We start from the raw sequence: 144,179 nt of genomic DNA on the forward strand, positions 1-144,179 counted from the left end.
ACTAAATATATTACAATAGTTACATTATATAGAAGTCTTGAACAAATTGAAGATCGGCTGAAAATAAAATTGATTTCATGCATATTCAGACAATACTACACTTCATGCAACTTCTATTTTTAAAATTCTTAATTTGAACTCCTGAAAACTACAATTCTCCCCATACTATGGGGAAGAAATTACTATACCAGCAACTATCACTATGACTGCTGGATTGGTGCGGGAGAGACGTTTAACAGAAAGTTGAAAGCTATCACTATGTTGAAACTTACCCATGACAGTGGCAGTCACTGTGACTACCGAGAATAGTAAGAGGGAAAATGGAAATAGAGAAACAACTTTTCAACCCATAGATGGGTAATTAATAATAAAAATTACCCGCTGCAGAAGCCCACACATAGTTCCTATGCTAGATAAGCTGAGCCAATAGGTAGTATGTTTACCAAATTCATCACATTGAAGAAAAATAAACTTTTTATAAAAATACCTCTGGCACATGCAAGTTTTTGCCCAATCCCAGTCCAGATATTTTTCTTTTGTAGCTTTAGTCCTCAATAGGAACAATCTCTTGTTGACACTTGGCATCCAATTTCCTCTGTAAACTTGAACGAAAGCCATGCTCCTGTTCCGTCCATTCGTCCAATTGCTTTTCAGGAATTTCGTCCCCCGAATGGTAGGAAGACGAGCACTCTATCTCCGTCGGTGAAATACTGGGTTCCCTGCTGATTTTGTTATGGAGCCAAAACTTCTCAGCAGACAAGCACTCCAACTCTTCATTAGACAAGCACACCAACTTCTCTGTAGACGAGCCCTGCAATTCATAATCCTCACAAGTCAATTTCTCCAACTTCTCTGTGGACGAGCACTCTGACTCCAACTTCATTTCCGCCTCCAACCCCTTCTGCTCGTTCCGGAGCGAGAAGTACAGATGGAACAACTCGTCAACAAACAAATTCTTCAACTCCTCATTAGAAAAGGAGTCCAACTCCAACTTCTTTTTGGCCAATGTCATACGGTCTTCCTTCTGGCGCAACAGCTTGTAGCAGATTGCCAGCTCCTCTGTAGATAAGCAGTTCAACTCCAACTTCTTTTCCGCCGGTGTCATACGGTTTTCCTTGCTGGTTTTCTTCTGGCACAACATGAGGAGCAACCTGCAGCAGGATGCCAGAACTGAAAGACAGAAAATAATGAGGAAAGAAACGGCGTTTCCAATATAATCTGTGAAGGTGTAGATCATACAGAACAATTTTGTTGTATCCATAGAAGAAACGGGATCTTTGGAGGACTCATCAATGTTGCAGAAACTTCCCTGATTACCTATACCATGAGAATCTTTTGGTAGTTGCTGATTATAATTGATTCATGTGTACATGACTACTGGGATATTTGTACAGACTGATAGAACATCTTTAAATAGATATTAGACAAAAGACAAATCTGTGAAATGTATTTTGATCTTTTTGTGTACCATTTAGAAACTATAAGTGAACAAATTAACTATAAAAACTACTAATAAACTTCTCTAGATATATATTTCCTTCTAAAGATTTAGAGAGCCTTCTATAATATTTGCCTTTGTGTTGTTGGTAGATGATTTGCAGATCATCTTAGTTGTCAAAACAAAGCTGGCAAATGAATAGTCGCAGTCTCCCCATCTACAAAATTTGTTGCGACTTTTCTTCGAAAGAAGGCAATTTAATTGAACCCTACAAATAGCGCAGAAAGGGGAAAAAAAATAATCTGCTGCAATGAATAGAAATTTGTTGGCTGTATGCTTTTGTAAAATCTTTAATATTGTAGAAGATAAACAAAATTTCTCTCTTTATTTGAATGCCAATGATACTAATTTCTTTTTATATTAATTTTGGCTATTCTTTGCGCATAATACCTAATAATTTTTTTTCCATTAATTTAGAATAAAAGTATACCTAAATTAATGTATAATAGTATAGTTGTATTTGGAATAATCAACCACATGAAATTAAAATAATATTTAAATAAAAACACATATTTCTCCCACTTAACAACCTTAGAAACTACATTGCAAACTAACTTTATTTTCAATAGAAACAATGGTTTGGAGGGCCTTCAAAACTTGTTTCACCCGATCAGAAACAATGACAAAATATCATTAAAACTCTTCAGTAATTTCTTTTTTTTAAACGAGAGAAAATTCAAATCATCCAGAAATATATAAATTTGTTTGAAAAAAAATTCCACAGTGCAGTTGATGAGTCAGACATTTTTAGAGATTTATTTCTAGAAAATTACACTATTCAGATGATCAAGATATTGTGTGAGCTGCCGTACGTCATGCATGACTCTTCCTATACCAATTGTATTACATAAATATTTTTTTCAAAAAATTTTGTATAACATTTTTTGGTTCGTAGTTATTCTAGTTTCAAAACCGCAGTATAAAGTCAATAACATACAGATTATTTATCGTTATACACCATTGATTTTAAAAAGAACAAAGAGCTAAAATAGACAGGTCATTTCTTTTTTTCCCGAAATGAAACGAATTGGCTATATTCACAAATCTACGGTCAAAACTGTGTTAACTGGACGCAAGACGATTCAAAGCATCCACACCATTCGTTTTGCCTTTAGTTTTCTCCTCAGATTTCAAAATCTACCCGCTGGAAACAAAGATAAGCCACTCATACATTCATATGTGGATTGACAATTACCAATACATACCCGTGGATTCTTTATTTTTCTTTTTATTATTCTTTCCCACTTATTTCTTTATTTTCATTTTTATTATTCTTTCCCGCTTATTGAAAGCGTTATGTATTTTATGTAATTTGGTTTTTTTCAGAGGTGAAAAATAAAATCAGCAAGCTACCAATTTTTATGAAACCCCCTCAGCAAAGTGTATCAATTAAATAAACAGTGAATGCCACGAGAACTGACATGATTGATTGGTTGACTGCAGGAGTATTTGCCTATGTTGGAGTCACGAGAGAGATTCCCATCGACTCAGAGGTTGCGACCAGAGTTGTCGATTCAGGACATGATTTCTATTGAGGAGATGGGTCTCACACATGTGCTATATGTGCCCAAGTTTCGGGCAAACATGGGTTTGCTGACTGCACTGGCGGAGAGATGGCACTCCGAGACTTGCACGTTCCATTTGCCTATGGGGGAGATGACAGTGACGCTGGAGGATGTCTACAGGATTTTGCATATTCCGATCGATAGAGAGTTGATTCCATATGATCGAGACGGAGACAGAGAGGCACTGAGACGGGTATTTCAGGATCCCGGGTTGGAGATAAGAGCAGGTCACGTGGCATGGGATACCATGACCACGACAGGGCTAGCGTTGCCGGCTGTTATTGGAGGAGCCATCAGTGGTTTCTTATGTCCAGACAGGGCTACACGGGGATTGGCAGTTGGCTGGGGAGGAGCATTGGAGACACTGATGACAGAGCACACCAGATATGCATGGGGGCCATGTGTCCTGGCACATTTATACTATGAGCTGCATCAGTTTGTTTACCACGGATCAGTGGGACTGGGCTGCGGAGTGACTCTCCTACACGTGTGGGCATATGAGCACCTGCCGATCACATGACCTATCCACTTCAGAGGCAGAGGGCATGGACGGAGTTTTGTGCATTTATACGATATGATTACATCACAGCCTCGGATTGGTCGATTGGAGCATTGGAGACGCGTCATAGATGACATTGATATGGTTATCTAGAGGCCATACCTGGGGTGCGAGGAGTGGGATGACCATGCAGTGGAGCTACCCTATGCATTCAGGAGCAGGTATCTTATTGGGCGGATGCCCTATATTCTGGAGAGGCAGCTTGTTGACAGGGTATGCAGACAGTTCGACCGGATCCAAAAGATGTCGCGAGGCTCGGGCATGTATGCCCGTACAGTCACAGATCAGGTACAGTTCGGGCCACTTCTATCATATGATCAGGCCGTGACACAGATGGCCGAGATGATGCCATTACCATGGGACATGTGGCCGGAGGTAGAGGATGCAGGGATGGACGCAGAGTATTCTGCATATTGGGCACAGCATCCATTTCCGAGGTTGACAGATCCAGGAGAGCTGCTGGAGGGAGAGGTGGGAGGGGATGATGATGATGATGGTGGAGGAGATGGAGGTAGGGGCCGGTGGAGGTGGAAAGGAGTGGTGGGGGAGAGGCGGGTAGCACCTCGGAGGGAGGGAGGACAGGAGAGAGCAGCCCAGGTGGTGAGAGGTCGGGGTGGATTGCCCCTACAGGTACCAGCAGCACAGGGTCCTAGAGCACAGGGACCTAGACAGGTGCAGGGACAGGAGCAGGTGCAGAGACAGGTACCTATTCAGGCACCTAGACAGGTACAGGGGGAGGCACAGGTGCAGGCACCTGTAGAGGAGGGGCCACAGGCAGAGGCTGAGGGTGGAGATCCTGAGGAGGATGAGCTGCTAGAGCTGAGAGAGATCTGCCAAGGCCAGGCAGATGAGATCCAGGAGTTGGAGCGAGAGAGGGATCGCCTCAGGATCAGGCTCAGGGACACAGAGCGGGAGAGAGACCAGGCCATCCAGCGATATATTGAGGCCGAGATAGCTCTGAGGGCAGGGAGGCGGGCAGCAGAGGATGCAGGGGCAAGCTACGCATATGTGCTGCGAGCCGGAGAGGAGATCGCCTCCTGGAGGGATCTGTACTATGGTGCCGTGCCAGCGGATCAGCGGGCGAGGAGCTTCCATAGATCGTCGCGCACAGCGACGGCTACGGGAGGGAGTCGTAGGAGGCAGGCATCCAGCGGTGGGGTCATGGGTCCTCCACCACCACCAGACAGGCAGGGGGATCCTGGAGCGGGACCATCTAGAGCTCAGACTCCGTTGAGGCCAGGCGGCTCCGAGGGAGGGAGTTCATCATAGCCATAGAAGGCTTCCCTTTGTATCAGTATATGTATCTTTTTTGTATTGTAGACACCTGCGGGTGATTTTGTAGCCATATGATTCTTTTGACATCTTTGTATCATGACACTTTTGATTATATATATGAGAGATGATCCATTTTTGCGGCAGCTATATGCATGTGTACCTTATGTGATGAGATGTTCTTATGTGATGCATGTTTTATGATATGGATGCTTATATGATGCAATGCAATATATTTTTGTTCTTTTATGTTGTATATGTGATGCATGATGCAAATGTAAATGTATGTAATGCAAATGCATATGATAATGCAAATGATTATTTACATAATGAAAATGTGAGATGTGCTAACATGTGTTGTATGCAGGATGTGATGCAATTGTGATATCTATATGTATGTATGAAATGCTTATATGTGGTGATGCAGGTGTAACTATATGAAATGCAAATGTTTTTGGTGTGTCATTATACTCAATCATGTGATAGCGGACTACGCGGACTCGAGAAGGATGATGGAAGTCAATCAAGAAAGGGGGATGAAAGATAGAAGATATGAACGTGAAAGAGCTTCTTGTGCATTATCATCATTGAGCTTTATTATGGCAAAATAGGTTATGACAATCGAGGCATCTGTTCGGCCCAGAAAGTCATTGTACCTGTTTTCATGGAGATAAGACAGTCACAAACAAGGAATGCCCCTGTTCACACTAGACTCACATTGTCCTCATATCCTTGGACAAGTCATAGCATTACTAAGAGACAATCCACAGACAGCAAATGCAAATAGGTGACGATACCCCATCCTCGCCTTTCTAGTCAAAGACATCCTGGAGATAGAATCTCTAGTCAGAGACATCCTCGAAAAGCTAAAAGACATGTCACCAAAAGATAAAATCAAAAGAAAACCAAGACTCGACACCAACATCCACTGTAGTCCTCAAGTTTAGTGTCTCTTGTCACTTGTATAAGTCTTATTTTATTGTGGTCACAATGTTCACTTTCACAGAAAGGATAGATAGCACTGAACCATAATGTTGTCTGAGTCTGTTGAAAGATTTGATTTTGTTGAAGCTCATTGTTGCTGTTGTGTCTCATCTAAAACTGACTGAATCCATGAAGCTGATACTTTATTGTGGAGAAGATGGAACTTTATTGTGGACTGGCGATGCAGATGTTGCTTTATTGCGGATTGTGCGCGGATAGACTTGAAGGAAGCTGGAAGAAACTGTACTCCTCGAAACATGTGATGTTCTCAGTTCCACACCCATTACTAGACGTAGGATTGGCCATAGTCACAGATAGGATCTGATTTATTATGGATGGAAAGGGAGTGAAAAGGGAGGGTTATGGATGGCTAACCAATCTTAGGTAGATCAATAACAAGCCATGATGGGAATGGGTAAGTTTATTGTGAGTGAATAAGTTGTGAGTGTGTGCAAAGTGAAAGGATGAAAGAGAATCCTGAAAGAGGGAGGAGCAATGTCTCTACGCATGGCGCTGGTGACCCAGTTTTCACCATGTTACTTGCCCAGGGCGCCACCGAAGTGGTTTTCACCGTTGGACGAAATTATTTCTCTTTACTTTTTTCGATTTTTCAAATTTTTTTTTTTTTTTTGTTGTCACAAGGCGCCTGTTTGCCAGGTTTTTCACCAAGTAACGATTTTTTTGTTTTATAATTTTTTTTGTATTTTTGAATTAGGATACTCTGAAGAGCTTATGTGTAGAACCTGCGAAGGTGCATGCTATTGATAGGATCTTCCAAGGGTTCCCCTTCTGTAGTTGAGAGCTGATATGCCCCAGATCCATATACTGCTGTAATAATGTAAGGACCAAGCCAGTTTGGTTCGAACTTGCCCTTCTTATCTCTGTCTTGCTGATTCTTGGGGTTCTCTCTGAGGACTAAGTCACCTACCTCAAATGTGCGAGGCTTAACTTTGTGATTGTAACTGTGACTCATTCATTGTTGGTAAGCCTTGAGATGATTAAAAGCAGTGTGTCTTCGTTCCTCCAGCAGTTCTATTTCTTGTAAGCGAGAGACTCTGTAATCTTCATCGTTGATTATGTTTCTCAAGGAGACCCGTAAAGAAGGTAGCTCGACCTCAATAGGCAAGATGGCTTCAGTGCCATAGACAAGTGAGTAGGGTGTAGCTCCTGTAGGTGTGCGGACACTTGTGCGATAGGCCCAGAGTGCAAGATTGAGTTGGATATGCCAGTTACGGCCAGCGTCGTCGACTGTCTTTTTAAGGATTTTGAGAATTGTTTTATTAGACGCCTCAGCTTGGCCATTACCTTGGGGGTAATATGGTGTGGAGAAACGATGGGCAATATGGAAGCACTCACAGAGTTCATGAACATCCTGATTTTTGAAAGGACGCTCGTTATCAGTAATAATGGAAGTAGGAATCCCGTATCGGCAAATGATGTAGTTCAGGATGAAGGTAGCGATTTGTTTCCCAGTAACTTGTGTGAGAGGCACGGCTTCAATCCACTTTGTAAAATACTCTGTGGCTGTGATAATGAATTTATGTCCATTGGAAGAAGGAGGGTGAATCTTGCCTATGAGATCGAGTCCCCACTAACAAAAGGGCCAAGGAGATGCAAGTGGTTGTAGTTCCTGTGCTGGTGCATGTATGAGGTCTCCATGAATTTGACACTGCTTACACTTCTTGACAAACTGATATGCATCTTTTTCCATAGTAGGCCGGTAGTAGCCAGTTCTGATGAGTTTCTTGGCCAAGGTAGGACCACTAGTATGCGGACCACATATCCCTTCATGCACTTCTCGTAACGCAATCTGAGCTTCGTCACTCTCTAAACATCTAAGAAGGGTCCCATCTAGACCTCGTCGGTATAGGGTATCAGCTAAAATGACGTATCGAGAGGATTGGCGAATGAAAGTACGGCATTGATTGTTCGATAGATCGGGAGGTAAGATATTGTCGCGAAGGTATGTGAATATGGAACCATATAACTGGGATTCAGGACCAACAACACATATCATTTCCGTAGGAGTGATTTCATATGAGGGAATCAACAGGTTGTCTACCAGGAATTCATAGCAGGTCTTATTTTGCGGTAGATCAATGAGCGAAGCAATTGTAGCCATGGCATCAGCAGCGCGATTCTGTTCTCTTGGTATCTGCTCAAACTCTATCTTTGCAAAGTGCTGTTTCAGATCATCTACCAGTTGTTTGTAAGGCATTAGTTTTTCATCTTTTATTTGGTAATCATCAGTTGCTTGACGGATGACAAGTTGAGAATCCCCAAAAACACGAAGTTCTTGGATCTTCCATTGAACTACAATTCTTAACCCAGTTGTTAATGCCTCGTATTCCACTATATTGTTAGTGCAAGGAAATGATAAGCGGTATGACTTTGGTATAGAATCGCCTTGGGGAGTTATAAAGAGTATACCCGCTCCTGCCCCATGCTGTGTATATGAGCCGTCAAAATATAATTGCCATGGCTTCACATGTGATATTGTTAAAATGGACTCATCTGGAAATTCTGACTGTAGAGGAGCATCATCTATCATGGGAGCATCTGCCAATTGGTCTGCAATGGCTTGTCCTTTTATAGCTTTTCTGTCCACGTATTCAATGTCGAATTCACTCAAGATCATTACCCACTTGGCCAGTCGCCCAGTAAGTGTAGCTTTGTTGAGAAGATATTTTAGTGGATCAATTCTGGCAATCAACTTAGTCTTGTGAGTGAGCATATAATGTCATAATTTTTGTGAAGCAAAGACCATAGCGAGACATGCACGCTCGATTGGTGTGTAGTTTAGCTCATATCCCACCAATGTGCGACTGATATAGTAGACTGCTTTTTCCTTGCCGTTAGGTATTTGTTGTGCTAGGAGTGCCCCCAGTGCTGTCGGAGTAGCCGATATGTAAAGTAGCAATGGTTGATCTGGAATTGGTGGCATCAAAACTGGCGGGTTCAAAAGATAGTCTTTGAGTGTCTAAAAAGCCTGTTGACAGTTCTCATCCCATTTGAACTTGATGTTTTTGTGTAGCAGGTGCTGGAAAGGGTTACGCTTATCTGCAAGTTGTGCTATGAATCTTCGTATGGACTGGAGTCTCCCTTGTAAAGATCGAAGTTGACTGATATTCTTGGGTGGCGGCATGTCCAAGATAGCCTTGACCTTCACTGGATCAGCTTCTATTCCTCTTTTAGACACAATGAATCCTAGGAGCTTCCCGGAGGTTACTCCAAAGACACATTTCTTTGGATTTAGTCTTACCTTGTACTTTTCCAGCCGATCAAAGACAACTGAAAGTATGTTCAAGTGTGTATCTCTGTCTATTGATTTTCCCAAAAGATCGTCAACATAATCTTCCACTGTTATGTGCATGAGATCATGAAAAATAGTGGTCATCGCTCGTTGATAAGTGGCGCCTGCATTTTTCAGCCCAAAGGGCATGACATTCCAACAGAAGGTTCCCCATGGACAAGTGAATGATGTTTTATGTTGATCTTCAGGTGCAATCCTGATCTGATTATATCCAGAAAATCCATCCATTAAAGATAACATTTCATGGCCTGTTGTGAGATCAACGATCAAGTCAATGTTTGGTAATGGGAAATCGTCCTTTGGACAAGCCTTGTTGATATCTCTGAAATCTGTACATATTCGGATGCTGCGATCCGGTTTGCTGACAGGTACTAAATTGGAAATCCATTCAGGATAATCAATTGGGCGTATGAATCCGACATCCAATAATTTCTCTAGCTCTGCCTTGACTAGCAATGCCACTTGTGGATGCATTTTCCTTAATTTCTGCTTTACTGGTTTTGCCCCCGGTTTGACTGTCAAATGATGCATAACCAAATCCGGATCCAGTCCAGGCATATCAGCGTATGACCATGCAAAGTTGACTTGTCGTTCCTTGAAAAAGCTTATGAATTTTGCTCTCTCGGCCTTTGTCAATGATTGAGCCAAAAATATGTTGTGTGGAACCTCTGTTGTACCAATGTTTGTCTTTATAGTCTCCTCTACCAACATGGATGATTTTTCCTCGTATGATGCTGGGAGAATGTCGAGCCTTCCATCTTCGGGTGCCTCAGAGAGGTTTTCACCCTCAGATACGTCCTTTCTTTTTACTTTTTTGGGGTCAGATAACGCCACAGTGTGGTTTTCGCCATAAGACCCTTGTTTTGTTTTTATTTTCACATTTTTGCGACTAGAAGGCCCGACACTTTCACCAAAGTATGCTATGTTGTTGAGCTCTATGGCGTATCCTGCTTTGTGGTCTCCAGGGGGAAGATCATCTCGAATGCCAAGATAGTCGACAATAGCTTCGTCATTTTGAAATGTATCAAATTGTGTTGGTCCTTCATGATCCCAGTCAATGAGTTGAGGATGAACAAGGGGAAGGTCATTAGTGTTTTCTGAATTTGCTGGACTAATAGTGAAGATGTGGTTATATTCAGGTATGTCAAGGCAATCGTCGAGGTCATCGATGGCACTCTCCTCATCAGTTTCGATCGTGAGCGAATCCAAATTGTCATCACTAGTAGAGCCTTCTGGGACAGGTGTCCTCATCCTATGTGATTTTGACCTAGGACCTTGAAACGAAGCTTCTGCGGGATCCTTATGTGTTGGTTCTTGACCAACTCTGAACTTTTTGTAAAATTCCTCCTCCTCTGTGGGTTCATCTGGCTCTCTGAATGTTTCAGTGAGCTCATAGTCACTGGAGGATTTGTCTGAACCCCATTCCCACTCATTGGAGTCTGTGGAATAGTAATCCTCTTGTTGAACTTCGGCAACTTTAATTCGCCATACCTCTTTTGTTCTTTTATTATGTAGTCTGGGATTCAGAAAACCAAGCCCCTTGGAGCGTTCCCTTCTTGTAGTTAGCTCAGGTTGTAAGGGCTCCATGACACCTTCTTTGCGTAGTCCGAGAGGGCGTTTTCCATCATACCCGAATCTTTGCAAAATTTTGAAGCCTTTGCCATAGTTCTCACAGGGTATAATAATCTGATCATGTGTGTCCTCTTCAACGTCCTTATAGAGCATTTTATATAAATTTTCTTCTTCTAGTTCGCCCCATCTTTGAAAGATGGTAGGATCCCATTTGAGCATCATGATGGAGATTTGCTTGTTAGGATGTGGCCTCCCATATTCCTTGGGAGAGGTCATGACTTGTCGTAAAAACATTGTCTGATTCAGAGTGTATTCTCCCATGCCTTTGTCTTGAAACTTGGCTCTAAGTTCACCTTGTTTGGATGTCGAGGGCTTTAATGACTCAGGATCAATATATGCTGACGAAGGAGTAGCCTCACGATTGCTGGGAATGATAGTCTCAGTATGTGATCTCAAGTTATTACAATATATGAATGGATTTGGATCACCATTGACCGTTACCTCGACTCCATTGTGAGGGAACTTTATGCATTGATGGTATGTTGATGGGACTGCCCTCATTTCATGAATCCACGGACGTCCTAGCAATATGTTATACGTGAGATCTAGATCTAGGACTTGACAAACCACATCCTTTGTGACTGGCCCTATTCTTAGTGGTAAGGTGACCGTGCCCTTGGACGAGCGCTCTTCATCATCATAAGCCTTAATGGTGATTTGGTTTGTAGAATTTACAGCTTTGTCAGAATATCCCAATTGTCTGATGGTGCTCAATGTACAAATATTAAGACCTGCTCCTCCATCTATCAAGACTCGCTTTATTCGATGTTTATGTATGAAGGCTTCAACATGTAAAGGTGCATTATGTGGCTGACTTATGGAGGCATCATCGGCTTCTGTAAACGTAAGGGAATGTGGAATAGATAGGTATCCCACCATGGCTTGAAACTGGTCCACATTCAGATCAGTAGGGACGGCAGTGTCTCTCAAGATTTTGTCAAGGATAGCTTTATGTGCAGGGGATATACGTAGAAGCTCCAGAATGGAGATGAGCGCGGGTGTTTTCCCTAATTGTTCTACAAGGTCGTACTCAGGCTTAATTGATAAAGGATTGGTATTCTTAGTGGAGGCACCTGGCAATGTAATCTTACCTCGACGGGTTGTAACATGACATTCAGAGGTAGATTCGGACGAAGATCCCACACCTTTTAGGACAATCTTGGGTCTCTGAGAAGGATTCTCAGGATTTTTGTTTTTGATAGTGATAGTAGAAATATGATTGTCCATTGAGATGTGATTGATAGTAGAATCATAATTGTAAGGTGCTCTAGTGTAATTGGCTTGATCATCTGTGACTTTGCCTTTTCCTTTGTCGTGTTTTGGGAATGGTTCCTTAAACACCTCATGTTCTTGATTACATGAATGTCCCTCAATCTCTATATCTCCTCTGTCAATGAGATCTTGTACAATGTTTTTCAATCGATGGCAATTATCTGTCTTGTGACCCTTGCTCTTATGAAACTCACAAAACTCATCATCATTCCACCAATTTGGTTTTACCTTTGGTTCATATGGAGGAAAATCTGGAACTGTGATCACTTTGTTCGCCACAAGCTTTTTGAATACTGATTCAAGTGGTTCTCCCAATGGGGTGTACTTCCTTCGTGGTTTAGAAGTCATTTGATTGTTCACTTGATTGTTTATAGAACTTGATCCTGAAAAGATGAACTTTGGTCTCACTGTATTAGCATCAACAACACCATCATTAACTGTGTTCTTGTTCTTGTTCCAAAATTTTGGTTTGTCCTTTCCTTTAAAGTCCTCTTTGTTTTCTTTGAATAGTTTGATAACTCCTTGTTCAATTAAGACCTTTTCTGTTGCTAGGCCCTTTTCAATAACGTCCTTGAATGTAGACAAACAAGCTTTTCTGAGATCATAGCCAATAGCCTTATTAACATTTTGTGTGAACATCTCCACCATTTGTTTTTGCGGGATTTCACAAGAGCATCTGCTAGCTAAGTTTCTCCATCTTTGTAAAAATGTTGCGAAAGATTCTCCTTCCTTTTGTTTAGTATTGCACAAGGTAGTAACTGAGACATCTGTTTCAATGTTGTAAGAGAAATGCTGAATGAATGCCTCTGCTAAGTCGCCCCATGACTTAATACCAGGAGGTAATTGAGAAAACCATTCCATAGCTTGATCGTCTAAGCTCTGTGGGAACAACCTCATCAAGTATGTTTCTTCTGCCACTACCTCAATGCAAGCTGTGAAGAATTGTCTTATATGTGCCTTGGGGTCTCCTCTCCCTCTATATTTGTCAAACTTTGGTGTCACAAAGTGTGGAGGAAATGGAGGCATTGGAATGCTCTTATCGAAGGGATAAGGACATATATCTCTCATAGTGTATGTAGGTTTTGATGTACTCATGTCCTCCACTTTCTTTTGTAAATCTCTTATTTGTTGCTCCAAATTATTTTTGGGAGGAGATTGATTTCTTGTAGCATACCCCATGTTTGAAACACCCATTTGAGGAGGAGCTTGTTGCATGTATGGATGATACTAATCGTAGACATGTCCATATGGAGGTCTATATTGTTGCGACATATATGGAGCACTTGGCATAACTTCTTGTTGAGGGACCCCATATCTGTTTTGTGTGTATAAACCATATTCAATAAGCCTTTCATTTTCTATTGTGTTGCCCCCAATTTTGACATGAGGTCTCCTTGTGTCAAAATTTTGAGGATGTCCTTGAGTATCCACTTGTTTTGATTGATTCATACCTTGAGCATGTGATTGAGCATAAGGCCTCCATGATGGTCCTTGAGTGTAAGTATCATATGTTTGAGCTTGTGTATGTGGGATTGCTAGCTTTTGAAGCAAAACTGATGGTGACTCAGGCATCACATTACTCGGTCCTCTATTTCCTCCACTATTTGGTCTCCTTTGATCCATGTTGGGTTGAGTTTGTCGTGAGGGTCAACTTTCCATAAGTTGAGATAAGTCAAAATCATGTGGTATTTTAGCTCCACTATGTGCCATCATGTTTAGAAAGTATTGTCGATCTCTCCTCATTATCTCTTCAACCAATCTATTGAATTGAGGATTCATTATGGATTCTTCTATGTCTGCTGATAATATTGAAGAGTTGTCCACTGTGTCATTGTGTGTAGCATTGTTGTTTATAGTATTTGCGCTTTCCACATTTGGATTGTGTCTATAAACATTCATGTCTGGTAATGTAGTGTGCTCAGGATTGTAGAATAGATCATTGTCATACAAATAAGAACTCATGTTTACGGATTCTTGAGCTTCTTTAGCTATTCTCCTAGATTTTTGAAGGCGGGTTTCAACCATGAACTAGGTGTTAGACCAAGATGTGAGAGACTAGATGAAAAATGAAAAGAGTATGGAAGACCAAGAGTTGTATGGAGTGTAAGTGAATCTTGAGGTGTACTTGCAATGTCCAAAGTGTAAGACCAAGTATGTATGTAGTAGAGTAGGTGTGACTTCCAAAGAGAGGATCATTTCTCTTGATGAGGTAAGCTGACCTTGACTCTAAGTAAGACCAAATGAGACCCAAAGGTAAGAAACCTTGATGAGGGACCACTTAGCAAAGTGTAGTTGTATGTAGTGTGTTGAAAGAGTATAGTGAGGACAAGCAAGTGACCCTTTTTGACTCAAGTTTAGACAAGTATGAATGTAAAATGAGGTATGAAGCAATGATGGACTGTGTGAAACCTTAGAACAGGCTGAATGCTAGATGAAACCTGAAGAGACAACCTAAGAAGCTCAAGTATGTCGAAACTAATTTTCTTTGTTTGCTTGACTGTTAAAGTTTTCAAATCCTGACACAGACACCTCTGTATACTTCACAGACGTGATTCCAAGACACAGACGCCTCTCTGTTTGACACAGACGCTGATAAAAACACAGATGCTATTCTGTACTTCACAAACGCGCTTATTTGACGCAGACGCGGTTTGAACAGACACAGATGCGTTTCTGTAACCTTAGTGCAATTTTTTCTATCTGTGAAGTTGTTTTGTTGTGACCAAATCTGATTTTTCGACTGTTTTTCGTGACAAGAGGACACAATGTTGATGACTCAATGTTTGCAAACTGTTTAGACTCCAAAAGTGTGTTGTTTGATGTAAAAAGTTTTTGCATACACTTGAAGACACAAAAGACACAATGTTTTGCTGTTTTGTCTTGAATGTTTGAGTGTTTAGCATAAGACAAGCACAAATCTTAGGGCTGGCCAAGACAATAGTTGTTGATCCCACATAGGGTTTTACCCCCGAGGCTACGCTATTCAGAGCGGATACTTAGATGCTTGACCTCACTGGCTCCACCCTCAGCACTCACTTCTCGGGTCAGCCAAGCATCAGTCCCCATGAAAACTCCCCATGGCGAACTTTGTATCTCTACTAAGAACCGTATGTGTGTGGGCCGCTACCAGAGGTCCGACCTCCTGCCTCAACAACTAGAAGGATTTGGGCATCTAAAACAAAGAGGTGCTAGTAAGGGCATCCGCTTGTGTGGCCATACATGCGGCACTTTCAGCTCTGTAAATACAGAAGGCTCCCAGCCGGTAGGGGTTACGCCCTACAAATGATCAAATAAATTTGATCAAACGGGTTTATGGGGAGACATAGTGTCGGTATGAACTAATCAGCACACGTTATTCATAGTTTTCACCATGAATACATTTGATTATAGTGGTTTGGATGAGGTGGGTTTTCCTCGCTACCACTTGGGTCGTTCTCTTCTCACTAGTAGTCCTAATGACCACACGGGAAGACAGGCCCTCTAAAGATTAAACAAAAAGAGCCTATTGCTCAAGACACAAAAGACAATGATTCAATTTTAGTGCACCAATTGAAGTGTTTGCTAAGCTATGAAAAACAAGGCACACAATCAAAATTACAAAACCTTAGCTAAGGCCCTGCAATAAAATTGTTAGTAGTTTGGGTTGTTTCAAATGATAACCCCTTCCTGCAAGCACACAAGTTAGGTAAATTTTAGAAAACCCAAAAAGACTTTGTGAAAAGGGGCCTTCAACAAAAACGTTTTTGCCTCCAAAGCAAGCTGCACAAACCAGGTTAGCTAGATCTGCAAGGGTTAGCCGAAAATAAACCAGATCTGAAACCCTAAGTACAAAATCCGAAAACCCGAATCTCAGAAAAATTGAAATTGCCAAACAGAAAGCACAGACGCTGCTATACCAGACATAGACGCGTCTGTATGACACAGACGCGGTTCTGTTATGCACAGACGCGCTCAGAGATCACAGACACTGTTAAATGACGCAGACGCGGTCTGATGCAGCGCAGACGCGGTTAGGAATCACAGACGCACCTTTCGGAAACCTGCAAAATAAAAATTGACAGAAACACAGACGTGATTCCCGATATCTCAGACGCTTCTGAAACACAAAAACACGATCCGAACACTTGCAGACGCAAAAAAAACCTAAATGTCGTCGAAAAATTGTCCGATCTGCAACTTCAAAAATGCAAAATCTGCAACAAAAATGTTAAATGCAAAGGGACAAGAGTCCCACCGGGAGTGCCAAAATGTATATGGTGAAAATGGATAACAATAAACAACAATATTGAAAGGCTAAAATGAATCCAACCACTAAACCCTAGCCTAACAATGAACAAAGATCCACCATAACATATGAAGATAACCTAAGACAATGTAAATAACTCAAAATCACAAAGATTATACCATCACATGTCCAATAGGGTTTTGATCTCCATTCTTCCTATCTCCATTGATCTTGCTTGATATATTTGCTCTCAGATTTTTATATGCACAAGAGCTCAACAAAGAACGGAATGTGGTTGCAAGTAGGATCGTAGTGTAGCCAAGTACTCCAAAATCAGTCATTAGTCATTAGGATGTCTCATTAGGGTTTGACAATGAAGAAAGCATCTCCTTAAATAGAAGACACAATGAGAAATGGAGGGTTAAGATTGAGAGGTGTAAAAAGAGAGGTCGGCTAGGATTAGAGGGTAGGTAAAGGAAATAATAAAATAATGAAAGGGGTAGGTAGTGTATGAATTAAGAGATGAATGACATGTGTCATGGGTAGAAAAAGCTAATGAATTAATTAAATAAATAAAGATTTATTTATTTAATAGAAGAAATAGGACAATTAAATAAATAAAATATTTATTTAATTTAGGAAAGGGATAATTTAAATAAATAAATGTATTTATTTAAATGAGAAATAAGGCTAGAAGAGGATAAATGAATTAATTAAATAAATAAAAATTTATTTAATTAATAGAAGAATTAGGCTTAGATAATTAAATAAATAAAATATTTATTTAATTAGACATGACAATTTTAGGTGTCTACAATTTCCATTTTTGAAGATTTGTGCGTTCAATTGATTTATTTAATTGAATTAATTCCTCTTTCTTGATTTCTTTCCTTTTTTGAAGATTTATGGCAATTTGATTTATTTAATTAAATATACTAGGATATTTAATTAAAATAAATAAGATAATTGTTTAAAATGATTTACATGGAATGATTTAATTAATTAAATAAATATTTAATTAATCTTGGGTGATTGATTTTGCCATGTGACATTTGATGATTAAAGAATTAATTGTGTTCTCAAGATTTATTTAATTGCCTTTGGTTAGGACCTTGGTGACGTTGTTGAGATTAGGGGCCCATGGTTTAGATGACCATTTTTAGGGTATTACATTTGCCCCTCTTTGAATTAATGTGCGAGCAGCGCGTTGGTTCAAAGAATAGTTGATGTCTAGGAGATACTAGTTCTGAACTTGATTGATCACAAACTAGATAAAAAAGCGAGGTGTTTAGTTTGATTCTAAGCGACAAAGCTGAATAAAGTCTGATTAACGTGATACCGTTCCGAAACTTGATTGAACTTGGGAATGATAGAAAACAAAAGATACCAAACTTGAACTTGATTGATCAAGAAGCGGATCCTACTGATCTAGAACTTGATTGAACTTAGATACAGTGAGTGATGATAAAAATCGATCTTGAACTTGATTGATCAAGATACGATGAAGATAAATTGTTCAGCTTGATCAAGAAACAAATAAAATGTAACACCTATTTAGATTTAGCATGATCAAAGATACTCTTTAAACCCTTGATTGAGTTTAAACAAAAAATCAGCTTGATGAAAAGCGATGGAATTGATTAACGTAAAGAGATTGATTCAGATAAAAGACAAATATCAGCTTGATATGAAGCGATGAAACTGATATGCCCCTAGCGATAAGATCTTATTTGATTTTCTTTAGTTGAAAAGATTTTTATTTGCTCAACTTTCGATGAAGATTTGAAAATTTTCTCAACATTGAAGAATGTGAGGTCATAAGGTCATGAGGATGCCCCCTCAGGAGCGAAATTGAAAGATAGCGAGGGTACATGATGATAGGCAATTTTTTAGCGATGATAAGTTGTTTGAGCACAAATTGATTCAAAGGAATTTTTGAAAATTTTGCATTGATTGATAATAAATTGAGCGCAAAGTTGATTTGTAGAAATTAAATTGAGATTCAGCGTTGATTCATGAGAAATTGAGCGCAATTAGAAGAGAGAATGAGCATTTGATGAAAAGCACTAAGTGGTCCAAATTTTGAAATTGACTAGCAAAATGATCTCGATTTTCAATTTCGATCCCAAAAATGGACTCAGGACAACCGATTTACAAGCTCATGATTTGATTTCATCGTACTTGTGTTGATTGATTATGAGATGTTCTATATGTATGCATTTCTTTTCAGCATGAATGTATGAATGCAAATGGAATATGAGTTTTTATTTTTGTTTCTTTTCATATGCAAATAAATGAATGTGAATGAGTAATGAGAATGAGTAATGCAAAAAAAATTTGTTTTTCTATGCGATAAGATGAATGCAAATGAATGATAGTGAATGTATGAATCGATATAATATGCTTATGTATGCAGCTAAACATCTCAAAACATAAGTACTCGATCAGAGAAATGATGAAAAGAGACCACTTAGCGAAGAAATGATGATGCTCCAACTCTCATTCAGCAGACAAAGAGGAAGCATTGTTACTATACCGAAATCACTCAAAATTCACAAAATGTAGAATGAAATGCAAGATGAGATGCAAAATGAAATGCAATCCTAAACCTAGTCATTGGATTTGAACAGCTTAATTTTCATCATTAAGCGGTTTACAATTATAGCATGCAGAATAGAGTTCATTTCTTTTCATGTGCAATATTAAGGATCTTGTCTGCAATGACCTTTTTTCATTCATATCCTTGGACAGATTTCGCAGGGACTCAGATTGCATGATGAAGAAATTTCCTCAAAACAAACAAAGAAATGATATGGACCTCCCTGTAGCATTCAAATAAGTAGAGTTGAGGTATGTGAGGCGATTCCACCTTGATGTGAAGGCTCTTATCACAGACACCCAGCTAATTTAGATGTTTCCAAATCATTGGGATCATTCCTACAAGCAGAAAACAAGAAAATATTATGTCCCCAATCCTTGCTCCTCTTAGGCACAATAGACTTCCTCGAGTTACTCAAAGGGATAATAATCGAAAACCAATATAAAAGACAACACACAAAAAAAAAATTCATGCATATCTCAAACAACTTAGTGATTGTTTTCAGTTTTGTTGTTTTGCTTGTTAACTAAGTGATAAAACTCTTTAGTAGTCAAGAGACAGGTAACTGACTCGGAGTGGATGACCAGGCTACACTAACGTAAGGTTGACATGGTTGACACTGCTTAGGACATGTAATGTGCTCTTGTCAATTACCTAAGACTAGGACATTGATCAGTTTCAAGCCATGAGGGTTCCAATGAACTAGGATGTCACCAAAATGACTGAAATATGTACAAGCGAAAGCAAAGATGCATGAAAGCGAGAATGCCAACGTTGCATTGATAGATGGATCGCTTGAGTACAAGAGGCGCCTGTTTGCTAGGTTTTCATTTGCTTTGCAGAGATTCTTTTATTTTTTCTTTTTCTTTTTTTTTTCTTTTTTTTCTTTTTTTTTCAGGACTTTTTCTTGTTTTTAGGATTTCTTCAGGACATTTTCTGATTTTTATGATTTCTTCAGGACATTTTTTTATTTTTAGGATTTCTTCAGGACATTTTCTGGTTTTTAGGATTTCTTCAGGACATTTTCCGTTGTAAAAGCTATTGGAACAGAGAATATCTAGGTGAAGAATTTCTTCAGATGGATGGTGTTAATCGGTTCATGGAGCTGTTCTCCTTCTGATGTTGAGAGTTGATAGGCACCAAAGCCGAAAGCTGTAGTGACGATATAGGGACCAAGCCAATTGGGTTCAAACTTCCCTTTGTTATCTCAAAACTGTTGATTTTTAGGATTCTCTCTGAGAACAAAGTCACCAACCTGAAATTCTCGGTGTCAAACTTTCTTGTTATATCCTCTGGACATTCTCTTTTGATACACTTTGAGATGATCAAACGCCACTTGTCGATGCTCATCCAGCAATTCAAGCTCTTGCAATCTAGATATTCTATAGCCTTCATCAGTAACAAGACCTTGCAAAGAAACTCTTAGAGATGGTATTTCTACTTCAATGGGTAATACTGCTTCGGACCCATACACCAAAGAAAAAGGTGTAGCCCCAGTAGGTGTTCTGATACTTGTTCTATAAGCCCACAATGCAGTATTGAGCTGCAGATGCCAATCCTTCCTAGATTTGTTCACTGTTCTGTGCAAGATAGTCAGTAGGTTTTTGTTAGATGCCTCTACTTGTCCATTACCTTGAGGGTAATATAGTGAGGACCAATGTTGTTTGATTTTAAACTTCTCACAAAGTTCATCTAGATCTTTGTTCTTAAACTGTCCTCCATTGTCTGTTATAATTGATGAAGGTATACCATACCTGCAGATGATATAGTTAAGAGAAAATAGAGCCATTTATTTTCCTGTTACCTTGGTGAGTGGAACTGCTTCTACCCACTTAGTGAAGTACTCAGTGGCAGTGATAATAAATTTATGTCCATTAGATGACGCAGGATATATTTGGCCTATTAGATTGAATGCCCATTGTTGGAAGGGCCAGTGCGTTACAAATGGTATAAGATCCCTTGCAGGAGCGTGGATAAGGTGCCCATGTAACTGACACTTTTCATAGGTTTTAGCAAATTTTATGGCTTCCTTCTCCATTTCTGGCTAGTAGTAGCCAGCCCTTAGTAGTTTTTGCACTGAACTTAGACCGTTTGAATGAGATCCACAAACACCTTCATGAACTTCGGATAATGCGCGTTGGGACTCCTTAGTTTCTAGACATCTAAGCAAAGTATTATCTAAACCTTTCCTGAATAAGTCATTAGCAATGATGACATACCGTGACGCGTTTCAGATTAGGTTTCTTTTTTCATTTCGGGAAAGATTGGCAGGGACAACTTGGTCACATAGGTAAGAGTAAATGTGGCTATAACGAGATGAGTCATGTCCAATAATAGAACAGACTACCTGGGACTCGGGAGAATCATAGGCAGGGTAATGTAACTCTTACACCAGGAATTCAAAGCAAAAATTAGACTCCTATAGCTGTGGTATAGATGCCAAAGTAGCCATCGCATCCGCTGCTCTATTTGTTGTTCTGGGTATCTGTTGAAATGATACATAAGTAAAATATTGCTTGAGGTCATCCACCATCCTCTTGTAAGGCATTAGTTTCTCATCTCTCGTCTGATATAGATCATTGATCTGGTTGATAATGAGTTGAGAATCTCCATAGAAGTGTATTTCCACAATCTTCCACTCGATGGCCAACTTGATCCCGTTTACCAAAGCTTCATATTCCGCAATGTTGTTTGTGCAAGGGAAGAGAATCTTGTAAGCTTTTGGAATTGAGTATTTCTGGGGAGTAATAAATAGTATCCCGGCACCAGAGCCATGTTGAGTAAAAGACCCATCAAAGAACATCTTCCATGATTGTTCAGTAAGGTGCATGATTGATTCATCTGGGAATTCTATATGCAGGGGTTGATCATCTTCAAGTGGAGCTTCAGCAAGTTGGTCTATGATAACTTGTCCTTTGATAGTTGTAGGTTCTACATATTCAATGTCAAATTTTGTAAGGACCATGACCCATTTGGCCAATCTTCCTATAAGCGTTGCTTTACTAAGAAGGTACTTAAGCGGATCAATCTTGGCTACCAGCTTAATAGAATGTGCCAACATATAGTGCCTTAATTTTTGTGGTGCAAAGACTAATGCTAAGAATGCTTTTTCTATTATAGTGTAACTCATTTCATATGACACCAATGTTCGGTTGATGTAATAGATAGCTCGTTCCTTTTTATTGTCATCTTGTTGTGCCAGAAGTGCCCCCAATGAAGTATATATAGCTGATATGTACAAGATCAGTGGCTTACCTTGAATCGGTGGCATTAATATGGGTGGATTAGAAAGATATTCTTTGATTTGCTGTAAATGGAGTTCACAATCTTTATCCCAGTTGTATTGAATCCCTTTCCTTAATACCTCCGTGAAGGGTTGAGCCTTGTCAACTAGCTGAGATATAAAATGCATAATGGACTGAAGACGACCTTGTAGACTTCTCATCTGACTGATATTCTTGGGTGGAGGGATGTCCATTATAGCTTGGACCTTTTCAGGATCAACCTCAATTCCCTTTTTTGAAATTATGTAACCAAGTAATTTTCCTGATGTGACTCCAAATGTACACTTTTTTGGATTTAAGCGGAGCTTGAATCTTTCCATTCGATCTAATATGAGGCCTAGCTCTTGAATGTGTGTAGATATCTTCATAGTTTTTACTAGGGTGTCATCTACATAATCTTCCATGTTTTTATGCATCATATCATGGAAAATAGTGGTTACTGCTCTTTGGTAAGTTGCTCCTGCGTTCTTTAGACCAAACGGCATAACATTCTAGCAGAAGGTTCCCCACGCACATGTGAAGGTAGTCTTCTCTTGATCTTCAGGTGCTATCTTGATATGATTGTAACCAGAGAATCCATCCATTAATGAATACATCTCATATCCAGCAGTCATATCTACTATCATGTCAATGTTGGGCAATGGAAAATCATCTTTTGGACATGCCTTGTTGAGATCCATAAAATCTGTGCAAACTCTAATAGATTTGTCTGCTTTTGATATAGGTACTATGTTGGATATCCATTCTGCGTAGTCTATAGCTCTGATAAATCTAGCTTTTAGCAATTTCTCTAGTTCAGCCTTGACTAGTAGTGCCACATGAGGATGCATTTTTCAGAGTTTTTGTTTGACTGGTTTAACTCCTGGCATAATAGAGAGATGATGCATGATGAGATCAGGATCTAGTCCTGGCATATATGAGTATGTCCATGCAAAGTTAATCTTCTTTTCTAAAAATAGATTGGTGAAATCTTTTAACTCTTCTGCTGACAGTGATTGGGATAAATGAATGACATGCGGTATCTCTTGACTCCCAATGTTCACTGGCTGAGTTGGTTTAATCAATATGGAAGATCTCTCCTATAAGTGGCTCGGTAGTATATCAAGTACCTCACCTTTAGGTGCCTCATAGAGGTTTTCACCTTTGGGTACATCCTTTATTTTCTCTTTTTAGAGTCTGACACCGCCACAATGTGGTTTTCACTATCAGATCTTTTATTCTTATTTTTCTTGTTTTTGCGACTAAGATACTTGATATCCGCTTCAGTCATGTTTTCATTTTGTTCGCTGGTGGAAGAGTACATGGGTTCAACTACATTGAGATAGTAGGCTAGTGTATAGTCATTGGCAAAAGTAGGCACGTTCAAGGGTTGGTTATAAAGAGTATTATCAATCAATTCTGGATGTATTAAGGATAAGGTTGGTATAGGCTCAAGGGAGTTCACAGTACTATCATCATTGTTTCGAACCGACCAGTCGAGTTCCAGAATACTACCTTGCGTATGTGTGTCGAGACCAGGAAGAGTTACGACACGATTATCATCATTCATGTTAGTATTTATTGGACCTAACTCAACCGACCTACTTCTAGCATCGTCGTCTACTTCAGACTGGGCTACATACCATGGTATAATAGTAGACAGTATTTCATTATTCATGACAGAGTAGTCATAATGCGTTGTTGAATAGTTATTGTCATAGATAGAGCTCTTGTCTGAGCCATCAAAGTCATAGGATGGAGTTGCTGACTCATCTTCAAGTGGTTTAGTGAAGGTATATATAGTATCAACACCCACATCCTTGATGCTGCAAGTTCCTTTTTTGATTTGGTTCATTTATTACTTGCATTTGACACACTTGTGGACATGACTTTGACGATTCTATTAACCCCTGTTGTCTATTCCATTCAACTTCTTCTGGACTGATGACTGGTTCTCTTGCTCTAGCTTCTAGTTCTTCTTGTGTGATTCTGTAATTGATTTGTCTTGTCTCATTAGGAGAATTGGTAGGTGAAGGACTTGCTTGTGTCCTTTCTTTCTTCAGCTATCGGTCATAGTCTTCTTGTCTTCTTAATCTGATTTCTTCTATTTCCTTTGCATTCTTAGGTGTATCAGCTCTTGTGCGTCATCTACGGTATCCCTGAGTTCTTCAAGCATTTCTGTAGTAGATGTATCTGAGATGTGATCTGGACCCCATTCATACTCATTTGAATCATTTTTTGAGTCATCTACTTGTTGTCTGCCAGTATATGTGACCGGAATGTTCAGTGGTGCAAACAATTCTCTGATTCTATATATTTCATCTCTCATATCCTCTGGAGCATCTACTTCATGTGGTATCATAGCTAATACAACTGGAACTTGATTACCATCTGTTTCCTTTCCCTAGGTGGTTAATTCTTTTTGTTCACCATCACATTCCTCCTGAGTTTGTTCAGTATTAATTTCTTGTGTTGTTAGAGGTAGTACCTTTTTCTTCCACTTACGTTGATGGCAAGGTGTGTGCTTCTGATCTGATGACTTTCTTGGATCATATCCCAGTCCAGCTTTATCATTGGTTGACTTAGTTTGTAGCTGAATAGGTTCAACAATACCTTTTTGACATTTGCCAAGAGGAACAGTACCTGAATATCCCATGCGTTGAAGCATCTTATAGCCTGGACCATATTGCGTTGGAGAAATCTCACAATGTCGTATTTCTTTATCTGTGTTGTCTTCTTTGAAGAGCGATTTAAGAACATCATCCCCTTCTATTTCATTTGCAAGAGAAGTAGAGGATTGTATAAAGGTGCCATCATAAATGACTTTTGGAGTTGAATTTTGTGGCCTCATGCCCTCTGATGGTTTTCCTGACTGTCTTGGTGATCGAGGAAGAGACATGAGTGAGAGTATAGGCTCTATCTTGTAACCATCCATGCCAGTGTTTGTGATTTTCAGTTTCTTTTCCAAATCTTTTAGCAAAGATTCTAAACTTTTAGTTGTGGAAGCTGCTCTATTATTAGGAACAAAAGCATCAGCACCTTGCGTTAATGCATTGCAGGCATAGCTTGTATCGGCAGGAATATTGACCTCTACTCCATTATAAGGAAACTTCAGACATTGATGGTATGTAGATGGTACTGCTTTCATTTCATGAATCCATGGCCTACCCAGTAAGATGTTGTATGAAAGATGAAGATCCAAGACTTGAAAAATGATATCTCTCTCCACAGGTCCTACTCTGATTGGTAATGATACCAGTCCCTTAGAAGTTCTTTCTTCTTCATCTTAAGCCTTGATTGTTATCTTCTTTGTTGGATCAATAACATTTTCAGAGAGTCCCAACTATGTTAATAGATTGTAAGTACAAATATTCAACCCAACGCCTCCATCTATCAAAACATGTTTAACGCGGTGTTTATGGATCATGGCTTCAATGTGTAATGGCTGGTTATGTGGATGACTCAGTGAGTTATCATCTTCTTCAGAGAACATGAGGTAATGAGGGGAGGTCGGGTGACCTACCATAGATTGAAACCGATCTACGTCTAAATCTTTAGGAACACTGGTGGTAAGTAGAGCCTTGTCTAGGACTTCTTTATGAGCAGAAGAGATCTTAAGAAGTTATAGAATGGAGATCTAAGCATTGGTTCTCTTTAATTGTTCAACAATACTATAGCCAGGAGAAGACGATGAAACTGGTTGCTTTGATTTGGCCATGATTGTGTCTGTTTGTTAATTTGGCAGTTTTGATGTTGTTTGATCAAAAGTGGAGGAACTATCTCCTGGGAGAGAAATCTTCCTTTGAGCACGAGTCATGGCATTAGCAGCTTGTGCTTGATTTTGATGATCCTGGACTATGATCACATTACAATATTCAGGTTGAACAAATTCAATCATGTTGATCACATTATCATTTTTAGTGTAAGTATAATTGAATCTAGCTCCTCCCTTGGATTTTGAGGAATCTCCTTGTTCATAAGTCGGTAAGGGATCTTTAAAGGCCTTATGATCAACATTAGTTGCGTGATTTCCCACAACGATCTTGCCTGCGTCAATGAGATCTTGTATTTCATGTCGGAGTTTCATGCAGTGGTTTATGTTATGTCCCTTGTTCTGATGGTAGTCACAATACTCATTTTCTCTCCACCATTTGGGTCTAATTTCTGGGTCATAAGGTTGAGAATTGTCTAGCAGTGTTATCAAATTATTTGCCAATAAAGTTTTAAAATTCGATTCATATGACTCATCTAGAGGAGTAAACTCACGCTTAGGCTTTGAGACCCAAGGTTTGTCTTTAAACCACTCTCTTGTTTTCTTTGGGGGATTCTTTGTTGTAGTTTCAGCTGCCTTGAGTGCTTGTGTGCCACTAGCTAAGTTAAATATTGTGGATTTTGTTTTTGCTTGAACAGTATCTACCACTCCATCACTAACAACGTTCTTGTTGCTGTCTTTTCTATATTTCCAGTATTTACTCTTTTGTTTAGAGCTAGAACCTTGCGATGTTTCTTTCCAAAGTGATATATCTCCCTTTTTGATAAGTACATCTTCCATTCTAAGGGCGTTATCTACCATTTTGTTGAATGAAGGGTGCACTTGCATCTAGACACTATATTTCAATTCAGGGACTAAGTTGTTGATGAAGATGTCCATTTTCTCAAGATCTGGGATAGTCCGTGAATATCTAGAGAACATCTTTCTCCATCGTTGGAGGAAAGTGAGAAAGGGTTCTCCTGTCTTTTGTCTGGTATTGCAAAGCTCTATCATAGTGACTGGGTGACGAATGTTGTATGAGTATTGTTGTAAAAAATAGTTGGATTAGTTCTTCAAACGTTTTTATCCCTTTGGGTAGACTTGCGAACCATTCCATTGCTTGACCTCCTAAACTCCTTGGGAAAAGGCGCATGAGGTACGCTTGATCATGCATGAACTCCATACAAGCGGCACAGAACTCTTTGACATGATCTTGAGGATCTGAGGTACCATCATACTTGTCAAATTTTGGTATCTCAGCTCATGAAGGAAATGGAGACATGTAAAGGTTTTTGTCAAATGGGAATGGGCATATTGTGTCCAAAGAATATTGTTTTGGCGTTTTATCTTTGTTTTCTATTCTAGTGACTGCAGTTTGTAATGCTTGCATTTGTTTGCTCATTTTTCCCCATGGTGTCTCTTCCTCTTTAGCAATGAGGGCCTCCACATTATAACCAGTAGGGAGTTTGGCACCTTGTTTTGCTAATTCTAGGAAATAGTCTTCTTTTCCCCTAGCCATGATGACCTTCATCATTTTCCAGAATTCTTTATTATTCTGACATCTATGTACTTTGTCTTCAGGAGGTTCAGGAAGCTCAGACTTAGTTGATGAATCATTGTCAGTGGCATGATTGCTGAAGTCATCGTGAGCATTTTGTTTATTAGCTTCTCTTTCTTGTCTTTCCCCAGACATGGTGGGAGATAGGGGCTGATCGAAGATTGGTATATCGTAAACTGGTATCTATGACGAGGATGGTATCTGTGAGGAGGATGGTTTATTGTAAAAGGGGTTTTCTTTGAAGAACGGATTGTCTTTGGTCGAAAAGGGAGTTTCTTTTTCTTTGTCCTTTTTGTTGCGAGAACTTCTGGTTTGAATAGGCATTTCCAACCAACAGGACCGAGAGCAAGATGTGTTGCAGAAGTCAAGATCAAATTGTAGCTAGTATTTTGTTTAATGTAGTAATTAAGAGAATTAACTTAAGATCTAGTCTGGTTTCAGGAATGATCTATCCTGTGTAAGACGTTATCCAAGTTGACTTAGGTTTGATAAAATGTTCGTTTGAACTAGCTTAAAGATGATCGACAAAATCGTACAATGCAATAGCAGAGGTACACTATCAAGGTTGTTTATGCTCAAGAGGATGGTAACCAATTTTAGGCTCGTTGTAGACTGTTTAGACAATTTTGACTGATAAGATCAGGAATTCGTATGATAGAGGATTGGACAGAGATGAGATTCTGACAGACAGAGTTTCAATGACTAACGACTACTAGTTTTTGATAAGGATTGATGTTTCAATGACTAACAAAGACAAGTTTGGACACAGACAGAGTTTATCACTGATTTTGTTTGTTGTTTTCTCTAGTTTTAGTTTTAGGGATGAAAACATAGAAAACACACAAGATATATAATAATTCAATCACAGCACGCTAACCCTATGGAAGTTGGCTTAGAGAAGAAAACCTTTGCTTGCTGACTTAGGTACACACCCAATAGCTAATCAGAATACGACCGTTGAGTCTCACGTAATGGATTCTCAACGTCGTATTAGCCGACTCCAAATGCTAATGGGGGCACAATATGGCAAGTGTCTTGGGAGAGTTACTATCTCTCTTGCACAAAGATTATCAACCTTTCGGAGGTGAATCGGGTAGCTTCTATCTTATAGTTCTTAGTCAGGAATTCTGTTTGAAATTACCCCTTGAATTCACGCAAGCATGATTGAGGCCTATAGCCCAACAAGTTACTGAAACAAGATGTAGTCACGTAAATGTGATTGAGACCGCGAGGCCCTACAAAATGCTCGATATGAGAGATCTCAAAGAGAAAACTCAAATAATCTCATCCTCTGAGACTTTAATCACCAGAGGCCTATTTATTATAGTGAGTTGGAATGCTCAGGTCTAGCTGTACTCACTTGGGTCATTCTCATAGGGTGATTACTTTTTCACACTGTGGCAGGCCCACTAAAGGTACACAAATCTCAAAACTTAGAAAAAAGCTTTGAGGGTCTAGATTTCTGATTGTCTATAAAAGACAAAAGCATACTCTCCTACCTCTTATATTTTTCTGAAAACATGAAAGATAGATTTGTTCTTTAACCAGATAGCAATTTAAGTGCCTAAGAAAATACTAAATGAATACACAATGTTTAGTCGATTCTCCTTAGGCAACCTGCAAAACCAATATGTCAGTAATCATTTTCTTCTTGATTCTTTGGCAAGCGTATGTTTGATTGATAGATTCTTTGACAAGTGTCCTACAAACATTAAAAGCCCAAAATTAGTTGCCAAAATAACATAAAAAAAATCATCAAAAGAAAATTCTATCATGTAAACTATAAATTAAACTAATCTAACAAGAATTTCCATTTTATGACTATCCTAGTTATGACAATTTTTGATAGTACTACACTCTGTCGTTTATAACTTTTGAACAAGAAATAATTTGGAAAATCTCTTCGGTGGAAATGTGGGCAACTTAGTGTTACAAACCATATTAAAATTTGGGTTAGATCCAATGGCTCACTAAAACGTTATGCCCTCTGAACCGAAACCATTTTTTACTATCATAGAAGAATAGGTAAAATGACAATCCTGCACTCTGTCAATCATAACTTTCAAACCCAAAATATTTAGGCAAATCCATTCAATTAACCTGTAGAAAACTTGGTTTTCAACAACATATCAAAATTTGGTTGAGATCTAACGGTTAAATAAAATGTTATGCTCTCCAAACCGAGACCATTTTTTGACTGTCATAGAAGAACAAACAAAAATAAAGATTTTTATCTGCAAATTTAACACATGTTTATTATTTATAAAAACCAAACATTAAATTTGTTCAAGAAACATTAAAAATCTTGTAGTTGCGGGTTTGAGCCCCACGGTGGGTGCCAAAAATGTATGTGTGAAAAGTGGACCAAGAATCTGTATCTGCAAGACACAACACTTCAATCAAGTCATTACATGCATGGTTAATCAGATATAATCAATGAATAATAAACCATAACAAATCGACCCATTGTCTTCTAAAAGATGCGAGTATATGATTGCTCTCAGATTATTTAGCAATACCAGTGACTAGACAACATCAAGACGAAGGATTTTATCTATATGAACATGATGAATGTTAGATGGATGCAATATTGATCTAACAAGATTTAAGCAATATTAAGCTAAATGATTTAATCAATATGAAATAATTAATATGCAATATATCAATGAGTCTAGAGAAAAAACAGTATAATAACGATGTATTCTCCAGCCTCTCTTTGAATGAGAGATGAGCCTGAATTTATAGAAAATCCAGAAAGAAACCAACGACTAAGATCAAAAGATGATGAGCACTCAAGATTTTCCAAGAGGAAGCACAATCCAGGTGAATTGATGTGATTGGATGCTTTTCTCAGTTTTAAAGGAAATTAAACTAAAATTAAGATTAAATCAAGAAAAAAACTGATTTAAAGGAAATTGAGCTAAAATTAAGATAAAATCAAGAAAAAACTGATTTATTATCTATTTCATTCAATTTTAATATTTAATTGTTTTAATTGCTTTCTTTGAGATTACTTATCAATTTTTAATTTGTTTTTTCAAGATTGTTTCCAATTGATTTCTTTTCTTAATTAATTCCTTTTTTGTCAATCAATTCATTTTTTGATTTATTTCCATTTTTGAAGATTTGTGCGCTCAATTGATTTATTTAATTGAACTAATTCCTCTTTCTTGATTTGTTTCCTTTTTTGAAGATTTATGGCAATTTGATTTATTTAATTAAATATACTAGGATATTTAATTAAAATAAATAAGATAATTGTTTAAAATGATTTACATGGAATGATTTAATTAATTAAATAAATATTTAATTAATCTTGGGTGATTGATTTTGCCATGTGACATTTGATGATTAAAGAATTAATTGTGTGCTCAAGATTTATTTAATTGCCTTTGGTTAGGACCTTGGTGACGTTGTCGAGATTAGGGGCCCATGGTTTAGATGACCATTTTTAGGGTATTACACATTTAGGGTTATTTTATGGTTAGGTTTCAATTATGGTAAGATTAGTTTTAGGGTTAAAGTTAGGGTTATTATTCTAGGATACTGATTGGGGTAAGAATTGAGATTCAATGAGAATTAGTGTTAGGGTTAGGGCTAGCATTCATTTACGATTAGGATTAGTATAATAATTAAATTAAGTTTAATGAGAATTAGAGTTAGTGTTAGGATTTAAAAATGGTTAGGGTTTAAGGATAAAGCATGGTGTTAGGGTTAGGGTTCTATAATATAGTTTTGTTTCAAGGTTAGAGTTAAGGTTACTTTAGGGTTAGGGTTTAAGTTCAAGATAGGGTTTAATTATGGCTAGGGATAATTTAAGGGTAAGGTTATCATAAAGGTCGAATTATAGTTAGGGTTAGAGTTCAATTAGATTTAGAATTAGGGTTATGATTCAATTACATCAGGGTTAGGGTTAAATTAGTATTAGAGTTCAACTAGGATTAGAATTTGGGCTACATTAGGGTACTTGTATTAGATTAGGATTAGAGTTCAATTGGGTTTATTAAAAGGTTTAGGGCTAGGGTTCAATTAGGATTAGAACTGAAAAAGGGTTAGAGTTAAGTTTAGGGATAGGGGTTCAATTATGGTTAGATTAGGGTTCAAGTTGTAGTTAGGGTTTAATTCTCGAGTTATAGTTAAGTTTAGGGTTAGGATATGGCTAGGTTTCAATTATGGTAAGATTAGGTTTAGGGTTAAGGTAATTGTACAATTAGGGTTACTATTTAAGGATATTGCTTGGGGTAAGGGTTAGGGTTCAATTGGAATTAGTGTTAGGGATATGGATAGGATTCAATCAAGAATAGGGCTAGTATTACAATTCATTTAGGGTTTAGTTAAGGTTAGAGTTGGTGTTAGGATTAAAATAGGGTTAGGGTTTAAAGATAAAGAATAGTGTGAGGGTTAGGATTAAGGGTTAGGGTTCAATTAGGATTAGATTAAGGCTTAAGTTGTAGGTAGGATTCAATTCTATGGTTAGAGTAAAGTTGGGTTAGGTTAGGGTGGGCATTCAATTAGAGGGATTAGGGTTAAGGGTTAATTTTATATAGTTAATTAGAGTTAGGGTTCAATTACAAATAGGGTTTGATTATGGTAAGGGTTTAATTATAATTAAGGTTAGGAATAGAGATCAATTAGGATCATGGTTTGGGGTAGATTAGGGTTAGGGTTAGATTAGGATTAAATTTTGATTAGGGTAAGGATTAAGTTTAGGGTCACGATTAAATAAGGATTAGAGTTCAAGTAGGGTTAGGGTCAATTTTAGGGCTAGGGTTCAATTATGGTTAGATTAGGGTTCAAATTGTAGTTAGGGCTTAATTATAGTGTCATAGTTAAGTTTAGGGTCAAGTTATGGTTAGGTTTTAGTTATGGTAAGATATTATGGTTAGGTTCAATTAGGTCTAGATTAGGGATATTCTCACTTGGTTAGGGTTTGATTATGATAAGGGTTTAATTATACTTAGGGTTAGTGTTAAATTTCAATTAGGGTTAAAATTAGGGTTATGATTCAATTAAATTAGGGTTAGGGTTATATTAGGATTAGAGTTCAATTAGGGTTACGATTTGGGCTTATGTTCAATTAGGATTAGGGTTCAGTTAGGGTTAGGGTTTAGTTTAGGGTTAGGGTTCACTTATGGTTAGATTAGGGTTCAAATTGTAGGTAGTGTTTAATTATAGGGTTATAGTTAAGATTGGGGCTAGGTTATGGTTATGTTTCAACTATGGTAACATTAGGTTTAGGGTTAAGGTTTGACTAAAATTAGGGTTGTTATTATAAGATAATGCTTGGGGTAAAGGTTGGGGTTCACTCAGAATTAGTATAAGGATTAGTGCTAGGGTTTAATGAGGAACGGGGTTAGTATTATGGTTAGAGTTAGTGTTAGGGTTCAATTAAGATTAGGGTTCAATTATTATTAGATTAGGGTCCAATTTGTAGGGAGGGTTTAATTCTAGGGTTAGAGTTAATTTTAGGGTTAGGTTTGAATTATGGTAAGATTAGATTTAGTTTTAAGATTAGGCTCCAATTAGTATTAGTATTATAAGATAATGCATTTATTTAACAATTATTATCATTTTCTTGTAAAATATAATTAAAAAATAAATCATTAAATTATGTACTTTTCTCATGATTTTTTTTCTTTTTTAAATATTTTTTATGAAATCAAACCTTTAAACTTTTTTATATTAAAATAAAGACATTTTAAAATAACTTAAACTTTCTTTTAATCTCTCATAACCTTTATTATAATCATTATCTTCATAAAAATCAAACCCTAACCCTAACCGTAATTAAACCAAAATCTTAATCGAGGGTTTAACCTCTATGACATAATTTGAAACACTTAACAAAAAATTCAAAAAATATATACATATTTGAATAATAATAACAATGTATATTAAAAAAATTGTATTATACATTACCATTCTTTTAACCTTTTAAATTTTTAACAATATTATTTAAAAATTTATGGACTAAATTTTAAAATTTTAAAATTTATTAATATATAATAAAATGATTCAAAGTCAATTAAGAGATAAATAAGACTGATGCTCTACAGAAAGTTATGGAATCCCTTGGGGCCTCGAAAGAAGATAGAGCCCAGGAACTTGCTTTACTGGCAGACCTCCACAATCTAATTTTGAAAGAAGAACTCTACTGGAAGTAGGGATCGAGAATCCAATGGGTGAAAGAGGGGGATAGGAACATAAAATTCTTCCATCAGTCTTTAAGTTGGCATAAAAAGAACAACAAAGTCAAGGAATTGCTAGGACGTAATGAAACTTCTATGACTGGTGAAGGGGATATTTGCTAGGAAGCAGTTTCTCACTTCTCCTCACTGCTCAACCTGTTGGCCGCCCAGGACCATGTTGTTGTTGATATTTCCTCCAGACTTCTCCATTGCATTCCTAAAACCATTAAGCCTGATGACCTCAGGGAAATGGAAAGGTTTCTCTCAGAGGAGGAAGTCAAGGTGGTAGTTTTCTCATTTGGCCCATTTAAACTGCCTAGACCAAATGGGTTCCCCCTGCCCCCTTCTTCTTCCAAGAATATTGGGAAATTCTAGATCCAAATATCACTTTGGCGGCTACAGAATTTTTATCTTCAGTTTGGATCTTTAAGGAGATCAATAAAAAATTCATTATCCTGATTCCAAAAAAAGATGATGCAAAGAGGATGACTAATTTCAGACCCATTAGCCTTTGTAATGTACTCTGTAAAAAACAATTTCCAAGATCATTGTCAATAGGATTGAACCTTTCCTCCAATCCTTAATCCATGGTAATCAAAAAGGTTTTGTCTATGGCCTTTATATAGTAGATGGTATTCTTGAGGTTCATGAAACACTACACTCGATGGACAATAATGGTAAAGAAAGCATGCTCCTCAAACTTGACATTTCTAAAGCTTATGATATGGTTGCTTGGCCTTTCCTTTCTTTGGTTTTAAAGGCAAAATTCTAAGAGCTATTGAGACCTTATTCAAAACATCGATGTTTTTGGTTTTAATCAATGGAGTTCCTTGTGGTTCCTTCAATTCTTCTGGTTGTTTGAGGCCAGGGGGTCCTTTATCTCCCTACCTCTTAATTCTTATGGCAAAGGCCCTGGGTAGAAATTTCATGTTGGCTCTGTAAAATGGTGTTATAAAGGGTATTAAACCTTCTTCATCTCCCTTCATGATCTCTCACCAACAATTTGTAGATGATACCCTTCTGATGGGTGAATCTTCTATTGTAGAAGTTAAAGGATGGAGTTCCATCATTTCTGATTATGCCATTGCTTTTGGTTAAAAAATCAATTTGGATAAAATTTCTCTCTATTTTATGAACACCAACTAGTTGTTCTAGAATAGGATAGTCCAAATATTCTCAATTGCAAGGTGGCCTCTCTACCTTCTATGTACCCAGGTCTCCCTCTCATTGCTAGAAAGGTGGACAATTCTATCTAGTTGGGACTATTAGAAAGAATTCAAAGAAAACTGGCTGGATGGAAAGGTGTGATTCTTAGTAGCATAGGGAAGATCCATCTTCTAAAAGCATCCCTTCAGAGCACTTTTGTGTACACCTCCTCTCCCTCTTTCACATTCTTGCTTCCTAGGCTAGAAGTTGGACAAAATTCAAAGGAGATTCCTCTAGACTGGAGTGAAACAACACAACATAATGCCCCTCATGGACTAGGAGAAGCTCTGCTATACTAAGCATCTTGGGGGCTTAAGTATCAAAGGATTTCAACCCCTTAATTATTTTTTATTGGCTACGATTGGTAGGAGACTTATTTTTAGGGATGTGAAGTGTACTTTGGTGATGAGAGATGAGTATATAAATGGAAGAGCTCAATCCTTTATAGACTTGGATGTTGTGTCTAGAGGATCTTATATCTAGAATAATCTCCTCAAGAATCATGGCATACATTCCAAAGGCTTGATCTAGCAACCTAAGAATGGTTGGAATATTCTATTCTAGAAGGACTCATCGATCTCCCTCATCCCTCTTGAATTTCATCCTATTTGTGCAATGGTTGAAAATGATCTTTCTAGGAGCTTTGGGACCATTCTAAGTTATTATTGAGTCCCTCATTCCTCTTCATTAGAATGGAGATTCAAGGCCCAAGACTTTACCTAGCAAAAGAATGGTGCAGTGGAAGAGCTACTTAGAATTCCTAATTCTATTAGATTTTACAAGAGAGATGAAGAGAATGTTCTTATCTGGGAAACCTCAAAAGATGTGAGTTTCTTAGTTAAATTTGGCTATGAAATTGTCTCACCTCTTCCAATGCCTCTATTGAAGTGAGACTACATATGGAGAACTAAGATGACTCCCAAGATCTGCTTCTTTTGGTGGACTATCTGTCATGGTAGAATTTTAACAGTCGATAATCTTAAGAGGCATGGCTTTCATATGGCTAATAGATGTGTGCTATGTGAAAAAGATGAGGAGGGTATTGAACATTTTTTGTTCCTTTGCCCCTTCTCCTAGAATGTTAGGCAGAAGACTATGGGCATGTTTCTCCTTGATTGGGTTTAGAATAATGTTACTAAGGATAATCTACTAAATGGGAATATCCCTTCCTCTCACCCTTTATCCAAGGAGTTGTGATGGTAAACATTTTTTCACACTGGATGGAGTTTATTGAAAGAGTAAAATAGCAAAAATTTCAAAGATATAAGGTGTGGGTGGGAAGAAATCCCTAACAAGATCATCTCTAAGGTCAAGGAGAATATGGTTTATTTTGTGAAGAGAAAACATTCTCACCAACCACTTCCCATGGATTGGGTGATCGCTAGACTATGGGACATGCAGTCAATCCTCTTGAGCTTCATGGACCCTCCTATCGGTTTTTGTAATGCTATCAAATGGACGCACCTCGATATCTGTTGGTTGAAATTGAACTTTGACGGGTCATAGATAGGGGTAGCCTAGATTGGGCGAGAGGGGGTGGAGTTATTAGAGACTCACATGGTACCACTAATCAAGCATCGATATCCACTGGATGAGTGTCAATTGCCAACACTTACCTATGTGGCAAATTTTAGAATTCAAACTTCTAGCATGGCTGAAGTGGCAGTTGTTTACCACAGGTTAATTGTAGCCAAGAATAAGGGGCTTAAATGCATCATTGTTGAAGGTGACTTTAGAAATATCATAATGATGCTTAAAGGGATGGAAAAACCAAATTGGAAATCTAATCCCCTCATTGCACCAAGTGTCTTTCTCTTCTTCCTTTTTTGGGAGACATTAGATTCTACCATGTGAGAAGAGAAGGCAATTGTATGGTGGATAAGTTGGTGGGGATGGGTGTGTATACTAATGATTTCAAAATTTGGATCCACTTACATGAAATCCTTATGGAATTTCATGCCATGATTTTGAACGGCCTTTCATTTAATGATGAATAATCCCTATATTGGATTTTTTGTACTTGCCTTTCTTTCTCTGTCCTTTCCTTGTTGGTTGAGGCAATGGGACTTAAATATTATTGTTGGTACCACCTACCATTGTTTTCCACATTCTTATCATTTCCACAACCCGTTTTCCTATTTTCCATTTACGGGTGGTGATTTGATTCAGACTGAACCTGATGAATGTTTCAAATTTAAGAACAATGGTAAATTGTGGGACAAGGACAAGGTGATTAAAGTTAAATTGGATAATTATGTGGAATGCATGAGTGGTCATGACCCAAAGCTCTCGGTCACTTTCGTTCAGGCCTAGGCCAATGGCAATGTGAAAATTGGCAGTATTGCCTTTGTGGTTTTAGTGTAAAATATTGTGAAAGTGACTAGGCTTACCCTTGATGGTGTGGCTTTCCCAAAAATCCCAAAGAAAATTATAAGGAGGATTTTGAGCATTTCTTTCAACCAGGTGAAGGGGTGTCCAATATTAAGAGTGGATACAACAAAGAGGAACTCCCTAGAATCTAGAAGGAAGCGGCCATGTTGATTATGAAATACTTTACCTTGGACAGCAGGGTATAAACCCAATGATGTGTCACTTTTATCTAATTTAATATTTTTACATCCAATTACACACATAATATAAATATTAAAATATTATTTATATTAATAAATTAAAATTAACATAAAAAAATATTCAATTGAATAAAAAATACTTTTTAGAAGTCATCCACAAAAATACGTTCAAATGACCTTCAAATTAACCATGTCGGCTTAATTAACCTAGTTGATTGACTGTGAAAAAACACAAAAAAAAATATCACAATAAAGGCACTTTGTCCCCTAGTTGGCTGGGGAACCGAGGTTGGTGGGAAGTAGTTAGGATGAACTTAGTCCAGCCGAACTAAGGTAGTCTGATTGGACTGAGTTCGGCCAGACTAGCCTAGGTGTCATCCAATGTGGCACAAAAAAATTCAAAAACTGCATTTCAAATAATTTTAACTTCTGCCCTATTTTTCATCAAGCAGAAATTTTTTTAACAAAAATCAAAAAATATCCTTTTGTAGAGCTCGAAGCCACGAATCTGGTCATTATTTTTTTATTATTTTGATTATTTATAATATTCTTTATTAATTAAACATTGCGAGTAGGTTTTTAAAGTTAAAAAAGAAGCTGATTAGAAATTAAAAAATATATATTAAATGATATTAAAAAAAAAATTAAAAAAATCACTAGATGAGAGAATCTTCTCCAAAAGGGTACTTTTTTTTATAATGATAAATTTAGTAGTCAAAAGGTGACATCGAATGAAAACTACCAAATTTAGCTATGTTGGACTTCAAGATATTATTACAAGAAAAATATACATCAAATTTTTTTAAAAAAAATAACACTGCATATATATGTCCTCTATTTGGAAAAGTAAAAATCAGAAAAATAAAAATAAAATAAGTTCATTTTCTTTTCTTTTTGGTGGCACCAACTAGAACCCTTGATTTTCGGCATTTTTTAGCAAAAAAAAAATCTTTCTTTAAATTTATAAAAAGAATGTCAAATTTTTTATTAAAAAAAATTAAAAAGTAACAAACATAAATTTCAATAATATTTCTACATTTGATCAATTTACATCATTTTTTAATTCAATTTAGATATGTCACTTTTATGCGGTCGAAGTTAAATAGTTTTAGTTGTGTTGGTCACTTCCTTTATAAAAGTGTGACATAGTATTGTGCTTTTACCCAGCAGGAAGAAATGGTTTCATCTGTAGGTCTTTCCCATGTTAAATCATCTCTTCCATGGGGTAAGAATGAACTTCCCTTTATGGATTATGTCTTCTTTGTCTCAATCGATTTCCAAAGCCATTTTTAAGGGTAAAACTCTTCTCCACTAGGGTCTCATCGAAAGAATGTATAAATTTTACCTAGCTTTATGCCCCTTTGGTGGGGTTCCCTTTATTATGGTTGGGTCTATCTATGACCCCAATTTGGTTGTTGATCTTATTGTTACCCCCTTTAACTCTAGGGAACAGGTTATGCTCTCTCGGGTTCTAAAATGGACATTAGAAAAAGCCCTACCCGTATGGCCAAATTCAAGACCATTGATGCCACTAAAAGGGACCAAGAGTTGGGGGTCCAGTCTGAAATGCAACAGAATGTGGTTAACAAAATTATTGATGATTATAGTTTTAAGTCATTTTCCTTAGAGGAGTTGGATTCCTCAGACACTATGGCGTCAGATTGGTCCTCTATTAAAACCAATGGTAACCCTAGCCCCACCTGAACCATCTCCTTGTTGGTAATCCTAACAAATAGAGCACCATTGTGGTGTTTGCTAAATTTGTGAAGGACCTACATGATGATAATCTGAAACAAGAAGAGTTGATTAAATGGCTCTTTGCAAAAATTAATGTGGCCATTAAGAATATTAATCGGTTGGAGGTGGCGGTTGAGGTTGAGGCCAAGGCCAACACTTGGGTGGATAATTTGGATGAATATGGGACCATGTGAAAAATTTCTAATGATCTAGTTGGCATGATGGAGTAGTGTAAAATGGTGGGCGGAAAGATTCATGATATGGACTCCAGGATCAAGATGGTAGGTATCAAGCTCAAGCTGGAAGAGGTCATGAAAGCCTAGGAGGCCATTAAAATGAAAATTGAGGTGGTAAATTTTGCCTACAAAAATGTGGCAAGTAAGCACAATACCTCCCTTAAGGCTATCCATTATAAGATGGAAAGGAAAAGGGCCAAGAAAATCTAAGACGCACAAACACCCTAGCCACAGACCTACAAGTCCCATTGCATCAATGGTCAAGGAGACCCCTAACACTGTGCTGACCTCCTCTGGATCTAGTATTGGTTCGAGTAAAAAATTCTCCTTCTCTAATAAAGTGCTTATTTTGTGCCAAGATTGGTAGGAAAAGGGTAGCCCCATGTAGTAGACCATCTCTTTGTGTCTATGTGGGGTAGTTGTTTTATGTTTTTTGGTGTTTTGGTGTTTTGTCTACTGGTCTTTTAGTTTAATTGTTGGCTCCTTGTTCTCCTTGCTAGGTTTTCATTGTGCTTTGGTGGTTATTTTGTTAGTTGCATATCCCTCATGCGCTCTTGGTGTCACCTTGTGGATATGTAATGGTACGATCCTATCCCGCTTTTATTAATCATAATAAATAAGATATAAATTAAAAAATCATGATAAATTAGAAAATTTTAATTGTAATTATTCTATTAATTTTGAAATATTTGTGTATTTAAATAACTTGTTTTTTGTATTTCGAAACGTAATATATTATTATGATTAAAATTTAGAAACATAAAAAATTATTTTTGATCTTTTCTAAATTGAATTTTTTTTTAAATTATCAAACACATTGAAAAATTTAATTTTTGCATGCACTCACTGCATAAAAAGAGAAGTTGAATTAAATTGTATGAGAGTCTTGGTTTTGGTTAATGAACATATTAAAAAATTAAATTATGTAATTGAGTTATGTATTTAATTAGATGGTTAATAAATGTTGATTGATTTAGTAACTCTTTATTTTTTATATTATCAAGATAATTGAAAATCAATTCAATTTGAATATTTTAAAAACATATCTGAGACAATAATAAAATAGAATTATATTTATTATATGTGAACATACAAACCTTATAATTCATATAATATTTTTTAATTATATATTTACGACTCAATTTAATTATTTTAAGTAAATAAAATCATTAGATATTTTTAATAAATATAAATAAAGTGAGACATAACATGTAATTAACATAATCTTAAAATATGAATATATTATATAAATTTGATCAAATTCTTCTAAAATGGTATTTATGTTAGATAATCAAATAGAGATTTTATTGTTTTTTATTCAGGAAAAAGCGGTTTTTATAGGGACTTGAAACCACATAGATACGGGCTATATGAAAATAAACATCCAAAGTCCACAAATATAGAAAAGTTGTCATGCAGTCAAAAAGGACAGCAGACCGAACCAAAAGACAACAAAAAGCTGAAACCAAACAAACACTAACCTAAGAACTTTAAAGTCTCTGCAATCTTAGCTTTTAGTATGTTCATCTCTTGAGCCACCTTCTTCAAGTCCTCGAACTCCTGAGTGGAAGACTCTGCCTTTCTCTTGAGGTTGACTCTGGTTCTCTTAGAGGGACAGGAATCCACATCCTTTCTTTTTTCTCTGTCAGCATCCGGGTCCACAATCAAGGTACGTTGTGGGCTTTATCCAACTTCTCCACCAGAGTACTCATAGAGGCAGTCGAATTCTTCACAATTTTATGGCTTTACTTCATAATGATGTTCATTGTTTCCCTAATTTTACCAATTTCCCCTTCAAGTTGCATGGTCTTTTTCTCATTTTCCTTTTTCATTTTATCCATTAGTTCCACAGTTCTTTGGAGACATTCTGCCATCGACAACTTTTCTTCTTTAGTCCACACAACCCCTGCAGTATTTGAGACTTCCCTTTTTCTATCATTTCATCCAATTTGCTGGACACCACCCTATTCTTTAAGTTAATGTCTTTTATTCCATGAAAAACCCATTTAAAAACCCTAAAGAAATGCATAGCACCATTTTTGGCAATTGCCAAAATATCATCTGGAAATTCTCAGTCTGGTTTAAAGTAATGGTCTTCAGGTTTGAGGTCTTTAGGGAATCTAGGCCTATTCTCTCTGTTAGTGGAAGGATGATAGGAGTAGGATCCTTTAGAGGGATTAGTGGTATCAAAGGAGTCTTCCGGCATTTCCTTAGAGTAAGAAACTAGCTTCTTCTTAGGAGGGGCCTTCACCTTAGTTTTTATCTTTAGAAAGGATTTTCACAAAGATATTTTTTACCTAAAGGCTTACTCAAAGGGGTTTTCTTAAGCACCTTCTTAGAAGGGGGAGTATTTTCCTCTTCCCAATCAGAATCCCAATCATCATTGCCCTCAGACAAACTAGTTTCAGTATCATACCCATCCAAGACCGAGGTCAAAATAGGATTAGACGGAGCCAGCATGTTAGCAAAGTGCTCATGAATAAGCTAAATAAGACCAACATGCAGGATAGGGTAATTCTAAGGGCTTTTATGGTGTTCCTGAAGACAATGTTTCAGAGAGAACAACAACTAATAGCGAAAAGAAATCCTAACCTTGTGCCAGAAGTGATTGATGAGGATGAATGGTAGTCGTAGACTCTGGTGAATCTATCATCCATGGTGATGTATTCCATTATAACCTTGAGCACCTCCTTCCAAAGCTTCTTAATGTTGTTGACCTCAAAATAGTTGTTCGAAACTTTAACAAGCGCTTCCCTTTCCTCGTTAGTTTTTGTAAATTTGATAACCGCTTCATCTAAGATCTTTCTATCATGAAAGAACTTCATTCCCTCTATAGAAAGGCCCATTTAACCTCCCCAATAAGATTCTCGTTTATCTTCACCTTTCTCTCAGAGAGAACAATTCCTTCCTCCTTCCAATTTTTGGCAAAATACTTCACAATATCAGGGTTAGCGCCATGAAGTTTCTCGAGGAAAGGTCTCAGCCCTCCTCTATCAATTTGCCTCCAAACCTGGTGGTTTTTCTTATTCTTCTCATAGTTTTTTGGTTCCACCCTCTTCCTGCTTCCCCCCATTTTTTCATATTCACTTTTCTTAGTTGCAGAGTTGATAAACTTAGTAGAAAACCAACAGCTATACCAAGGCACCCAAAAAAACATGTCAATCCTTGCAACTAGTAAAGATAATTAAGGAACTGCCATTTTATTGAATGATGAAACAGTACCCTTCTCTGGTCCACTTAATCATTATTATAAATGGAAACTTTACCATGTGTGACATCATAGTCAAAAAAGGCTTTAACATCCACTTCTAATTCATTGTTGGTATGCCACGTCCGTCGACCTATAAGCTTGACCCCTTCCTTGGCAAAATAATCGGCCACCGCATTAGCTTCCCTAAACGCATGGGAAATTATAACCTTTTCAAAGTTGGATAAAAGGGATTTGGCATCATCAATCCAACTTTTAATGGTCCATGATGGGGTGAAATTTCTTAGAAGACATTCGATAATGTTTTTTGAATCTCCCTCAATCCATATGTTTTTCATATTCATTTTACTAGCTAGATCAATAACCTGGAAAGCTCCTATAGCTTCAGCTATGTGATTGGACTGAGAGCCCAAGGAGAGTGCCACAACCGAAACAAAATTTCCATAGTGATCTCTTAACACTCCCCCACTCCCAACCGGCCCAGGGTTACCCTTAGCCGCCCCATAATAGAGATTTTATTATTAAAAACTAGTCCAATAATTAAAAAAAAAGCAACTCAAAATATTATCTTACTTATAAGACTTTTAAATAAGGTTCAATTTTTTTTAATTCCCACACCATTTCCATGTGCAAAGTAGATGAAATTGTCATGCTTTTTTAGAGAAAAAATACATCTTGCTATTTTTTTTAGATTTGATTGTGTTTGTATTTTTGCATCAACATTTTGGATCACACTTTATGATGCATCATCAGGATGTTAGAGAGCTCAAGGATGATGGATCACTACGTGTGATCTGAAATATTGATGCAAAAATACAAACACAATCAAGTCCGAAAAGAATGACAAGAAGCATAATGTATTGTGGAAAACTAATATCTTCAAGCAAAAATGCACTCCTATAGAGTCAAAATTTGTCCAAATTTACCCTCCAAAAAGTTAAGACCACACAAAATTTATTTTAGAAGGGTTCGGCCTTGAGAAACTTAAAAAAAAAATAGTTATAGAGATAGGACTACCCTCATTCTAGGAAAAAAAGCCTCAAGTTGTTTTCACCTATCAAAGTGAACAAGTGGTGTTCATGGTAATGGCTATGTAGTATTATACATAGTATCTAATGTATTTTTCTCTTATTTTGTGTTTTTTAAAATGAAGATTAAACAAGTACAGTTTTTCAAAATCTATTGTTAAAAAATATGTCATATTTAAAAAATCATTCTTAAATGATATCTTTAATCTTTATTTTTTTTATGAATAGGTAGTCGGATTCTATTAAATCAAGAAATAAGATACACTATTCACAAAAAAAAGTAGGGGGACACGAGATCACCCCTTAGAGTTCAGATGGGCAGAGGCCAGAAAATCCATCAAATGTCAGTAGCACCCAAAAACATAACAAAAAATTATAATATCATGGCTGCTAAGCAGCTGAAGCAATCTGAGTGGGAGGCAGAGGTGGATATTTATCATCTTTAGGACCCCATACATCAATGGGGTCAGGAGGATCATCTGGGAGAGTCCAACCCTCATCAATAGCAATCGGCTCCTCTATATTCTCTTCTCCATGTACAAGGGAAATGGCTAGAGCCAGGCGAGGAAAAGCCTTGGACATACTAGGCTAGGAACTATCATCTCTAGTGGGCCACCCACTACCACCACCAAATAGAAGGAGTGGCACCTCTAGAACCCCACCCACCACAAGCAGGTGAAGGAGAGCACCAATGGTGAAAATTATTGCCACCAGACTAGTGACGAGCCTGAGACCATGAGGTCTGAGAGTGGTAGGAAGAAGGGGGGTGATCAGGAGGCACTCTGGTAACTGTACAAGGGGCATTAGCCCAGTGATTAAGAAGCACCTGGAGGTGGGTCACCTCTAGAGTGACCTTGTTGGCTTGTACCTAAATCTGTAGCATAACATTATTACATATACAAGCTTTAGCATAAAGAGAAATCTGTATATAAATAGAGTTGTGGGAAAATAAAATATCATTCTTGTCTTTCCATAAAGCAAAGAGAATTTCCATCTTGAAACTTGTTGGCATTTGCATGAAGATTGCATTAATGAAATGTTATGTTGTCATTGATGTCAATTAACTGGTAATAATATTGTTATAATGTTGTTTTGTAACCAGTAGGAAGAGCTACTGAAGAGAATTGTAACCGGTAGGTAAGTTTGTGGAGTTAACCGGTATTGCTAAGTATTGGAGAGTTGAACCAGTGAACCCTACCTGTTGATTTGATAAACCCTAACCGATTAAGTTTGGTGAATTGGTTGTATTGGTTAATGATTTGATGGTGACCGGTAATGACTATGACACGTATGCATATTGTATGAAAAGAGTTTCAAAGTGTTTTTGGCGCATTGAGATAACGGTTTTTATCTTGGGAACGAGCAAGTATATTGCATGTAATGCAAAGCACGTGATGAGTTATTGAGTTCGATGAAGCAGTGATCAAGGAGTGGTCGAGGCTTTCTTGAATGATGTGCAGATATTGTTATGTAATCCAATGGTCATACTTGAACTGACTTGTTTGTAATCTCTATAAGAGAATTAGGTTTTTGTTTTGTTATCGACCTAGTGATTTGTTTATAAGGTCTATGAGTTGTTTTGTTTGAGAGTTGGCAAAGTTTTAGTTGAGTGTGTGGTTGCCCAACCGGATGATATATCTGTAGTTTGTGTAAAGGAAGATAGGAGAATGAAAAGGATGTGAACAAGCAAGTGTAATGCTATTCAAATAGATCAGCAAACCCCTGTTGTTTTCTAACAATTATAGCAGTTGAAATCCCCTAATTGAGTAAGCTCTAACAAGCTTAGTGTTATTCAAATCCTCTAACCAGATGGTCCATTAGCTTGGATTTCAAATCCTCTATCAAGGTTACTCCTTATAGGGCATTGCTTCTAACAAGGCATTATAGTCAATCCCTTAACCAGGTGGTCCCTAATACGATTTGTTCTTAATAGGACTTTTTGTAAAGCATTAACAGGCTTGGCTCCTAACAGGGTGAACTTCAAAAGAGTTTAGATAGTTAACTTGTGAGTCTCATCTCACCGTGGTTTTTCCTATTTGGGTTTCCACATCAAAAATATCATTTCAAGTGGTGAATGTTTTTGTGGTTATGTTTTCTACGATTGATTTTCTTAACTACTTAATCCCCTTTGATAAGTTATGATAACCAATAGCAATATGAAATGAAGTTTTACTTATGTCAATAAAGTATTTGTATTTTTGTGAGTTTCAAGTTGTTTATTGTTAATCTATTATAATAGTCAACCGGTTAAACTTGACAGTGATATTTGCATTTATAGTTCAGTGGTTTAACTTGTCAGTTCTAAGTTTGCTTTGAGAGGTTGATTCTGAGATTGGTGAAAGTTTATATCATTTTTTCTATCTACTGATTCACCCCCCCTCTCAGTAGCTGACCGGATCCTTATTCTTTCATCATAGCATCAATTTGAAACCATGCCATATCTAGGTAAAAGAATGAGGGAGACTAGTAGGGTCTCCGAGCAAGCTCATGTGCCATGAGAAAGGCTCTAGCCTGAAAGGTTTGAAGAAATCATGAATCCATGATCTCCAGAAAGTTTGAGTCTGATGATAATACCAAAGAAGATGCATAAAAGTTTTAGGTTGCCCACAAAAAGGGCAGCGAGGATCTAAAACCCACATGTGTCACAAGCAAGAGCTAAAAGGTGGACCTTGGAAAATAATACACCAAGAAAAATGGGCAAGTTTTGACTCCACAATGGTAGACCAGATACCAAGAAATTTGTGTTGCCAAGTGGTAGAAGTCAACTGCAAGTGTCATCTTAGATTCAAAAAAGGCACCATAGGAAGGTGCAGAGAAAGCCATCTGTAACCTAAAGAGGGTTTGTATCAAGAAAACAAAATCTGGGGGTACCACAACTAATGAATGTCTAACTTGTGGATCATCTCCACAAGAAGAGTTGATAAGACAATATCAAATGTTTGTCGATCTGGCCAAATGAGTCGAAATTGCACTTATAAATCTTTCCAAGAGTGAATGTCCATGAAAGCTCTAGAAAAGAGATATTTCAGAGTATGAATGTCTGCATGCTTGTGAAAGCATAAATCACTCACTCTAGGGAATTTATCCAGAGGATGGTCTTAGATCTAAATGAGGGGTGACCACCAAAGGTTGTGATGATTAAAAGAAATACCATTACAAAAACCAAAACTATTCCATCTAAGCCATGGCTTGATGGCTTCCTGGGCATGCCATATGCTTTTGGTAATAAAAGTGCCTTCAATGCAAACAAAATCCTTCATAATAAGGAGGGTTTGAAAACCAATCCCCTTATAGGAAGGTTTATTAACTAGATATCCCAAAGAAATACAATGCCTAAGAAGATCATTTTAGGCCTCTGAGCCAAAAATAGCTCATATGAACTACTTGGCACACAAAGCAAGCCCTTGTTTCTAGGTAGAAAGAAGACCAAGACCACCAAACTCCTGAGGAAGATAGCAAAACTCCCACACAACTTTGTGAAAGCCAGAGTGAGTAGGAGAAGAAGCCCACAAAAGAACCCTCAAAAGCTTCTCAAGCTTCAAATATGAAGCTTTTGAAGGATCCCAAAAGTCCAAGAATAGTAAACATGGGTGGTTGTTATTACTTTAGAGAAGATTTGAAATTTTTCCAAGAGAAAGAGGCTTGGTGAGCCAGTAGGACAACTTTAACTCAATCTTAGCAAGAACTACATTCCATAGGTCCACCGGGGAACCCTAAAAAGAAAAAGGGATGCCCAAAACCTTGAATACTTTGCCATGATCTAACCACTTCCAACCAAATTGAAGAAGACATTAAGGAATGGGTAGAAATGACTGCCCATAGAATTGCATCGTGTGCCACTGAATGGCAAACCCAGAGACCATATAGAATATTTGAGGTAGAAAAGGTCCTCTCGAACATTCTACTCATCCTCAATGAGGGTGAGAAAGGATTCATCTAAAAAATGGCTATTGGTAAAGTGAGTAGGAGTGTTAACATGGTATCTAAAGAAGGTGACTTAGGCAGGGCAATACCCTTGACTCTACTAGTCACAATGACATTAGCAAGCAAATATTCGAAGCCCTTGGCCACCGAAAAATACAAGGAGGGAGTGAGAGGGCAACCCTACTGAATAGACCTAAACAAACGAAAAGTAGAAGATTGGTGACCATTGATAGTGATATATGTAGAGGTATCCACAAATAGCATATGAACAAAATAAATGAAATGGGGACCAAAATGAATAGCCTGAAGCTTGGAGAGAATAAAAGGCCATTCAATTCTATCATAAGCTTTGGCAAAGTCAATCTTGAGAAAGATTGCACTCTACTTGGAGCAGCAAGCCCACTCCATACCCTTCCAAACAATAACAATATTATCTAGAATGAATCTAGATTAATGAACCTAGTTTATTCTGGTCGCACAATCTGAGGGAGGAGGTGCCAAATTTTTAGAGACAAGGCCTTAGCAATAATTTTGTAATAAACATTAAGGAATGTGATGGGCCACCAATTGCAGATATCCTTTGGGTCCTCAACTTTAGGTATGAATTTGATATTTCCATGATTAATAATTTTACCTAAAGAGGGAGAATGATAAGCTTCTTGGTAGACCTTGAGGAGATCGGGCCCCACACGAGGCCATAAAGCCTTGTAGAATTCACAATGAAAACATCATAGCCTAGGGCTTTATCATCTGCCATGGAGAGGACTACTTCTTTTAGGTCTTCGAGAGTCAACATTTGATCACAAAATGCTCGTTGAGCTTCAAAGAGCCAAGTAGGAACCACCGAAAGGCATTCCTAAAGAGAAACATCACGCTTAGGAGAAGGATCTTGAGTAGTAAAGACCTTCACATAGTGATGGACAAAGTCTTGAATGACATTTGATAGCTTTGAGAGTATCATTTGCCCTTCCCTGATGCAATTAATAATAGCTAAAGAATGGAAAGCCCTAAGGACAAGAAAAAATTCTTAGAAGCACGATCCCCATCCTTAAGACAATGTAATCGATCTTTGATTTGAGCTCCTCTGGTAGCATGATTGTCTACAATTTTCTTCTGGTGTCAAAGCTCCACAACCCTAACTTATAACACATATGAGAAAGGGGTTTCAGCCAAATCATCAATGGCATGTTGCAAATCCCTTGTGGTGGCTTTGTAGGAGCATTGGTGGAACTTGGAAAGTTTCTAGCTATAGATTCTAAGAAATCTCGTCATGTGCTAGATGGCAGAATTCCACCAATTAATCTACCCATGCTATTGAGTAGGATGACCCTCCAAATTCCATAATTTCTAAATGTGGGCCACCAAAGGACGGTGACTCGGAAAGAAAGTATTAAAAAAAAATTGCATTCAAGATGAACAAGGTAGCCCACTTGCCACTCAATAGAAAATTGAATGGGAAAATGATTTGACAAGGTCACGATTAACAGTGGCCTAACCAGAGGATTGTGATAGCTCCCAAAGGAAAATAAGTCTAAGCTATGATCATGGCATGATCAAGTCTCTTAAAGACTCTATGTGATCCTTCACGAAAGTTACACCATGTATGCCAAATTCTAGTAGGGTGGGAATGGGTAATGTTGGGATCATAAAGATCCATTTTTTTGTGCATTAAGAACCATGCTTCCCTCTTGCTATTTGTCTAGCGAAAAGGAATTAACCCTTCTTTATCAAGGCTTCCTCTATCATATTAAAATCCCCACACATAACCTAAGTGGTAGGAGGCAATCAGTCAACAACCTACCACCACTAACAAGATCTTTCAACAACATCATTAGAAGCATAAACATTAATGATCCCAAAAGAATAATTGTCAACTGACAAGAGAACCTAGACCACTTGGTGAGTGGGATCCAATCCACTAGCCACAACATAAGGATGCCAACGCAGCACTAAAATTTAGACAACACCTCCACGTCCAGCTTCATTTTTTGAAGCAAAAACCAGACCACCTATCCAAATAACATGGAAAGAAGCATGCAACATAAATGCAAATATTTTAACTTCCTACAAACATAGCACATTTAAATCAACAATTTTCTAGTGAGTATTCCTTATAGAATGCTTTCTAGAGAGGTCTATAAGACCTCGAACATTCCATGATGAAAATTTCATGTAAAAACTTCATCATGTCATCCTCTTCCCCAAGAGAGGAAAAACTATTCTACAAGAAGGTGATCTGCTCTATGATTGAGAAACCTAACGTTTTTCCAATGCATACCCATCATCCTCATCGTACCCAAGAGGGTTGCGAGAGTGACACAAAGATGATAGTTGTGCTAAAACTATGGAAGTGGCAAGAGGAGTACTTACCCAAGTGGAGTGAAAACTACCATCCCTATATTGATCCTTCCCTTGCCCCTTAGGGTTTGAATCCAATGGAAAAATGGGTTGAGAAGGCTACTCTTTCTGGGCTTGAGGTTGCAGGTGAGGTTGCGGCTACAACTGAGAACCTCCAAAATTCAAAGACTTCTGAGAAGCCTCAGAATTCTTGCCTTTGTGATTAACGGTCGTCCATCCTTCTTCGACATTAGGAGCCTTAGAAGAGGAAGACGGTTCCAGCTCCTTTGAAAGAGAGTGAGTTTTTAGGGCTGCCAGAGGGCAATCCTTAATCCTATGCTCTGAGGATTGGCAATAGAAATAAGTATTCGAAAGGTTCAAATATAGAACCTTTTAGGTGTGACAAATTTCATCAATTTGAATATCAATAGTATCCTTGAGGTCGCAAGACAAGTCAACCTCAACATAGACTCGCTTCTACTTGAGCGAGAATGATAAAAATAGTCAGGCTTAAGCACAGACAACCTTACCAAGAGATTAGACTATGGTTTGTAAAAATGACCAACAAGGCAAATGTAAACTAGGGAATTCAATCCAAATGAGTACTTTAACATTTTTATCATTCGAGATCAAAAATTCCCAAGACCACAGTTGAAAAAACAAAAGAGAGAACTGCATGAACCAGGGCCCATGTTGAAAAATGGTCTGGACATGATTAGACTTAGAAAAGAAAAAAAGAAAAAAACCCTTTGTGAGGTTTTGCACACCATCTAGGCATACCCTATGAGGGGCCCAGGCCTTGGCAACCCAACAAAATATCCAATCAATGTAAATTTTTCAAGCTAATGGCAAGCATTATCAAAATCCTAAATAGGAAGCACAACATTAGGGGTAGACATAACTCGTCAAACACCTTGGGAACAAATTTCCTGGGTAATTTTTTCAGGGGTGTCATAGTCACCCAACACCAAAGCTCCAACACCACCATCAACTACTAGGCTAAGCCTAGTTAAGGCCATAATAAACTACAAAAATCCCACAGTAAATGTAGTATGGTGGTAGACAAAAGAAAGAGAAACCAACGTAAGCAACATGCAAAAACCTAGCAAAGTGAAAGAATCCATAATCAAAGTCCACTATCCAAATTATGTTAATCTTCATTTTGAAAAACACATCTGATGTACTAAACACTATACTACATAATACTTGATATTTTATTAAATTGTTTTTCAGGTTAATCTGGATTTCACACGTACCAAATAAGTGTACATATCAGATTTGAAAATAGTGTTGATACCACAATTGTTGGTTATGTTAAAACTATGCTCAAAATATTTTTGATGTTACGATGCCACTATCACTTAAGTATGTTTACAATTTGAAGGTGCGGGTAGCCTAGCTATTTTTTATGTATCATTTTAAATTTCACCTTAGTAAAAAAAAAAATTAAATTTTTTTAGTAAATGCTAGCTGTATAATTATATTTAGATATTTTATTTAAAAACATTGATTGAATTTTAGAAAGATTATATGATAGAATCATGAGATTTTAAATATGATATGAAAGTTGAGATTAGGGGAAGTCTAAACAATGCATCATATTTTGATGATTAATTGCTTATTGTTTTGGCTTTTGGGTAGTAATGATGCACATTGTGAGATCCATTATGTGCACAAGGGTAAAAATGTGCACATTTCAAATTATCATCAGATACCTCCATAAAGATGCCCCAAAAGTGTATCAATAACCATGCACTTAAAATTGTTAATAATTATGCACAAATGCCCATACACTATGCCTACCAATAAAGATGCACAAATAGGCTAATTATGATTTGAACATACTAAATATAAGTAATTTATTGTACATGTGAAATTTATAATTAAACTTTTTATTTTTTAATTTTCTTAAAATTAGTAATTTAAAAATTGGGTGTGCAAGGAGTGAACATTTATTGGAACATGAATGGTAACATGCTAATTTATTTTCTGATGAAGTATTTTTGTGAAGATTGAGGTAATTTTAGGGAAGCAACATACTAGCTAGTGTTATGTCCTCTAATATTTTTATTTACACAGTCAGCAGACATGGACTTTATTATAGTCATTGTCGGAATCCTTCCTAGCATATGGCATGAAATACAAAAGTGCATTTGGTTGAAGGAAGATATTGAGAATTTGGATGAGAGATTAAAAACTTTTGAGAGAAACATGAAAGACATTGATGATAAACTCAAAATAGAAGGTAAGTATCGCTCAACAACTATGGTAGGTTGGGAGGGAAAATTTTAAAAAGCAAGATAAGATGTAGATGAGCTTGCAGATGAGTTTAGGAGAAATTTTGAGTGTGTGCAACAAAACGAGTGTGGTAGTGGGTGTCATAATTTTTGGTATGGGGAAAAATCCAGCCAACAGGTAGATGATAATGAGCTTCAAATGGGTATTTTGGCCTATTTCCTTATTGTTGGCATCAACACAAAATCAGAGGGCAGGTGGATTGTTTGATCTCCCAAATGAAAAATCTCAAAGACAGTTATCAGAATTTTCAAGGCAATTACGGAGGTGGTCAAATTTATGAAGAACTTCATCTTGGTTCTTGTATCGAGAAATCGATTCAAGAAAAAATGTCATGGATTAAAGATACTTTAGAACAAGAGGATAATAACATTCCCCGTCATGTTTTCAATGTGCTCTCTCCTAAAGATGAAGAGCATAACCAAGATTCAATGAATGGTATTCATGTTGTTGAAGAACTTGAGGTTGTTGTCCACCTCCATCAAGATGGCTTTCAACCTCACTAAAAATCTCAAATTGATTTTAAGGATGGGATGAATTGTCAACCTGATTATCATGGAGTTCCTTACATATATAATAATGAAATTTTTTCTTTGAAAGTTGACAACAATATACAAATTGAAGCACAATTTAATTTGTTAGTTTTTACAATCCTTTCTCCAATTCAGACAAATACAACATCTCCTACTAAATAAGTTCTTAGAGAAGAACTCTTGGAGGATGATTGGGGGTCATTAGATTTCACACCATTTTGTAGAAAATCTAAGATGACTGAACTTAATACTCAAAACTTTAATCCTAACACGCCTAGATATTGATTGGAAATCTTTAAACTTCAATCCAATTTTACCTAAGAGAAAACCCTCTCCTAATCCTACACATGGATACAATGGACAATTTTTAGGATGTGTACAACAAAGTCTTGAAAGTTATGAGAAATCACACTTTTTTAATGAAAAGATAGCTTTCCAACCTCTTCCTTTGTCAACATCCCCTCCTCCATTGTCTAGTGAATTTACATCTTCTCATTTCCATATGGGATTACAACAAGACAATGTTATGTCCAACCCTCTTTATGTCAACTTAATTTCTCTTCTCTACCCTAAACAAAGACATAAACTTTAGCCTGGTACCCAGGGACCAAGGTGTCCAACGCCCCTTCCCAAGACCAAGGTTCCTAGCGCCCAGGTCCTCCCAATTCAAATCTAAATTTTAAGGTTCCCTTCCAAATTATTTCAAAGTCCAAATTTTTCAAGTTGCAATTCCAAAGACCATAAAAATAACATAAAAGTAACAGGTGACAATGGATGTCATATTTTTCATAATCATTTCAAATAACATTCAAGTTCCTATTATGTTTCTCCTCACCCTATGGCACTAGTAGCTAACTTAATTGGGGGCTCTTTGTCATAAGAGGTGATTATTTTTCAATTACAATCATCTTGGGGAAGCAACATAATTTATTCTTGCCTCTATGCTTAGGGGGAAAGAATATTATCCTATTTCTTCTCTATGTCTAAGGTTTCACTATTGCCTTTAGGGGCTGCATTTTTCATACCTTGATATCCTTTCTTTCTTGAAATAGTGTGTCTCTTATGAATAATCCCTCCTTAAGGGGGTGTGTGATCCTTCATCTTAATCTTTCCTTCTTTGAAGATTACCTCTTCTTTAGAGTTGTATTTTTCATATCTTGATGTCTATTTTTGCACTGAATATTCCTTCATGTGAGGGTAAAAGCACAATGTTGTGTCCCACTTTTATAAGGGAAGATGCCAACACATCTAAAATTGTTTAACTTTGACTGCATAAAAGTGACATTTCTAAATTGAATTTCAAAATGATGTAAAATGATCAAATATAGAAAATTTAATGAAAGTTGTGTCTATTATTATTTTTATTTTTTTTAAATTGACATTTTCTTAATATATTCAAAGACGGATTTCTTATTGCTGAAAATGTTGAAAATTAGGGGTTCTAATCAACGTCGCCAAACAAAATGAAAACGAACTTATTTTTTTCTGATTTTAATTTTCCAAATAGAGGACATATATATGCAATGTTTTTTTTTTTTTTTTTAAATTGATGTATATTTTTCTCATAATAATATTTTAAATTCCAACATAGCTGAATTTGGTAGTTTTCACTCGGTGTCACCTTTTGTCTCCTAAATTTATCATTATCAAAAAAAAAAAATTATCCTTTTGGAGAAGATTCTCTCATCTAGTGAAAAATATATTTTTTTAATTTTTTAATATCATTTAATTTATTTTTATTAATTTTTAATCAGTTTCTTTTTGAACTTATAAAACATACTTACAATGTTTAATTAATAAGAATATTAAAATTAATCAAAATACTAAAAAAAATTATGTCGAGATTCGTGACTTTGAGCTCTACAAAAGGGCATTTTTTATTTTTGTAAAAAATATTTTTCCTAGAGAAAAATTGAGTAGAAGTGAATTTTTTTAGAAATACAGACTAAATAGGTGATTTGGCTACCACATCACCTGCCACATAGGTGATTTCGGTCGTACTGAGTTCAGCCGAACTATTTTGAATGATTTTGAATTATTCTAAGTTTAGGCACTCACAAAAATCGGGATAATGTAACCAATAGTTCGGCCAAACTGAGTTCACCTGAACTCTTGGTGCCATTTAGGTGCCACACCCATGCCACTAGGCTCTATGTGGCAAGGGAATAGTCTGGCCAGACTTAGTTCATCCAAACTCAGTCCAACCAGACTTAATTTAACCGAAATGCACCCAATTAGCCCCAAGTGCGACACAGGTTTGTACTTTTGCTCGTGAGTATATTGTGCATTTTTTTATGTCTAATCTCTCCTTACAAGTTGTGTAATTATTCTCATTGTCCCTACGCTTGGGGGCATTGATTTCTTATCCTCTCTAAGGATCCACTTTTTCTTTGTTGAGTTGTGTTTGCTTGTGATTTTATGTCATTCCTTGTGTGAAGTTGTTGTTTTCTCAAGGATTTGTTAGTCCCAACCGGTACTGAGAGGGGAGGGGTGAATCAATACATTACCAATTTTTACTAATTGATACTTTACCTTTAAATATGAACTTGTGAGATTTTGCCAAGATCTAGAGGCAATGGAAAGCACAAATAGAGAAAACAAAATATAGGATAAGAATAAACTATATTCTCATCAATAGATAAATGATCAATTGTTCCATTACATACAATGTAGATGAGCCTGCTTATATAGGCAAGGCTAGATATATGTGAGCACACAAACATGACATGTGGCTCAATAAGAAACAAGGGTAGGTAGGAAATAGGTGTGGGTAGGTAGGAGAAAAAATATAATAGTCCACATGAGGTGGATCACCCACTAAATGTGGAGTGTAACAACAAGATCAACACCATAAAAGGTGGAAATTCTCCTACACACATTATCCCAATGTGGCACAAACACCCAAGTGTCTCATACCCAAACTATTATGAAATGCATTTCCTAAGTAAACTTAAGTAAGTGTAATAATATCCAAGATGAATAATTATTTACACCAACACCCCTCCTTAAGTGCAACTTAGGGGAATGCACTAAAGTCTACAATGCAACTAAGCAATGCAAGATAGGTCCCGGCTACTAGGCCATGTTAGGTACCCATGTACAAATGTAAATGCATGAAAACCAATTCAATGAAATCTCTCACAAAGTGGGGAAAGAGAGAAAAACCTAATGGGAAAAAACCCTCCCCCAAAAGAGAGATGAAAGCTATACAAGAGAACTCTCATAGAAGAATGTGAGGAACAAAACCCCATGTGAGGAAAAAGTCCCCCCCATATGAGAGAAGAAGAGAAGCTAGGAAACCCCCCCTCAATGTGGAATCTGCACCAATGATAGAAGCTCGATGTATGAAGAAACTGCTCCATGAACGTCGAACAACATTCCTCCCCTTGGGAAGAAACAAAACCAAAGGTGTATCCATGAAGTCTCCCCAATCATGAAAGGAAGATGTATAAAATAAACTCATGATGAAAGGAATCTCTAAAAACTGCTCAAGTGTCCCCATGTCGATGCTGAAAAATACCCCCTCCAAAGGTGGTAAACTGTGCCACACTGCTGAAAAAGACACTCTAAGATCTAGTGGAGATGAATGTAGAACATGTCCCAAAGACTCACATGTCTCCTCAAAAGATAAAGAGACCTCCTCCAACTGTTGTACATAAGTATCCACAATCATGTCAACCTCGAAAGAATGATCATGTAGAGAATGAACAAGAGGGTCAGAGTGTTCCCTCGCAAAAATCAAAGAAGGATCACCTTCATCAAAGAGAAGATGAATGTCATCAATGATGTCTCCCAAATCTACAATGTAGGATTCCATAAATAAACCTGCAATGTTTGTCAAGTAATCATCCCATGAATCTGAAGCTAGAAGACAAAGAATATCCCGCTGCACTGAATCACATGAAGGCAAAACTGTCGCACTATCCACATCATCAAGTACAATAGGTGATGTGATATCAATATGAGGAGATGAAATACAAGGCTCAAGAATGGGGTCACATGTGAGAATCCCCATGTTCAAGTGTCCAAAGTTCTCCTTAAGAACTAAACCATCACAAGAAGTGTGATCATCATGTGTAGAATCATCAAATGTGAAATCATCATCATCAACAAAATCTGAAAAGGAGTATGCATGATCAACCACCCCAGTCACAATGATAGCTCTAGTCTCCAAGTCTCTAATGAAAACTGACTCAGGTGTGAACTCCAAAACTCTCTTAGTTACGCCATGTGTGATTTGATAGATAGAAAGGAGATTGTTTGTCAAGTGGGGTACATACAACACATTATTGAAGGAGTTATCTCCAATGTCAATAGATCCTTTCCCAATCACATCCATGTATGTATGATTGCCCATCAATATCTGTGGCATGGTGTGGTGCAGGAGCACCCTTCAAAGGGCTCCCACCATTAGTTTTGGATTGTGTTCTTGCTTCTCAATGAAGCCTTTGTATATAAAATAAGAGCCATGTGCTCATTGGTCCTAGTTAGGGTCCTAGTTGAGGTCTTAGGGTCATAAGTCAAGATTGAGATTTTCTTGAAAATAGAGGGTATGTGTGCCTTTGAGGTGTTTAGGGGTCCTTCTTAGCATGGTGGTGTCCTTTCTAGGAATCCCACAGATACTGAGAGGGGGGGGTGAATCAGTAAATGACCGGTATATAGAATTTCTTAACTTAAAACATGCATAACATAATATAACAGTGTACTAGTATGCAAGAAATAATGCAATAAACATAATCAAGAGCATCCACATGAAAAGAACACCATAACACAAGATTTTAATGAGGAAACCCGGTGTGGGAAAAACCTCGGTGGGATTTGTGACCCACAATATTCACTCACTGGCCAATAAGAGAATATTACTTACAATAGGGGCCTGCACATGCAGGAAGGCCAACTGCCTAGAGCTCACTGCTCAATGGGAAGTCTCACTTACTTACAATAAGGATTATACAAATCCAATATCTTGTACTGCTTTACAATAGCATCTTCAATGCTAGATTCAGTACCAGTTCCTGCTCTGTTCTTTACATATACCCCTTAACCTATATTTCACACAATAGGTCTACCTAATATTTTCCTTTATACTTACATCTCCTATATCAAATGTCTACAATGATCTCTTTTATATATAAGTCATTTTAAAAATTTCCAAGTCGGCTTACAAAGTTTTTCAATAATAAACAAAATATAATATAACAAAAATCCTGTCGGCCTCTGTGCCGGTATACTTCATTTCTTCTGTGTCGATGTCGGTGTCCTCAGTGCCGGTGTAGAGTGTGATCTGTTGATGTCAGTATAATGCCTTTGCCAGTGCCATAGGATTGCAAGGTTGTCATCAATGACAAAACCTTCAATCACATACAATGTCTCATTGGAGTGTGCATATGCCAACAATCTCCCCCTTTGGCATTGATGGTAACACTCATGAGAAATTTTTAAAAATGTATCCAAAAATGTGAAGTCCAAAAATGTTACCAAAAATGTGTGTGCTCCCCCTGAGCGTATGATTCCTGTGATTTGAATTTTCTCATCCTACTACTCCCCCTTTGGCATCAATGACAAAGGTTGTCAAGATGTCAGTAGAGTTTGTAGTTTCAACCTTGTAACTAGGTGGTTACAATTTGAAAAAGATCTCCCAAAATCAAGTTTATACTATCCATAAACTTCTTGTTGTCCTTTATTGTTGTCTCTATTCTCTTTACTATACTGGTGAGATGCTACAAATGCTCTGCCGGTGTTTTCTTTCCCTACATTAGTGCCTCAGATACTTCCTTCCGTAGTGATGCTAGATAGTCCAGTCTTGGACTTAGTTTTGATCTCAAATGATTTGCCTTATTCACTATTCTTTCTTTCTCTCTTTCCAATTTAAGTAGTTCTTCTTCAAAATTTGTTATCTTTTCCTCAAAAATTGATAGTGTATTAGATGAGTTGACAAAACTATCTATAAGTTTATTGATCTCATCCTGTACCTTGCTCATTTTCTTATCTATATCTATAGTCAAAAAGTTTGTTTTACAGGTATCTTTGTATAGATTTTTGTACTCTTTCAACAAATTACATAATTCTAGTAGAAGTGTGTCAAAATCTCTGTTACACTTCTTTATTTGCTCATCAAAGAATTTCTGTTTTTCAATTTCTACTTTATCCTTCAATGACTCTTCTTTTATTTTCTCAATGTTTTATGAGATATATTTACACAGTGTATCAAGTTGTCCTAAAGAATCTTTATTGTCAATATTACAGTTGGGAGCAATTACCTTCAAAATTGGTATGGTATCATCAATTGCTTTGTAAGCTTGTGAGCTGCAGTCGGTTATTTTCTTGATAGAATCTAATAGTACCTCAGTCACATTAGTTGATTTGAAGCCTAATGATGAATCAACAATCTGAGTACCGATGGAAGTAACCAAGCTTTTATTGACCTCTAGTAGGTTTGTTTGTGTCTGCATTTCTTTAAGAAATGGTTTTTCTACTTCACTAGTTGTCGGTGGCTCTGTTTCCTTATGTTCCTGTTCCTGTTGTTGTTCCGAAGCCTTTTGCTCTGTTTGTTTCTCTATATGTTGCATTGTCTCAGTCTGTGTCTAAGTCTCTACCTTTTGTTCTTTATCTTTTGTCAGTTTCTCCTGTGAGTTATCAGTTTCCTCAACTACCGGAGGCTCACTAGCCATATCAGTCTTTTCAGTTGTATCTTTGTCTACCACTATGTTGATCTTTTGAGTATCAACATCCACAGTATATAAGACTTTAGGATTAGGATTATTATCCTCTACATCCATACTCTCAGTTGTCAGTTGATCTTCTATTGTTTTTACCAATGGAGTAATCAAAGGAGGTGGGGGTAAGTTGTCTCTAACCTTGATACTAGGTGGTCCACCAACTTTACCTTTACCCTTGTCTTTATCTTTCTGATAAACTTTTATGGGTTTGGGGTTCCTATACTCTTCTTGTTTTTCTTTCTCAACTAGGAATATATCCCATCCATTTTCAGTCTCCTCAGTCACCTCATTAACTCTTCCGACCATTAAAGCAATGTGCCAATGTGCAGTAGAAAATACTGACCGGTTGGCTTGAGCAATTAGGTCATCAATTTCTTTGGGTGAGTTTACCGGATATACAACAAGTAGCTTTTCAATCTTTATTTTCTTGTCCAGTTCTACTACTGCTTGTCTTCTTGCTTCCAGTCTGTTAAATAATTCATCTGGAATTTCATTGACTACTTCCATCAAAAACTTCTTATACATATCCATATGTAATATAACACTATTTGCAACTTGTTCTTTTTCATCAGTTGTTAAGGTGTCATATATTTTCTCTATGTTCTTAAATTTACCTTCCTCTGTGATTTCATTTAGTAGTATATCAAGAGGGGCCAAGTCTTTGTTTGTCCTCTTCTTCTTCTTGGGTGTCAGTTTCTTCTTTGGTGTGGCCTTTCTTACCGGAGATCTTACTGCTTGTTGTTTTTGCCTTGTCCTCCTGGGTGAGGGTGTGGTTGTCGGTGAGGGATCTCTTTTCCTTACAACTCTTTTAAAAGTTGTAGGCATGTCACTTCTTGAAGAAGTACCTACCGATGATAGGTGAGTTTCAGGTTGTGGAGCTGCCAACTCATCCTCTGTTATACCGATTTTCTTCAACACATCTTCTTTCATGGCTTTTGCTTGTCTGGAACCTTTCCTTACAACTGCCTCAACCTTTTTCACTCTTTTCTTTGATTGTATTTGGCTTTCAATGGTTTTTGCACTACCAAATACTTCTTCCTTAGGTTCTCTGGGGGCTTCTAGAAGTGCTTTAGCATATATTTCAACTATGTGACCATCTGTTTCATAGCCCATCTCGGTTACCCAAACTATCCTAGGGATGACTGCTTCCATCCAGATTTCATCTTTCTTGATGACAAAGCATATTTCATCTTTGTATTTGTCGACAATCTTTTGTGATAGCCTGATTCTTTTCTTCATTTTGACCTTTAATGCTTGAAAAAATTCATGAATATTGTTTTCCTTGTTTTCTCCCATGTTATTGAATAGTTCTGTTAACTGTTTTCCTACCAATATATCATATCCAAGTTCTTTGTAGCCTATACCGGGAACGTGTTTGGTTATGTGTAGCATCAGACATACTAACAGATTTCCAAACCTGAAAGTTCCTTTCTTGTCCTTCTTAATATTTCCAAGGTTGTCAATTAATTCATCTTTTAACCACTCACATACATCAATCTTTGCATTGTCTATGACCATGTCATAAGCACTCTTAATGCATAAACTTGAAACTGAATTAAGTCTATTTGCATGAGTAGCTTTATACCCTAATATCATGCTGATAAATCTTACATTAATGTCTGTTACATCATTAACTCTTAGGGACCTCTTGTCGGATGTTGCACCAGTTAGGTTTGTAACTAGGTCATTTGATACTTTCTTGGTTTTATCTGGTCTTTTACCGGTGGTCGGTAACCCTATGATAGCTTTCATAGCTTCCTTAGTGATCTTGTGACTGCATCTAACTAGAAAAATTCACCATGTACCCTGCTTAAGACTATCCTAATCACATCCTTGGGAAATTCAGGAATGTTAAGGATCTATGTAAATCCTAGGGTTTCAATGATCTTGTGTTCATCTTTTACATTGTCGGTTTTATCACATATCATAGTTTTAAACATAGTCTTAATTTCTTCATCTCCTAGTTCCTCAATGTTGCAGTGGATGTACATTCTGGGGTCTTCAGCATAGACAACTCCTTTAGGAATTTGAGAAAAAGCACCTAAGGTATCATCTTTCTTTGCTATCTTGGGAACTAACTAAAATATGAGCCTAGGTCATTTTATTACTTCAATAACAGTAGGGTTTGCTATATATTCAATTGCAAAGGTGGATGCCATGATAAAATACCTGTTACTGCCTTTAGGATGGATGATTGCTTGGAGTGTTCTTGCTTCTTGCTCGAAATGCCTTAGCTCAGAATCTTCGCGCTCTTCGTAAATTTGAAATCTCGGTGAAATGAAATGGAGCCAAAACTTTAATTTTATAGTGTCTTTTCGCCATCTACCACATTAATTGCATGTCGGTTAAGTATTCACTTAACATTGTTTTCCGGTAATAAGTAATTTTCAACTTCTTATCTCTAACTGAGGGAATAATAGCACATGTGTCAATAGATTGCCAAACCCTCAAGGAAATTTTCTTCAATTAGATGAAGAACTTCCTGTCGGTGGAGCACTACTCTGTCCTGCTGGTGAAGCATCACTCTATCCTGCCGGTGGAGTATTGACTGGTTCTACCGGTGGAGGAGTATTTTGAATATTTATATCATCTTTTCTAATCCATTGTTTTGAGAATTCTTGCTTAACCTCTTCAACTTTTTCTTTACCTTTCAAGCTAGAACTTTTACTGTCTACCGGTGTTCCTTTACTTCTACAAAATTTAGCAATATGCCCAATCTTGTTACATGCATAACAAGTTACATTATTCTTCTGAATAGCTTTTCCATAACCTATGCCAGTTTGTGTTCTGCATTGATTAGATAAATGTCCAAATCTTCCACAAACATAACATCTCACATTCATTTTGTAGTTTTCAGAGTTGTGACCAACTTTGTTGCATTTAGAACATTGACCGGTGGGTGTGTTGATATTTTGATAATTTCTAGATCTACATTCATTTTCTCTATGACCATACTTATTACAGTTAAAGCATTTTCCATTGAATTTATAAGCATTAGGTTGTCTTACCGGTTTGCTATGATCACTAGTATTTGCAGTACAGGAGCTTTCACCAACTTCAAAGCCAATTCCAGAAGTGTCACCTTTAGGTTTTTGATTCTTCAACAAGGTGCCAAGTTTATCTGAGCTTTTCTTGAATTTTTCTTTATGTTGATTTGTAGTTTCTAGTTCTCTTTCTAAGATTTATTTTTGTCTCATCAGTTCATTTGAGTCATTCTCAGTATGCATCAGATCTGTCTTCAACATGTCATTTTCATAGCTAAGTCTTGTGTTCTCATTCGCTGCATCACTTAGTCTTCTGGTCAATTGTTCTTCATTCTTCTTCCTATCCTCAATCTCTTTGCAAAATCTCATAGTCATATCCTGCATCTCATTCTTTGTTGTCATGTTCTCTTGTTTCAAATTGCTTATCATATCATTAAGTGATTCCTTTTCATCATTCTCATTCTACAACTTTTCACAAAGTTCTCTTCTCTTATTTCTTGCAATAGTAAATTTTTCTTGAAGTGCCTGAATGATATCTTGAGCTACCCTTAAATCATCTTCTAGTTTGATATTTTTCAATTTCTCTGCATCATAGTCTATAAGAGCTCCTTCCAGTTGCTTCATCAGATTTTCCATCTTTACCGGTCTCAAGATCTTCCTCAAATTGTTAGGCTTATGAAAATAGAGGACCAAGCTCTGATACCAATTGTTAGGAATCCCACAGATACTGAAAGGGAGGGGTGAATCAGTATCTGACCGGTATATAGAATTTCTTCACTTAAAATATGTAGAACATAATATAACAGTGTACCAGTATGCAAGAAATAATGCAATAAACAAAATCAAGAGCATCCACATGAAAAGCACACCATAACACAAGATTTCAATGAGGAAACCCGGTGTGGGAAAAACCTCGGTGGGATTTGTGACCCACAATATTCACTCACTGGCCAATAAGAGAATATTACTTACAATAGGGGTCTGCACATGCAGGAAGGCCAACTACCTAGAGCTCACTGCTCAATGGGAAATCTCACTGACTTACAAAAAGGATTATACAAATCCAATATCTTGTACTGCTTTACAATAGCATCTTCAATGCCAGATTCAGTACCAGTTCCTGCTATGTTCTTTACATATACCCCTTAACCTATATTTCACACAATAGGTCTGCCTAATATTTTCCTTTATGCTTACATCTCCTATATCAAATGTCTACAATGATCTCTTTTATATATAAGAGTCATTTTACAAATTACCAAGTCAGCTTACAAATTTTTTCAATAATAAACAAAATATAATATAACAAAAATCATGTCGGCCTCTATGCCGGTATACTTCATTTCTTTTGTGCCAGTGTCGGTGTCTTGAGTGCCGGTGTAGAGTGTGATCTGCTAATGCCAGTATGATGCCTTTGCCGGTGCCATAGGATTGCAAGGTTGCCATCAATGACAAAACCTTCAATCACATACAATGTCTCATTGGAGTGTGCATATGCCAATAGTCCTTATGTTAGCCCAATATGGGTCTAGGAGTCAAGAAAAGCAACATTGAGAAAGTTGCTCAAAAGTTGCAAAAGTTGCATGACAACTTTTAAAAGTTGTCAAGCAACTTTTCCACCATGAGGTCAAAATATTTATTGTAGCATGGAAAACCCTACTATGGGCACAAAGACTGAGGCAAAGGTTCTATAAGTAATTGCAAACCCTAATTTAAGGGGTTGGATGTCAAATATTGTACGCCCCAAGAAAGGTGACTTGATTGTGACTGCAATTTTGTTGCTAGTCGGCACAAATGGAGTAAAAAAAATATCATTAATGGATTAATTTGCAAGCAAAACTGTGTAGAGTGTCTTCTATGGTGTAAATACTTTCATTTTGAACATATAGATTAGGTTTTTGTTTGGCAAGTGTGGTGTGTTTGTAAATCTTTTATAAATTGCTTCTCACTGTCCAGTTTTGGACTGCTTTGAATAAATGGGTTCATAACTCCATTCCCCATTGTGGAATCATCATGAAACCATGGGGAATGAGAGTACAAACCCTATACTATAATTCAATGCAAGAAGGGCCCTTGAAAATGCAAGGAAGCCATCTAAAGACCCATTCCTAGGTGAGACTGGACAATGCCCGGCTAGGAAGGGTTAAGTTGTAGAGGTCTTGGAGAGCAAGGAAGGTCAGAGGAGGAGACACCCTTTGGAGGAGTTGTAAAGGGGTGAGTGGAGCACCATTGGTGTGAAGGAGGAGATTCTACCAATTCAGACAAGGTGGCAAGAGCATCAAACCCACACTGTGACCCTAGCAAGCCTAAAAACCCTCCTAAAAACCCTTAATAACCTTAAAATCCACCTAGGGCAGTGTACGGACACTTGGAGGCCTAAAACCTAAAAAATCCTTGAGTCCTTGCAAAATGAATAGCAGGTCTTTTGGGAAGTTTCACAAGCAAGTGCATCGTTTGTGAGAGGGAGCCCTAAAGGACCGGCTAGGAGGCCTAATTGGTCATAATCCTTGTAGCCCTATTTTGTAGGCAAAACACAAAATAGTGAAATCGGTAAGGGGTAGAAAGCTTGAAACCTATTGGGGGCACATGAATGGGTGGAAAAACCATGTATTAGACCTAACCTATCCTTGCTATGACCTGGGTAGGTGTGAACAATCCAAACCCTTATTAGCCTAAGTAAGGGTTCTTGAATCTCATGAGTAGGTGAGACCTTAGGAGTAGTTTTTCAACTTGTTGGTGGGTGGATTGGGCAAGGTCAAGGGATTCCACAAGTAGGGGAAGTCCTAGAGACCCTAGGGTGTGGTTAGAACACCTAGTGATCCAAGGAAAGGATCCAAGAGCATAGACTAGGCTAGTCTATCCCAAACCCCATCCCATCAGATTGGTATCAGAGCCTGTTAAAGGTTTGGTGGACCATGTATGTCTCAGTATTCTAGTGAATCAGTAAGGGAAATCACAATGGCCACTAATACAGAGTTGGATAGGGAGGTAGAAGAGCAGAAGGAGAAGAATAGACTCCTTGAAGAAGCTATGAGCGAGATAAGGGATAAGTTGCAGGAAGTGGTGGATCAAAGGACACAAGGACCTTGGGGTGAAGACACCAAAGATAAAGGCAAGAAAACCATTGACATAGATGACATTATACCTGAAATAGATCCCTTGTTTAATGAAGAACCATTTGTAAAGGCTTTTAAGGCTTTGAACACCAAAGCTTTTGAAGGATTGCCACATTTCAGTGGAAGGATGGACATTGACACTGTCATGGAATGGATTGAGGGCATGGAAAACCACTTTGAGTGTGAGGGAGTGATAGAGGCTCAAAAGGTTAAGGTTGCCAAATCAAGATTAAGGGGAGCAGCTTTAACATGGTGGAAATACCTGCAAGAAGAAAGAGTTAGCATGGGAAAGCTACCTATTGCCAATTGGAAGGCCATGGTGAGTAAGATCAAGGAGAACTACTTACCAGAGGACTATGAAGTCCAACTTCATAAGAAGAGATAGGGATTGAAGCAAAAAGACCTTGATGTGACCTCCTACACCAAAGAATTTCAAAAACTTTGTCTTAGATCCAAAGTCCAAGAAGATGAATCTACTAAGGTGGCTAGGTATCTAAGCGGTCTAAAGTAGAACATTCAAGAGGAGATAAGCCTATGGACTCCTACTGTTCAAAAATGTCATCAGCTTGCTATGAAGGTGGAAGAGAGGAACAAAAGGAAAGGAGACTCTAATACCAAGGGTAAAGGCAGAGGTAGAGAACAAATGAATCACCGAGGTGGTTATCAAAGCAAGGCAAATGAGCAGAGGAACCAAGGAGAAACCAAGTTGACTGAACATGGTAGTGAAACCAATCTCAGAGGGGGCCATTCTAGAGGAAGAGGTGCACAAGGTGGTCCAAGTAAGGGTAGAGGTACCAGCAGGGGTAACTCCTACTTTGCAACTATGAAGTGTTACAACTATGGACAATTGGGACACCCGGCATATAGTTGCCCTGACAAGCCTATGCCATCAAACAGTGGAAAGAGGGTTGCTTATGCACATGAAGACACATCAAGCAGCAAGACACTTGAGGTGGACCATATTGAATCAGAGATTGGAGAAAATTTGATGTTCAATAGGGTCTTGATAAGACAGCCAGTCAAGAATGAACCTAAGCATAGGAGAGCATTGTTTAGGGTGAGATGCAATATCCTTGGTAAGGTTTGCAAGGTGATAGTTGATTTAGGGTCAACTGATAACATAATATCAGAGGAGGCAACCAAGAAGTTGAAACTCACAAGGATACCCCACACTAACTCATATAAGGTGACATGGTTGAATCATGAGCAGAGTGTGCTTGTCAATGAACAAACTTGGGTAGAGTTTTCTATTGGAGGATACAAGGATAAGATCCTTTGTGATGTATCACCCATGGATGCCTATCACCTATTGCTAGGTAGACCCTAGAAATTTGATAGGAAGGTGATCTATGATGGAGAGGAGAACTCCATTTCCTTCAAGAAGGATAGCAAGACCTTTAAGATTCAGTCTTTGACAGAGAATGAAGAGGGAACTTCAAGAACACCTAGTGTCTTATTGGCTATTGGTAAAGAGTTCCTACACTTGCTACATGAGGAGGAGATAGTGAAGTGTGCCATCTTTGTGAAGCCAAAGGAGGAAGAAGACAAGTTGCAGGCAGAGGTACCCAAGGAGGTGAAGCAAATGTTGCAAGAGTATAAGGACATAGTGAGTGATGGAGCACCTGCAACACTCCCACCAAGAAGGTCTATAAGCCATCAAATAGACTTTGTTCTCGATGCATCCCTACCTAACAAAGCTACATATAAGCTCACAACTAATCAAAACAAGGAGGTGGCAAGGCAAGTGCAGGAGTTATTGGAACAAGGACTGATTAAGAAGAGCATCAGCTCATGTGCAGTCCCGATAGTGCTAGCATCAAAGAAGGGAGGCAAGTGGAGACTTTGCACTGACTCAAGGGAAATCAATAGGATCACCATAAAGTATAGGTTTCCTATTCCTAGAATAGAGGATTTGATGGACTGTTTAGGAGGTGCTATGTATTCTACCAAAGTGGACCTTAAAAGTGGCTATCACCATATTAGAATCAAGGAGGGAGATGAGTGGAAGACTTCTTTCAAGACCACAGAAGGACTGTATGAATGGCTTGTGATGCCATTCAGACTCACCAATGCCCCAAGCACCTTCATGAGGTTGATGAATGAGGTGTTAAAGGATTTCATGGGTAGGTTTGTGGTGGTGTACCTAGATGGCATTCTCATCTATAGCAGAACCAAAGAGGAGCACCTTGAGCATTTGAGGTTAGTTTTAGAGAGGTTGCATGAGGAGAAGTTATCCATCAACCTAGAGAAGTGTGACTTCTTGAAGCAAGAGCTGGTCTACTTAGGATTTGTGGTGTCTAAGGGAACCTTGAAGATGGATCCAAGCAAAGTGGAGGCAATCTTGAATTGGCCTACACCTAGAACAGGGACTGAAGTTAGGAGTTTCCATGGTTTAGCCCAATTCTATAGAAAGTTTGTGAGGAACTTCAGTGGCATATGTGCACCAGTCCTTGACACCATAAAAGGAGGCCTTAAAACTAAGTTTAAATGGACTGAGAAAGCTGACCAAGCATTTCAATTGTTGAAGCAAGAAGTAGCCACAAAACCTATCCTTCTCCTACCTACTTTTGCTAAGCTATTCACATTGGAGTGTGATGTAAGTGGAATTGCAGTAGGGGGTGTATTGAGTCAAAAGGGAAGACCTGTGGCATTTTTCAGTGAGAAGCTCAATGAAGCAAAGAAGAAGTACTCAACCTATGACCTAGAGTTGTATGCATTAGTGTAGTCTCTTAAAAAATGGAGGCATTATTTACTACCAAAGGAATTGTGGTGTTCATAGACAACCAGGCTTTGAGTTATATTAACACTCAAGAGAAGCTTAGAAATAGGCATTTGAAATGGATGGAATACCTCCAATCCTTCACCTTCACCATCAAGCATAAGAAGGGGAAACTCAACAAGGTGGCAGATGCTTTAAGCAAGAAGTTGTTGATAGTTCAAGAGTTACAGTTGCAGAGCATAGGAATAGAAGGCTTCAAGGACCTCTATGAAGGAGATGAAGATTTCTCGTCAGCTTACAAGGTTTGCAAGGAGTTTGAGAAACATTTCCATGGTGAGTATGCAGATTACACTCTCCAAAATGGTCCCTTGTTCAAAGGTAATCAGTTGTGTGTGCCAAGAGGATCCATGAGGGAAAACCTCATCCAAGAGAAACACAATGATAGTTTAAGTGGACACTTTGGAGTCAACAAAACCTTGGATCTAGTACAGAGGTACTATTATTGGCCAAAGTTGCCAAGAGATGTAAAGAGGTATGTGGAGCAATGTGGTGTGTGTCAAAGAGCAAAAGGAGGATCAAGCAATGATGGTCTCTATCAACCATTACCAGTCCCAAATAGGCCTTAGGAATGTATAAGCATGGACTTTGTAGTAGGACTTCCCAAGACAAAGACAGGTATGGACAACATCTATGTGGTAGTAGATAGATTTTCCAAGATGAGCCATTTCATTACATGTAAGACTACACATGATGCTAGCTATGTTGCACATCTCTTCTTTAAGGAGATTGTTAGGATTCATGGACTCCCTTTAAGCATTGTTTCAGATAGGGACAGCAAGTTCATGGGCCATTTTTGGCAATTATTATGGAGGAGACTTGGAACTAATCTCTCATTTAGCTCAACTTACCATCCACAAACTGATGGTCAAACTGAAGTCATCAATAGGGTGTTAGGCAAATTGTTGAGGTGTTTAACTAAGGAGTATGGATAGACATGGGACCTAATAATTCCTCAAGTAGAGTATGCATATAATGATAGTGTGAATAGGACCACTAGAAAGAGTCCTTTTGAGGTTGTCTATGGTAGACATCCAAGAGGGGTGTGTGAACTCAGGGAACTTAGTTCCATGGAGATGAAGAGTGGCCAAGCAGAGGACTTCACTCAAACGATCAAGGAAGTTCAAGAGCAAGTCAAGAAAGCCATCCTTGAATCCACTCAAAAACTGAAGGCAAAAATGGATGAGAAAAGGAGAGAGGTTCAGTTCAAGGTGGGTGACTTTGTGATGGTCCATTTGAGCAAAGCTAGGATGCAAAGTGGTAAGCCTACCAAACTGCAAATGAAGAGGGTAGGACCTTGTAGAATTCTGACAAAATATGGTGAGAACGCCTATAAGGTTGAACTTCCTTCAGACTTGGCCATTTCTCTAGTCTTTAATGTTGCTGATCTGATCATGTATAAGGGTGAGATAGAAGGGCAGATTGAGAACAAAGCCAAGGTACTACAAGACTTGGATGTGAATGCCTTACCTCAAGTGAAGCAGCCTATAACAAAGGAGATCTTGGATTCAAGGGTGAAGAAGTCTACTAGACACCAGGTCTACATGGAGCACTTAGTGAAGTGGGCAGATCAACCTGTGTCTGAAGCTACTTGGGTGGAGGAGAGCAAGTTCAAGAAGCTTTGCATTGATCCGGCTCTTCTCACTCCCCTAATTCCTTAGCTTGTTGTAGAGGGGGAGTATGGTGTAGAAGAACCCTTCAAAGGGCTCCCACCATTAGTTTTGGATTGTGTTATTTCTTCTCAATGAAGCCTTTGTATATAAAATAAGAGTCATGTGCTCATTGGTCCTAGTTAGGGTCCTAGTTGAGATCTTAGGGTCATAAGTCAAGTTTGAGATTTTCTTGAAAATAGAGGGTATGTGTTCCTTTGAGGTGTTTAGGGGTCCTTCTTAGCATGGTGGTGTCCTTAGGTTATCCCAATATGGGTCTAAGAGTCAAGAAAAGCAACATTGAGAAAGTTGCTCAAAAGTTGCAAAAGTTGCATGACAACTTTTAAAAGTTGTCAAGCAACTTTTCCACCATGAGGCCAAAATCTTTATTGTAGCATGGAAAACCCTAATATGGGCACATAAACTAAGGCAAAGGTTCTATAAGTAATTACAAACCCTAAGTTAAGGTGTTGGATGTCATATATTGTACGGCCCAAGCAAGGTGACTTGACTGTGCCTACAATTTTGTTGTCAGTCAACACAAATGGAGTAAAAAAAAGATCATTAATGGATTGATTTGCAAGAAAAACTATGTGGATTGTCTTCTATGGTGTAAATACTTTCATTTTGAACATATATACTAGGTTTTTGTTTGGCAAGTGTGGTGTGTTTGTAAATCTTTTGTAAATTGCTTCTCACTATCCAGTTTTGGACTGGTTTGAATAAATGGGTTCATAACTCCATTCCCCATTGTGGAATCACCATGAAACCATGGGGAATGAGAGTATAGACCTTTTACTATAATTCAATGCAAGAAGGGCCCTTGAAAATTCAAGGAGGCCATCTAAAGACCCATTCCTAGGCGATACTGGACAGTGCCCGACTAGGAAGGGTTAAGTTGCAGAGGTCTTGGAGAGCAAGGAAGGTCAGAGGAGGAGACACCCTTTGGAGGAGTTGTAGAGGGGTGAGTGGAGCACCATTGGTGTGAAGGAGGATTTTCTACTAATTCAGATAAGGTGGCAAGAGCATCAAACCCACACTGTGACCCTGGCAAGCCTAAAAACCCTTAATAACCTCAAAATCCACCTAGGGCAGTGTATGGACACTTGGAGGCCTAAAACCTAAAAAATCCTTGATTCCTTGCCAAATGAATAGAAAGTCTTTTGGGAAGTTTCACAAGCAAGTGCATCATTTGTGAGAGGGAGCCCTAAAGGACCGGGTAGGAGGCCTAATTGGTCATAATCCTTGTAGCCCTATTTTGTAGGCAAAACACAAAATAGTGAAATCGGTAAGGGGTAGAAAGATTGAAACCTCTTGGGGGCACATGAATGGGTGGAAAAACCATGTATTAGACCTTACCTATCCTTGCTAAGACCTGGGTAGATGTGAACAAGCCAAACCCTTATTAGCCTAAGTAAGGGTTCTTGAATCTCATGAGTAGGTGAGACCTTAGGAGTAGTTTTTCAACTTGTTGGTGGGTGGCTTGGGCAAGGTCAAGGGATTCCACAAGCAGGGGAAGTCTTAGAGACCCTAGGGTGTGGTTAGAACACCTGGTGATCCAAGGAAAGGATCCAAGAGCATAGACTAGGCTAGTCTATCCCAAACCCCATCCCATCATGGTGCAAGGCTCAAATGTAGAGAACATAGACTGCGAAGGTGCCATATGATGAGAAGCCCCTGAATCTAGAAGCCATCTCTCTTAATCATGACTGATAGTAGCACATAGAGATTTTCCTTTTCTTGTCCCAAAAGAGTGATTCTTCCCACTTGTAGAAGCCATGAATGCTTTCCCTTTTCCTTTTGAATGTGAGGAAGTGGAAGTTGATGAATCATCCTTCTTGTAGACATTAGGCAAATCAATGTTATGCTTATTGATGATATGTGTGAGCTCATCAATCTTCTTAGAATGGCAACGACACTCCTCATGACCAAACTTTTCACAATAGGCATAAGTAGGTCTCTCCCTCTTTGGTGAATTATCCCTCTTAGAAGAGGATGTATCTCCTTGTTGTGGAGAGGATGATGCTTTGTCCTTAGGCTTTGATTGCCATTTCTTCTTGTTTGAGTTGTCCTTTCCTTGATTTCCTTTGTTCCCTTGATTTGCCACTAATGCTTGAGACTTAGAAGCCTTAAGAATGCCCATGTTTATCAACTTAGTTTGTTCCATCATCAACATTTCATTGAAAGCATCAAATGTAGGCATTGTGTAGCTTGAACCCATTGTCATCCTATGGGTTTGGAAACTAGAAACAAATGTTGCATTTTCTTGTGGAAGCTTGCCTATCAAGTTGAATATCAATTGAGTATCCTTCTTATCAATTCCACAATCTTTGAGTTGTGCCCTCAACTCATTTGCCTTAGTGACATAATCTTGTATAGTATCAAAGTTCTTGGGATCTAACATGGTGAGATCACTATCAATTTGATATCCCCTAATCTCAACAACTTGACCATACAAGTCTTGAAACTTTTGCCAAGCATCCTTGATTAGAGTACACTTCTCAATATGAAAAAATGATATCCTTTGATACATACTTTCTTAAGGTACCAATTGCCATGATATTTTTAGTGAGCCAATCCAAGTGACCAACTGGATCAACCTTAGGATCAACGGGAGCAACAATAGTTCCATCAATGTAATGAGTGAGTCCTTTTTCCATAAGTTTACTCCATGCATCAATTTTCCAAGTAGCATAACTATGAGGAGTTAAGAGAGGAAACTTAGAAGAACCCATAGTAGCAAAAAGGAAGGAACACAAGATCACAAAAGCACAAGAGACACCCCCCAAATTCACTCAATCAAATTACCCCCCAAAAATGATGATTTTGGCACTTTATATGTAGTGCGTGTACAATAGGCCACTTGCAAAACAAGGCTAAGTGGACTTCTGATTTCAATTTACAACTTCTCAAAATGAGATCTAACAGACTTCAACAAATACTGGTAGTGATCTAAACTGAGATCCAAGCAAAATGCAAGTACCAAATATGTCAAAAATGGCCAAATAATGAAAGTAAAATTTCTACTTGCAATTACTGCAAACAAATGGTAGATTATGAAAGTAGATGAAAATATATGCACTTTCAAAAAAAATGGCACCTGAAAAGGAGTCCATATGAGCCCAAATGAAGCCTCCAAAGTTGTAAAAATCAGGATTTCATGATTTCTGAAAAAACCTGTATGCAAAAATCAAAAAAATTATGTACCACTGTACAGCTCATGAAATTCTACCCCAAAACAAAAAAAATTGCTCATAAACCCGAGTCCGGATGAGTGAGATATTGCTATTTGAAAATTGCCTGCAAAATTATAATTTCTGGAAAATTTCTACAGTAGCGTCAAACTTCAAATGCCTCTAGATTTGGCCTCTAAAGTCCGATTTGGATGAAACAAAAGGCAAAACTGACATTCTTGGACCTCCTCAATTCAATGGTAACCTCATATTTGACCCATCAAGCTTCAATAATAACCTGCAATAGAAAACTCCAAAATACACAATACCAAATAGCATCAAATTTCTCTCAATTAGCAAACCAATGACACTCTAATGGTTCTGATACCATGTGAGATTTTGCCAAGATCTAGAGGCAATGGAAAGCACAAATAGAGAAAACAAAATATAGGATAAGAATAAACTATGTTCTCATCAATAGATAAATGATCAATTGTTCCATTACATACAATGTAGATGAGCCTGCTTATATAGGCAAGGCTAGGGATATGTGAGCACACAAACATGACATGTGGCTCAATAAGAAACAAGGGTAGGTAGGAAATAGGTGTGGATAGGTAGGAGAAACAATATAATAGTCCACGTGAGGTGGATCACCCACTGAATGTGGAGTGTAACAACAAGATCAACACCATAAAAGGTGGAAATTCTCCTACACACACTATCCCAATGTGGCACAAACACCCAAGTGTCTCATACTCAAACTATTATGAAATGCATTTCCTAAGTAAACTTACGTAAGTGCAATAATATCCAAGATGAATAATTATTTACACCAACAGAACTAATTAACCATTCACCAATGTACATATTTACTGCAGAAGATTAAGCATACATGAAAAGATATACAAAGACATACAGATTTATCTCATGGAAACCCAATATGGAGAAAACCACGGTGTGAGTAGGAACTCACAAAATTTGTACTCTTCTAGATTACGCGCAGTGAAGAGCCATCCCTATTAGGAGATTACAAAGACACTGGTTAGGTGCCACCCGATTAAGGGATTTTGATCAAGGCCAGTTAGTGCCTTTACCCTGTTAAAGGTAGCCTAGTTAAAAGACTTAGAACATCAGTTAAGATGTTACCCGGTTAAGGGATTTATACAATGGGACCTGTTAAAGTCCACCCAGTTAAGGGATTTATATTGCATTCATTTCAAAACAAAATATAAATGATCGGATACATGAAGCTACACATTAGCCTAATAAGATCACAATTAGGCATCAGTCTTGGTTTGCATTAGTTGTTCTTGTCCTTCACAACTCTGCCTTCTGCCAGTTTGCTGATACTTAAATCTTCCATTATCGGTCCTCTTTCACTTGAGTCACTGCTCCGTGAAACCCCTACTCTATTGGTCTTCTGTCACTCAGCTCTGCACACTCTAAAACTCCCCTTGTGTCCTTTTTCACATTAACTTCATTCACCTTGACAACAACCCTCTCAAGAATGAGATATGTGAATTTATAGACCCTTAAGTCTTTCGCCAACTTTTCCCTCCAAAACATACATTTCAAAATTATGTTATCAAGCCTTAAAATGTGCTTCTGAAATCATGTAGGAATCTTTGTCAATATTTCTATTGGTTGACTGAGAGAAGACTTTCGATTTAACTGGTTGTAACTGAACATTACCAGTCTGTCGGTTACCGACTTTTCCGATGAACCGATCACAACCTTGTCTGGCCGATTTCTTCCTATGTACCAGTTTAGTCTTTTCTTAGCTGGTGGATGTCTTCCATACCGATCTACTCACCGCTACTCGATCACCTTACTATTTGCTAGTCTACTACTTATTGGTCTACTGCTTGTTGGTATACTTACTGTCTGGCGGTTTACTCACTGCTCGGTTTTCTTACTCCCTAAGGATTGGGAAGACTAAGGAGATGATGTTGTTGCCAACAATGACAACCATATCATTTACGGGTCATACAAAATGTTAGGTCCAATATGGAAACCTAATGTACTGAGAGGGGAGGGGTGAATCAGTACTTCAAATCCTTTTATCAACAATATCTTCACTATTATGCATAAACCACAAACCATTGTAACATAACATAAAGTTAAAACAAATAAATAACAATCATACATGATTCACTCCATAACACATATATTTTGGTTACGCAGAAACTCTTGGTTAGAGAGAAAAACTACAGTGGGGATGGCACCCACAACTTCACTACTGCAATAATAAAGGTTGCTCGGTTAGAGCTACATGTTCAGCTATTTCTGATAGCTTACCCTGTTAGGAGTATGAAGATCTTTAGATCTACCTTGCTAAAGGATTTTACAACACTTATTCTAAATGTTGCACCTGGTTAAAGGCTTTACAATTTATAGACTTTGTTAGAGTCTTTTACCCTGTTAAAGGTTTCTCTTACAACTTCAAAATATTACAATAAAATCTTTACAAATATCTGCAACTTTACATCTGGAATGTTATAGCAGAGTCTATGTGCTCAAAATGAGATTACCTTGCTTATAGCATACCTCGGTAACCCATAAAGTAACTCGGTAAACCCTTCTGTTTACTCTATTCTTTGACTGTTCTCTGAAATCCTTCTCGGTGACCTTTGTGTCTCTGTAACAGTCATAACACTTAGTGCTTTCTTATGTATCACACATGTCTTGCTTCATACACCTCTATCTCTTCTTTTTTCATATATTTTGATCCTCAATTCATGCTATATAAATAGATATCTTATGTCGGTGATCAAGTTCATTGCTTTGATCTTACAAACATGATTTATCAAATGAATAAATATACAAAATATTTCATTGGATAGATGACCTCAAAATCATACAAAATATTTAAGTGCAATTTCCAATGTGATAATGGTTCTATGTTCCTCAATCTTGTAACATGTTTTCCCATGTGTGTCTAGATTCAATGAATCTGGTAACATGATTCACTCGGTGTATATCAACTTGATATATCATTGTTTCTGCTCGGTAGATAGCTTGGTGAATACTAGGCTTCGTGACTACTTTCGTCTATAACTAACTACTCTGTGCATACCGACTGAATGTTTCAGTAGTAGTAACCAACTAGAGTATATAGAATGACTTTTGGATATAAAACTAATGGAAACTATAATAAGTAGTAACAATCTCCCCTTTTGACATTAGTTGAGATGTTTGACAAAACTACTTTCAAAGTCATAACTCAAAAATCTATATACTTACAAAATTTTGACAAAACTAACAGCATATACTTTTGTCAATGAAATAGTATATTCAGATATACTCCCCTTATCAATATACTGTACAAAACTCTGATTTTGCATGCTCGGTGATCAATATTTTGTACTTGTTTTGTTTGGTGATCACTGCTCAGTATACTCCCCCTGTATACTACATTCCCCTCTATACTTTGATACGATACTCACTCCCTCTTTTTGACAAACATCAGAACTTAGTTACCATTCGATGGTGGCAACTGGTCAAAAATGGATTTGTACTTCATTCAAGCATCGGTGAGAGCGACAGAGAGGGAATCCTTAACACTGTCCATAAGTGAATTCTGAGCTGTAATGTCAGCTAATAGTGAAATTAGTCCATCTAAGGTGCTTCCCTCTTGCTGAGTGGATAGAGAGGTAGCTTTATGGATCTGTTCTTGGACGGATGAAAGATGAGGAATCAATAATGTTTGAAGTGTCATTATGTCCATCCTTATCTTGTGCTCTTCATTCCTGAGTTCCAATTGTTGAGCCATGAGCTTTTGTAACTTTGTATAAAAATTCTAAATGGAATTTGGCTCAGTGGTCAACTTATTTGAGAGATCGGTGATCTCTTTCTCAATCACTTCAGTTTTATTTTTAATATCTTTAATGAATAAAGAAAATGTATAGAGTTTCTGAAATAAATAAAGAATGTGCTTGAGTTGAGGGGTCAATTCAGCAATAAATTTGACAAGTTTAACTTTGCCAATAGCAATACTTTTATGTACCTCTTCAATCATTTTAGCAGTGAAATCCTTGTCCTTTAACTTGCTCAAATATTCAGATGCATCTACTCTAGATGTCTCTATCTTGGTTAGGAGTTCATCCAGTTGAATGTGGATGGTGGCATCTTTTGTCACTGTTGCTTCAGGTAGCATATCGGTTAAGAGTGCTTTCACCTTCTGAAGTACTTTACTTTTCTTTTGAATAGCCATTTGCTTCTCATGTTTGGCTTTGGCTTTGCATAGTTCACCGAATTCAATGAGTGCTTGCCCTTTTAATTTGGATATATCAACATTGGGAAACACTATTGGTTTTGACAAATCTAATTTGAAACTATGCTTTTTCATTTTCTTTTCTTTACCTTTCACTGGTTGAACTAAAACAATGGCTTGGGAGGCTTGTTGACCCTCAGTAGGTTACTCGGTAGACGCAACACTTTGGTCAGTTTCTTTAGCCTCTGTAGTGTCCTTTGGTGTCTCTGAGCTTGGTGTCTTGATTGTAACATTTTAAGTGCTAGAGGGAGCTTGAGAGGTCTGTTCTTGAGAAGTACCTTCTCCTGTTGTTGACTTGTGACCTTTTGTGCCTTGTTCCATATCATGAGGGGCCTCGGTTGAAACAAGATGATTGACCAGAGGATAGGGCTGAACTTGTTCCAAAACTGATTCACTGGATACAAGTTGGGCATAAGCATTCCCTTCTATCATTTCTTGTTCTGGTGCCTCAGTGTCCATGATATCCTCATCAACTTTTATAGTGTCAGCAGGATCTTGCTCGGTGACATCAACTATTTCAACTTCAGCTTGCTCACCAGCATACTTGATTTGAAATATTTCCTGCCATTTTTCTTTAGTCTCATTCTCTACATCCAAGTAAAGGCCATTCATCAATTTCAAGGCTCTTTGCTTGACTAGGAATTTTGTGTGGTAGTTTTTCAGATGTTCGGTGATCTCGTCTACCGACATGTCTGGGAAAAGATGTACCAGACTTCTTTCTCTCATCTGTTTCTCTAAGTCCATGGCATACTTCCACCTATTGTCAATATGCAAATATAATTCATTTGGAAGAGATTTACATACTTCCAATGGAACCAATCGGAATTTCAATAGTGTGCAGATGATAGCTTCTTCTATTTGTCTCTTTTCATCATCAGATCTGGATTCATATTTTACATATCTGAATGATCCAAATCCACCATATTGCTTCAGATTAGCACAAAAAATTTTAACACTATGTACATTTACCTTTGTACTCTTGACAATCTGAAATTTGTTTTTGTCTTCAGATTCAGTGTCACTAGACTCTTTAGTCAAAATGAGTCTTCGAGTAGATTTCTTGGAAGTTTTTGTTACCTTGGGTGCGGCCTTTGTTTTCTTACTCGGTGATGTTGTAGATGCTCTTGTGTTAGGTCGCTTTGCTGGAGGAGTCGGTGATACTTTTGATGTATCCTGTTTCTTTCTTTTCAAAACTTTCCCTTTAGGCAATTCGGTGCTCAGTGTTATAGCTACCTCTTGGGCTTCAAATTCCTCTTTGGTGATGGCTATAGTGCCCTTGACAGGTGTGGAGGAAGAACCTTCTCTAAATTTCTCTGTTAATACCTTGATCATTTTTGTTGCCTTCCTTGTAGCTTTGGGCACTACAATGCTCATTTTTACTTTTTCCTTCACTTCTTCATATGTTCCATACCTCAGCTCGGTAGCATGCCTTGGTAATGTAAGAAAAGCATCTATCTATTGTTGTGTGATGTCAAAATCAATCTCATAAACCATAGGTGGCAAAGATTGAGTTCTCGGTTCCACAACATTAACATAGCAGTAATCAGTGTCCACTTCAAAACATATGTCATCCTTGTATCTCTCCACTAACTTGGGTGGAATTCTATATCTGTTATGCATCTTCTCCTGAAACTTGTTGAAATAATCATCCATAACATAATTAAAATTATCACCTAGCTTCTTGATGAAGTCATTGATTTGATGGGTGATTGGTCAGTGTAGTTCCCAAAAAACTTTACCGACTGATGGAAAGAATTTCTCAAAATAGAAAAACATGCATACCAGAAGTGATCCAAATTTTAGTGTATTAGCCGAATTGTTCTTCTTTGGCTTCCTTATGGTATTGGCATTCTCAAATAGGTTTTTCAACAATACCTCACATAAATCAATTTTCATGCCTTTCTTCACAATTTTATATGCTAAGTTGACTATTGCATAGGGTACATTATTTTCCCTTGCTGATTGGAAAAAACAATAACCTATTACTCTAATGGAAAACTCTAGCTCTGCATCTGTGACATTGTTCAATTTCAGTCCTCTGCAATCAGATTCTACTCTGGTTAAATTGATCAATTCCTTCTGTGATATCATTTTCTAAGCTCGGGCATGATCATGAATAGGGTAGCCAGTGATCAAATGAATGATTTCCTTGGTGATCTTAAACGGTTGCTCTTCTAGCCACATGAAGTCATCATGAACTTTGCTCAGAACAAACTTGACCCATTGGGGTTTGAAGACATAGGGATAGGTTAGGGCTTCGGTCAATCCCTTGATTTTGATGTGTTCATATTTGCTATCCATTTTACCATCAGTACACAATTCATCATATGTGTCTTTGATTTCAACATGACCTAGTTCCTCAACTTGACACTTAGTGAAGAATCTCACATCCTCGACTAATAAAACTCTATCCGGAATGAGTGAAAATACAGTTTTGTCATCTGGTTCAGATGCAATTTTGGGAGTTAAAGAGTATTTCAGTGAGGGCTTTTCAATGTTATCAACAACAATGAGCTTCTAGATCTTAGGGGCCATTGCAGGTTTCAGATAAATACTAACAAAAGATCCTTAGGGTTTGAAGACTTTCAAATGGCAGATGCTTTCTATTTAGCAAATAATAACAACTTGATATGATCGATAAACTATCTTGATAATGTGTTGTGATTGATGTAAATACCTTTGAATTTGCTTCGGAGGAGGTTTGATCGCCTTTGATTCGCTTTGCTCTACTTTCTTGAAAACTTGGTGAGTGAAAAATGACCGCGCAATAGCTTTAAGTATTCATTGTACCTCATCGGGCTTCGTGCAGTTAGGTCAGAAAACATTAAATGCACTCGGTACCACTACTTCTTTTTATGCTTTTACCAAGTAACCAGACTTCCTGCATTTACCAATTTGACAGGATTCCAAAAGACTTTGATAAAATTTTAATTTTTCTAATGCATCTTTAATTATGCAGATTTTGAATTAATGTACAAGATGAAATAGGAACTGTTAAGATTTGACCTTTGAGAGAATGCAATCCCTTCATACCTTTCCTGATTAATTTGGAGTAGGTGCACCTAGCTCGGTAGATAAGGTACTTTCTTCATTTGACACAATTTCCTTCTTTTTCCAAATCATTTGTAATTTGCATTTTATTTCCTCAGTGTCTCCTCTAGGTTGATCTCTGCAATCTCTAGCCAAGTGTCCAACTTTGTGATGATGAAAACATGCCATACCAGGATTTCTCCATGATATTTGGTTGTTCATTCTAAACCTTATAAAGAAGTTGGCACCTATATGTCCATATCTTCCACAAAATTCACACAATATCCTTGTATTGTAATCCCATGGTACTGTAGAATACTGTTGGTAAGGATTTGTGTGAGTTCGGTAGCCTCTAGTATTTGTTCGATGTGTAGACCACATATAGTTTTTCTGTTTAAACCAACACTCCTTGGTACTATGTCCATATCTATTGCAATTTTTACAAAACTCTTTGAATTTTGCCTTCTTATAATTGCTAGTAGACTTTGTCCTACATTGGTTAGATGTGTGACCATATTTGTTGCAATTGTGACAATAACCATTAGACCTAGTGACATTCGGTTGCTTACCTTTTCTAATTTGGCATATGTTAGCAGTGTGACCTTGTTTTCCACAGTAGTTGCAAATAGACTTCTTTCCTTTGATATTCTTCTTATTTCCAACTTGCTTTGATGATTCTCCTCTCTCGGTTGTATGGATTCCCTTCTCGGTAGAGTCTTTTCCTTTGTAACCGAGTCCTGCTTCTTTGTTGGGTCTTCTTGTATTCAGTTGCTCATCCAACATCTTTGATGCTTCATAACTCTTTTTCAGTGTTTCCTTGGATTTCTTTTCTATTTCAAGTTCATTGGTCAACCTTGATACTTCAAGTTTCAATGCTTGATTCTCATCATCTTTCAGATTTGCCCCATGATGTGCATAGCCCAATTGATCTAATAGATTTTGTTGAATCCTAGTCAACCTTGTGATTTCATCATTCTTTTCAGATACTAATGCTTCAAGTTGTTGTTTTTCTCTTACTTTATCTTCAGCTGTCCTTAATGCATCAAGATTCTCAGTCATCTATGTGTTGAAATGTTCATGTCCTCTTTTCATTGCTTTTAGTTGATCAGTCAGTGCTTTGTTTTTCTCCTTCAATTCTTTAATCATCTCTTCAGTCTCTTCAGATATGTTGTTCTCAGATGATGTTTCAATTTGTTCCACTAACTCTTGAGAGTCCTGCAAATCATCATATAATCTCCTTCTAACTTTCAATGATTTTTGCATTTGTCTTTGCATGTCTGCAATCACTTGGTTAGCATGATCCAACTCTTCTTGTAGATACACAATTTTCTGAGATTGTTTATAGCCTTCCATTGATAAGATCTTTCTCTTTAGGTTGTTAAACCCTTTTCCAAGATTAGAGCTCTGATACCAATTGTTAGGCCCAATATAGAAAGCTAACGTACTGAGAGGGGAGGGGTGAATCAGTACTTCAAATCCTTTTATCAACAATATCTTCACTGTTATGCATAAACCACAAACTGTTGTAACATAACATAAAGTTAAAACAAATAAATAACAATCATACATGATTCACTCCATAACACATATATTTTGGTTACGCAGAAACTCTTGGTTAGAGAGAAAAACTGCGGTGGGGATGGCACCCACAACTTCACTACTACAATAATAAAGGTTGCTCGGTTAGAGCTACATGTTCAGCTATTTCTGATAGCTTACCCTGTTAGGAGTATGAAGATCTTTAGATCTACCTTGCTAAAGGATTTTACAACACTTATTCTAAATATTGCACCTAGTTAAAGGCTTTACAATTTATAGACTTTGTTAGAGTCTTTTACCCTGTTAAAGGTTTCTCTTACAACTTCAAAATATTACAATAAATCTTTACAAATATCTGCAACTTTACATCTGGAATTTTATAGGCGCAAATTCTATGTGCTCAAAATGAGATTACCTTACTTATAGCATACCTCGGTAACCCATAAAGTAACTCAGTAAACCCTTATGTTTACTCTGTTCTTTGACTGTTCTCTGAAATCCTTCTCGGTGACCTCTGTGTTTCTGTAACAGTCATAACACTCAGTGCTTTCTTATGTATCACACATGTCTTGCTTCATACACCTCTATCTCTTCTTTTTTCATATATTTTGATCCTCAATTCATGTTGTATAAATAGATATCTTATGTCGATGATCAGGTTCATTACTTTGATCTTACAAACATGATTTATCGAATGAATAACTATACAAAATATTTCATTGGATAGATGACCTCAAAATCATACAAAATATTTAAGTGCAATTTCCAATGTGATAACGGTTCTATGTTCCTTGATCTTGTAACACATTTTCCCATGTGTGTCTAGATTCAATGAATCTGGTAACATGATTCACTCAGTGTATATCAACTCAGTGTATCATTGTTTCTGCTCAGTAGACATGGAATGTTACTCAGTAGACAGCTTGGTGAATACTGGGCTTTGTGACTACTTTCTTCTATAACCGATTGCTCTGTGCATATCGACTGAATGTTTCGGTAGTAGTAACTGACTAGAGTATATAGAATGACTTTTGGATATAAAACTAATGGCAACTATAATAAGTAGTAACAACAAAATTGCATCAGAATGCCAAAAAACTCACCCTTTGGCATTGCTGGAAAATTCTAAAAACTACTTTGTCAGTCCCATGGCCCCTGTTCCTGACAAGACTCCATAAAAGCCAAAATTCTCCCTTTTGCCATCAATGGCAAACACCATCGAAAATGAATGTCAAAATAAAGAAAAAAATTCTTTAAAGGTTTCTTGAGCAACTTTTAAAGAAGATTCCCATCAAGATTGAATTTGTTTCATGGTAGTAAAGTCGCCATGTAATACTGCAATGAAGACCTCCATATCGTCAACTGTCTTGGAGTCAGGTGCATGAATTAAGTGGTCTGCCTCTTTAATGTTCAGTTGCATGAAGTCTATAATTGGTGCTAAATAGCACTGAAGCTCTAACATGCTAAGACTTATTTTGTCTTCTTCATCTTTCAACTTTCTGAGTTGATGATTGAGCATTTTGATTTTTCCAGTGAAAGTTGATGTTGAACTACTAAGAGGATCAAATGAGCTTACTAGATCTTGAATCTCCTTTTGAATCTGATTTCTGTTATCATCCAAATCTTTGATTAAGATGCAAAAGTTTGAAGATTTCATCAGGAGTTGACCAACTTGCTATAGTGGTGTCTTAACTTCTTTTGTTCTAGTTGATAGAGCAACTTTTCCAACTGATATCTATTCCATTAGGTTATCTCCTCACTTTGTTTCATATTGTCTTATTGCAACCTTCTCCAGATCGGTTGCCTCTTAACTGATTGCTTTGACTAGAGTATTCAACTGATCAATAATGCGTGCAATATCATTAACTGCAATGTCCAGGATGAGATCAGAGAGAATTGTTTTGGCAGAGGTGAGGATTCTTGCCTTCTTTTTCTTTTCTCTCACTTTTACCTTTTCAGCTTGGATTCTCAATTTTTTTGAGACTTTCTTCAACTGTTTAGGGGTCATTTTCATTATATCTATAACTAAATCACCTTCTTCTTCTTACTCTATTCCTTCTTCAAATTTTAAGGGCTCAGCTTTTGAGCTAGTTGTTGTGATGATTCTTACCTTTTTCTTTACATTTTCCCTATTTAAGTCTAATTTTATTTTTACCAGAGGGGTATCCAACACTACTGTGTTATCTTTTATCTTCTCTTCCTCTTTTCCTTCCTCTTCTTTCTTCTCTTCCTCTTTTCCTTCCTCTGATTTCTTCCCTTTCTCTTTGCCTTCCTCTGTTTTCTTTTCTTCCTCATTTTCTTTCTTTGTTCTCTTTTCTTCCTCTATCTTCTTTTCTTCCTCTATTTTCTTTGTTCTCTTCTCTTCCTCATTTCCTTCCTCTATTCTCTTCTCTTCCTCAGTCCTCTTTTTTTCCTCTTTTCCTTCTTAAGAGAGATTAGGATTTGGTGTTGATAAGTTTTTGTGAGGTGTATCCTCATAAGGAATGTCTTCAACTAACACTTCATCTTGACCTGACAATTTAGTTTTATCGGCTTCCTCTATCGGGGAAGTATGAACCGGTTGTTCAATACCTGTTGTTAGATTGGGGATGTCTGACACAACAACTTCTATGATGTCCTCAACAGAGAACATATCAAATTCTTCAATGGATTCTTTAGCTTTTCCTTTATCAAGGACAGCTACCCCTTTGTCTTGTTTAGTTTTTTGTTCAATTTCTTCTTCAACCTTCTTTTGTTGGTCCATAATATCCTTCCACGGGGAAATACCTTCAATGTGCACTTCTCTAATTTCACCTACTACCACTCTTCCAGTTTTGTTCCTTATCTTAAAATTTTATCTAACAAATTTGATTGAATAATGCCATACAATTCACTGGGAGTTCTACAAAAGGTATGCAAGTTCCAGATCAAATCTCCCCAATTTTCCTCTTGTCTTCATCATTACTAAGAGAATATCTCCTTCCAACACCGGACAGACCTCCAAATTCTTTGATACCATGCACCATATTATCAATTGTTGCAGCTTTATTCCTTTCACTTCTTCTAACCTCTTTTACTTCCACATCTGACCCGGTGTCACCTTCTTTCTTATCATCTTTAAGTTTTGGGTCACTCTTTCTCTTTCTGGTGTAATTTACTCCTATCGGTCTATCTTTTCTTGGTGAAGATACCAGAGTACCTAGATTCTTTTCCTTAGTGTATGTTGTCGGTTTAGTTGTTGCAGTGCCCTTTGGTTTTGTTTTTGTCACTTTCTTCTTTTCACCGATCAATTCTTCATCTTTGGCAGGTGTGACCCCTTCTTGCTCACTTGCACAACTGGAGGTAGTGGCACCGAATGCTTCACCTCCATATTTCTTGTCAAGGGTATCAATCATTTTCTTTACTTTTCTTTTAATGATAAGCAGCTGAAGTTCTTGTTTTATTTTAGAACTTTCCTCTTCATATGTTCCAAACCTCTTTTCCTTCAAATCTACTGGTGTAGATAGAAGCATATTGATATGAATTTTAACCAAATCTGCTGCAACCTCATACCCCATAGGTGGAACCCAAAAAGTTTTGGGTTCAACTACTTGGACAATACAACAATCTGTATCTACAAGAAAACAAATGTTGTTCTTGTATTTCTGCACTATTCCAGTTGGAATTCTTTCCCTCTTGTGCATTATAGTTTAGAATTCTTTGAAATATCCCCACATTGCTTTCCCAAATTTATCTCCCAGATCCCTAATCATTTCACCTATCTAAACCATGATAGGTTTCTCCTGTGACCATACTACATTACCCTTACTGGGAAAATATTTTAGCACATGGAAGAATATACATACCAGTAGAGAGCCATATTTGAAGAATTGTTTCTTATCCTTATTTATTCTTTACATGTTCACCATGAATTGACTTTTAATCATCTCACATATATCATACATTGCATCTTCTTTGATAATCTGATATCCTACATGGATGGCACCGCTCGGCACACTGTTCATCTAGATTGATTGATATACCCTGTAACCCAACACTGCAGAGGCAAATCTTACTTGAGCATCCTCAATATGAGTTATAGTCATCTCTCCACTATCACACCGAGATATGGTTAACCGGGTGACTTTAGTTGATGAAATCATTCTTAGGGTTAATGCTTCACCGGTTGCATTGAACCTTGTCACTCTTTGAATCATCTCCTTTGTGATCTTGATCTATACATGATCTTCCAACCACAAAAATTGATCATGAACCCTGATCAATACATATCTAACCTAGTCACCATGAAACTAATCTGGAAATTCTACAGCATATGCCAAACCCTTGGTCTTCAGATATAGGAATCCCAATTTCAACTGATCATTTTCACAGAATCCTTTAAACTCACTTCGAATAAACTTATCTCCAAGTTCTTTGAGCTTGCAATGAATATAGTAGCGAATATCTTCTACCAACAATACACGAGAGGGCACAGATGATAAAGCACTGGTCTTGTCAATTTCACTGGCTTTCATCAGGTGTAGTTTGAACTCGGGTTGGGGTTCCTTGATAGCTTCAACCAACATAGGAGTCGATAACTATTCTGCCATGATGACCTTCAATCAAGATTTTCTCAAATGCAGTTAAAAGCCCCTTTCTTAGGGAATGCCAAACACCACTATCGCTCTGCTTGAATTTCTTTTTCACACAAACAAACCTTAGCAATTTTTAAATCGCCTTGGAACACACAAGAGCTCAAGAAAATTCACAAGTAGTTAGGTAAATAAAAATGTGTTACCATTTCCTTATTTATCCATTGAGATTTATCGGCACTAGGATCCAACAGTCAGATTTGAAGCTCACAACTTAAAGTACACTGATTTGACTTCACCGGTTATTTATTGTTGATACCGATACTCAAATAAATAACTTCAATTAAGAAATTTTAGACCAAATTTTGTGCATCACAACTATGCAGATAAACACATCCTTACATTTGTTAAGGGGATTCAAGAGTAATCTTACCATATGCGCTCCCCCTAGGCATTAGTATGCCTAGTTAGAAGTGGAATTGTCATCACCGATGGATGATGACTTGGTTTCAGAATGTCCTTGTCCTTCTTTTCCTTCATCCTTCTTGATCCATGTCTTTTTCATTTCATCTCTTATTTCTTCAGCTGTCTTCTTTCCTTTCAGGTCATTTTACTCATTTTTCTTGCTAAAATGATTCTTGTTTGCAAACCGGTTGTAGGATCAGCTTTTGCATTCTCTGGCTAGGTGGCCAATCTTATGGTAGTTAAATCATGCCATACCAGTTATCCTCCATGGTCCTGGATTGTTTTTCTGACCTTTCCTCATTCTACATTTTTCAACAACATGACCAAAATTACCACACATGACCAAAATTACCACACATGGAACAAGTGGCATTCACCTAATTACTCATTTTGTTAGGACTAACCGGTTTGAACAGTGGTCTTGATACCTTTGCCTTGAACCTACATTCTTCTGATTTGTGTCCAAACTTATTGCAAGTGAAGCAATGTCCATTAAATCTTTTTGCACTTGGTAGATTGCTTGATTGAGATCTACACCCATAAGCAGTGTGACCATATTTATGACAATTGTGGCAATAACCATCAAAAGTAAAAGTCTTTTTTTGAATAACTGGTTTATTCCTACAGTCATTGGTCTTATGACCCGATTTTCCACAATGATTACAAGAGAACTTGAAAGACTTCATACCTCTTGCTTCTGATTGATTTCTTTTATCATCCTTCATTCTTTTGGATTTAGATGATTCTCTTGTTTCCATAGGACCTAAACCGGGGTAACCAAGACCTGTTGTATCCTTTGTTCTTCTCTGAGCCTTCAACTGTCTATCTACCTTCTTAGATCTCTCATTGAATTTTCTCATCTTCTCATTTCTCTCATTTTCTATTTTCAACTCACTCTTAAGTTTTTCAATCTCTTTTATCATCCTCTCCTTTTCTTTTGCATTGTCATTCATTTGTTTGTGTATGTATTCATTTTCCTGAGTGAGCACTCGAATCTGTTCATCTTTCTCAATCATGATTGCATCATTTTCTCTCATGGAATCTTCAACATGTCTCCTGGCTCTTTTATCTTTTGAAAAATCTTCTTTTGCCTCTCTCTTTCTTTCGTCAGCACTTCTACTAGATTCTAGTATCTTAGTCATTCTCAAGGCCTGACCTTCATTTTCTCTTTTGAGATGTGTGATTTCTTTGGTCAGGTTCTTGTTCCTTCCCATGAGTTCTGAGACTCCTTCTTCAACTTCTTTAGATCCACTCTATTCAGAGAGTTGATCTATGATATCTTAACTCTCATTTAGCTATTGAGCCAATTCCTTCCTTTTAGCAAGACATTTTCTCAGTCTCTCTTTCAACTAAGCAATAATCTCATTGGCTTCATCAATCTGCTTCTAATATCGGTACTCTTCCATGATCTTTATCCTCAAGTTGTTAAGCTTCACTTTAGAGGAACTGAGCTCTGATATCAATTATTAGTCCCAACCGATACTGAAAGGGGAGGGGTGAATCAGTACATTACCGGTTTTTACTAATTGATACTTTAGCTTTAAATATGAACTAATTAACCATTCACCAATGTACACATTTATTGCAAAAGATTAAGCATACATGAAAAGATGCACAAAGACACACAGATTTATCTCGTGGAAACCCAATAGGGAGAAAACCATGGTGTGAGTAGGAACTCACAAAATTTGTACTCTTCTGGAGTACGCATGGTGAAGAGCCATCCTTGTTAGGAGATTACAAAGACACTGGTTAGGTGCCACCCGGTTAAGGGATTTTGATCAAGGTCAATTAGTGCCTTTACCCTGTTAAAGGTAGCCTAGTTAAAGGACTTAGAACATTAGTTAAGATGTTACCTGGTTAAGGGATTTATACAATGAGACCTGTTAAAGTCCACCCAGTTAAGGGATTTATATTGCAGTCATTTCAAAACAATAGATAAATGATCAAATACATGAAGCTACACATTAGCCTGATCATATCACAATTAGGGATCAGTCTTGGTTTGCATTGGTTGTGCCTATCCTTCACAACTCTACGTTCTGTCGGTTTGCTAATACTTGAATCTTGCATTGTCAATCCTCTATCACTTGAGTCACTGCTCTATGAAACCCCCACTCTACCAGTTTTTCTGTCACTCAGCTTTGCACACTCTAAAACTCCCCTTGTGTCCTTTTTCACATTAACTTCATTCACCTTGACAACAACCCTCTCAAGAATGAGATATGTGAATTTATAGACCCTTAAGTCTTCGCCAACTTTTCCCTCCAAAACATACATTTCAAAATTTCATTGTCAAGCCTTAAAATGTGCTTCTGAAATCATGCAGGAATCTCTGTCAATATTGTCGAACATGTCGATATGTCTGTTGGTTGACTGAGAGAAGATTTCCGATTTAACATGTTGTAATTGAACATTACCAGTCTGTCGGTTACCAACTTTTTTGGTGAACCGATCACAACCTTGTCTAGCTGATTTCTTCTTGTGTACCAGTTTAGTCTTTGCTTAGCCTATGGACATCTTCCTTACCGATCTACTCACCACTACTCGATCACCTTACTGCTTACCGGTCTAGTACTTTTCGGTCTATTGCTTGTCGGTATACTTACTGTCTGTCGGTTTACTCACTGCCCGGTTTGCTTACTCCCTAAGGATTGGGAAGACTAAGGAGATGATGTTGCCAACAATGACAACCATATCATTTACTGGTTATACAAAATTGCATCAGAATGCCAACAATATTCTCTCTTATGAAAGAGGTGTGTATCCTTGAATACAACCTCTTTTTCACTTGGCAATGCATATCTATTATAAACATATCCTACACTTTAGGTCAAAAGTGTGTCATCCTTCATCAAAAATACCCTTACCTAGCAATAGGAGGAAGGAACGCATTCTTGTTCCCCTTCCTTTCTTTTGGTAGAAGATGGTCATGTTTGTTTAAGAGACTCCTCTTGGAGGTAGATGTCTTTGAGAAAATATCTCTTCTCCTCCAAGGATTCCATTTACACTTGTTGCAAGATTCTCTTTTTCAACTACCTTATCCTTGACTATAAGAGTATTGTCTATTTATCTTGGATTTATAAACATTATTGCCTAAAGGGTATCTCCTTGTTGTTGAAGGTGGGTATGCTTATTTATAGATTCCTTAAGACATCAACATAGGGCTATGTTGACATCTTAAGGGGGGCATAAATATTGCCCTCTTTGTACTATATTGTACTATATTGCTGCATGTCTTAAATAGGAAGTTCATCCTCAAAACTAGGGAAAACAAACTCTTACATGAGATGTTTCATGCCCAAAACCAGACACAACATTTATATATATCCTATACAGGGTGTACATTCTCAAAACTAGAGAAAAAAAACTCTTACACGAGATGTCCTTGAAACTAGGCATATATTTTTCTTGCATGAGGATAACATTCTTGAAACTAGAGAAAACAAACTCTTACGCGAGATGTTCCCAATACCTAATACACATTTGCATTTTTATTTCATGTCTTACATAGGTTGTTGCATGCTTGAAACTAGAGAAAATGAACTCTTATACAAGATTGTTATCACCTAAAACCAAACAACTACACAGACAACAGAATGAGTGGAACTAGCAAAACATAGCTAGACTATTCCTACTCTCCTCCTCAACATGGAACACCGAGAAAAATACAACTAGAATTTGTATCCATGTCTTCTCTCACTCTTCTTCGCATGTATCACCTAGAAAAACACAACTAGAATGTGTATCCATGCCTCTCTCTTTTCTTCTCATCATGATCTCATAGGTTTGCTATTTGTAGTTCATGATTTGATGTGTTCTTTTTCTCTTTTTATGTGATCGCTTGTGTTCTTGAGATGGTATTTTCAAGAATGATATTAGTGGTTGAGACATTTTGATTATCGAGGTCTCTATGACTAGTTGACTTGACGTCTTGTTTTTGGTTTTTAGCTTTTGCATTGTGTGTCCTTGCATGTGATTGTGTGAGTTAAGTTCCTACGATTGGGAGCTTGGTTCCTCAAAATTAGTGATGTCTTATTTTCTTGTGATTGCGCTCCTAGTTGCTCCTCTTTCTCATCTTTCTACTTTACCGACACATATACATTTGACCTCAAATTTCAACGGAGGTTTTTGATAGACAAGGCTTTTTGTGATCAAATGTGATTTTTTATTTTTAAAATTCTCGATAACATTGAAATACCGACGACGATGCCGATGAAGTTTTTCGACGAATCCCATGTTAGTCATAATTCCGATGAATAGAGGCATTTTTTAAAAAAAATGAAAAGCATGGGTTCATTTAAAAACCACGCGTGACGGATTGAATTAACTCTAGACTTCCTCTGCCTCTGCCAATTCCTTTGTTTCTTTTACCTCTTCCTCTGTCTCTGCCTCTACAAATCGGTTTCGACTTGTCCTTTTCCTCTGCCTCTACCTCTTCCTCTGCCTCTGTAAATTGGGTTTCCTAGCAGGTGATATCGAAGGATTGATTATGTAGTCTGTAGGATATCGAACTATTGGAGATGGCAAAATTCCTATAGATTTTCACATGCCTATAAATTCTTGTGGACTTGCAGGTTGTGTGTTTGAATCATGTAAAGTTGGTTCCAGAAAAGTTCATTTCAAAGTGTGTGTCTCATAAATTTGAGCTTGTCATCCTACAAGTATGTTCTCATTTATCTGTTTTTCTTTACTTTCCTAATGCTACAGTTCCTAGTTATTGAAAAGTCTTCCAATTATTGATTATGTTAGATAAAGGCTAAAAGTATTATATAAAATTAAAAAATAAGGAAACCCTATTTACTATACCAGAATCAATATGCTTTCTTTCTTGTAAATGAGTGTTTTCCATCTGCTTGCTTGTAAATGAATGTTTATAAAGTAGTGATCGTATGAATTAGAAATATGATTCCTTAATGAAACTTTCTTTGGAAATACTTGATTCAAATATATAAAATCAATAAAATACTAGTGCCTTGATTCCTTACTAGTTTCATATCATTTCAAATGAAAAATCCTACGTTTAACCGTAGAGGCAGTTTTAATAACTTATTAATGTAACAAGACCATCATCTCAAAGGCTTCCATATGAATTGCAATTAAAATGTGACATCCAGTTAGTCTTACTGAATTTAACTTTACTTTGAAATACCAATATGACAATTCAAAGTTTGCCAACCAATCCTTCAAACTGATATTCAAACTAAAAAATCAATCTTAATTACAACAACATAAGATTGCACAATGAAACAACCTATGTAAATAGATTTATCCAAGGAACTGATCAATCCATTGAAAAGATAGATACCATCATGAATGAGAAACACTTGAATCTTTATATTGAAAATAAAATACTTAAACAGTTGATTTCAATGCATATCCTCCATCAACTTGGTACTTCCAGACAACGAGTTCATAAGAAAATGCATAGAGATTGTCTTGATAAAAAAAAAATATAAACTTGTGATATCTGTCTCTCCTAAAAGATCCTCCACATATAGATGAGGATTCGGTTTGAAAAATGAAAGGGCATACCCTTTCATTAAACTAAAATTAACAAAAAATTAACTAGAAACTAACTACCTAAAAACTGCCCTAACAAAATAAAACTAAAAAATACAAAGTCACATCTTTAAACATCTTTTGATATCTATGGCTGGTCTCCAAGTATCTGATTGCACTTGTGAATGTGCTTCAAATATCCCTTTGGTTTGTAGGTATCTGCATCATGGATAATATCTCTAACCATGATCTTCAAAGTGATGAAGTTTTCCATCTGCTCGATTGTGTCTATCATGTCAAGTACATCAGACCGGGCAATGTTAAGGGAAGCACTGAAAAGACTTTGACACCCTACAATCCATTTATCCTTATCCTTAATTTGTCCATTCTAATCTTCAATTTCTGGAAAACCATGTTGTACTATTTCCTTACATTCATTAAATTCATTTTGCAATTTTGTGTCAAATTCTTCATGCTTTTTCAATAGCTTCTGTATTCCTTTAATGACTTCAGCATCTATATTGGCCATTGTCTTGTCATGAAACAAAGCTCCTAGTCTATTATAAATCCATTTGTGAGATACTGTATTATCCATATTCTTTTGATAAAAAACCCAGAAATCTTCAAGGAAACCCTGCAATTTTTCAAATCTCTTAGTCAATAAAACAGAGGTTGTGTCAGCCCTCACACTCTGCATTTGCCTTTTCAACTTTTTATTTTTCAGTTGCACTTCCTCACATTTATTTTTCCACTAAGACCCATCATGGATTTGTGGCATAGGTTGTCCTCCTCTTTTTAGCATTTCTTCATATAATCCCTTGTACTGATCTCTTTCTTTGATCACTTTGACCAATTGTGCTTTATTAAATTTTGAAATATCAATACCCATATCAGTAGTAACAATGGGATCTACTTCACCAACTTTCAATTTCATCATGTCACAAAAGGCTTTATCCACATCAATGGTTTTTGGCCTCTTATTTGGAGGATAAAGAGCCCATAAAAGAAAAGCCTCTTCATTCTGGTCAAATCTAGAGCAAACATACACATCATTTACCCCCTGAATATCCAATTTAAAATCCTTATTCTCAATAACATGCTATCAAAAATAAATGATGCACTCATGTCCCATTCTGGAAAGATGATGATGCCTGCACAGTCTACATAAAGTAAAGGTAAGGAATAAAAAAATATACAATGATTATGATGATTTCATATTGTTCATGTTGTGTACTATGTAATTTTTAGTATACGTATCATGTAATTTTTAGCTAACATAAGATAATTGAATTACATATGCAGGAACCTGAACCCCTTTGACAAGGATCCTACACAGTCTCATGGATCGACAGGTATAAGTCAATACACCCTATAGAAGTAGTTTATTTTTAATAAATTACTAGGAAAATAAAATTCCTCAGTTCTTCAAACCTCGATATTAGCAACAAATCCGATACAGTTATCAACACTTGAGGCCCTAGTTGCACTTATTCAATTTTTAATCTCAATGTCAACTTCAGGGCCGACTTCTTCATCAACATTACCCTCATTTGTAAAATATCTCTCTCATTACCAACTAACTCTGTCATTTCATGGAGTGCAGGTACCACCAAATAGGTATTTGTCAGATGTGTCTTCCTCGAGTGAGGGAAATGTAGGAATAGTCGATGAAAGTGAGATATGTAGTATCTCTAAAATAGGGAGATCAACTAGAGGTCAAAATATTAGAAGAAGATTCAATAAATGCATGGAATTTTTTCCTTGCTCAAGGCGGGTCATGTTCTTATGATGATAAGACCAAAGGCGACATCAAGGTGCCCTTGAGGTACAAACATCTAGAGAAACAATGGGTACCCAAGGAACTTCCTCCAATAAACACCATTTTTTGTGTTAACGAGAGGATATCGCATAGTACCTTCATCGTTACATGGTTTGGGCCTATTTTCCATGGACGACATAAAGGTTTATTACAAAAAAGTTGCTGAATTGATGGAGTATGTTGGACCTTGTTATAATTACAAAAATTGGATGTAGATTGCTCAATATAAAAAAGGTGCGCATAGGTATGCATTGTCAACAAATTATATACAATAGAAAGATAATGATCAAAGTAAACGAGTGGTTGTATACATTGATGGAAGGCCAAAAGAAACAGGGAATATTGTAGGTTTTATAAATAGTACATGACCTAGGTCAACTAATAAGCAACCCAATTGCATATTTGAGGCGTGCGAGGGAATCGTGTATTTGTATGTGCAATAAAATCAATAAGTGTAAGGGAAGAGCTTCTAATCGATTACAATTTGAATCGTATAGATACAAAAAAAGTTACTAACATGGGGGTGGTATGTACTATATACCATTTAAACAACCTCCAATTAATGACTCCAATATACCATCTTATTATTAAGTTTTTTTGCTAAGTCTATTGGTTTCATTTCACTAACCTGTTTATGTTTTTTTTTGTCACAGGGCAACCTAGATCTGTCACATAGCACAGACAAGGATGTAGGTCCTGACACTTCTACCGAGTAGGTAAACCTCATTGTAATTGTACAAATTAGATATAAGCAAACTGTCACATTATTATGTTATTTTCTTGAGTGTTTTGGAGTAATTTTGATAGTGTTAATAATATTCTTGTCATAGACAGATTTTTGAGGAAAGGGAAAGGAACCTCCCTTACATCAGCACCTCAGCACTATATTAAGCGATGAGGACTACACAATTTCCATAAACCCTGTAGAAGTGATAAAAATGTCTATCACAATAATTAATAAAGAGATTGTTGCTTTGGTATGCACGACCCCTCAGACTGATGAGATAAAAGATAGGGTGAATCAATTAATGCAAGCAACAGAAAACATGCGAGTAAGCAGTAATGAAAGGTTTATTATAACAAAAGTTCAATAGTGGTTTATATTTTATACTCTTTTATGTCACTAACTAAAATATGTACATGTTGTTTTTATAGAATTTCATGTGTCATCATCAACCTGGTGGACATGATCAGGGTATTGCAGGTAGTGCAGGTGATGACCATGTTCTATACATTAAAACTACTCCTTATTTGGACTTGTGAACTTGATTTTTTAATGCTAGTGTTATTTACACAGGCCAAACCCTGTCTATACTATTTCTCTCTCTTTAGAATGAATAATGATAAGTTTTGTGTGTATATATGATTATAATAATAGTTTATTAAACTGTTAATAAAGTATTTAGTTGCACAATTAGAAGTTCTCATTTGATCTGATCTGATCACTTGTATTTTAATTTACTATTATTAAATTATATTTCAAAGTAAGGACATTACAAAGACCAATAAGACAGCATGAAGTTTGACAACATGAGATAGCACATTGAAGCAATCTAAATAAATAGATTCCATGGACTATCTTTTGTAAGGACTATACTAGTTTATCACTTACACTGCCCTCTTGTCACAAATTTCCATACCTTTGTCTTGCATCAAAACCTACCTTCCTTATTCTCCTTCATACTGTTGTATCATTAAGATTAGCATCGAACACTTAATAAAGGTTCATATTTCTTTACAACTCTTAATAAAGGTTCATCCTTGTTTACAATTCTTGTAGTTTTCATATATTTAATGTATTATTCTTCAAGTGCTACCAATGTTCTTGTGGAAAGGCCACCTCATTCGAGGTTATCCCCATCTGTATTGCCGATTGTAATGTCGGCAATAGGCAACATACAGACATCCTCTACTGCTCGTCATGTTGACCCGCCCAATGTTGGTAGATCCCTCTTTTTCTCTCTCTTTTGTTATGTGTTTATTTTCCTTGAAGTGTTCTTTATTGGGGGCATTTCATAGTGGATTCATTTTTTGTAGCACAAGATGCACATGAGGCTACGCCAGAGGCGAATACTAGTGATAACATAGCATCATTTCCTGGATCTTCCCGTGTTGCTAGTACAGGAACGTTGCAGACTACATTGGTGGTGAGCGATAAAGAATTGATTCCTTTGAAGATACAGAAGGTTCTAGGTACTTTAAAATTATTATTACATATAGTGCAATTGTAATTTACTTACTGGTCACTCATTTTGGACTAATTATCCCATGATTTTTTTGTAGGAAATGATAGTTTTTATAAAAATCTTAATGACATTGCATTCAAGATGTTTGAGCCCACCATACGTAAAAGGTCGAACATCATATGTGAACTAACCCTGATCCACTTTTTATTTCACATCATTTCTAGAATAGTTTTCCTTTGATCCATTTCTTGAACTATATTAAAGGTAGCATCAGTTCATTTTTTAATCTAATAGGTTTGTTTTTTCTTAAAAGGTGGAATGGCCAAGAAAACAGGTTAAAAGATGAACTCAATTGTTCGGAAATGACACATTCGACAAAACCAAGCTCCTTGAAAAATTTGGCACATATCTAGAGTATGTGAGGGACCAGTACAGGACACATTTAGAGAAGAGCGTAAAGTACGAGCGTCCCCCCATGATTCCAGAGAGGGAGCGAAAGGACCTGATTTTGGATGCGAAGAAGAGAATTGAAAGGAAAAAATAAAATACACCACTAGATGCCAGAAGAAGGTATGTGATACTATTAAGAATGTAATTATGTACTAATTACTCTTTATATTTATATAATCTAACATATTTCAAACTTTTCATAGACTGAGTGACACGTCAAAGGCAACCAAGGCAAGACAAGAAAAGAATGGGCAACACAAACTTGGCTATGGTGGTTATATGAAACTTGATGCATGAATTGAAAGAATTAGTAAATGAAATATCGCATCAAAATATTTATAAATTGCAAACAATTTTTTTTTATCAAACAATACAACCAAAATTCATGATACTAAGAAAAAATGCAGGGCTCTGATTTCAATAGAGAGCCCACAGAAGATGACAAGAGAATTGCCTACCAGCAAGGCTATACAGTCGTGGCTGAATGGCTATGAGAATTGAGTGGGTAAACATGAGATTCTGGTGCATCCATCACACAGGTAAATATGCTATATGAAAATAATTTCAAATTGAATACCTTACCAATAATCTATTTGATGTTAAGTTCCAACATAAAGTGAATTTATTTGTTTGAATTAAGCAAGCAATTATAACAATGTGCATGACATTGGAATGCAGCCTGATAATCATGGAACACAACCTCCACATGAAGGTCCGGATGTGCATCCCAGTAGTGGAGGTATTCATTTTTTATTCAAAAAAATTTATGTAATTATTAATACAAATAAACATCTTAAATTGTAATTGGTGTAGAAATTAATGTAACCTTTTTTGTTAATATTTTAGAGCATGTAGTCGGTGGTGACCAAGTGAAGCATGATCTGGGTAGACAATATCAGGAACGTGATGTTCCCCAAACGGGTAAAGAAGACCACTGTTATTCCTTTAAACATATTTAATTGCAATTGGTGTATTGATTAATGTAACCTTTCATATTTAAACTCCAGAGGATCTAGAGGGTGTTCAGCATGTTGAGGTTGAGGGTAGACAAAATGATTTCGAAGATGATGTGGCTCCATTAGGTAAAGAGCGCCATGGTTATGTTCTTTAAATTAATGAAATACTTGTAACAAAAATAAAAAATGATTTGAATTTAACCCATTTCTTTTTTATTATAGAGGACCCCCCTTTGCATCAGTGTCCTCATCCTCAGAAGAGGACTAGGCATACATCAAGATCACGAGCAAAGGGAAAAACAACTGAAGAGGGGGGAAGTGATGAAGAAAATGATGCTCCACTTATACTTTTCATAGCTTCAAAAAAAAAAATTTTAAAAAATTTGTAATCTACATTATTTGATAATGACTGAATTTTATATGTTAATGAATGTAATTATGTGCTAATGAATGTTCATGAATGATATGTGCTAATCAATATTGATGAATGTTGTGTGTTAATGAATGTTATGTGTTATTGAGCGTTATGTGATAATGAATGAGTGTTATATTTTATTAATGGATGAAACAATGAATGAATGTTAGATGTTGACGAGGAATTTAGAGTGATGTTAGGGGGGGCAAATGAGCTTCCACCTTCACGTGGTTGCCCCTGTTAAGTAGAGAATATTAAACTATTTTCGAAACCAAGTGAAACTCAATAAGATAACACACTTTTCAATATTTCATTATATTGCACGGTTAATCTTATTGAATAATATATATCGAATCTTAATTGCAAGGTCCAACAGAGCCAACACGAACAACAACAACAACAACACAAGTAAGTGGTTTGTTTTTTAAGTTTGTTTTTTCATGATAATCTGGGAAGGTTCATCTGTAGTGTTATGTGTAACTATGAAGGTGAGAAATTTATATTTTTTGTGTTCTGACATTTATTTTTTGTTCCAGGTGGATGACTTGGAAGAGGTCAATGATTACTATCAAAACAGGGGTTGCTTTGATGAACTCATATCCGTTTTTGCGATGAGCAGCAGCACTGGAAGGAACTTACATATTTATATATTCAAGATGATGAATATGATAATGTTGCCACTACTATCGTGAACCATTCTCCAGAGGCATGGGATCATATGCAATTCAAAGATGTTGTAGTTAAAGTGGTCAATGTTGAATTGTACTACAAAGTTGTACACTTTTATTTGCAAGAACACCCAAATCTTATTAATGACCACTTGAATGTCATTGCCCTTAGTGTAGACCACACATGAGTGGTTAACATCATGCGTAAGGTATGGCTCTAAACTCTTTTATTATGTTACTATTTTTAGGATTTCTGAGATGTCTTTGACTTGGGTATTAAGTTTTTCTAGATGTTCTCTTTAGCAGCTATTTAGTTTGGAAAAATTTCATGAGTATCTTTTGTTCTGTTGTATTTGTTATCCACATTGGACATCTTCATCTTGTGAATTCGTACATGGTTGCAGTATAGAGAAATAATGTAGCTATTGTTAATGAGGCTTTAAATGAAATTTATGTAGAAGAGGAAGATTATGATAAGCTTCAAGAATCTATAGATATGCAAGATAACTTTGATCAGATAGGGCTTGCTCAGAGGGTGAGAGGAAATTCTCTATTGGTTCTTTCATTTAAGTTAAAGTAGGATGTAATTTAGCATTTGAATAGTTTTCTAATGATATTCAATTTCAATTAGGTTGAGAAACATGAATTTCTTGAATTCTGGTTAAAGGCTTTCTATAGCGAATTTTTGAGGAGGCAAATGATTCTTGAATTTTGTTTGGTTATATTTATTGCTTGCTGAAAATTATGAAATGCTTACTTATAAATGTTTATGAAGTTGTGCTTGTACAAATTAAAAGTATGATTCCTTGATGAAGATTGCTTCTGAAAATACCTGATTTAATTATATCAGAACAACAACAGACCAGTGCCTTCATCCCTTACTGAGTTCATACTATTTCAAATTGAAATATCCTACGTATAACCATGGAGACAGTTTTAATAACTTGTGTAGACACCTAAAAGTTGCACAATGAATTAAGTAAATTTTATTCATTTAATTATTCTTAATTCTTCCAATTAAATAAATTAAGATTTAATTAATATACCCTTCTTCTATCTAAGTCATTTAATTAAATACCCCCCCTCTATCCATTTTAATTAAATTTACATTTAATTAAAAATATCAATTTATCCCCTTTCCCATTTTAACTAAATCTACATTTAATTAAAATCTCATTTGCATTTAAATCAATCTAAATTTATTTAAAAATCCCCCCACTTGCAAAATCCTACAAATGCAAGTTGCAACCACAATTGAAATAAATTAATTTTATGTTAATTAAATTCTATTTTCTCCACCCACTTGCAAAATCCTGCATCTCCCACTTGCCTCCTAAATCCCCTTCCTAAATTCTTCTAGAACCTATCTAATCCTAATAAACTACCCTAAACCCTTCAATCATTCCTTTTCCCTAATTTTGAGGATGTCACTTCTCAAATTTGGAGGAAAATCTTCCAAAAGCAATAAAGCCTTTATGTCTTCAACAAGCTAACTTGTTGAGTTTCCCCAAATTTGGAAGGACTTAAAATTTATCCCCAAAGTCTTCCAAACCATTAATGGTTAACTCACCCTTTTGGCATGGTTAGAGACTTTTTGCCTAACTCAACCTTCATCTAACCCTGGAGGGGTCTCATCAAGCATTCATTTCTTTGACCATGGTTATTCCTTTAACCTTTGCACAAGAGTTTATCCTTTGGGTAAAAGCTTTATCCAATGGATAACCTTAACCTAACCTTAACCCTTACCTCCTAAGGTAACCATGAGGTCTTCTCAAGCATTTAATGTTCCTTGCATCTCTTCTCAAGCAGTCTCTTGTTGACAATTATCACCATTTCATTGATGAGAATTGTAAACATGGATTGATTAACTTTCAATCCTGGCCCTTGTTAAGATTATCCAATCTTGACCATCCATTGCCCTATTTTCCCTATAAATAGAGCCCATTCCTTCTTCAAAAAAATCAAGTCTTTGTGCATCAAACTTATAGTCTTATAACATTAAGCATATTATCTCTCTTTGATAGAATAGCATGTTAGATCATTTTGATAGCATTCTAATCTTAGATATATCATGTTAGCTTCATCTTAGTATCATTTTCATACTAGTTTAAGCTTCATATCAATATCTTACATCCTATCATCATCTAGTTTCATATCTAAATCATCACTAGGATCTTGGTTGCATTCCATTTAGATCTTAGAATCATTTAAATCTTGTTCTTTAGGTTGTCATCTTAAAGAATCAAGTGCTCTTCCAAGCTGAGAGACACCTTGAATCTTGAAGATCCTTGGAGATAGAGGAACATGGAACGATTTAAAGAGTTTAGATTCATTCAACTTGTTTTGATTGATTTCTAACCTCTAATGCAATGTTTCATGTGTGTGTTTGAATTGTTTCCTCCTCATGCAGGTTGACACCACATTTCCAGCATACATTTCGAGTGCCCACCATGGGGCATGTCCCCAAAAAAATAACATCATTTTTCATGTAGGTAGAAGACAACAATAACGCCAAGATATCAGAATAGCGCATCCAAAACTTTCTGTAGCACATCTACGCTAAACTTTAGCACATCCATGGCACATATTAGCACATAGAAACCATCTTTCAGCACATCTAATCTTCTTTTTGGTGCATCTCCTTTTTTGCTTGTCAAACGCATAGGAACATTGTTTTAGCACATTTGGGCCACATAATAGCGCATAGGTGTTTTTTCTTAGCGCATAGACATTATTTCTTAGCGCATCTGTGCAATAGTTTAGCACATAGAGTTGGCAGGGGCAAAAATTTATGACAGAGTCAAAGATTAAGCTTGTGGGAGGCAGAATATATATGGAATATAACATTTAAGTATAAGTTTCTTATACTTTAAGTTATATTCAATATATATTGTTAGGATGTTTGAGAGGGGTTTCAGACCTCTAGGAGTTGTAATGCAAAATCTAGTTTTTGGAAGATCCTCCAAAATTCAGACTTAGTAAAATTTCAGGGCATTTCAGGATCAGGATTGTCAAATTTGTAACCAAAATAAGAATTTAGGCTTGTGTAAGCCCACACTAACATTTGATCACTAATTGTGTGCAGGTTCTAATCTTTTTTGTGTAGGGGAAGGAGTTAGTTTAGAGGCTTTAAGTTTCTTTTTTCACTTTCTTTCAACAAAAGTTGGTTAAAAAGAATCCACTCTCCCTTCTTGTACAAGTTAAAATAAACCTCACATTTTATTTTGGAGTGCATAAAATGAACCTCAAACTTGTTTTTGGTGCTTAAAAGAAAATTCATCTTTCTTTATTTCAAGGTAAAAAGAACAACTAAACAAACCTTTGATTCCTGCAAGTTAGGGAAAACATTTTGTTTGGAGCTCTAAAATGAAAAAGCAAAATTACTTTTAGCGAGGTTAAAACAAACTTCACCTTCCTTTGGTGCCTAAAAGGATCAATCTCAATTCATTGCAAAAGGAAAAATAACCTCATCTTCATTTTATGCAAAATAAAGAGGGAAAACTTTCCCCTATCGACTTTAATTTTGTTGACCAAAATCACGATTTACTTTGTTGACCAAGCTTGTTTTACAAAGGTTTTGGAAATACACACTTTGCTATGAAAGGGTAAAAAGAACATCATGCTTGTTGGAGCAACATCTCCAAGTAGAAGTTAGCAAATCATTGTCTTGAAGGCTAAAAAGAACCTTGTTTACCTTGTCTCGAAAGTGGAAGGTATATGCTCTCCCCTTAACTGGGTGATCAAAAAGCCAAACCACTCTTACGCTTTTCGTATTTCAAGCATTAAATCCTTTAGAAAACCTGCCTTCCCAAGGGGTTGAAAATCTCTTAAAGCCATTCTTTGGCTGGAGTGAAAGGAACGACCTAAGTGGGAAACGACTTTGACGCCAAGTGTTCCAACCCACTATAATCAAATTTAGAGGTTGACAAAAGTCCCTTCAACGGTTTTTCTCAGCAATTAGCCTTCCCCCAGTATCTTTACGATGCGTAAAGCCTTTGTTCTAAAGGTTGGGAAGCCTCCCGAGGGAGTTTATCAGTGAAGACCGAACGGAAGCCTAATTACAAACCTTAGCATTAGAAACTTTGAGCTGAGTCAGTTGCCAAACATTGGCAATATCATAGTGCAAGGGCGGGGAAGAATCCACCCCCAAGATTACTCACCATATATCTCTCAAGATAACTACTCAATTGTGAAGCAATTCACTTTGAGTTAATTTTTGGCAAAAGGCAAAAAAATGGGCGCCCCCTAGGGGGTGACAAGGCTATTTGAGCTGATGGAGTATTGAGACTAATGGGCTATGATATTGTCAATGACCTTTGAATAAAGAGTCTATCTGATGTGTCTTTTGTTGTAAATCAAACCAGTGATAACATCGGGGATTTGAACACATCCTCAAAAGAACATACACTCAATGTTTAGCATTAGGATGACCATTGTCTTCATGTGTGCTATGTATTCTTGTCATAAATGTTAAAATATCTTGCAAAGTATCCAACAATCAAACTCAAAAGTCAATTCAAACAAGGAAAAATCATGAAGTGGAGAAGATTTCCAAATCCAACAAAGCATCTTTTAAGATGGTTATCAACATTTCAACTATCTTTAGGAAAGACTTTCATCCAACAAGATTAGGGGAATATCAAACCAAGTGATAAAGAGTTTATCTATTCAACTTAGTAAGCTTGAATATCCAAAACAAAATAATCCATCAAAATCACAAGTGTTAAAACTCAAAAATAGCAAAAATAGAGCAATCATGGCAGTTTAGCATGTACAAGCAACTTCCTAGCGCGTTTGGAACATTCTCTAGCGCATACGAGCCGAATCTTAGCGCTTTCATCAGTCAAAATAGTGCATAACTAGTATCATACTGGTGAAATTTTAGGTAGCGCTTGTCAGCATCAGTCTAGCGCATTTAGACATTAGTGTAGCGCATTCAAGGCATATCATAGCTCTTTGAGCTCAAACAATAGCACGTAATCATAACATATTAGCGCGTAATCTATCTAGACCAATCAAAATCAAACAATCTGAGTTAGCGCATAGCAAAGGAAGCTTAGTGCATCGGGTTCTTCCTGTAGCACATTTGGATCATTCTTTAGCGCATCTAGTCTCTAGCTTAGCGCATGGTCAAAACTCAAAAAACCAGAGAGCAAAACAAGCCTTTCTGAAAAATAAAATAAAAAAAATTCAAACTTCTTGAGTATCCTTTCAGGTCCAATATCAAACACGGTCATAAGAAGTCAAATCAAAAACACCAGAGAAAACATTTCCAAATCAAACAAGTCAGTCTTATAGCCAAAGTTGTAAAATCTAAAACTATCTAGGGATAAGACTTTATCCTATCAAAATTAGGTATTATCATCACCTTGATAAAAAGGTCCATCATCTAAAGGATTCTATCAAACAACATATCGAGTTTAAACCTTAAGTTGACAAATCAAGTTTCCATATCGGTAGACTTTATCCATATCATTTGACACACTTTGTCGTGAGGGAGCATCTAAACCTTCATTTGATAAAAGTAGACTTAAGTTTCCAAACGAAGTATCTCAATCCAAACATTGTAGGAAACCATTGATCATTCATGTATGACCACTTATATTTTGAGACGAACAAGTCTTCATCACAAAACTAAGTTAAAGAAGAGACAACCGAGTCCTAGGACCCTTATCAACAAGAGTAAATTTCTCTACATCAACCTATCAAAAACACCAAATTTGATCATTCGTATGACCATTCATCATCAAACCAAGAAAAAGAAAACTCAGTCAAAGGAAATGAGTCCTAGCATAAATCAAGATCACAATATCATGATTTCCCAATCTGATCCCATCTTTGATCAAGATCCCACCTATCAAGAATCTTATGATGAGCCCCTAATATTTTGGTATTCCATCCATGATGATCCCCTTTCATCTCAAGAGTAGAGTCCCATTCAACATCCACCTCCTAAGCAAGAGTATGATATCCCTTCCATCTCCTCCACTAGTCTAATTCCAAATCAAGAGGAAAGCACAAAGTCAAATGATCCTACTCCAAGTCAAGATCAAGATCAAGGAATCTCTTCATCCTCCAAATCTATCTTAGGTCCTTTCATTCCAAAGTCAATCTCTTCATCTTCCAAATCTATCTTAGGTCCTTCCATTCCAAAGTCAAACTTTTCATCCTCCAAATCTATCTAAGGTCCTTTTATTCCAAAATCAAACTCTCCATTCCTTCCATCCATCTTGGGTCCTTACCTCCCTCCATCTACCATTCCATCACCTCAAATGATCCATAAGAAAGATTAACAAAGGCACACATCTTTGAACTTCTTTCAACCATCTATCTAGATATCTTTCCAAAACTATTCCTCTATCATTTTCTTTATCTATTTTGGGTCCTCGTGTCCCAAAATTCAATTTTCCTCCATCTCTTCATCACTTCTCAAGTTGTGTACCAACACTCATCCTGAATACATTTCCATCTATCCTCACACAAATCTTCAAACATTCTATCTATTATCCAACACCTCTTTTCTATCCTTCAATCCCTATCATTCAATCCTTTGCATAAATCTTTTATCTGTGAAATAGATATTTGTGTCATTTTGTCACATACTTGCCCATGCTCGAATCTAATGTTCTGTCATTTTCCTAGATATATATTCATGAAATGCTTCAGAATCCGCGGTTGTTCCTCTTTAACATTTTCTTTTGGTTGGGATACACACTCAATCTAGAAAAGAACCACTTATCATATCTTGGTACTGACATCTTTTTATTACTATATCTCATACACTTAATTGATTGCTCTAAATCATTGTGATCTCTTAAATTGAGGACATGGCTAGTGAAAAATCTAAAATCTTGCTTTAGCGCCATTGTAATTATTAGACCCATGTAAGTTTCATCAGCCAATGCAAGAAAAATAAAGAGAAAAAAGAAATATCAAAAGCATGAGCAAGAAAATGAATATCAAGAAAAGAAAAATTCAATGAAATGCAATATCAAAATGATTGGCTATGGGAACATGCAAGTAACTCCATTGGGGCTGTGGACGCCTGGCTGGCAATGGAGCAATATTTGTGAGACTACAGCGATAACCTCGTCAGGGCTATGGATGCTCGCTGGTAGCAAGGCTCTATCCAGGATGCTTTTGAAGTCAAGGTGACTCATGTAGCTAGCAATGTTGGATTCTAAAGATTACAATTATCATATGAGCCAGAATGAACCCACTTGCACACACATGGGTAATCAAAGACTAAGTACCTTGATCCATTTTGGGATTCTTCTTCCCTTTTGAGTCTACTTCCTAGTTGCTAGAAATGTTCAGTTGAAATTTCTAGAGGTTCTAAGTGTGGGTTGGGTCTCTATCTTTGAAAAGTTCAATAACACTTATTCAGATGGTGCTAAATTCTATGACAATCTTACATATCACCTTTTTGCAAATGGAAACCTCTATGCTTGGGGGCAAAGTTCATCCACTCTATTCTTCTTACCATATCTCCCATTATCCTTCCTCCAATATCCATTACCCTATCTAACTTCATCATTATCTATAATCTTGCTTAACTTCATCCATATCCTCTAATCCATGTCCCTTATCCTATCTATTCATATCTTCTATCATCCAATTCTTTCTACAATCTTGCTTCACTCTAATCCATGTCCCTTATCCTATCTATTCATATCTTCTATCATCCAATTCTTTCTACAATCTTGCTTCACTCTAATCCATGTCCCTTATCCTATCTATTCATATCTTCTATCATCCAATTCTTTCTACAATCTTTCTTCACTCTAATCCATGTCCCTTATCCTATCTATTCCTATCTTCTATCATGCAGTTCTTTCTACAATCTTGCTTTGTTATCCTATCTATTCACATCTTCTATCATCCACTCTATTCTTGCTTCACCTCATCCATATCCTAAATCTATATCTCTTATCCTATCTATTATTTGCTTCTATCATCCAGTGCTATCTATAATCTTGCTTCACCTTATCCATATCCTCTAATCCATATCCCTTATCCTATCTATTCATTTCTTCCATCATCCATCACTATCTATGATCTTGTTTCTCCTATCCATATCCTATCTTTATCCAATCCCCTTTTCCATCCTTGATCTTGATCAAAACTATGGAAAAAAAATCCATTTCCACCTCAATTGTTCAGTCATCCATTCATAATATTCCTTGTCTTGCTATACATTGGGGCAACCAAATACATCTTTCTTCTAATCCACAAACTCAAAAAAATCAAAATATCCAAAAACTCAAAAAAATCAAAATATCCAAAAAATAAAAAAAATCAAAATATCCAAAAAATAAAAATAAAAAAAATTGACAAAATCAAATCAAAAATTGAAAATCAAAACATGAACGCATGGACCATCCATCAAATCAATTCAACAACAGGAAAACTCTCAAAGTTTGCAATCAAACTGATCACATGTCTTGTTAATAAATTCATTAATCAAAATCAACATCAACATCAACATCAACATGTCTTATACAGAGATAGGTACACTCGAAACCAGACAGATCGGTCTTATACGGGGTACTCACTCTTTGAAACCAGACATTCCTATCAATCATCAAACAAATCAAAACAATGACATAGATCAGTATGACTGCTGGATTTTGTTAGCCTTATCTTTATCAATTGATGGCAGTACATGTTTCACAAATCATATTGTACATATCATATCCACCCATCTGAGACATCACCAGAAATTCACAAAATGCTTATCAATCCTGGACATACTTAGCGTAGTCATTATCCTTGATTTATCTGAATCAGTTATCCAAATCATATACCACCATGGCTTGGTGATCAACGTACATATCCATATCGAAGTAGTATCAACAACAAGGGGCAAAATCCTAGCCTCGCTAGGGGCATTTCGCCTTCAAGGTTTTCAATATCAAACCAAACACATAGCAAGACAACAAGGATTAGAACAACCAACAAATGACAAACGACAATGCAAGAAAGATAGACATCACAAAATTGAACTGATTTCAACTAAACAAAGATCTATTTGCAAGATGTTTTATTTGACAAAAATACATTCTAAATAGCATGCATGCTTACTTATGGTTGTTAATTTTTGCTTATCATATCTCCTGAACACCTCCAGGATGTCTTACGACTAGAGAAGCAAGGAAGGAATGTGATATTTTATTTGTCTTCTATCTGTGAGTGAAGTCTTTTACCATGCAAATTTGTCTTACGACGTGATCAGGTAACATATCACTGAGGACATTTCGGATTTGTATGGGACAAAGGTTAACTCTTGTCTGTTTTACGCAAGCAACACTCAGGTCATCTTGGTTCAATTATACCTCGATGCTTGTGTCATCTTTCAATATCAAAATCCATGTAAGTTATACTCAGGTCGTTATGGTTCAATTATACCATGAGGCTTGTATCAACTTTCAACAAATCAAGGCTCGATGATGAAAACAAAAGAAGCACTGGCACTTTGATCGCAATAGATGGCAACATTGAGAATGAGAATGTATATTAAGCTTTGCATTAGATGCACATCATTATCATCTTAATCTTGCATTAGTATCATTATCATTATCATAAACATCTCACAGTATTATCATCTCATAAACAAAACAATGCATCATCACATTTTTCTTATCAAAATCATGAATCATACATTCACAACATAATCAAAATCAAGAGCATTATTATCTAAGCATCAAATCATCCTCATAAAATCTCAAATTGAAACATAATTCATATCATTCGTCATTCATCATTGCATCCCTCACATCCATATCTATCGCATCATCATGGAATATTTCTTCACTTTCATATCTTCATCATTCTTCCAAACTATCTTCATCATTCTTCCAGACTATCTTCTATCATTCTTCCAAACTATCTTCTATCATGTCTTATATAGGATGTATCTTTCCTAAAACTAGATGTTTTGATCAGCTCTTATACAAGATATATCGTTCCTAAAACCAGATGTTTTGATCAGCTCTTACACAAGATATATCATTTCTAAAACCAGATGTTTTGATCAGTCTTATACAGGATATATCGTTCCTGAAACCAGACTCTCGATCATCCATGTCTTATACAAGCGGTATCATTCTTGAAACCAGATGCTCAATCATCCATATCTTATACAGGAGGTGTCATACCTAAAATCAGACTTGATCTTAATCTGATCAATCTTAATCTCAATCAAATAAATCTAATCAATCTTATCAAATTCATGCATGTCATCCCTATCCACTCTTCTATTTTCAAATAACATTCTTCTTCTTTCGAGAGATCATTCATGCCTTTTGTGCATGAACGATCTCCCGAGGGGGCATTATCATATCAAATCTCGACATCAATTTCATCAGTTTCATATCGACATCAATTTCATATCAAATCTCGACATCAATTTCATATTGATATCAGTCTCATATCAAATCAATTCTTCATATCTGGGGCATCATCAATATCATTCATCATGTTGGCATTATGTGAACCGACATGAAGATATAATGATATTGTATGTTGTCATTGATGTCAATATGAGACATGGTGTGAACTGGCACATGTGATAAGTGAAGAGAGAGAGGAACCGACATTTGTATGAACTGGTTTATATGCCAAAGTGAAGCGGCATATTTGTTCAAGGTGAACCGGCATGTAGTTATGGGAACGGGCACATGGAAGCATTGTATGACTACCGGTTGGTAGGTAGCTTCCACTTCAGGATTTCCAGTTAGAGTGCCTCAAGTCTGTGTGACTCAATCGGTGATCTTTGTGTGATGAGGTAGCAGTATGATGGAGGACAGATTGTGTTGCCACGTAAGCTCTGTGCATGTGAAGGATCTTGCATGAAGAAGACTATTCCTATCTACCTCGGGAATGAGCGAAGTCTGTCAAACGGTGATAACGCATGATGAGTTATTAGCCGCCATGAAATCAGTGGATAATGGATGATGGAGAATTTCTTGAGATCGATTCAAGATTTTTGCATTTAATGCAGTATGATTCAACGGTCAGAATCGAACCATTTGAATTGCTTAACCTAACAGGTTTAGGGTTTAGGTTTTTTGCTACCGACCTGTATGTTTCCTATAAGGTCAATGTTGTGTTTCTTTCTAAGGTTGTTGGCAAAAGTTGTGAGTGTGTATCCAAGGGAAGTGATATGCAATTCTTGCCAGACCAAAGGAGAGAAGAGATACCTACAAAGTGAATGTGCAGAAGGAAAAGAGGAGCCTAAACGGATCTGCATTAGCATTGAGTGTTGTTAACATATCATTGTAATACCTGTTGATCCCTAACCACTTCAACGGTTGTAAAATCCCCTAACAGGGTAGCCTTAACTGGCTTGATTCAAAATCCCTTAAATCGGGTGGTCTTAACCGGCTTGATTCAAATCCCTTAACCGGGTAACTCAAGGCTAATGAGTTCTGAGAAGCTATAGAGCTTAGGATATCCTTTCAGCTATTGAGTTCTTGAATTCCTCTAACAAGGTGACCCTATCGGGTTTAACCCTTAACCGGGTGATCCCTAACAAGATCGGTTCCTACCAGAACCTATTGTAATGTCCTTTACCAGACAAGGCTCCTAACAGAGTGGACTTCTAAAGAGTTCAAAAAGTAGCTTGTGGGTATTCATCCCCATCGTGGTTTTTCCCAGTTGGGTTTCCACATGAAAAATATGTGTGTCATGTGAAATGCTTTTGTCTTGTGATGCTTTGTTTTACCTGTTAAGCACATGAAGGTTCTATGTTTTATGCCTGTCTATAAAACATATTGAACTCACTGTTGTGAAGATCTGGCGATTAAGTTTACCTATTTATGCATGAGAATATAATGATACTGTAGTATTGAGCTAAGAGGAAAGCTTATTGAGTGACCGGTTCATGACTAGTTGAGCTATACTGGATGTTACCGGTTGCACTCTGTTTTACCGATATCCCTGTTTGTCAATCATTTGGAGTATTTGTTGTCAAACCGGTTTTGGACTGTATTTATGTTTGTACTGATTCACCCCCCCCCCCCCCTCTTAGTACCAGTTTGGTACTAGTGGTTCATCATTGAGTTATCACATCAAATCTGGGGCATCATATCAACATTTCAACACAAGCATCATATGCGGCAAACTTTTCTTTGAATCAACATGTGATCACACGTTAACTCAAAGAGGGGCAAAATGTAGACACCTAAAAGTTGCATAATGAATTAAGTAAATTTTATTCATTTAATTATTCTTAATTCTTCCAATTAATTAAATTAAGATTTAATTAATATACCCTTCTTCTATCTAAGCCATTTAATTAAATTCACATTTAATTAAACCCCCTCTATCCATTTTAATTAAATTTACATTTAATTAAAAATATCAATTTATCCCCTTTCCCATTTTAATTAAATATACATTTAATTAAAATCTCATTTGCATTTAAATCAATCTAAATTTATTTAAAAATCCCCCCACTTGCAAAATCCTACAAATGCAAGTTGCAACCACAATTGAAATAAATTAATTTTATTTTAATTAAATTATATTTTCTCCACCCACTTGCAAAATCCTACATCTCCCACTTGCCTCCTAAATTCTTCTGGAACCTATCTAATCCTAATCAATTACCCTAAACCCTTCAATCATTCCTTTTCCCTAAATTTGAGGATGTCACTTCTCCAATTTGGAGGAAAGTCTTCCAAAAGCAATAAAGCCTTTATGTCTTCAACAAGCTAACTTGTTGAGCTCCCCCAAATTTGGAAGGACTCTTACAAATTTGTCCCCAAAGTCTTCCAAACCATTAATGGTTAACTCACCCTTTTGGCATGGTTAGAGACTTTTTGCCTAACTCAACCTTCATCTAACCCAGGGGTATCATCAAGCAATCATTGCTTTGACCATGGTTATTCCTTTAAACTTTGCACAAGAGATTATCCTTTGGGTAAAAGCTTTATCCAATGGATAACCTTAACCTAACCTTAACCCTTACCTCCTAAGGTAACCATGAGGTCTTCTCAAGCATTTAATGCTTCTTGCATCTCCTCTCAAGCAATCTCTTGTTGACAATTGTCACCATTTCATTGGTGAGAATTGTAAACATGGATTGATTAACTTTCAATCCTGGCCCTTGTTAAGATTATCCAATCTTGACCATCCATTGCCCTATTTTCCCTATAAATAGAGCCCATTCCTTCTTCAAAAAAATCAAGTCTTTGTGCATCAAACTTATAGTCTCATAACATTAAGCATATTATCTCTCTTTGATAGAATAGCATGTTAGATAATTTTGAAAGCATTCTAATCTTAGATATATCATGTTAGCTTCATCTTAGTATCATTTTCATACTAGTTTAAGCTTAATATCAATATCTTGCATCCTATCATCATCTAGTTTCATATCTAAATCATCACTAGGATCTTGGTTGCATTCCATTTAGATCTTAGAATCATTTAAATCTCGTTCTTTAGGTTGTCATCTTAAAGAATCAAGTGCTCTTCCAAGCTGAGAGCCACCTTGAATCTTGAAGATCCTTGGAGATAGAGGAACATGGAATGATTTAAAGAGTTTAGATTCATTTAACTTGTTTTGATTGATTTCTAACCTCTAATGCAATGTTTCATGTGTGTGTTTGAATTATTTCCTCCTCGTGCAGGTTGACACCACATTTCCAACATACAACTTATTTTCAAAACAAGACCATCACATCAAAAGCATCTATATGGATTGTAACTGAAATATAAAATGCAGTTAGTCTTATTGAATTTTAACTTTTCTCTTAAAGACCAATAAGACAATTTGAAACTTGCCAACCAACCTTTCAAACTGATGCTCAAACTGGAAATTAGTCTTAATCACAATAGCATAAGATGGCACATTGATGCAATCTAATAAAATAGATTTATCGCATGAAACTAATCAATCAATTGAAAAGCATATACCATTCAGAATGAAGAACACTTGAAATTTATATTGAAAATAGATAATCAAACCAGTTGATTTCAATATGTATCATCCATCAACTTTGATATTTACAGAAAATAAACTGCATAAGTGATGTATAAAATTGTCTTGATAAGATCATAAAACTTGAGGTATCTCCCCCACTTGTTCTAAAAGATCCTCCATTTATAGATGAGGATTCAGTTTGAAAGTGAAACATCATACCCTTTCATTCAAACTAAAACTAACAAAAACTAACTAAAAACTAACTTCCTAAAAACTGTCTTTACAATATGAACATATTATAAAAACATAGAAAAATATGACTTTGGGCTCCATCTTAGACATCAGGTCTGATCTTGTTGGCATTATGCGAACCGGCATGGCATTATGTGAACTAGCATGAAGACATAATGATATTGTATGTTGTCATTGATGTCAATATGAAACATAGTGTGAACCGGCACATGTGATAAGTGAAGAGAGAGAAGAACCGGCATTTGTATGAACCGGTTTATATGCCAAAGTGAAGCGGCATATTTGTTCAAGGTGAACCGACATGTAGTTATGGGAACCGGCACATGGAAGCGTTGTATGACTACCGATTGATAGGTAGCTTCCACTTCAAGGTTTCCGGTTGGAGTACCTCAAGTTTGTGTGACTCAATCGGTGATCTTTGTGTGATGAGTTAGCAGCATGATGGAGGATAGATCATGTTGCCACGTAAGCTCTGTGCGCGTGAAGGATCTTGCATGAAGAAGACTATTCCTATCTACCTCGGGAATGTGCGAAGTCTGTCAAAAGGTGATAACGCATGATGGGTTATCAGCCGCCATGAAATCGGTGGATTATGGACGATGGAGAATGTCTTGAGATTGATTCAAGATTTTTGCATTTAATGCAGTATGATTCAACGGTCAGGATCAAACCGTTTGAATTGCTTAACCTAACAGGTTTAGGGTTTAGGGTTTTTACTACTGACCTGTATGTTTCCTATAAGGTCAATGTTGTGTTTCTTTCTGAGGTTGTTGGCAAAAGTTGTGAGTGTGTATCCAAGGGAAGTGATACATAATTCTTGCCATACCAAAGGAGAGAAGAGATACCTGCAAAGTGAATGTGTAGAAGGAAAAGTGGATCCTAAATGGATCTGCATTAGCATTGAGTGTTGTTAACAGATCATTGTAATTCCTGTTGATCTCTAACCACTTCAACAGTTGTAAAATCCCCTAACAAGGTAGCCTTAACTAGCTTGATTCAAAATCCCTTAAATCGGGTGGTCCTAACAGGCTTGACTCAAATCCCTTAACCAGGTAACTCAAGGCTAATGAGTTTTGAGAAGCTATAGAGCTTAGGAGATCCTTTCAGCTATTGAGTTCTTGAAATCCTCTAACAAGGTGACCCTACCGGGTTTAACCCTTAACCGGGTGATCCCTAACAGGATCAGTTCCTACCAGAACCTATTGTAATGTCCTTAACCGGACAAGGCTCCTAACAGAGCGGACTTCTAAAGAGTTCAAAAAGAAGCTTGTGGGTATTCATCCCCATCGTGGTTTTTCCCAGTTGGGTTTCCATGTGAAAAATATGTGTGTCATGTGAAATGCTTTTGTCTTGTGATGCTTTGTTTTACCTGTTAAGCACATGAAGGTTCTATGTTTTATGTCTGTCTATAAAACATATTGAACTCACTGTTGTGAAGATCTGACAATTAATTTTACCTGTTTATGCATGAGAATATAATGATACTGTAGTATTGAGCTAAGAGGAAAGCTTATTGAGTGACCGGTTCATGACTGATTGAGCTGTACTGGATGTTACTGGTTGCACTCTATTTTACCGGTATCCCTGTTTGTCAGTCATTTGGAGTATTTGTTGTCAAACTGGTTTTGGATTGTATTTGTGTTTGTACTGATTCACCCCCCCCTCTCAGTACCGGTTTGGTACTAGTGGTTCATCATTGATTTATCAATTGGTATCAGAGCGCCTCCAGGTCCTCTATGTTGTAAGCTTAACCGCTTGAGGATAAGATCCTAGTCAAATGATGAAGAGGGAAGGTCCAAAGTTTAAAAGGAAAAATTTTGGTATATGGAAAGATAGGATGAAGATATTCATCAAAAGCATGGGTGTTCAACACTGGAGTTATGTTGAAAATGTATATGTTGTTCCTACCGGTACTCTCACCGATGACCAAAAGAGAGAGATACAAGAAAATGGGCAAGTCATGGAAGCCCTCATCAGTACTCTATCTGATATTGAGTTTATTGATGTTCAAGACAAGGCAAATCCCAAGGAGGTATGGGATTCTCATGAAAATATCTATGGTTGTGATGAGCATGTAAAACAAGCTAAGGAAGAAAGCCTGAGAGGGAAGTTTGAAGACATGCGGATGGTTGAAGGAGAGACCATTCCGCAGTATGGAATAAGAATCAAAATAGTTGTTGGAGAAATAAAGAGTGCAGGTGGCAAAATAGAAGATTCCACTATGGTAAGTAAAGTCCTGAGATCCCTGTTGCTAGTCTATGCAATAAGGGTCACTGCTATTTAGGAGCTAAGATCAATAGACAAGTCTAAGGTGTCCTTGGACTTCATCATAGCCAAGTTGACAGCCTATGAGCTGAATAGTTTTGATGGCAGTGTTCAAAAGACAGAATCAGCTTTTAGAGCCTCTGCTATACCTTCCAGAAAAGGAAAAGAGGCTAGCACTAGTGGGGAACCTAATCAGAGAAGAGAAATAAAGGATGAAGAGTTTTTGATGGAATTTGAAGCACTTCTTGCCAGGAAATTCTCAAAAGGAACTGGTAAATACAAAGGTAAGCTACCTTTGAAATGTTTCTCCTGTAACCGGATAGGACATATTGCTATGAACTGTCCTAATAGTGACAACAAGGATAAACCGGAAAGGTTCAAGAAATTCAAAGGAGGAAACCGGAGAAATTGTTTTGTGGCAGTTGATGAAGGTGTCACGGATGAGGAATCAGAAGATGAAGAGAATGAAGACATTGTGTTTGTTGTTGTAAAGGAAGATGTGGCAGACAAGAAGGCTCTTGTCTCTCGGTTTGATGATTCCAATGAGTGGATCATTGATAGTGGTTGTTCTCACCATATGACTGGTGACCAGAGCAAGTTTTTGTCCTTAGAGGAGTATGATGGTGGTGTGGTTCGCTTTGGCAATGATGCACCATGCATGGTCAAAGGCAAAGGGTCCATCTCTTTGAATGGAAAGAGTAGTGCTGACAATGTGTACTGGGTTGATGGTCTCAGACACAACCTTCTAAGTGTTGCCCAGCTAAATGACAATGGCCTCACTCTGCAATCCTAAAATAGAGTTTGCAGAATCAAAGGAAAAGATGGTAAGTTGGTGGCCACCGGCATGCAGACTAAAGGTAACCTATTTCATCTGAATGCAAATATAAGTACATGTCTTATGGCTAAGCTTGATGATAGCTGGATATGGCATAGGAGATTCTACCATGTGAACTTTGATAACATTGTGAAGGCTAGTAAGATCAAGGCAGTTAGAGGGTTGTCGGTGCTGAGCAAACCGGGATGATACCCTATGCAGAGAGTGTCAATTGGGGAAAATGTCTTCCTCAACCTTTAACGGTAAATCTTTCACTGCTGACAACTTTCTTGATCTTGTGCATACTAACTTATGCGGTCCTATGAAAACTAGAAGTGTGCAGGGTGATAGGTACTTCATGATTCTCACTAATGACTACTCAAGAATGATGTGGGTCACATTCTTGAAAGACAAGTTTGAAGCTTTTGGGAAATTCAAAGCTTTCAGAGCATTCGTGGAGAAGGAAAGTGGTAAAAGGATCAAGTGTCTCAGAACTGATCAAGGAGGGGAAGTCACCTCCGGTGAATTCAACAAGTATTGTGAAGAATTTGGCATTAAGAGATAAATGTCTGCCCCCCGGACTCCACAGCAGAATGGCCTAGCAGAGAGGAATAACTGGACTGTGGTTGAAGCGGCTAGAACCTTGTTGATTCAAGGAAAGGTAGCTCACACCTTTTGGAGAGAAGCGGTGAGCACTGCAGTCTACACTATGAACCGGGTACTCATCAAAAAGGGTAAGGACAAAACTCCTTATGAGTATTGGACCGGTAAGACACCTATGGTTAACTAATTTAAGGTATTTGGTAGCAAATGTTACATCAAGAGGAGTGAACATCAAGGAAAATTGAAGCTAAATGTGATGAGGGAATATTTCTAGGATATTCCACCAAGAGTAAAGCTTTCAAGTGCTACAACAATAGGACTCGGAGAATTATGGAAAGCATCAATGTAAGAGTTGATGAATCCTCTGAGAAGACTAATGAAACCGGCAGTGAGCAAGCTGTAAATGAACTAGTTGCAACCTTCTAGGAACCGATTGTTAGCCAACCAAGTACCAGTAACAGTGTCCCTAAACCGGTGAATGCTAATACTGATGAAGATGAGGATGAAGAAGAAAAGCAAGAAAAACCAGTTAAGACCATTCCTCGATATGTCAAGTTGAATCATGATCCCAAGTAGATCATAGGTGATAAGGATGTAGGGATCCTTACTAGAAGAAAGATCAGAGAAAACTCATGTATGATCTCTGAATTTGAGCCTAAGTCATTCAAAGAGGCTCATAAAGATGAAGACTGGATCAAGGCAATGGAAGAGGAACTTGATCAGATAGAGAAAAATGGTACATGGTCCTTGGTACCCAGACCTGAGCATAAAAATGTCATTGGCACCAAATGGGTGTTCAGAAATAAGTTGAATGAGGATGGCACAATGATTAGGAATAAAGCCAGATTGGTATGCAAAGGATATGCTCAAGAAGAAGGAGAAGACTATGGGGAAACCTTTGCTCCTATAGCCAGATTGGAAGGAGTTAGTATGCTTCTTGCATATGCAGCTTTTAAGAGGTTCAAGGTATATCAAATGGATGTAAAATCTGCATTCCTAAATGGTGTACTTGAAGAGGAGGTGTATATTGAGCAACCAGATGGGTTTTCCCTATCTGAAGACAGTGACATGGTATGTAGCCTACATAAAGAATTATATGGTCTAAAGAAAGCACCAAGGGCATGGTATGAGTGCCTACATTCCCATCTTGTGAAGATTGGATTTGAGAGAACAAGTGAAGATAGCAATATCTACTTGAAGTCTGAAGGAGATCAGATCCTGATCTGTGAAGTTTTTGTTGATGACATCATCTTTGGTGGAGATGACAAGATGAGTCATGAGTTTGCTGATGAGATGAAGAAAGAGTTTGAGATGTCACTCATAGGGGAGATTAAGTTCTTCATTAGACTGCAGATCTAGTAGATGGAAGATGGAATCTTCATCACTCAGTCCAAATATGTCAAAGAGGTGTTGAAGACTTTTGGCATGGAAGATAGCAAACTGGTTGGTACACCGATGGTGACTGAGTGCAAATTGACAAAAGAGGATGATTCTGCACTGGTTGATGAGAAGGAATACCGATCAATCATTGGTAAGTTGCATTATGTAGTGCATAGCAAACCGGATATTGTACATGCAGTTGGCATTACTGCAAAATTCCAAAAGAGTCCAAGAGAATCTCACTTGATTGCAGTCAAGCGGATTCTTAGGTATTTGAAGGGAACAGTTGACTATGGATTGTGGTACCCATACAACAATAATTTCAATCTGAAAGTGTTCACAGATGCTGATTGGGCAGGTAATGTGGATGACCGGAAAAGAACAACCGGTGGTGCATTCTTTCTTAGTGGTAGACTGGTCTCATGGATGAGTAAAAAGCAGTGTTGTACCTGTCAGTCTATAGTGGAAGCGGAGTATGTTGTAGCTTTCATGAACTGCACTCAGACAATCTGGATGAAGCATATACTGGAAGGCTTCAAGATCCCTGTATCTAAACTGGTAAGTATATTCTGTGATAACACAAGTGCTATCAATATATCAAAGAATTCAGTTTTACATTCTAGAACCAAGCATTTTGAGCTTAAGTATCATTTCTTGAGGGAAAAGGTTCAGAATAAAGAGATTGCACTGGAGCATGTGTCTAGTAAGGAGCAATTAGCAGACATATTCACCAAGCCTCTCCCAAAGACAACATTTGTGCATTTGAGAGGTGAATTAGGGGTATTGCCCCTTTAGGAGGTGAACTAAAAGTAATTGTTCCACATCAGTCAGGTACTGGAAAGACAAATTTTGGTTGATTGGTGTGTTGAAGGAACTCCTCAGGGGGAGCAGCATGATGAAACAGAGATGATTGTACCTCCACTTTGGCATTGTTGTCAAAGGGGGAGAAGGAGTGAAGTGAAAAGATATCTGCAACAAATGGGGAGAAGATGTGAAGCAGAGAAGATATCTTTTGTATATTGCCATCAATGCCAAAGGGGGAGATTGTTGGCATTATGTGAACTAGCATGACATTATGTGAACATATTATAAAAACATAGAAAAACATGACTTTGGGCTCCAACTTAGACATCAGGTCTGATCTCCCAGCATCTTGTCGCACTTCTGGATATGCTCCAAGTACTGCTCTGACTTATATGTGTCTGCATCGTGGATGATATCCCTGACAATGACTTCCAGCATGACAAAGTTTTCCATCTGTTTCACAGTCTCTTTCAATTCAATTCCATCAATTTGGGCAATATCAAGGGCGACATTGAGAAGACTACAACATTCTAAGATCCATACATCTTTATCCTTTATCTTGTTGGCATTTTGATGATGTTTTGATTGTCATTGATGGACACACACTTTCTTGATGTATGAGTTATTCTCAACCTATAATTGTTCCAACCGATATTGTGTATTATTGAATGTATAGTCTTTAGACTATCGGTATTTTGCAGAACATGTTTACCGATCACAGATTGGCTGAAGAGCTCAAGCGGTATGGAGACCTCAAGCAGTCCGAGGATCACAAGCGGTTCGAAGGACCCAAGCGGTAGTTAACTTTTTGATCGGAACACTACGATCCACCAGTCTTCATTTTTGACAACCGGTAATCGGTATATTGTATTAACCATTATTACTCTATGATGAGTTACCAACCGGTATTTCTGTAATGTGTGATGAGTTATCATCCACCAACACTTTGGTGGTGATTTTGTGTCGTGTTACCAAATGTGTCTAGATGCACTGAACCTAGGAACATATAGTCTAATCCTATTGGACTGACATGAAATCAATTTCCTTTATAAGGACATCATGTCTAGGGTTTGTACGTATGAGAGAGAGCATGAAAGATAGAATAGAAAGGTTATGTGCGATCATAGTAGAGAAGATTAGGTCTGTGTGAAGAGACAAAGTGTGGAGATATTGAAGACTGAATTAATGTTGAAAACCATTAACAATGAGCTATCAAGGATCTAACTAAGCATACTGTGCTATTATCTAGATCATTCACTTGTTGATTACTAATATCTTCGACAAGTCTAAAACCCTTAACTGGGTAGGCCCAACAAAGCCTTTGTAAATCCTCTAACAAGGTGGTTCACAACTGTGGATCTGAAATCCTTTAAGAAGGTATTCTTTAACAAGACTTATCTCCTAACAAAGATCTAAATTCCTAATAGGATTTGTTCTGGTGAAGAACATTGTATGACCTTAACCAGTCTGGTTTCTATTCTACAGATAGTTACTTGTGAGTTTCTTCTCACCGTGGTTTTTCCCATTTGGGTTTCCACGTCAAATATCTTGTGTTATGGTGATTGTGCTCTTGTGGGTGAATGCTTTGTTTTCTATTTGGTTTGTGTAACGTCATAAATTGTACGCACTTGTTAAAGCGGTACAATTTAACACCTAGTTTAGCACCCGCCTTGGCGCAGTTGCATTTTGCATTTCATTTCCCCTTCAGCACTTAATTAATCAAATTAATTAGGTCTAAAGGTTCTATTTCATCATTTTCCACATCATAAAGTCGGGCCCTTTCATTAAAGTGTGCCCCTTTCATTTTATTCCTCCAATACATCACTTAATCAAAAACCCTAATTAGGCCCTATTCTGAGCTTGGGGGCTTGATTTCGGGGGTCAAGATATCTCGAAATCACCTGTAACTTTGGGATTCTCTCTAAAAACATCATATCTGACGGCCCTGAAAATTTGGTGAAAAGTTGTCGGGACCGTGGCGCCCGGAGTGCACACGGTCCCGGACATTTTTTCCCGAAATTTTAGGAGCACGATCCAATCATAAAATAAAGCTTAACCCCAAGAAATTGGCGGGATATTCAATCTCTAGGTCGGCCAAAAGACGAAATTGCGACCTAGGGTTTCATACATAAGAGCTCTCTTTCTTCATTTGAAGGGATCGAATTTTTGTTTCCAAGAACCTCATATGCAGCGAAAGAGCAGATCTTTGAAGACTTCAACATCTTACAACATCCCTCTATCAAACATTTATCAATTCCATTCATCCATTTAGGGCTTGGAAGACATTGAAGAACAATAGGAGATCACCGACTGAAGATTGGCTTGTACCTCTCCCTTGAGGGTTGGGTATGATTTCATGTTGTTTTCATGTCTTTGCATAAGCTTCAATATCTCATTTATTCATGCTTTAGATCACTTTGCATCTTGATTTAGAGCATTTACATTATCATTTACAAGCAATTAGGGTTTACTTTCTAGGTTGCTCTAGTTTGCTTTCTTGCATTTTAGGACCTTGCACACACACTAGGTCTGCATACACAATACATTTTACAAAACAACTTGGCTATTCGTGGAGGTGGAAATCACCGAAGTGGGGGTTTGACTAAGGCAAAACCCTATATAGCCGCCCATACACCCTTTTTCAGATATAAGTGCAGGTTTCGGGACTCGGACGACGCCGCAGGATACAGATCCGAAGAGAACAGGTCGAGACAGCACTCTGAATCAAATTGCAGAGCAAAAGACTGGGACAGGGGCGCTGGGCGCCCTGGTCCTGCCAAGACAGGGGCGCTGGACGCCCTGGTCCCTGGGACAGAGGCGTTGGGCGCCCTAGTCCTCCGGACAGACAGCATTTTTGACAGTTTCCGACAGTGTTCCAGAGTGCAAAACAGCAGTTTCTGGTGCAGTTTCAGGTGCAGAATCAGGACAGTGGCACCCGCGCCCCCGTCCCAAACATTTTCAGTCCGATTTTGACTCCAGGTACGCATTTGCATTCTTTTTTTATCCTTGTGTTTATAGCTTTCCATTATCTAAGTTCAATTCTGCAATCTTGTTGTTAGTTCATACTTACATTTTAGGGTTAGGAATTGGACTTGCATAATCTTACCTTTCAATTACAACAAAGGAATAGAAACCCTAATAGGTAGCCCGTGGCTCTCTCTTTCACAAAAAAGAAGTAGCCAATTGTGCGATACCTCTAGGCTCTTTCGTATTCCGTAGTGTGTGACAAGAGGTAGGATTAGGGCATGATAACCTAGTCTTGCTTTTTCCCCCACACAGTTTGCATTTATCTTAATCGGTTTATTAGTGAATCTGTTGCACCGGTTATCTGCTAAACTATTTAAGAGTTAGTTTACAGTAATTTTTGGTATAGTAATTCACCCCCCCCCCCCCTCTTAGTATTCATCATATCTCACCCTTCTGATCAATTAACTCTGGGAAACCATGTTGAACAGTGTCTTTGCATTCATCATATTCTAATTGTAATTCTTCATCAAATTTATTGTGTTTAGCCAGCAACCTCTTTATTTTTTCAATTTCTTTTGTTTCCACTTTGGCCATTGTTTTATCATGCAACCTTATTCCCGATCTGTTTGAAATTCTATTGTGTGAAACTGCATTGTCCATGTTCTTTTGAAACACTACGCAGAATTCTTTCAGAAAGCCTTGTAAAACCTCAAATCTTTTAGCTAGTAATACACCAACAGTATCTGCCCTCACAATTTGTATCTGTTTTAATATCCTTTTATTTTCTTGTTGCAACTCCTCACATTTTTTCTTCCATTGAGAGCTATTTGAAGTAAGAACCATTGGCACATGTTGCCCACATCTCCTTAGTGTTTCTTCATACAACGCCTTGTACTATTTCCTCTCCCTCACTACTCTGACCATCTATGCTTTATTGAATTTTGAAATATCCACTTCGATATCAACAGAAACAATTGGATCAATTTCACCAGCTTTTAGTTTCATAATATGGCCAAAGGCCTTGTCAACATCAATGATCTTTGGTCTCTTGTGGGGAGGGTACAGAGCCCATAACCTCAAAGATTCCTCATCCTGATCAAATCTTGAACCAATAAATACATCATTTACACCTTGTATATCCAATTTGAATTCCTTATTTTTTGAATGCAATAAACTGTCAAAGATAAAAGAAGCACAGAGGTCCCATCCGAGAAAAAAAATCACCCCAGACTCTGTAAGTAGTTGCCTCCCCTTTTGAGGGATCATTGTGGTTATCTCTACATCAATTTCCTCTTTTAATTTCTTTAACAACTCAGCCTCATTATCAGGCGTTATGTTGGGAATAGAGTCCCTCAATTTCTTCCCTTTAAAATTGTACAAGAATGTTTTAAATTCTTTGGAATGAATAAAAACATCATCAGCAACAAAAGCATAAAACTCCTCTAACCAAGAGTCAACATGAACTTCTAATGTTGTATCTATTTGGCCCTGCATGTCTGGCTCTTCTTCCTTCTTTGCACTTGCCATCTAGAGACAACTGCATTCTCATCAGATTCACTTTCTGCCTCCTCCTCCTCAGTTTCAATTTCCTCGAGTCTTCATCTCTTTTCTGCCAGTTCATTATTCAGTTGATCAATTACCTCTTTGGCCTCTGCATCCTCCATGTTCCTGAAGATATCTTCGGCCTCAATGCTGACATGCAGATAACCTCCCAAGTTCTAGCTCTTCTTGCAAGACTGAATGTATCCTTCACGATCATAGTTTTTCCTGGCATAATGCTCATACAAATTGTATTATTCTATCAGCTTCTTATCAATTATTTCATAAGCTTTGGTTGACGCTATGGTGAAATCACCAAAACTCGATGTCCCAGGCAGGAAGGCTTGCTTACGCATATCTACAAAATGTTTAGCATTGGACACACTCAATTGCCTCACAATCTCTAGATAAGCTATTCTGTTTGGTACTAGTTTTGGCAGCATGTAGGGGCTCCCCTCAAATCTATATACTCTAAAACATGTAAAATCCTTATTCACAAACCAGTCCCCCCAGTTATGATCAACAATGTGTCTTTCATCATAATCCCTAGGTCTTAGGAACCTCTTCATCTCGTCAAAGATAGACCCTTCACATGAAATCCCATACATTCAATACAATGGCATCACAATAAGTTCTTCAAACTTAATATAGTTGGACCTCATATATCAAGAATCCCAAAGAGATGTCTACAATTGGATGGGCTACTCCTCACCTTCCCTGTTCTTGGTATTTAGTTTTAGGCCCTCAGGCTAAAAACCCTTTGCATATCCATAAAATAACACTAGATGCATCAACAGTGAATAAAAATTGAAATAGGGATGAGTATCATCCCTAAGGTTTAAAAAACCTTCGTGCAACCTCTCCACCAGATATGTTGCATAGTCAAAAGGCCTAGGTTCATACATTTGTATATCAGAGGCTAACACCAGCGACCCAATGCTTTCCAGATCAGGAACCTCCACCCCTCCTACTTGCCCACATGACATATATGTGTACTACAAGTAGTGTCTGAACAAATCAATGTTGAATGGTGGACCATCTTCCTCTGTTAATTTTCTTGTCTACCTCTTGTGAATGGCAAATTTCCAGCTAGTATATGTAGTGTCCATTCTGAGGTATTCTTCCTCCAACTCCCCAAAGGATAAGGGCTTATTAAGACTGGGGTCTAAATTGAAAACCTTGTTTATGGTACCCACAGAAAATCTAATAAATGCTTCCCCATTTGGGAGCTGAATGCACCTCTTCATCGAATTATAATTCCTCACCAAAACCTCTAGCAATCTTGTGTTTACAAAAACATTGGGGACTATTAGCTTACCTAAATTTGTCATCCAAGGATTGTAGAGTGGCATCTCCTTGCTCCTTCTCAAATAATGAAACTTAAATAGTTCATGTCCCCTTACCTTGGTCCATACATCTCCAACCTCTCTGTACTTGTCTTCTAATTAGTCTCTCCCTGGCAGGTGCTGCTTCGACCTTCTGAATTTTGGGCCGAGTGCCTGCATTTGGTCTATCATGTCTTGGTTTAACTTCCTAACTGGAGGCACCTCTTCATTTTTTTCTTTCTTCACCTTAAAGTCAGGGCTCTTGGTCGCCCTCTTCTTTCCTATTGAACTCGAAGTTTCCATTTCTGCAATTACAATCCTCTGCTCTATTTTTCAAAGGCACAATGTGTTCTATCTGTGTATTCTTCTTTCACCAACGCAGTATTTAGACATGGAAATTTCTAGTCCCGTCGTATTCTTTTGCAATAATTAACTTCTCATAAAATTTACCTCGTGTGAACCATAGATGCATCTACTGCAAGTATTAAATAGAAGACTTAAAAATTTTGGTTTTGAATTTTCATATGACAACGACTCATCGGCATATGTCTCCTTGATGAATATTTCCCTTTTGGCGCCGTCTAAACAACCCTTTATCTGCTTTGACATCTTACTTTCTCTTATTGGGATACCCTAAGTCGATGACTCCTTTTCCTCCTCATCGGTATATCTCAAATGGATATTTTCATCGGGTGTCGGGTGAGCTCATTTAGCGTTATCGCGATAGGCATTGTTTCCCCGATGGGCTTCACCATCGGCATAGATCTTCCCAATGCAACTGGCTTCATCACCATGAGTCTTCCCAGTAGTGTCTTTTCTTCATTGAATCATTCTACTCCTTCATTGAGTATCGAGGTAATCCGAAATAAAACATACCGATAAGAAAATTCTTCTCGATAGAGTATGTTCCATCAATATATGTTTCACTGACGATTTCTTCGGGTGTTGGGGTGGCTCAAAGTAACACATACCAATCAATTTGGTTATACTGATGCAACCGGCTTCATCGCCATGACTCTTCCCGATAGTGTCTTTGCTCCACTCCTTCATCGAGTATCGGGGTAATCCAAAATGAAACATCTTGATAAGTAAAGTCTTCCCGATAGAGTATATTCCATCGGTATACGTTTCACCGATGATTTCTTCAGGCGTTAAGGTGGATCAAAGTAACACATACCGATCGCTTTGGCTATATGATGGACTCTTCTTTTTGCCACTCTTATCGGTATAAGTCTTACCGATACCCGCATCGACTATCGGCAAGACAAATCTCCACTGCTACCGCTAGTGTTTACTATGTCGATGGGTCATATCGGTATAGTTTTTGTCGATGCATCAATTCTCTTCAAATTTTCTCCTCGATCAATATAACGTATGCCGATGAGTACAACTTCGGCTTGCTACGCTCTCTCATCGGTATATGGTATCCCGATGCCTCCTCACCTCAATCGGGTGATCGTGAACTTGCAGAGGAATTCCTGGTGTATTTTGTGGAACAGGTATACAATTGGTAAAACATATAGTTGGTTGTTCTCTCTGACAGGGTAAAGTATATTTTAAATTTTCATTTTTTGATTGGGGCATTGAAATGGGACTTACTTTTGCAATTTGGAACTGCAGGGCAAGAAAGAATGCTTTGCTTCATGCTTGTTCATATGCTATGACTTGATCAGACCAGATGTGGCTTTGGAACTTGCCTGGATGAATAATATGATTGACTTTGTGTTTCCATACCTTCTTCAGGTTCTTGATATACTCTGATGATTCTATGAATATTTTAAGTTTCTCTTTAATAAACATTTTAAATCTTCTGCATAATTAAATAGCTAATATTCAAAAAAAATCTTTTTCAAAGTTCATTCGAGAATACATGACAAAATTTGATGAGCTTGTTAAGGACAAGTTAGAGGTTATCCAAGAAGAGAAATCCAAGGAGAAAGAAGAGAAAGATCTTGTTGCTCAACAGGTATGCATTTTGCTTAATTGAGCCTCAAGGAGCACTTGTTCTAATCTACTGACGGTTTTTAAAAATTCAAATAAATATGTGCCTATTTTGTTTACAGAATATAGCATTTTAAGAGAATAATTAAGGAAATTATAGAAAAATTATGTGCTAACATATTGCACTATCTAAAAAGGATAATCTTTACAAGGATGCAATGGAAACTAGTTCTCAATCAGGTGATCGTGAACTTGTAGAGGAATCGCTAGTGTATTTTGTGGAACAGGTATTTTGTGGAACAAGTTAGAGGTTGTCCAGGAAGAGAAATCCAAGGAGAAAGAAGAGAAAGATATTGTTTCTCAACGGGTATGCATTTTTCTTAATTGAGCCTCAAGGAGCACTTGTTCTACTCTACTGACGGTTTTTAAAAAATCAAATAAATATGTACCTATTTTGTTTACAGAATATAGCATTTTAAGAGCATAATTAAGGAAATTATAGAAAATGGCATTTTTAAGAGCATAAATAAGGAAATTATAGAAAAATAGCATTTTTCAGGAAATTATAGAAAATTTATGTGCTAACATATTACACTGTCTAAAAAGGATAATCTTTACAAGGATGCAATGGAAACTAGTTCTCAATCGGATGATTGTGAACTTGTAGAGGAATTGTTGGTGTATTTTGTGGAACAAGTATACAATTAGTAAAACATATAGTTGGTTATTCTCTCTCACAGGGTAAAGTATATTTTGAATTTTCATTTTCAATTGGGGCATTGAAATGGGGCTTACTTTTGCAATTTGGAACTGTAGGGCAAGAAAGAATGCTTTGCTTCATGCTTGTTCATATGCTATGACTTGATCAGACCAGATGTGGCTTTAGAACTTTCCTGGATGAATAATATGATTAACTTTGTGTTTCCATACCTACTTTAGGTTCTTGATACACTCTAATGATTCTGTGAATATTTTAAGTTTCTCTTTAATAAACATTTTAAATCTTCTGCATAAATAAATATGTGTCTATTTTGTTTACAGAATATGTATGCTCATCTTCTTCCCCTTTGCTTTGCTAGCACCTCCAATGCCTCGCATGGGAGTGGGCATGGGAGATTGCTTTCAGCCAAGTATGAGTGGAATGGGAATGCCTCCCAAGCCATCTTATGGTATGCCACCAATGGGTGGCTATTGATGGGATTGAAGAACTTAATGTGGGACACAATTCTTCAATCATACATGTTTTTTTGAGGTTGGTCTTCGAGTGGAAAGATTAGATTGTCAAAAAAAAATTATTGTCGTTTGGTTGGTTGATACAAAATAATGAATCTTTTGTATTATCGTATTGGTTAATCAGTTTAAATCTTTCCATCCACCAAGCATCTGACACCCGAACCATTGGATGATTAGATTGTCAAATTATTTTTATTTTCATTTCATTGGTTGATACAGAATAATGAATCTTTAGTATTATCATATTAGTCAATAAGTGCAAACCTTTTCATCCACTAAGCATCCGACGAGGATGTTGTATGTCTGATAGCATCCTTGTCGGATAAGCAGTGAGGGGGCATCGAAATTCCAATGCCCACCCAATTTATTCCAACAACTTATCCAGTTTTATTGACGACTAAGTAGTGAGGGGGCATCGGAATTCCGACGCCCACCCAATTTATTCAGACGACTATCGATTTTTTTCGACGGCTAAGCAGTGAGGGGGTGTCAGAATTCTGACGCCCACCCAACTTATTTTGATGACTATTGAGTTTTGTCGATGGCTAAGAAATGAGGGGGCATCAAAATTCTGACACCCACCCAAATTATTCCAACGCCCGAACCGTCGCACATACAACATCCTCGTCGGTGCGGATACCCTCATTGTCGTTGGAATTCCAACAGCTAAATAGTGACAGGGTCGTCTAAATTTAGATGCCCGAACCATCGCACATACAACATCCTCATCAATGCAGATGCGCTGGTTGTCGTTGGAATTCTGATGACTTATCAAGCTTTACCGAAAGCTAGGCAATGAGGGGACCATCGGAATTCCAATTTATTCTGACGCGTGAACTGACGAAACATTACCTGGAAGTCGTTGGAATTCCGACGACTTATCGAGTTTTACTGACAGCTAAGCGCAGTCATGGTTGTCATTGGAAGATTCTTCGATGTCGTCGAAATTCCGATGATCTTGAGCACCGTCGCAAATTCCGACGATAATTTTTCGACGGTGTTGCTCGTTGGCAGTTTGACGAATTATAGTCGGAATCCCGATGAACTATCATCGGAGTTTAGGCCCAAATGTACTAGTGCAAGAGTATGACTGTAAGTTCATACTCTACTAAATTGGGGGCTAAATGTAGCATCATAAATTATACACCTTTATTAATGTGTTCAATTTCACACTCTCTTAGAACCTATTTTAGTATTTCCCTTTCCTCTATGAATTATAGGACTTTTATTGTAATTAATTAATATTTAATTCAACATTATGCATCTTATTCCACTTTATGACATCATCACACTCTTATTGGGCCCTTAATTCTAGGTGTGCCCTTTATTATTTTGTCCTTAATCCTACCCTAATTTCAACTCTCATTGAAGCGCATTTCATATATCTACACATTATTGTTTGAGCCACTATGTTTGATTCAACATTAGGATCATGATAGCTCACATTCCTAGAAATTCAGAAGAAAAAAAAAGTTGATAGGACCAGGTCATCGGGCTACCTGGTCTCGATTGTTTATCCTTGAATTTTGAGAGCTTAATTGGGTGGTCTCACCCTATTCAAATCTAGCTTCGTGTGAAAATATATCAATTCTAAGTCAGCCTAAAGGTGATTTCAATTATGAAATCCCTATATAAGGCATCCTTCTCAACCCATTTTAGCCTAAGAAATCTAACACTCTAAGCAAACAATTCCTATCACTTGTGCATCCATGAAGCATTCATCATCAAGCATTTTCAAAGATCTTCAAAGTTGCATATTCATTCCTTCAACCATTATGGAGCAAAATCATGTCAATATTATGCAAGCATCTATGTTTGATTAGGGTTTTATGTTTATCATTCTATTTCATGCAACATTTGTGATTACATTCAAATAGCAAAGCATCATCATCAGCAATTGCAAATCTAAGGTATATCTATCCAGTATTTGTTTTAGTATTTGCATTATTTCATTCAAGGTTAATTCTTAAACCAAGGTTTGACTTAGGCAAATCGTTCTTCCCAACAATTTTCCCTTTTTTTGTGTGTGCAAGAAACATGATCAAAGTTGCATTTGAGAGGGTTGACATAATTCACAAAGACGAACAGGTTCACCTTTTGACGCCGAGAAATTTGAAGGACTAGGGCAAGGAGCAGCACAGCCCCGAAAAAATGGGTTGAAGTTCTAGAAACAAATCCAAATCATCTTCTTTTTCTCAGATCCATTTTGGTGTCTTCGTACGATGATTGTAGCTCACTATTTATGCCCAATCTCTTTAATATTCACCCATTTGCCCTAATTTTAACATTTTCACAATTCAACTTAGAAAGAGGGAATAAAAACCTAACCAATGAATCTAATTAGAAATCTTAACCCTTTCCTTAGTTGGATTAAAGCTAGATCTATTGAAATCACACCTCTTTTAATGTATTGGCTAATTTGGTTAATAGTGGTCTTATCCTATTTGGTGAAACCCTAGCTCCAAATTATACCTCTACAAGGAGCAAGTGTAGGTAGCCAAGGAGAAGAGCATGAAGACAGTTAGTGCCATAGTGAACAACCTGATAGCTTATAGACTGTCCAAAATCATGGCCAAAATTGATGATGGATGGAAGGATTATTCTGATTTAAGGTCTTCTAAGTGAAAGATAGGAAGGTTTAAAATGGATAAATGACATAATGGACTCTCAAGGCTTCACTTATGAAGTAGATATATAAGTGTGCAAAGTTTGATCCTCATGTCCTTGTTGCAACTAATGGTATGATTATTGTACTAGGAGAGCTCATTGCATATGTGTCAAGGCTAGATGAGTAGATGAAAGACAAGCTAGCAATGCTAGGAAACATTGAAAAATGAATTATGCCAAATATTCTAGATAATTATGAAATATCTAGAAAAGTAGATTAGCGAAGGGAAGAACTCGACATAGTGGTAGTCATCTTATCTCCATTCATATGTGTTAATGAAGGACTTGATAATAACTCTGCTAAATAGCATGTTTTATGAACTATTTAAGTATTATATGTCGCTTATCTATAGAAACAATCGAATAATCAATTAGAAAATAAACCAACATGGACAAAGATAAAAACAATAAGGGTTAACATAACTAAATTAAAAGCATTGTTCAACACTACTTATATTGGGAACAACTTAATAAATATGATGATTATTGTTTCCTCTAAATTTTTATGTGGAAAAATTGAATGGTAAATTCTCTTGTGATAAACTTGCTCTAAAATGTATAAGAAATATGTATAAACACATCAAAGATAGTTCTTAAAAATTCAAATATAAATTATAAAATGAGTTGTCATTTACACTATTATATACACATTATATTTATTTTCAAACATTTCTAAAAGCTACAACCTCTGCTTTAAACATCACACACCACTTTGTTATAAATCTATTACTTAAAAATGTTATAAATCTACTACTTAAAGTTTGTTGTTTATACTACTTTATATACATCATATTCATTTTCAAACACTTCTTAAAGCTACAATCATTTTTTATAAATTACACCTTTTTTAAGTTAAATAAACCTACTCATGCTTCAAACATTTTTTATATCTTTACTAAGCCATTTTCATCTCAAATATGATAAATACAAGATGCTATCATTTTCATTCTCTAATTCATTTTTCCACTTCCTTCTCTTATCTTGAATAGAAATAAGAGTAATATAAATCTTCTTTTTATATGTTTCTTGATAAAGGTAGATCCCAGATTTGTTATGTAACATGTTTCTTTTATTTGAATATCCTTAGTCAGATTTTTTCCCAAATAACACCTCGATTCTCAACGGCTCCCAATATTATATGCGTTCTCTTGTTGTGCACGCTTCTACATTTTGTTGTGCTCTGCTATTATGAAGCTTCCAATTTGGTGCAGGCCCAGAGGATATGGCAAATGTTATAAAATTGGCTGTTCTTTATTAGTTGAGTCTTTTCGACAAATATATTACTGTGCGACCTGTAATCAAGAACAATTCGTTATAACCGTTTAACATCTCTCCGTTCTTCGCGATTTATCCAGAATCCTAACTTCTGATTTTGCCTTCATCGGCATTTCGATAGTTCCTCACAACTTCATAACTGTTCAGTTTAAAATTTGGGCTTCTTGTTCGGGGCTCCATATTGAATGCATTTTTGACAATTTAAAACTTTAACACTCTAAATAAAAAGAAGAATACAATAAATTGGAATGGTACGAGGCATTCAAAACAATTTATTCCTCTGTTCAAAATCCATTACATCTGCCTCTTTTTATTATTTTACAGAGGTCTTGGAGAAGAGAAAAGAAGATACAGAAGCTTGATCAGTACACAGAAAATGCAATTCTGCTCAGAAGCGCGGTGGCCGGAGAAATTAAAATTTCAAAAAAATTAGCCCTCACCATGAAAAATCTCCGATTTCATTTGGATCCATGAGACGTCGGAGCTCTGCTTGTGCTCATCCGCCACAAGAAGTAGATTACAAAGAGAAGCGAGGAAATTAGGGCAAAATATATCAAGAGAATGATGTATGCAAAATAAAACTGGAGGTTGAGAGAATAATAATGCATAAGCCTCATGAGAGAATTGTTTGGCCATATATCTACACCAATATAAGCTGTGCATAAGGATTCTTCGGGTGAGACCAAGATGCATCGTTCCTCGGCATGAATATCCGCAGCCACTTGTTCGCTGAAAATAATTTTACATTTCTTTTCTTTCCAGGAGGGAGCCCTAATTTTTGAAGAATTGTTACTATTTTGGATTTGCATTCGTCCAGCCGGCGGCTCATCTTGTAGCGACGCCAAACATATGGAATGACACCTACGCACTCATTTTGCTTTTGCTGCTTCTTTCTTTCTTTTCATTTGCTCCGAGGGTTTCATCCCTCTTTTCATGAGATGATCTTCATCAATTTCTGCAATCTGCCTCTCAGGGTTTTGGAAAACCTCCTCCGTATCTTCAATTTCTCCATTCGTGCAAACACAAGTTTTGGCTGCACGCACCGCAGAGCTGAGCAAATCAACGACGGCCATGCTGAAATGAAGACAGGTATTGCAATAAACCAGAGCAGAGGTATATCATATTTTATTATGTTGCTTCCACCTCACAAAATAACGAGGGGTATTGCATTGCAATTAAACAGCACAAACTATGTAGCTATTTATTATTATTATGTTATATTATATTATATTTGCAGCAGTATCTCATTATCCATTTAATAAATTGAGTATTTCATTATTGTCCTCCTAAGATATTGAACTGATAATTTTTCAGTATAAAATAATTTTTCTTGTCCACCTTTTTTGTCCGATCCATAGTGATGCAATAGTATCTGGGCTCACAATCAATCTTACATCTTTTCTTCTTGTGATATTGTTTATTTTTTTTCATTTTTTTGGTTGTATGAATTGATGATTCATGTATGAAGAGTTTCAAATGATTCTAGACCAAGTATTGATTCTATTCTTAAGAAGGGACAAATGGATCTCTACATCTCAAATATGGATAGCTATTGTCCTTGTAGAATTTTAGGGTCATATCACCAGTCTTTAGTTACCACCATTGATTTAATATATAAGCTGACAAAACTTCTTGTATTCTATGAGTGAAAATGTACTCACCATTTTCAATGCTTATGTGGCTCAAAATTTCTTTTCTATCATTGATCTTAATGGAAATCAATGGTCTAAAAGTAATTCAGGGCCCATGAGCATTACAAACTGTGGGTACATTTTACGTCAAAAAATATGAGGACCAATAAATTATAGTTTAAATTAATGAGAGGATACTTATTTTCCACAAGATTTTTTTTTTAATTTGGAGGTATTTGCCATAGTAATTAATGCATTTTTTCCTATTATTTTTCAAGATTCACAAATATTTTTTATTAAATTTATTGATTTAAAAAAAATTGTCAATGAAATTAATATTTTTTCAAAAACAAGAAAATATTCCCAAATAGAAGTTTTTTTTTCTAAAATAAAATATTTGTCCAGATTTTATATATATTAATGAGAGGGTTTCTCAAAGTTATCCCTACATTGATCTACTTTTAAATTAGTGGATTTTATATCTTGAAGTCCACCAATTGCATTATGTCTCTATATCTCTTTATATCTTTGTATCTCTCTCTCCCTCTATCTCTCTATATCTTCGTCTATATCTACCTATCTCCCTTTCGCTTCCTCTCACCTATCTCTAGGCATGTCTCTGTCGCCACCTCTCTCTCTCTCTCTCTCTCTCTCTCTCTCTCTCTCTCTCTCTCTCTCTCTCTCTCTCTACTAAGTACACTATTGGCAGGAACTTGATGCAATGTTTCACTTGTTGAAATCAAAACATTGATATCATGCCAATTTTTCTAATGAATGTTTAGATTTATTTTATTCAAACCATGATAAGAAAAAATTGGTCAAAACATGGCAAGTACTTTAATTAAGAATTTTTTTCTCAATAGTCTAGATGAGATAACTCAAGTGGTTGTATTTGATTTAGGACTATCTCCTCTTGAATAGAGCACTATTTGTCAACAATAGCATAGTGGCTAGGTAATGGTGCCTTCTAATTTCAACTGTCTTTCTTTGGAATGAAGTAAGGTCAATTTTTGAAGTCATGAGATTGTGGGTATTAAGGAAATTCATTGCCTCAACATGCCAATATTAGATAGCTCTAATGATGAGTTGAAAGTATGGCACTCTACTATAGTCTATGGTTTCATAATACATCAATTGACTAATTTTTTATATCTAGTATCATTGTAGTAGTTGATATATATTTACAAGTAATCTAAACTTGACAAATTTACCATACACAACTCCTAAAGGTTGAGGGATTCACTCCTCTTCCTCAAGTTAGTTACTTGAAACTTGACTATTATGTGTGTACACAAACATATATTAAGTAATACTTTATAAATAACAATTTAGTAAATAACTTGTAGAAATATAGAATAGGTTTAAGCATTAAATAAAATAATTATAGTTAAAATTATAATCTAAATAATAAAAATAATAGGTCCAAATGGGGTGTATGTTAGATAAAAATAAAATATCATATGAGGATTAGGCTCCATGTGATATTTAGACTCCATCAAGAGTTACTAAGTGGAAGCCTCAAATAAATTTCAAAGGAAATAGCCATAATTTCTTCAATTGAACTCCCTACAAAGTGAGCCATATTTTAGATGTACAAGAAATTTTTATAAACGCGTCGAGGTAGTTGAAAGAAATCCAAATACAATTTATAAGATGATATGTTGTTTACACTATTTTGTGCACATTATATTCATTTTCTAACATTTCTAAAAGAACTACCACCTCTTATTTTAACATGACACGCCACTTTGTTATAGATCTATTACTTAAGGTTTGTTGTTTATACAACTTCATATACATCATATTCATTTTCAAACATTTCTTAAAGTTACAGTCTTATTTTTAAATATACACCTTTTTAAATTAAATAGAACTACTCACACTTCAAACATTTATTATATCTTAACTGATCCATTTTCTATCTCAAATATGATAAATAGATGCTATCTTTTCATTCTCAAATTCATTTTTCCAATTCCTTATCAGAGTAATATAAAACTTCTTTCTATGCTTTTTTATTTATATGTTTCTTGATAGAGGTGGATCCCAGATTTTATATGTAACGTGCTTCTTTTATTTGAATATCCGAAGTCCGATTTTTCCCCAAATCACACCTGGATTCTCAACGGCTCCCAACATTTTATGAGTTCTCGTGTGGTGCACGCTTCTACAATTTGTTGTGCTCTGCTGTTATTGAAGCTTCTTTATTAGTTGAGTCTTTTCAACAAATATATTATTCTGCGACCTGTAATCACAGAATAATTCGTTATAACTGTTTAACATCATCTCCGTTCTTCGCGATTTATCCAGAATCCTAACTTATGATTTTGCCTTCATCGGCATTTCGATGGTTCCTCACAACTTCAAAACTGTTCAGTTTAAAATTTGGGCTTCATGGCGAGTATCAGCGGCTTTATTGAATGCATTTTTTACAATTTAAAACTTAATACTCTAAATTTAGTTACGGACGTGGACTTTTAAGATAGGTAGAGAAAGGTGAAAAAGAAGAATGCAACAAAATCGAATGCTACGAGGCATTCAAAAGCAGTTTATTCCTCTGTTGAAAATCCATTACATCTGCCTCTTTTTATTATTTTACAGAGGTCTTGGAGAAGAGAAGAGAAGATACATAAGCTTGATCACTTACACGAAAATGCAATTCTGCTCAGAAGGGCGGTAGAACAAATTACAATTTCCAAAATTTTTGCCCTCACCATGAAAAATCTCCGATTTCGTTTGCATCCATGAGACGCCAGAGCTCTGCTTGTGCTCCTCCGCCACAACAAGTAGAATACAAAGAGAAGCGAGGAAATTAGGGCAAAGATTATCAAAAGAATGATGTATGCAAAATAAAGCTGGAGGTTAAGAGCATAATACTGCATAAGCGTCATGGGAGAATTGTTTGGCCATATATCTACACCAATATAAGCTGTGCATAAAGATTCCTCGGGTGAGACCATTATGCATCTTTCCTCGGCATGAATATCCGCAGCCATTTGTTCGCTGAAAATAATTTTACATTTCTTTTCTTTCAAGGAGGGCAGCCCCAGCTTTTCAAGACTTCTGACTATTTTGGACTTGCATTCGTCCAGCCGGCGGCTTATCTTGCAGCGATGCCAAACATATGGAATGACACCTTCACACTCATTTTGCTTTTGCGGTTTCTTTCTTTCTTTTCTTTTGATACATCTTTTCACTTTCTCCGAGGGTTTCATCCCTCTTTTCACGAGATCTTCATCAATTTCTGCGATCTGCCTCTCAGGGTTTTGAAAAGCCTCCTCTGTGTCTTCAATTTCTCCATTCGTGCAAACACAATTTTTGCCCGCACGCACTGCAAAGCGGAGCAAATCAACGACAGCCATGCTGAAATGAAGAGAGCTATTGCAATAAACCAGAGCAGAGGTATATCATATTATATTGCTTCCACCTCACAAAATGACGAGGATAATAATGAGAAATTATCCTCCTAAGATATTGAATGATAATTTCTCAATATTAATTAATTTATCATGTCCAATTTTTTTTATCTGATTCGTAGTGATGCAATAGTATTTGGGTTCACAATCTTATATCAATCAGAAATATGTTTTCTTGTTGTGATATTGTTTATTTTTCTTCATTGTTTTGGTTGTAGGAGTTGATGATCCATGTATGAAGAATTTCAAATGATTTTAGACCAAGTGCTGACTTCATCTTTAAGAAGGGACAAATGGTTCTCTATATTTTAAATTTGGTAAAGATTCAAACTAATTAGAACAAATTATGTTCTTGTAGAACTTTAGGATCATATCACCATTCTTTAGTTACTACCATTGATTTAAGATATAAACTAATAGAACTTGTTGTATTATAAGGAAAAATGTCCAAAATTGCTTTTGGATCTTTGATCTTAACATAACTAAATATTATAGAATCTAACCATTAAAACCATTAACGAATTTCATTAATGATTCTAATTTTCTACAATATTTTTTTAAAATTTGGAAGTATTTGCCATAGTAATTAATGCATTTTTCTGTATTATTTTTCCAAGATTCACAAATATTTTTTTATTAATTTTAATGATTTAAAAAATTGCCAATGATTTTAATATTTTTTTCAAAAACAAAGAAATATTTTTGAATAGAAATTAATAATTTTTTCAAAAAATAAAACATTTGCCAAGATTATATATTTTATTTTATGGGAGGGTTTCCTAAAATTATCCCTACACTGAACTACTCTTAAATTAGTGGTTTTTTATTTCTTGAAGTCCACCAATTGTATTATGTTAGTGGACTAACTTTGTATTGGTCAAAAAGTTCCATGGAGTAGTCCTAATAGGCCCTTGTGTAGTTCGCACATTGTTTTGAGGTGGCTGATCTTTTTGTATTGGCCCCTACAAATTTTTATTATATTTGTCTCTCTCATTTGACCATATCATTTATTTCACAGAAAGATGAAAATGTTTGTGTTGAGACGGTAATTTTATTTCATACGAAAAAATTATTTATGTGGAACCTTAAAACTAAAAGTGATTATTGCCTTCATTTATATGATGTCCAGGTTTTATGTATCTATGAGAATTTTAGAAAATAGAATGAAATTTTAAGAGGATTTATTTAATCAAAACATTGATATCATGTCAATTTTTCAAAAAAATGGTCAAAAGGATGGAAAGTATTCTAATTAAGGGAAATTTTCTCAATAGTCTAGATGAGATAACTCAAGTGGTTGTATTTGATTTAGGACTATCTACTCTTAAATAGAGTATTATTTGTCAATTGGCTAGGTAATGGTACCTATTAATTTCAATTGTCTTTCTTTGGAATGAAGTAAGGTCAATATTTTTGAAGTGATGAGATTCTGAGTATTTGTAATGTCCCCATTTTTTCAATGACTGAACTCATGAGTCGTAGTTTCACTTGTTAGCCATCTACGCAGGTGAAATCAATGGATGAGAGATGATATTGGCACCAAGGAGAGCTTATACTTAATCATTTTTGTGACTTGGGTGGTTTAATATCTTAGAAACTTTATAATAGTTCATTATAGAGTTACTTTTTCTATAATTAGAAAATCTTATAAAGTAACTTTATAAAATTACTTATAAGTTTTCGATTAAGGCAAAAATAGGTTTTGAAGGGGCCTTGAAACCCTTTACAAAGAAGATTCTAAAAGGCTTAGAATAAAAGCATTAGAAGATCCAAAACAAAATAGGTTACAAAAGATAGGTCAGTACATTGAGCAGCCAAGAAACCAGCAAACGCCCAAACGAGCAGATAAAAAACCAGCAAAGAACCAGAACACAAAACACAAAAACACAAAAAATACAACACAATTACATGAGGCTCTTAAGGGTCTTAGCGACCTCAGCCTCCAGCGGGCTCATCTTGTCAGCAGCCATCCTCATCTCTTTGCAATCCATGCTGAGTCACAGCTTTTTTCTTCATGTTGCCCTAGGTCCACTTACAAGGGCCTTGATCAACTCGAGTCTTCTCATTATCATCACCAATATTGATCATAACTTTCTCCTATTGCACTTTGTCAAGTTTATTCACCATGACATTCATGGCATTCATCGTCTAGTTGACAATCTTCTGACTGTTGGTCATAATTGTCATGAGAGTGGCTTGAATTTTCTTATAGTTCTCTTCCACATGGGTGAGCCTATCCTCAAATCTTTTTTGCATCTGATCAATGCCCTGAACTACTTTGTTGATGCAGTCCACCACTTCACCCCTCTCCTTCGTGCACCCTTCGGCTGCAGTAGGGCCGACAATTTTTCTCGGGCCCCCATCGCCCTCCTTCAGGCCACCAACCGCCTCCCGACCACCACCCTCCACCCTCCATGCCACCGCCGCCCTTCGACCTCCATGCCGCCTACCGCCCTCCAGCCTTCGTACCCACCAACCGCCTCCCGGCCACCACTACCCAAGCCCCCACTTTTTCGATGCTAGTGGTTTTTTCTAGCAGTATTTTTTTCCAACAGAAGAGAATATTCTAAGAATATTATGCTGACATCAGCAGTACGGATAGCTGTGCATGGCCCCCTTGTGACCCTCTTTGTGCCCTAAAAGAGTGTTTTTCTTTTCTTTTGGCCATAACTTGGGCATACGATATTGGTTTTTGGCAAACGAGATATCATTGGAAAGCTATTTTTTCTACTTTCCAGATTTGTGGGTTTCATCACCTATTTTTTATCCCGGTACATTCTATAGCCATTTGAAGTCAGAGGTACTATTTTCAGTCCCGAGCTCATATCTTTTTGCCAGTTTCTTCATTTTTTGTGATTCTAGCGGTGTTGGGACAGTGTTTCAAAGCTCTTCACAGCCATCGATGAACTTTTTCCATATTTTACTCCAAGTACATTTTATTTAGTTTTTTTGTGTTTTGACACTCTGGTGAATTACTTGGACATATGAGATCGTGGAAGCTTCTCGTTTGCGTGGGATGACTTGCTTTTGGTTGTTCTTCATGTATTTCCAGCCTTTTGTCTTCTTTGAGCATTGTATACATTATTTTGTAAGCATTTTCCTTTTTTGCAAACGCCCTAAGATAAAGTGCCACTATGCCTTGTATGCTTGGGATCTTGCACATCTTGTGCCTTATTGTACTCGCACTCCATTATAAAGTGCCATGGAGGGTTTGATGTTTTCCTTTTTTTGTCATCTACCTTTGTCATGTGAGTGTTCCTTCCATGACATTAGCCTCGTGATGTGTGTCAAGTGAGTGTTCCTTCCATGACACTAGCCTTTATATGTGTTTGTACTTTCTGCTGCACTCAATGTTCTTGGTTCTTCATCATGCATTTTTCCTTGGCATTCACTTTTAGTATACCTTTCACCTCTCCCTTGTCAGCATTATGGGGGGGTTTCTCCTGTTGGTTGTTGGTTGTTGGTTCTAATGCTTCCTTGGTTCATTGAAGTGAGCTATGTATTCAGTATTTGTTCCTATGTATTAGGTAGATGCAGTGGCTGGTTACCTATGCATTTCAGTGAGATGAATCATTTACCATATGGACACTCTTGCATCCCTATTTTTGGAGGCAACCTTCTATCTTCGATTGATCAGCTCTTCAGACCGATGTTTTTTGCCATTTGTATCTTCGAGTTCAATTGTTTGCCTTTGTTTGCCATCTGATTCGAGTAGTGTTATTTGAGGGCACTCATGCATATTACAGTCTTCTCTACCTGATCATCTTCTATTTCAGAGGAGGTTCTTTAGATTGACAGTTATTCTTAGACAGTGTTTGCAGCTTCATGCTTCAGTGGTGTTCTTCACGTTCATCCTTTGTTCCTTTTTTTTGAGACATTCTCTTGTTTGGAGGCTTCTTCAGTCCTTCACTTGTATTTATCTCTTTAGGAGAGGAGTTTTTCCCATGAGGTTTTCTCCTTTTCTCTGGTTGTGAGAGATCTTTTGTACTTGGGCACCTCATCAGGCCTAGTTGTCAGGACCCATTGTTACTTTCATGCATTTTTCTTTCATACTTTTTTAGTCCTTAGTTGTTTTTAGCTACTCCCTAAGTTCATCTTAAGGGGGGGTGTTAGAGTTATCATGTTGTGGCTAATAATTATTTATTTAATTATTAGTCTATTATACTCTACGCTTAAGCTAAACTTAGGCATTTAATAATATTGTAGGTATTTAATAATTATTCTAATTATTAAATACACATTATCCCTTTAGGGTTTATTTAGGGTTGCACACCTTTTAGGGTTTCATAATATCCTTTTATAAGGATAATATTTTATTTCTTTATTATTCCCTCTCTGAATGATAATCTTTTTCTTCGGAGCCATTATTGCTTTTTTGCCTCCAATCTTCTCTTGTGACAGGTATTTTGCTTGTAGGTGTTCTTGGGATCTCTGAAGTTGTATTTCTCAACTTCTTCAATTACCTTGAGGAGTTTCACCCAAAATTCCTTGATGACATAGATGTCGTAGTAGCTCATGGTTTTCTTCACCATCTTGGCCCTCTCCTCTACATTTTTAGGGAATTTTTGCACCGCCATCTTTGTGTAGTTTATGTCCCCGTAATATTTCATCCCATCAATCGAGAGGCCAGTGACCTATGCAATCAAACTCTCATCAATTATCACCTTGCGCCGATGTAGAGTGATAGTGTCATCTTTCCAATGCTTCTCAAAATAGGTCGTCACATCCTTATTTCTCCCCTTTAACCTCTCAATATAGGGGGTGACACCCCCTTTCTCCAGAATCCTCCATATTTTCTTGTCCTTCTTAAGTTGCACATAGTTTGGAGGTTCAATTCTCTTCCTAGGCCCACCCATTCTTCTCTTCACTCTGTGATTGAAGAAACGCATGGCTTTCAGACTAAGAAAGAAATCCCAAATGAAGCCAATATCAACCCACAAAGCATGTGAATTAATTTTGCAATAATGAACACTGACCACTATAAACACATGTCATATGCAAGAAGGGGTTGATCTTTCTAGATACATATCTAGTTATGATGGCAAAAGTACTCATACATTTAGTTGCCTCGATTTCTGTCATGAAGAGCAAGCATATAGAGTTCAGTGTCCAATTTATCCTCATTGGTCCAACTCATTTGACTAGTACTTCTCACTCCCTTAGTAGCTAAGTAGTTGGCCACATAGTTGGACTCCCTAAAAACATGGGATATGAAGCATTGATCAAAAGAGTTAATGATTGACCTAGCCTTATTAATCCAGACTTCGACATTCCAAGAGGGCTTCGATATACCTTTAAGATAGTTAATAATATTTTTGGAATCACCCTCCACTCACACAAGCTTGTAGTTATGCTTTCTAGATAACTTGAGTCCTTGGTATGCTCCTATGGCTTCAACAAGGTGGTTAGTTTGAATTCCCAAGGGGAGCACCACCACTGAAACAAGATTGCCATTAGGATGATCTCGCAAAACTCCCCCACATCCTGTCGGCCATGGGTTACCTTTGGTCACCCCATAGTTATAAACTTATAAGTTACTTTATGCCAAATAGTAACTTTCATATAAGTAACTTTATAAAGTTAAATCATTAAGTGCACCCATGGTTCGATTTCCTAGGCAAGAACTAATAATTAGAAAGTGGCCATGTTATGTTATGAGCTTCCCCAAGTTTATACATCCAAATTGAAGGAAAGAAGATTCTATTGGAATCTTGAAAAGATGCCACAAGGGAGTTGAATTTAGGGTTGGAGTGATAAAAGAGGTTGTACGTGCAAATTGGGCATTATGTTTTTGGAAATTATTCATTCTTTCTTCTCTACAGTAGTCTGCCATAGCAGGTACAACTCGTGGATACCTGATTGAGGATGAAAACCTTCAGTCCAGGGTTGGTTGGATGATACCCCATCCATTTCTAGCATTTTAGCACTTAAGGGAAGCCTCATATCGGGTCTTAAAGGGTCAAATTCAGAGGTTTTGATGGTTATTCAGCAACCATGGAGCTTATTTCTCATATCTGAGTGGATTTGGCATCATTTCCAACACAATAAATAGTTCCTTTAGCTAGTCATACTATTCTCAGGTCAACAATACCATCTTTGAAAGCTTGGGATTGCAAATAAATAAATAAGAAGGTTTTTGGAGCATCTCTTTCTTGTGAAATCATTGTTAGGAGGTAACTAAGGCATATTGGTAATATATTCGGTGAAACCCTAGCACATTTGAATGATATTGTCAAATTAGAGGGGAAAAGGAAGCTATTTTGGTGATCTCTCCTGGCAAGATTTCAGAATAAGCTCCAGATCAGCTATTCATCCATTCAATTATTTTTATAATTATTGTTTTGAAGAATAAAACCCTTTGAAGCTATTTGAACACTTTGGAAGCTCCTCTAACAGCATTTCTCTTCAATAAAGTCAATAAAGAAGCCCTAAAGGCAAGGCGATGGACCCCTGGTAGGCCAACTTGGCATGTTAGTGTTGAAATTCAATTATTCTTTGCATTTGCTAATTTTTGTTAATAAATCAGACATTCTAAAATTTAGTATTAGTAGTTGCCATTTGTTATTGCTTTCATTTTCTCATTGCATTATACATTCTATCATCTAAAAACCCAAAAACAATGCACTACACTCAAACTTCCTAAAGAAAACTCCTAGCTTCAATTCGCTGGTCAAAGATTGATTTTAAAATAATACAAATCAAAATAGTGTCATTCCTAGTTGGCATCTTTCAGTGGTATCAGAGCAAAGACCCTGTCAACCTGTGGTATACTAAGGATGGTTACAGAAATGGAAGAGTGGGAAAATGAATTATTGGCCATCAAAATTGCTAGTTGGTATAACAAGTATCAAAAGAAGAAGAATCATCTAACATTTCAAGAGTATCTAGTTTTAATGAGGAAAAGTATACCTGTGCATGAGGAAGTTATTAGAATCTTTGATGACTACTCATGTGAACTTGAGGAGATCGAGGCTATTGAACCTTTTGATAGGTACTACACAAGGAGAAGGAAAGAAGATTGGCTTCAACAATCCATGTTCAAAGTAAAGACAAAATTCAGTCATGTGGGAGCCTTGTGGAGGAAGAAGGGGACAACGAAGATATATTGAAT

General features: G+C 36.9%; 2 protein-coding genes across 2 annotated transcripts; both read right to left on the reverse strand.

Annotated features, from left to right (window-relative positions):
- Positions 1 to 544: 544 nt before the first annotated feature.
- LOC131858262 (uncharacterized) lies at positions 545 to 88,244 on the reverse strand. Its single transcript, XM_059211453.1, has 3 exons — positions 87,719 to 88,244; positions 87,459 to 87,561; positions 545 to 1,151 (listed from the first exon to the last, which is right to left on the reverse strand). Exons 1-3 carry the CDS (start codon positions 88,242 to 88,244, stop codon positions 545 to 547), a joined length of 1,236 nt encoding a protein of 411 aa, XP_059067436.1.
- A 47,918-nt stretch (positions 88,245 to 136,162) lies between these two features.
- On the reverse strand, positions 136,163 to 137,141 carry LOC131047044 (uncharacterized). Its single transcript, XM_057980848.2, has 2 exons — positions 136,530 to 137,141; positions 136,163 to 136,412 (listed from the first exon to the last, which is right to left on the reverse strand). The coding sequence occupies exons 1-2, from the start codon at positions 137,012 to 137,014 to the stop codon at positions 136,292 to 136,294; spliced, it is 606 nt and encodes a 201-aa protein (XP_057836831.2). The 5' UTR covers positions 137,015 to 137,141; the 3' UTR covers positions 136,163 to 136,291.
- Between the last annotated feature and the right edge of the window lie 7,038 nt (positions 137,142 to 144,179).

This window comes from Cryptomeria japonica, chromosome 9 (genome assembly GCF_030272615.1).
Source record: "Cryptomeria japonica chromosome 9, Sugi_1.0, whole genome shotgun sequence".
Classification (NCBI taxonomy): domain Eukaryota; kingdom Viridiplantae; phylum Streptophyta; class Pinopsida; order Cupressales; family Cupressaceae; genus Cryptomeria; species Cryptomeria japonica.

What these genes read in the sequence shown, in the direction of transcription:
- LOC131858262 (XM_059211453.1), bottom strand. Translation starts at nt 88,244, where the DNA reads ATGGGAAGGAACAAGAACCTGACCAAAGAAATCACACATCTCAAAAGA. An exon ending in AAATCAATCAGAAGCAAGAG is followed by an intron (nt 87,562 to 87,718) that starts GTATGAAGTCTT and finishes TTATGGGTGTAG; the next exon opens with ATCTCAATCAAGCAATCTAC. An exon ending in AATGTAGGTTCAAGGCAAAG is followed by an intron (nt 1,152 to 87,458) that starts GTATCAAGACCA and finishes ATCCTGCTGCAG; the next exon opens with GTTGCTCCTCATGTTGTGCC.
- LOC131047044 (XM_057980848.2), bottom strand. Translation starts at nt 137,014, where the DNA reads ATGGCTGTCGTTGATTTGCTCCGCTTTGCAGTGCGTGCGGGCAAAAAT. An exon ending in TCTCCCATGACGCTTATGCA is followed by an intron (nt 136,413 to 136,529) that starts GTATTATGCTCT and finishes GAGCACAAGCAG; the next exon opens with AGCTCTGGCGTCTCATGGAT.